The sequence below is a fragment of the Pezoporus wallicus genome, unplaced genomic scaffold (genome assembly GCF_028554395.1).
Source record: "Pezoporus wallicus isolate ANWC-B61680 ecotype Strahan unplaced genomic scaffold, APGP_CSIRO_Pwel_v1 contig_3952, whole genome shotgun sequence".
In the NCBI taxonomy this organism is placed as follows: Eukaryota; Metazoa; Chordata; class Aves; order Psittaciformes; family Psittacidae; genus Pezoporus; species Pezoporus wallicus.
Genome location: NW_026635034.1, coordinates 4,533,199 through 4,654,417, shown reverse-complemented (window position 1 = coordinate 4,654,417; position 121,219 = coordinate 4,533,199). Strand labels below are relative to the sequence as shown.

The window sequence follows — 121,219 nt, the reverse complement described above, 5'->3', positions numbered from 1 at the left end:
CGCTGTTTGTATGGGAGACGGCAGCTCCTGGATCCCCCCGCACTGTGAGCGCCGCTATTTCCCCCATCCCTGCACCCCAAATCCGGGCAGAGGGTGACTGGCACAAAGGTGTGCAGGGGAGGGGGATGCCCAGCACTTGGGGACACCGCACCCCTGGACACCCACCGCCCTGGGGTGCAAAGGCCACTGATGCACAGACTTGTGCTGACCATGTACCTGACCTCTTGTGAGGCCAGATACATCCTACCTCCCCAAAGAGGGGGTTGTGGTCCCTGCAGGGATGGGTCCTGGTGCTGCGGGAGGCCAGTCCCCACCTCGGGTGTGCAGCACCAAAGCAGGCAAGAGCTTACCTGGTGTCAGAGCATTGCTTCTTCCCTTGCTGATGGTCGGCTTGCCACGCCACACGGAGATATCGACGGGAGTTTTTAATAGAGGTGTTGCTGGGTGAATAAAGCAGTAAGATGTCAGAGGCTTGACTGTTCGTCTCATTAGTATTGTTTGGGAAGTGGACCATCAGCTTTTCTTTCCTAGACGAACTAATTCAAAGGGTTGTATGCACAAACACGTCACGGCCATCAGAACACTGTGGACAAACTGACATAAAACTATGTGTTTTACTCTGACAACCTTGGGAACAGACCTCTCTGCTTTCCTGGGAGAAACAAGGGGCCAGGAGGGGGTTTTGCCTGAAACCCACTGATGTGCAAGTCCTTCCACTGACTTTGAAGAATATTGTGTGTGATTCAGTGTATGTATAATATCTGTAAAGACACAATGCGCATAGCAGTTAATACAAACGAAGACGATAAACATCGTTGCAAACAGAAGAAAAACGTGTTCATGCTATCCTTATTCTTGCCACTACTTTACAGCACTGAAGAGGCAGTGTCCTTGGGCCACATTTTCCATGCTTTTGTCAGACTGTTTTACGGCTTAAGTAGCCATTTACTTGCAAATTGCATGGCTGGATGCTTTCAACCCTATGGTCCTTCCTATAGAGCCTTCAGGTCATCAAAGGGTGGAAAAGGTCTCTATACCTTTCAGAATTGCAAACACCAGAGAATAAGTAGGAAACACTTCTTACCCCTAGTCCAGGTCTGGGTGATCTTACTTGGTTTTGCTCAGGTTCTGATAGGTTTCCAGAGCTGGCTCCCATAGCAAAAGCTGATCCAGCTAGAAAAGAAGGAGCATAATAACAACGAGATCGATAATGCATTCCCGATTATGAAGGATGGTGTTTGATCAACAACCCCTGATTGACAGGAAGTCCCCAGCCACATAATCCTGAACTCCTCGTGGGAGGAAAAGGGATGAATGCAGCTGAAATGGTCATGTATCAGCCAGTGCTCCCTTGGCATGCAGTCCTGGTGTGTGTTCGCTGGTCCAAGTTGTAGCTGTGATATGTAACTGCCTCCTGTAAAAGCCTGGTGAGAATATGCAGCGACTAAAAAGCTCAAGGCTTCAGTGGAAGGGCTGTTCTTCAACACACATCTTTTGCTCCTGCACTGCATGCAGCATACTTCGTGCACAGCATTATTCCCTCAGCTCCAAGGAAAGCCATGCCCCAAAGCCAGGCTGCAGCCACAGCAAAACGTTGGTGACTGCCTTTTGCCTTCCTCGCTTCTCCCTCAGCACTCAGAAATTACACTTAATTGATGGCAAGGGTTTCATTAGCTCTTTGTGTGCTGTGACCAGGAGCGTGTAATTAGGAATCACCTGCAGAAATTGTTTTGAAACAGTTAAACATGGTGCAGATTCATAAACACAAGACGTTGATTCTACAAAAAGACACTGGGTGGTGTGTCCCTGGCTGAAGGTACAGAAGGGGTGTATGTATATATGTGTATATATATATATATATATATATATATGTATGTATGTTTGTGGAGCGTTGGGGCCAGGGCAACCAATCTGAGTAGCCTGGGCTGTGCAGGTCTGCAGTGATTTCCCCTCCTCTTGCTTTCCCATCTAGACTCCAGTTGTTCCCCCCCTCCCCAAGCCAGGTTTCATAGAAGCTGCAGTGGGAATTTTGTCTGAGGTGAGAGCACCAGATGAGCTCTCCCTGTCCCCGTTCCCCATCTAATTTTAGCACCATCCTCTCCCATCTCCCCTCCCCACATTTCCTTGATGTCTCTGCTTTGTTCTCCACTCTTCCCTTTCATCTGCTCTTTCCTTCAGTGGCTGGCACATTTACCTTGTCTGGCTCCCCCATAGCCTCCACCTTCCCCCCAGGCCTCCCATCTTCCCTGCCTTCCCCTCCAGCAGCTTCTTCCAAATTATCCAGGTGACCCACTGGGTGTAGGAGGTTCCTCCTTAAGGCAGGGGTGTCCAGGACTGCACACTTGCCTTTCCTGGTTTGAAGAAACTATGCTACATAGGGAAGAGAGTATATAGCCTATGTAGCGTAGCCCTAATATAAGGATATTTCAGCCCAATTTGCTTCCCAGGGCCAGAGCATGGTCCTCATTCATTTGTGATGCTACTACCAGCTGCACAAAAATAAACACATTCCCACTGTCTTGTTCTCTCTCATAGCATCAACAGTGCTTCTGTTGGTGCACAGGGTAACCCCACAGGGCTGGTTACACTGAAGCTGATGGATGCTGAAGGAGGAGCTCATGTTGAGGGTGAGTGAGGTCTAAGAAAGAAGATCTTTCATCACTGCAACATTCAGTAGCTATTTCTCTGACACTTTTGTCTTCCTCTCCATGTTATAACTCCCATGGGGTGGGCAGGTTTTTTCCACTCACACGTTGTCCACACTCTTGCTGAGTGTTTTCTTTCAGTTGCAAGCCCTCCAGAGCAGTGTGTACCCAGCAAACTGATATAAAGTGCAGCAAGCCCAAGCTCAGGGCACTTGCTTTGCCTTATCTCATGCAATCTGGCTGTAACACCACACAGCTGTTACAGGCTTTGACTTGCAAAGACTTAAACAAGTGATAAATTTAAACCAAACTCTTTATCCCATTGACATAAAGGGATCATTTTAAAGCACTAAGAGGTCTTTAGGCAGCCTTTTCTTTACCTCCCTTATTGCAACCTCTGGGCAAATTTGTGCTATTAGAAAAACAAGAGCTAAACATACCCAAAACCCTCAACCAACCTGGTGGTTTAGCTGCTCTCAGGAACCCCCAGATCATTTCCTAATGAGCTTCTTTTACTGAGAGGTACAGGGAAACCAAGTCCGTTTTAACTGGGACATGACCATACCTATCATCTTCTTCAGCACATGTCTCTTAAAGAGCAAGCAACAGTCAGATGGTATTAAAATGTAGAAAAAAACAGTCCTTCACCAGTGTAGCTTATACTACAGAGACTGATGCACATTTGCCAGTGTGCCAATAGCAAGTCCTTAGTCTGTTCAGGGTTTGCTTTTAACAGAAAGAGAAAAATCTAAAGCCCAAAACACAGCCCTATGCTAAAAGCACCAGTAGCTACATTCAGACAAGACTCTCTGAGCCTGTTGTGCTCCCTGAAGCGTTTAACTGGGATTTGGGAGTGCAGGGCAAACTCAGAGGGAATGGCTGGACAATTCAGGGCATTGCTTTCTTCCCCTTCCTGCCACAGTCTGGGTGAAACACTGGAGTCTCTCTTAAAGACATACCAAAAGTTTCTGAGTCATTAAATAGCACTTTGCAGCATGCAGATTGCTATTTTTATTAAGTACTCCACATTTGCACTTCCTCTGAAATCTCAGTAGGGCACCAATATTGCTGAAGTTGGCTCCTGTGGCCAGCACGCATGCAGGCTATGCCTGGAAAGATGCATCTCTGAGTTGGCAGTGGTTATCAGTGAGTGATTGATAATGGGCAAACTTCTTGTTCAGCTAAATGGATTTTGGCAGAGGATCGCTTGAAATACAACAACAACCAAAAAAATCAGCCTGTTGAATAACATCCACCCATACCAGATGTGCTGAGGGGAGAAATTCTTCAAAGCAGTACACTTGACAGCAGTCCTAGGCAAAGAGAATTTTTCCCCCCAATATATTTACAAAGAAAGACAGAACTGTGAGTGGGATGGATAAGATAAAATATTTTTGTGAATATTGATCTAAATTTTTTAATCAGTTTCCCTCTGCTATGTCAAATTTCTTTCCAGTGGGAGTGGGAACAACTGGTTTTTGCTGGCACAAATGTCTGTGAGTAATAAACCTTCATAGTGCAACGTTCAAGCATTTGTAAAATAAGCTTTAAAGATCATGTACAAAACCACAGATGATTGAAGTGATCACAGGCTAATCCATCTGTGATAAGAAACTTTACAGTTAAGCCTGTTTAACCAACTGAAGCAGCAACTTGTTTATTTATATTCACCACCACTATTTTTTATAAATGAGCCTTCACTTGGGCTTTTCGGTTCAGGTCTTTTTGAGTGCATCACAAACCGTGAGCAAAATGGGCAAGATTCAGACACTTCCCAGGCAGTAGCTCTTTTTCTGGAGCAAACATGCACAAAAGCACAGGTATAACTGATGTTATATCAAAAGTGGGGAAAAAAGAGTAACGAGGGGCTGCTTTTTTGATTACAGCCCCTAGGAGGGAGTGGGAGTCTTGCAGAGTGCTGGAAGGCTGCACAGATGGAATCAGTGCAGCTCAGTGTATCTGTGCTCAGCCAGTGCTCCGCCTGTTGAGGCACCGGTTGCTCTTGCTCTGATGGGTGAAGGCAGCAGCAAGTGTGACAGGTAACCACCTGTCTGCTTTGCAAGATTTCCTTGACCACCACTCAACAACAGGCTGTGTAGGACTTCTGGTCAGGGCTGGAGATGTGTTTGTTCCATGTGAGCTCTTTGGAAGGTGCTACCTACCATACTGAGTTCCAGAGAGGAGAAGGTATTTCCAAGCTGTGCTGGCTTCTTGCACATTCAGGTGAGTTCACAGTGCAATCTGTTTCTCTGTTTGCTACTGGCTCATCCTCAAGTCTTGTCCATCAAGGTTTACTAAAGGAAAATCAAAACAACCTTCACATGAGAGTTAAAACCTGAAGGAAGATACTTCACCTCCAACGATGCTGTCCTCAGCCCTCACACCAGTTCCACAACCATGACCTGACCATATGCCCACTGAAGACAGAGGAGACTTTCCAGTCATATCGATGGATGTCAGATTGCACTCACTGGCATGTTAAACAGTCTTCAAGTTCCTTGTGGTCACTAAGGAACTCACAAATGCCTTTGCTTTTACTTCCCTTAGTAATTATTTATTGGGATGGCCTTTTTATAGAATCCCCTTAAAATGTTCATCCAGATTTTAAGGCCAGCAGAGTCTATTAGCTCATCAGTCTATGGAATAACATAGCCCATAGCATTTCACTCAATAACTGCTGTGTTTAGCTCAGCAGTTAGCATTTGATTAAAAAGTATCTTCCAGAAAAGCCTGCAGACTCCACTTAGGACCTCAGGGAATAAAGACACTGTCATTGCCTTCAGTGGTTTGTCTGGTGCCTGATCCCCTCTTGGGTTTAGAAGTGAAACGTATTTACTGCAAAATATCCCCATGCCTTTGAGCACTTCTGGATACTGAGCAGGGGAGAACCAGCATCTGAAGCCCCTGTCCACAATCAGCATCCTCTCAGGTTTGCATCCCTCACAACACCAACATGGCATGCCTTGGAGAGAAATGCCAGGCACTGTCCTACAGGACAGAGCTTTTCACCCTAATTTCAGCATTGCTATCTGGAAAAATCAAGGAAGTCTTTTTGCAAATCATTGTTGGGTGAAAGAACAAGTTCTCATTTCTGTCAGGTGCATCGAAGGAAAGCAACCATCACTGCGATGGGGAGGTTTAATTTTGCCTCTTTTTCCAGCTAATCAAAAGTCACACCTTTTTGCCTCTTGCTCCCTCAGTATTGCTTTTTGGCTTGTTCTAAGCTACAGTTTCCCATCTCCTCTGACAGTTTAGCTCCAGAAAACAGCATCTCATTGCGGGAGGAGTCCCAGGTCCATCTCGTTCATGTCTGCAGGTGAGCAGAAATGCACTTCCACTTAACCTTGGGCTTCGTTGGCCCTGCTTTTATTTATATCCATTTGCTAGATCTTCGCTGTGGGAATAAGGATCCTGTATCAGCCAGGTGCCCCAACACTTCCATGGGTTAAACAATATGTTCTGGCTGAGTCCATACAAAGTGGAGCGCCAAAAGGGAAGGCAACTGCTGTGCCGGAACCAAGGTCAGCTTCCCTGGGAGGAGACCTTCTCCTGACCTCACACATACCAGGCCTGTGTGGGATGATTGTTGGAAGCACTAAAGGAGCTCTTTTACATGTTTTGTCCCCAATCTGTAAATTATTCACTGCTCATTTTATCCTTTCCTCTGAGCTGCATTTGTCTGCCCTAAAATTCTTTGAGGCAATGTATGTTTTTGTGCTCTAAGAGTGGAGAGTAGGTCAGAACATCTCTGTGGATAAGTCATTTCTTGCTGGCTTCTTCAGGCCACTTTGTACCTTGATCTGGCTCAAGATTCACTGGCTACAACCCAGGGATCCAGGCAGCAGCACACGTCAGGTTTTGTCTTCAGGCTTGGCTGGGGTTAAATCACTCCATTTGATATTGTCAGCAAAAAGCCTATCGATCTCAGCATCCTGGGATTTCTCCAGTAGCTGGAAAGGCTGGAGCAGTTGCTGTGACACCAGCCATCTACTGTTAGAGAATAAGGGAACAGTGGCTTCAGGTATTCCCATTCTTCAGTATTTCTTACTCCTGTGTCACAGCCCTGTTACAGGTCACTGGATTATTGGTATGATGTAGTGCATGATAATAAGATGCATCATAGCAAGATGTCTTTATTAGCCAGAAACTCATGTTTCCCCAGGCTGGAAAAAATAGCAGATGAAAGACAGATGACCCATATGGATCCCAACAACTTAAATTGCATTATGGAGACAGTGAACTGTTTGGGATCACCCGTTTGTTGATCCCAATGACTTAAATTGCATTATGGAGACACTGAACTGTTTGTGACACATCTTGTACGAGGCTCTTTACTACAACAAATAGACTGAAACCTTTCTAGCATTTAATCTTTTCTCCCATTGACTATGGACAGGTTATAGAGAAAAAGAATCTCTCTTCTTTTTATCTCTCTATTGAATTTAATTAGGTTTGCAAGGTTTGCTCCCTGGGCAAGTTATTCTTAGTCTCTACTCTTTCCCTTTGTTGTCCGAGGGATTATATGCACACTGCAGCCCAGCTCTTCCATAATTGCTTTATCAATGGGGAACCTGTAGAACCAAATTTTACACGGCAATTTTGACACAATTTGCTCAGCATATGGGAAAGGGATCGCTCTTCTGGTTCATAACAGAGGACATCCATGAGGTGTGTTGTATCTGACCTGCTTGTGCACATCAAATCCAGGAGGACTCAGGAAAGTCTCATCAAGAGATACAGAGGGAAGTCCAAGGAGCAGCATCCCAGGGAAGACATAGCACTGCAGCATATGCAGTTTGAGGTGGTTTCTCCCATTGCCACCACCGAACATTTGCATATAGCCCAGACAGAACTTGCCCCTTAACTGTCTTATAAACAACAACACTATCTACACTTGGATGATAGAATCATAGAATCACAGAATAGCTAGGGCTGGAAAGGACTTTAAGATCACCCAGTTCCAACCCCCCTGCCATGGGCAGGGACACCTCACACTAAACCATACCACCCAAGGCTTCGTCCAACCTGGCCTTGAACACTGCCAAGGATGGAGCATTCACAGCCTCCCTGGGCAACCCATTCCAGTGCCTCACCACCCTAACAGGAAAGAATTTCCTCCTTATATTCAATCTAAACTTCCCCTGTTTAAGTTTTAACCTGTTACCCCTTGTCCTGTCACTACAGTCCCTAATGAAGAGTCCCTCCCCAGCATCCCTATAGGCCCCCTTCAGATACTGGAAGGCTGCTATGAGGTCTCCACACAGCCTTCTCTTCTCCAGGCTGAACAGCCCCAACTTCCTCAGCCTGTCTTCATACAGGAGGTGCTCCAGTCCCCTGATCATCCTCGTGGCCCTTCTCTGCACTTGTTCCAACAGTTCCATGTCCTTTTTATGTTGAGGACACCAGAACTGCACACAATACTCCAGGTGAGGTCTCACAAGAGCAGAGTAGAGGGGCAGGATCACCTCCTTGGACCTGCTGGTCACACTCCTTTTGATGCAGCCCAGGATGCAGTTGGCTTTCTGGGCTGCAAGCGCACACTGAAGCTGGCTCATGTTCATTTTCGCATCCACCAACACCCCCAAGTCCTTCTCCGCAGGGCTGCTCTGAATCTCTTCTCTGCCCAACCTGTAGCTGTGCCTGGGATTGCTCCGACCCAGGTGTAGGACCTTGCACTTGGCATGGTTAAACTTCATGAGGTTGGCATCAGCCCACCTCACAAGTGTGTCAAGGTCCCTCTGGATGGCATTCCTTCCCTCCAGGGTATCAACCAAACCGATAATGATCAGAAGCACCCAAAGATAGAGAGCGGGGGCAGAAATGTCCAAAAGAGGCGATGAGAAGTTTAATTTCTGCTTGTAACTGGTTAGTTTGGGCTTGCTCTTTCTTGGCTTACTGACTTTGCTTTGGAGTCACTACGTTAGGGTTTTTCCTTAGATGAAAATTAAGCCATAACAATGCAGTTCTGCAGTGCTCCTAAAACATCTGCTGCTGGTCCTGCTTGTGACAAGGTCTTGCATTGGAGGAATCCTTTTGATCCAAACTGTTACAGCAGCGTCCCTTGCATCTGTGCTCTAGCACAGCGTGCCAGACTGCGTTGAAGGATACGGAGGTAATTGATCCCACAGAGGAAAAAAAAGAGCCCGAGGCGATACACACGCACACACACTGGAAAAATGCAACATTTATGCTTTTACCTAAATCAATAGTAACTATGAGAAGCTGCTGTAGCTGCAGGCTCTTAGACCGTGGGTGAGTCTCAGATCTGGAGAGGGATTTGGTGATTCTATGTGCAAGGAAGCGCCTGCAAACTGTGCATGAAAGGGGGAGCAAGGTGGAGAAAACCAAAGCCAAAAGGAATTAGCCATACTTGTAAACAGGCACAAAGTGTAGTGGGCTACCTTCCTGCTCTGAGTACATGCCATTTTGGAGGTGTCAATCCATAGGCTGCGACACATCAGCTCATTTCACAGATAGTAAACAGACCTGGACAAGCTTTCCTGACCTAGGCTGGGTTTGAAGAGGCAGATCAGATAGCCACCAGGTCCCTGAGCACCCTGTGCATCTGGAGACCATTTATTTGGCTGCAGTGGCAAGTAGCAATACGTTAATTAATCATGGTCAGATAAACACTTACAAGGTGTCCCAGGTTAGAGCAATAGTGATTTTTCTGTCAAACCCAAGCAATAAAAGATAAACTGCAAAATTTCATTGTCTGCTCTGGAGCCGGAAGGACCAAGGTATAAAAACACAAGAACAAACAACATGAATTCTTTGCAAATAGCTTCCTCTCTTCTAATTGCATTTCCCATCTAACTTCACTTTCAGTATGGCTTGTGGAGGTAACAGCTATTGATCTACAACTATTTTGACAAGGAGAGGTGCTGCAGAAACAGCAGAAATCTCATCAGGTCGTTGCCAGCTAATCTGGCCACACAGTAAGGGAGCAAACAATTAACACCAAGCACTAGCTGCTGGGCTTATCATTATCCAGCAAATATAAGGTCCTCTGAGGACTTGAATTCTCATTCGGGTTCCGCTCACAATATAAAAAGCACAACTGAGTAACGTGTGCCTGCAAAGCTGATTTCACAGAGCACAGAAATACAAGCACAGGAGCTGAAAACATGTTTTCCATTGACTGAAGCGTACAACGTCTTATTTATCACAAGTCAATTGATGGCTAAATTCACCCAGCAAACTCATAAAAGCATCAGTTTGTATTTGTTTTTCACATTCAGAGACATTATACATCAAAAAGGTCAGTGCTTCCCAACTAATTCAATTATAACGCAGTCATCTATCATACTTGTTCAGTTAATACAATGTTAGCTTGGAGTTTTTGGAGAATGATAAAAGTTGGAGCGTCCATACATGATATTCCACTTTACTGACAAACCTCTTATTGATTACAGAGCTCATTGCAAACTTTTCTGTGGCTGTTCTTTGCCAAATGCTTTGTATAATAGCTGAACTACTAGTTTTTGCAGTGGTAAGTGTGGTTAAATGCACTGAGAGACAGTGCTGCAGCCTGAAGCCATGCTACCTATACAAAGCTTGAAAAACGAGAGCCCTCAGGGATGTTTTACTTGTCTGCATTTGTTATTAAAGACATAGTGACTGGGATTCATTTGTTGGCCTTTTTTCCATAGATTTCATTAAAGAAAGAACCAGTGCCCTCTCCTCACAGGTTTGGAAACCTGGATGTGAGATAGCTACAAGGCAAGGATTTATTTAATAAATCTGTACAATCAGATAGGATAAGAAAATATGATATTCCAGTTTTTATTTGAAGTATAAACAAGCAACCTGGACAAGTACAGGCTCTTTAGTATGATTTCACAAGCAAGCCAGGCTTTTTAATACACATTGAAGGAAAGGGCTCTGGAAGCAAATAGCGTCAGGAGAACATGCACTGAGATAAATCATACCCAGCTATGCCATTATCTTTCTCTGATAAGAATCCTCATTTTTCAAAGCAGCGCATATAACCTATCTGGACTTCAGCAAACAACTGACACAGAAAATTAAGTTCATCGGAAATTATTTGGATTCATTCACAACTATTAGCTAGTTCCCCAAACACCCTGTAGGAGAGATGCTGACATACTGCTTCTAAAGGAGGGTGAGCAGGCTGAGACTGGAGATTACTGGAGGAATTCTTCCAGGACTGGGACCCATTCTGGTTACTATTTTCATTAATTACCCCTGGAAGAGCACTAAAGCCTTCAGCAGCATTAGAGAGAAAGCTGAGAAGCATTCTTAGAGGAAACCTGAATATTGCACAGAAAGAGGCAGAGGGATGGGTCTAACACAAAGACATTTGCGACTCTGGACTTAAGGACCACCAAGAACATCTGGGAGCACCTGGAAACTTACCAGTTGGGAGCAAGGGAGAAAGAGAAAGCTTAGTCTACCATAGAACACTTAGGAGTGTTTGACATTCTGTGGCCGTAAAAAAGCAAAGGTAATGTGATGAGTAGCTCTGCACACAGGTATTGTGGAGGGGTCTTGTCACATTTTACAGGACACAGACCAGGATGAGAATCACTGGGAAGGATGAGCACCACATTGTTGGGAATGCCCTGCCCCATGGGGTCCCGTGTGCTCAGTAATGTCTGATTCAGAGCAAGAAGTGACTGAGATGAGCCAGAGTTGTAAGAGGAAACTGTACAAGCTGCTTCATTTAGCCTTGCAAAATGAAGCCTGAGAGGGGCTGTGATTATTTCCTATAAATACATTAAGGGGGTAAACACAAGGGAGAGAGAAGAGCTATTTAAGCTGAGGAAGAATATTGGCACAAGAACAAATAAATGTAAATTGATGAAGAATATATTTAGACTAAGAAAAAAAAGAATCTTTGGAAAAGTGAATTTTTAGAATAGCCACACAGGGAGAATAAGCTTTCCACCCCCAACCTTGCTCAGTTACTGAGCAGGTTTGCATTACACGTTTGGGTGGGATGACAGCACTCTGCTCTCAAGCCATCCTCCCATGTCTAAGCTCTCAGGCCAAGCAGACACAAGATCACTTACTGGTATCTGTGCAGTTATGCAGATCCTTCAAGCCTCCATTCAATCCACACCATCTGCAAAGTTTCCAAGAGTTTTGTAGTTTAAGTGGTGAGGTTTTCACCAAGGCTCCGGTTTCCTTGTCATGGGCCAGTGACCAGGAGACCATGGAGCATCCTGCCCTGTAAGGTGGCATCCACATGGCCATGCAGAGAAGTGGCATGGTTACAATCAAACCCACATGGGCTGCAGGCAGGCAGATACAGCTGATTTCTATCCAGGTCAGTCACCAAGTGTCTGTTGTTCAGGCTGATGGAACAGCAAGGCCAATGGCAAAGAAAATGCAGCATCTCCCAGGCAGAGCCACAGCTGAGTTGCTTAAAAACAAACCTTCAGCCTTTTTTTCATTGTGGGCAATGCATTTCTCCCTTTTTTCAGCTCTGAGAGAGACTGGAAGTCCAGATGCTGCATGAAAGGGGTGCCAGGAGGTGGCCAAGAGGACAAGAACCACGGTAACAAAGCTGACACTACCAGGCATATCCTGCAGAGCTCAGTAGGGCTTAGCAGATCCCACACTAGGTCAGTGAATGGTCAAGGCCAACTCAGTTACATAGCCTTGCTATGGGACCGCAGAGGGGACACGTGGCCCAGTGCTGCCTCTTTCTGGGACCCCCAGAGAAACCCAATGGACCAGCAGGGCCATCTCCTCCTCTACACCCTGCTCAGGGTGCCCTTCATCAATGCAGGACCAACCTGATGTTTGCTGCCCTGTGCCGCTGCTGACAGAGGTGGGTACCCACTGGCAGCAAGGTTTAGCAAGATGAGTTCATAGAAAGGAGAGCTCAGAATTACAGGATGTTTACATTAATGGAGATCAGTGACCACACGATTGACTCAGTCCTCATCCCCCATGCTAGTGGGAGAGCAGGCTTTTAAATCACAGAAAAAAATCATTATCCATACTTATAGCATTATGAAACTCATAAAACACCATGCCTATTCATAGCCAATGTACCATGATACTAACAATATGTGGGAAACTGAGGCACAGAAAGTCAATGCCACAACTCTTCAGTAATTTGATGATTCCTTCTCAGCTGAGTCATCCTGCTCTAGCCTTCCTAGCAGGACACCTAAAAGTCATTACTGTCAAGGTCAAAGAGATCCCCAGTTCTGTAGTGCCGTTCTCAATCCACAGCTATGACCAACCTCCCTCCCTGCAGGGAGGCCCAGCAGCCCAGGAAGTCATTTTGTCATGCTGAAGCTGTCGGTGCGGCACATTCACGCTCACTGGTTGGTCTTTCTCCACCAAGCAATGCATTTTAGCATCTGCACCAGCCAGTTTTTTTTTTCCTCAGGGCAAATACATCATTTTCTCAAGTGTTACCACAACAGAACCGATCTGATGACACACAACTAATGTGGGACTTCGCTTCTACATTATGTTGCAGTCTGCAGTGAAATTAGATGGAGGGCTCCTGAGACACATGCGTTTTACACTTGCATATCACACTGATAAGAGCTAAGCCATCTAGCAATGAATGAGTCAAATTCAGAAGCAAGCAAACACATAGTGATATGTCAACAAGTAGGGCAATAGCACCATAATTCTCGTTACTGTTGCTTAGAGTCGCATATGAGACCTCTTCTGCAGACCCAAATGAGCTCATATATCCCTCAAATGTGAATAGGAAATGCAGTCGTCTCCTCTGGACATCAACTGCAGCTTTGCTGCTTACTGTTCAGATCAGATTGCGGGCTGATATCACTTTTGCCCCTAAGTTTATTGTTTTTATTTATACCAGATGGAGTCATTCCTTTTAGCAGAGACTATCACTGTTCTTTATAAATCTTATCACAAGGATAAATCAAGAGGAACATTTTTTGCTAGTCTATGAATCCATAATTGGCATTTACTCTGATCATTTATGCAGATGAGGATCTTTCTTAATACATTTCTACACATACAAAAAACACCCCAACATATGCCTCTTCAGAAAACCCAATGAATTTTAAACTGAAACCTTCCAGATTCTCTGTGCATGAGGGCTAATTTTATTTGCACATTGAACAAACTCCTGGAAGAGAAACACATTCATTTTAATACCTATTGCTGGATCTTAACACACTTCCATAGTCAGAAAACATTCACAAAAAGATAGTATTTGCTTAAAGGCTCTTCTGCTCTGGGAAGTTTCTCTCTGAAATATGACATAGCTCATGCATCTGAGCATCACTTACAGTCACTGGGGGGCTGCAAATGCAGCCACTGAAGGGTGCTGCATGACATGGAGTACAGGGGGTCCCAGGACTTCAGTGGCCTCATACCCACCCCGTACTCATACCCCATCCTTTCCAAGCATCAACCCAGAAACTCCAACTGGTGCAATGGTCACCAAGACTAAGGCAAAATGACGGCAAAGGCAGCCTCAAACACCCAAAACTTGCTTTTATTCCTGTGGACTGTAAATTTTCCTAATGTGCCAGTGCTTTAGGAGCAGAAAAACATAAAGGACCTTATTTTAATATGAATCCATAGCAGAGGAAACAAGGTTTCATGAGTGCAATACTGTTCGGGGTGATAGTCTAGCTTCTTCCTCTTCCAAGCATGATATAAAGGTTCTATTAAAAGCAAAAATATCAGTTTCTTAAAGAAAAAAAAAAGTAATGATGGCCTTTCAAAAAGGGCTCATGTCAGTCCAAAGTGATGGCTTAAATATTAAATATTTAAAAAATAATAAAGTCCCTGAACCAGAGCTTGATTTATATAGTACTGCTCCTTCAGAGGGGAACTGGGGAAGCAAAAAGTCACTCTGTGTTGCGCTTTGTAAAAGAAAAAGAATCAATTTTTATAAGGCAAGATTATTTTAGCAGCTAAGTTATCAGAAATGCCGGCTGTATCTGGGACATCTGTTTTTCTCTCCCCCATCCTCTCTCTCATAAGGCAATGACTCCAGAAAAGACTGAAAATGAGCCCAGAGCCTGCCCAAAAGTAGGTTATTACCGCTTTTCTTGATGTGATTAAACTTGTCTTTATTGCAATCTCACTGATTTTTAGCTAACATGAACAGCAGCAGCACAGCTCTTTCCCAGACCCACATCACTACAGTCAGGCGCAACCCTGGTCCTGTGGGATGGTTTTCCATGCTCTTCTCAATTGACTGCTCTCCTTGTGCCAGTAGGACACAATATCGGGCACAGGGGCACCCAGCATCCAAAACAATCACCATTTTCCCCAGGGGGACCCTGCAGTGTGTGGGAATGGTGCTGGCAGACTCATTAACAAAGCCAAAATGCTCAATTATCTCTCCAACAAACCCTGGACTCCTGAACAGGTAATTACAGGGTGATGTTTAGTAGCACTTACAAGCCTTCCACCTCATTTCAACACAGCCATGGACAATTCTTACTGGACTTTGGGCTCCTTAATCTCCCACTCACTTCTGGCAGGGATGTTCACAGCAGCTAGCCCTGATACACAGACTTTGGCAAAACATCCCCGTCCTTCAGAAGCACAAACCAGGAGGTCACAGATCAAGAGACAGCAAATTTTCAAAGCCCTTTTTGCACAGCCAGTGTTTTACATCTTGCCGGTGGCCTGGTTCCAAATCTTCAGCTGCCCAAAGCAGCCCAGGTCCATTGGATCTGATGGACAACTCCAGACATAAACCAGGTGAAGAGGTGACACAGGCAGCAAGCAGGTAGGAAAAGATGAGTGATGGAAGCTGGTGCTGCAGAAGGCAGAGGTTAAAGGACGTGCATCACTCCCTCATGGTGTACACAAGGTGCCCATGGTAGTGGAAGGGTTAATCAAATGACAGCTCCCATGTGGGACTGTCTCACACAGACTGTCTTTCATTGATAGGAACAGAGAAAACAGCTGCTAAAGAGAGAGAAAAGATGCCGTATGGAAGCAGCATTGGAGAACTCCCCTGGGCTTGCAATAAGTCACTGGAGCAAGTTTGTCCTTAAATGTGCCTGAAATGCCTCCGAAGAGAAATATGTTATTTTGGAGAAGGATGTGGTTATACGGAGCATGCAGAGATTAGTTGCCAGTAGAAGAGCGCAGCAAAAGAAAATACTGAAAAACTGGAAACAGTGTAAGTGGTTATCACGCAGGTCAGCAATCAAAGTTAGTCTTGTTAATGATGCCATACATTAATTTAAACATATTAAAATCTCAAATGGACTAAGGGAAGCCACATAAGCCGAATGAAATCGGTCCCTTTGCTTGCCCCCAGCCAGTTCTCTAAGGAATGAGTTTTCTTCCATCCTGCATCTGCAGCCCCTTGTACAAGCAACATGTGAGCTTGCACCAGGACTTCAAACATCTGGAAATCCCTGAAAACTGTTCAGATCAAGTTGGATTTGGCTCCATGACAGCAAACAGCAAATGCAAATCCTGTTCAGTGTTGGACACTCACAGCAGGATAGAGACAGCAAGGGAACTGCTGGGATTTTTGGTAAAGCAACTTGGCCTGGCTTTCCACCAAATGCCTGTGCTTTCTCTGAGCTCAGAAAGAGAAAGGCCAAAGGGACTGCAGTAATTTTACTGCTCTTCTGGAAGTAGGAAAAAAAACCAAACAGGATAAAGGAAGCTGAGGGTCTGGATAACTTGGTAAACTTCGATTTAAAGTTACCTGAAGTGCTGTTAGGCAAAACAAAGGGATTTCATTAAAGCAGAGATGTGCCTCTTGCCATATATTACCACATGCCTCACTGAATGCTTACAGACACAGATAAGGCTATGGGCATTTATCAGGGATGCAGCCTGATCCACACTACTTAGTGCTGGGCAAAATAGCCCAACAACAAAACCCCATCGAGAAGCCCACTTTGAAACCTTGAAGCTTCCTAGACAAACCAACCCGAAGCTTCACCCAGCTCCATCTACCTAATGTACCCCAAACCTCCAAATCTTACAGAAAACCCATCAGCCTCAAGTCACAGGCTTTGATAGCCAAAATCTACTGGTTTTTAAAGGTTAATTTCTAGGCACATTAGAAGATACTTTATATGTGTGGCTTTGTTGGCTCCATTATTAATTTAGCAGGTTACAAAACTGTTGGTACACCATGCTCTGCACTGGGACATGAAGATCTGGGAATTTTCCTCTCTACACTGGCATTTCATTATCTGCTTCTGTTGATTATTCAAATTGCATTAGATGTCAAGACTTGCTAGATTCAGAGACCTCACTAAGATAAAGGCAGTTATATCCATCACAGACAATGCCAAGGAAATGAGTACAAAAGCTACACCATCCCTCAGGATAGCAAGTGAATGGTATGATATAAAATATATCCACGCCATGCTTTATTTAAAAGTCTCTTGAAGTGTCATAATAGCTTAGATTTCATGGTGGGAGGTGTGGAGGAAGAGGAGATCCATCCAGTCTCGAGATCACGGTCTGCAACCAGAGCTCAGCAAATTGCACTGGTTTTTAGGCCTCACATGTATAATTCATACCCAGCTCATCTCTGCAGCAAAACATGTTCCAACCACATAGAGTGAGAGGCATTTACACAGCAGAGAAACAAACTAAGAAATTACACTTCCAGCCTCCTCTCTAAAGTCTCTTTGCTACAAGAGGAGGTCCAGCCCCCAATGGCCCTAGCAGTTCAACATACCCTCTATGGGCAAATAGCAGATGAACCTAGAAATAAAGCAAGCCCAAGTGAGCATCATCCTTCCTGCCCATGAGGTCTCCTGCACCAAGGACAGCCTTGCCCAGGGACCCACAAAAGCAGGACCTCAATGCCCCAGACCCCTGCTGAGGCTTCCTCCTGCTTGCCACATGCATGGAGACTCTATAAAGCAGAGAGATTTGATCCCATGCGCTCACTCAGACACAAACAATGGAAGAGAGACTGCACAGCCGGAAAATTGAATTTGTTTTTGTTTAATAAAAGGAAAAAAAGAAGTGGAGATTGCCTAATTATTCTCTCAGCTAACAGTTTTAACCTTGTTTTCTCCTAAGTGAATAGCTTATGTGATTTCTGCGCTAAAAGCAGCTGAATGTCAGAGACACTGATCTTGGTTGAACCTTTGTTTTTATAGGGTTTGGATCTACTCTGTTTTGACACAACGTTATTGTTTTCTATTAGTGTCAAAGTGCCACTTTCTGGTTTGTTTTTGCTTGCTTACAGAGCTCAGCCCTTTGGAGGGCAAGTGCCAACCAAAGTACTTGGGGCAGCTAAATTAAATAAAAAGGAGACACTCCTCTTGTCCCCAAGTCTTGTCACCCTTTTGGTGCTTCCAGGGAACACAGAGGTACCAAAGGGATGGGAAAATCTCCCCATGAATTCACTGCTTTGCTTCTGTACTGAAATGACTATGGACATCACTGCCATTGGGTCCCCATCCATCAGCACAGTGGGACCAGTCAACGTCAGAGGTGAGGCAACAGGACTTGCAACCCAACCATCCTGGCTTGTAACCACAATTCCAATCTGAAAGATGACAATGCTGTCAAATGAGAGGGAACAGCCTCTGCCCTGCACAAGCCCCAGGCTCATTAAATGATTTTTCTGTAATAACCTTTTGCATTAAGAGCATCCTCATCCTTTTCCCAAAAACACTGGGCACAGCCTCCAGCTCCCTGCATGCTTTCTAGAAAACAAGTATAAAGCGTTTTTCTCCCCTTCTACAACAATATATTGTATAAAGGTACATTAATCACAGAGCTCACGTTCATTTATTCTCGCCGTTATAGACAAGAAATATTCTTTGGTTTTGAAGGTTCCTTTAACAAATGAAGGTGGAGGTACTAAAAAAGAAAAAGAAACCATTCTATGATTCTATGAGCACAGAAATAAAAAAAGCTACATCAAAATATTAAACACGGGAGAATATCAAGCTAATGCACTCGCGGATTCCTTGCCAAAAACCACTTGAAAGACTTCCACAGCTGAAACCAGGACAGAATAAAAAGACTGAAAATATGAAATGAACATGCTGAACAATTAAAACCAAAACAAAAGGTGAACAGAAACACTGACTGAGAAACTCAGCTGTGATCCCAAGGCATTCCCACTATCCATGAGAACCAAAGAACTTTCCAAGGACTCGAGTTCCCCTTCCCTTGTTGGGCAGCATGAAGACAGGCGTCCTGTTTGGGTCACAGGAACTGACTGGCATGGCCAAGTCTTCTCTGTCCCCAGCACTGTGACAGGGTGAGCAGACAGGGAAGGAGGCAGGAGTGAAAGCAAAGCAGCTTTCTCCCTACTTCCAAGACCATAGGGTAGCAGTGGAAGTTAAAAAAGCCACCAAATCCCACAGCTTCTGACAGAGAAGGATCTCCATTGGCTTTACATCTGGGCAGTGGATCCCCAACAGCAAAACCATTGACCTCTCATCCATCCCTTGCTGCTGTGACACCAGATGGGAACACAAGCTTCTCCTGAGAAAGGACAGCCAATGAACATCATCCCAAAACACATAGTAACTAGGAGGAAAGAGAGTGTCCCAAGTGCGCAAACATCACCCGAAGTTCAGTAGAAGAGGATTTGCTGGTGCTTGACCAAGGGCATGCAGGGAGGTTAGCAGGTAGCAGACAAAAACTGAAGCTGAATCAGAAGGAATAGATTTTAATCAAAACCTGGGTCGGGTGGAGTGAAACTCATATCACCCACAAGCCACCAAGCAACAGTTAATTCACAGCCTTTCCAAATCCAGGGCCAGCTGCAAAGCGCTGTCCTTCAGAGGAAGGCTTTGGGGAATTCCTGCTCCCCAGCCATCAGCTCTTCTCACAGCCAAGGCGGATGTTTTTACAGTTATTTATCCTTCTCACTGTGGAAGGCTGCCTGCACAACTCTGTTAGCCCAGGAGCAGAGGTTCCTGTCAGCTGGGTGTCCTGGCACTGCTGAATGAGGAGCCTGATTTTCCATTGCGTGTTGGTATGATGTTTCACACCATTGTCACTATCAGTATTTCAGATCCAGCCACAAATCATAAACCCCAGGTACCAGGCACTATGGGAGCAGCATCTTCTGCAGATGTCTAAAAGCAGGTGAGGGGACAAGTGTGGTGCTAGTCAGGAGTTAAACAAGCACATGAAGAACAGCTCAGAGACAGGGCTCAGGTATCAGTCAGCAACTCGTTCCCAGGAGCAAATGGGGATGAGAAGCATGAAAGCATAGAGGTGCAAACAGCGCCAGCATTAAGTCCGTACATCTGCCAGAAAAGCCTACCCATTTGCAGCTCAGCTTGCTTTGGAGATGACTCAACACCAAGTTCCAACTCAAGAACACCGGAGACAAGTAACAGATGCGGAAGCAAACAGCAGGAACAGCCAAGAAAGCGCAGTGAAACACAAGAGCTTTTAGCTTGTAAGGGCCTAACGAGGCAGAACTGTGACCATCTCTTGCAGGAAGACATTATCCACAGGTCAGCAATCACTCTCAAAACCTAATTAGGCCTTGTCCACATCAAAACAGAGTGAAATAAAGGCGTCTGATCCAGATTTGTGAAGTGTCTTCCAGCATCTCCATAACAGTGTGATTTTTGACCGAACCACGATGAGTGAAGTCAAGACTCATCTGCAAGACTACAGATGATGAAGACATGATTAAGGGAATAAGAATCACTCTTGGAGACGGTAATCTTAAGTAGTTTCCATTTCTTGAATGCTTGTCAATGTAAAGTGCGATATGCAGGCCATTTGCAAGTGACCAAAGAAACCCAAGTTGCCAGTAATTTCCTCTAACAGCCAGAAAAGGCAGTAACTGATAAAGCAGAAGGTGAATGCTACTTATTAAGTCTTCCAAAATCCCTTGTTCAAACTCCAAGTTGGCTATTATTTTGTAGTTAATCTTCTGTCCATTTGTGGTGATGAGAGAAGCAGATGTTTAATTAGTTTTAACAAAAAACTTCCATTAAAAATTGCCTTGTTTCTACTGAACTAGATTTATAATCTGTTTAGTCAGACAATGGAAAAGCCAGAGAAAAATATTCTGTGGGGAATCCAAGAAAATCTGTATCTCGAAACTTTTTATCCTGCACTCAGGGATCTTCAAGGTCCATAGACTCAGATAGAAAAAACGTGCATTTTTCAGCTGTCACCATCACTTACTCACTTAACAAAGGCAAAAGAAAAGCCTAATTACTCATGGATCCTTTTTAATTTGCAGGGTTAGTGATGGTTAAGAAAATAGAAAGAAAGAAAAACACACTGATGAGTTACCCCTCCACTTAACAGCAGTAAAACGATAGTGGCGTTTCCAAGCAGGTCAACCCAGAGGGGAGTGCTCAGGAAGCATCACAGCCCATAGTTACTCCAGCCTGGTGCTAACATCAGAGTAGCATTCAGTTTGCAACCCTCGGCAGGTTTTGTTCATGTGTTTTTGAGGGATATTTTGCTTAGGGACTTGTTTCAATGTTATTCTGCCCAAAACCAATCTTATCAAGGCAATTTGTACAACCACCCACTTATGTGCAGCTCCCCCTGCATCCTCAAATCAGCAGATCCAGGAAGCAGTGCTTTTTTTCTGTACAAAAAAAAAAAAATCTGAGCTAGACTAGGGCTATTTTTTTAATGAAAAAATCTCCTTTTATCATAACACACACCCCCAGCTATAATAGGAAAACCCTCTATGCACAGACACTGTTATTAACAACTCTAAGCAGTTCCAAGCTAGTGTTCTGCAATCATAATTTACTATTACTCTGTTGAGCACAGAAAGACCTACAGTGCTAGTTATTTTGCCTCTTAACCCCCCCCCCCCCCCCCCCCCCCCCCGACTGCCCCAACACATACTGCTGTAACGGAGCACAGATCCATCTCCTGGAGACCACTAGCATGATTTTCTACTTACTGCAGTTTTCTTTCCTCTTCTGTTCAATACTGGTATGAAACTTAGTGCTATCCCTTAACCTAAATAATTTTAACATATGCAGTAACATCAAGGAACACCACAATTATTATTTGCAAGGAAACATCATGAAGCTATTCCCATTAGGGCCAGGATTCCCCTGGTCCTCAGAAAAGGGCAAGCACAAGAGATGCTCTCTAGCTCCAGGGCTCAGCTCCTGCCTCTGGATTCATCCTGCTCCTTGTGGCTGGCCTGAGCCAGCAAACCTCTGCTGTCACCTCAACGCCATTCACTGCTCAGAAACACCCAGATGGTTTAGATTACCCTTCGTCCTTTCTAAGATGTCTTGTACTTGTGCCCAAGGCAGGAGCAGTTTAGATGGCATAAATAGAAATACATAACTATAAAGCAAATAACAGCAGCGTGGAGGGAACGGTGTCTCCTGGAGCTTGTTAAGGCAGTGTTAAACACAGAGCAAGCTGCACTGAATATCAGATCAGGAAAGATGGCTTTTTTCTTCCTTTTCTTCTCTCTGGTGAAACCCCAAGGCATTTCTTACTCAGCTCTGAGGCACAGTGCCAGTACATCTTTTAACATAAACTTGTTCTCTGGCCAAGCGTGGGGACTGGCAAACCGTGGTTAATCACAGAATGTCCTGCTCTCAATACTCCAGTGGGTTCTGGGTTTTTCTGAACTTCTTCACCTGCCCTGACAGCAGCTTACATAAAGTCCTGGCAGGAACATTGTTTTCCCTTTCTTTTCCCCAATTACAGCCATCTTTCCCTCCTCCCCAAGCTCAGACACAGGTCCCCATCCCTGAGCATATCCCCTTTATCAGCCTTCCTCAGGGACACTTCCATCCTGTTACTGTCCTGAACTTATCGCTCCCATCCAGCATCTCCTGCTTCATCATGTAAGTAATGGTTCATATGAAGGAGTGTGAGAGCACACTGTGTGTGTGGTAAAGGCAACCTAAGGAAGCTCTTGAAAACTATTCATCAGAAGGAATGCATTATACTATACAGTCTCACTTTTCCATTTGGTCTAATCAGTAGAAGTGGGTGGAGAGTGCTGCTTGCAGAGGTTTGATGTGCCCTGCATGGGCTAATAAGGCAGGACATCAAAACACAAGGGAGAAAGCAAGTGCAAGATGTAAAGCGATACTAATGTCACAGCAGACCTGGGAAACTGATGCATCAAAAACATGATTTTCCAAGGGGCAGGTGGATTCCCATAGCGCAGCTTTTCCCCATTCAAAGCAGGGATAAGGCCCCCGAGCATAGAGAGGGGAAGTGAAGAAAAACCCCAGAGTTGTTACAAGCAGCATGCTCAGGGTGGTGATGGAGTTAACCAAAGTTCAGCTTGTCAAGGGAAAAACAACCAGGGAATGTGTGATAATACAAAGATGCTGATCAGGAGCCTTCAGGATCCAGAGGACTTTGGCAGAATCTAAAGCCATCCCTAGGGTAACAGAAACACCACTGCCCAAGCAAACTAGAGCAAGCAGTGAGATGCTGTTGTGGGTACAAAGCAGACAGCAAAAAAGGCACAGAGCTCATTGCAGCAGCAGGCAGGCTCAAAGCAAATCAGTAAAGACTGGAGTACTACACCAGGGAAGAGTCACTGCATGCCCTGCTTCACTTGTACTCTTTTCCACACAGCCTCTGTGGGCTTCCATCTCAGACCAAGCTGTCCTCAATGCAGCATCAACCATGCTCTTACATAGTAGGAATGGAATAAAAAAAGAGAAGTATAACTTGGTACGGTCCCAAAACCGAGCAAACAACTTCAATTTGCACTCAGCAAGCTGGATTTTGAGCTCTGGAAGACAACTAGGATGACTAATATGAATGGGTTAATAGAAATGGAAATTACCCCATCTGAAGTGGAAGTAAAACCCAGAGCTTAATGTGCTCAAGTTAGAGGGACTGGGTAATTCCTGAGGATAATGATAATTAAAAAAATAAATCTATCAAGGAGTAAATGGCAGCATGTGCTAGGGAACAGCAAACATAAAACTGTTTAAGAGAAGCCCATTAATCTGACTGCAATACTGTGCAAGGTTTCCCGAATAAGTTATGAAGGGAACAATAATTAAAAGAAACAGTGGTTAATGGGAAGTGGTATAAAACGTAGCACGGGTTTACAAAAGGAAGCTCATGCCAGGCTGAATCCAATGTCTTTCTTTAAAGAGGTAACTGGGTTTTCAATGGGGAAAATGTGGTAGGTCTAATCTGTTTGGACATCTGTAAGGAACTTGTTAATAAAAGAGCACAGGAAATCGCTAGCTGGAACTAGAAAAGAGGAGGTGCTACAAGAATTAGTAGCAGGTAACTCACCCACGAGGTGAGCAGGATACACACAGCAAGGTTATTAGTGCCAGAGGAGTCTTGGCTTTCCTAGGCTGAGCTTGAGAACAACCTTCTCTGGCACTTGCAGGGCCAGCATTGGCTCAGGCAGAACAACTGCAAACTGATGGCAAACTGGGTGGGACAGAGCAGCTCTAACAAGGCCACAGTGACCTCCAGGACTGCAGTAATAAAACAGAATTGAGACGCAAAACCTCTAAATTCAGTCACACACTTCAGCATTAATGAACATTTGTGGTCTGACTCAAAGCTCATCGGTCAGAAAGGAAAAACATGAGCCCATCTCGGAGTAAACACAAGACACCAAACAAGAGGCAGCCATGAAAAAGAGAAATTCAGTGCTAAAATATACCAAGTCAGGGATTTCTGCTAGAAGTTACCCAAACCTTTTGCATAGTGTTACAGAATAAAGCAGTGAGGTGCCCGTTAAGGATGCATGCACAGCTTATCACTCCCATTTTGGAAAGTTTGGATGCCAGCCATCCCTCAGACATGCACACTGCCATAAAAACACCACCTGAGGGTCAGTGATCCCGTTAAATACATGAATAAATGAAAAATCACCACCCCAAAGTACCCTCAGCTTTTGTTCAGCTGAAAAGAGCCAACAAATCCTCCCTGGTGACATACAACCCCCAGCCCAGCATTCACTAGCTGAGAAGGGCATCCCACCCGGCACAGACTGATGGCCAACAAAGCATTTCCTCCATGTTATCTTCTTGCCCTCCCATCTTTTATCTTAGACTAACCTTAAAAACTTAAAACCGCTGCCGGATTTCTGTGGTTGATGAAATCCAATTCTCACATCTCAGGTACTTGACAAACCTACATGCAGAACGAGGTTTTTTCAGGGAACATTACAATTTATTGTCCTTTGAAGTAGACAAGGACAGTTTTAGGGAATTTTTGTATAAGTTTTATGTCCTAAAATATCCAGTTTCTGATGCACCCCAACATGCAGTTCTCTCCACAGCTTCAGAACAGCTTTGGGTTTTCACACAGTTTCAGTCCATTCTCTGCCTCTTGTCTGCAAGCTCAATCACATCACTGCAAATGCCAAGATGTGAAGTTTGCTTCACGTTCACAAAGAGGAGATCCAGTTACTCTGTCCCTGCCTCTGAGCTATGGCTACTGCTGGGGCACCAATGGGGGATACCAAGCACGTGACACAACATCTGTCCCCACCACAGCTGGACTCCCTTTAGTGATGTTTTGCAGCATTTAAGGCTGTTCTCTGTAACAGGAGGAGCCCCTTGAAATCTGCTATGAGTGTAGTTTAGAAAAAGGCACCCACTGGCAAAGGAAAGAACTTGAAACATTCTGCTGACATCACACACAGAAAGTTACTGTTTGTTCATGGCTATTAATTAATGCCATGCTGGCATCAGTCAAACCCAACACCCTTCTACTGTGGAAAAGCCCAGCACAGCTTCCCTGGGCTATGCCAGTCAAGTCCAATATCAAACAGGAATGACATTGGTCTGGGCCATAGATTGTTGCATTTCCACCTGGGAGACCTTTCCATAAAGGCATCTTCTCCTTGCCTGGCAAGCTCCTATCCTGAGTTTTTCCCCAGGCACAGCAGCTCTTCAGCTCTACAATCACAAGCAAGTGTGCATAAGGCACAATTTTCGCTATATTAGCGAAGTGGACGATACTTTAATAGCCATACAGACACTTTCATCCTGTTGAAGAAATAAAAACCAGGAAAGGCTGCACACACCAAGTGGTACTAAACTGCTATAAAATTCAAATCAGGCTGCATTACGTTGCACAAACTTCCCCCCAAACACACCCCAGGTAAGGTTATTAGATGGAAGTGACTTAAGTGTTGCAGAGGAAAAATAACATCAAAGCTCCTAAGAAAGCCAATGTATAATTTTCCCATCTCAAGGCCATAATGTGGCAGTTCTAGGAAGGTTTCCTATTTTGGAAACATCAGGCAGGCACATCCTGTCTCCATCCCAGCATGCTCTAATCAAAAGCATCCAAATCTCAGGTTCAGCAGCTATTTGCAGGAACAGCCAGCAGCATGCAAGCAACAAGAGAGATTACAGAAGAGAGAAGTCCCGCATCGAGCAGCCTTAGCTGGGTCTCCTACCCTCCCGAGACATGTGCCTTTGTGCTTTAATATCCCCATACACTGCTGCATAGACCAGGCAGGACCAATACAGACAAGATGTGAGCACTATGGTCAAACCAGGCTTTCCAGAGCATCACTCACTTAAGGATGCTAAAGATAACTCTGTTTAATTGTGCTTTCTGCAGCGTGTCTTGCAGTTTCTAGGTATGCTGAAGAAAGCAAGGAAGAGGTTGGGAGCAGGGTGGGAAGGTGCTCAATAGCCTGGAAAGCACCTGCAAAGAGCAACGGCACTTAAAATTAGAAGCTGGCTTTCCAACAGGAGACAGAAGGTCCAGTCCTGATGTAATTTATGGTTTAACTGCTTCAAAGAGGCTCAGCTATGCACTGACTCATGGCTCTGCCCTCCCTGAAACCAGAGGTTCAGACACTGTGGAATGGAAATCTATGTCGATGAGCCAGAGCTCACTTTTCATTACAGAAATAATGAATAAACAGCTACTCCTCACAAAGGGCAATAGAAAACTTTACAAGACCATCCACAATTTGATTCTTAATAAGCATATAATATATGAATATCACGAGCATTTGATCTTTTATGAGAGGTGGAAGAATGTTAATTTACTGCTGAAGCATATTTTGGTTCTTCACCTCCTGTGATGAGTATCTCAGTCGGAGAAAAATCAAATCAGCTCACATTACTACCTGTATATCATCAGGCCATGCTGAGGTACCATTCACAAGGTAATTGAATAAAGTTTTTAATCTCAGAGGACATTCAAACATAAGTAAACAGTTTTATCACTATTAAAAATACATCATTCTTAACTTAGCAGGCAGCAGACACAACGATAGCTTGTAAGGAGATTGCAGTATTAAACTGAATGAAATGGCAGAGCTGACAGTACCTCCTCAGTGGTTGTGAGAAAACAAAGATTACTTGCAAATGTTTAACTCACTGTCTCAGCAGGTCTCTGGGAAAGGTTGGCTATACATGGAGATGGACAGAAATTTATAGAAGACAATTAAGTTCTATTTGCAGAAAGTTAAATAAAAGATTTCAAAAAGACACAAAAAAAAACTAATGCAATTTATAAACCTATCTCTTATTATTTCTTATACTACTATTCTCTCCAAAAGCTAATGTGAGCATCATATCTGAAGAGTTAACTTAAATAACTGTGGAAAAAGGCAATCCATCAGCTTGGCAAGCAGTTTCTTTATTTCTGATCATCCGTATAAAGAGATACCTTGAAATATTTCCATTGAAAAACCGCAACAGCTTCCATCAAAAGCCTTAAGGAGATTATGAGAGCACTTTGTTTTGACACAAGGGCAGCTTCCTCAGCTGCTCCCCAGTCCTCCAGATGCCTTCTCCAGAGTCCGGTGCAGCTGGAACCTCACAGTCCTGAGCACCCAGCCATAGGTCTCAATGAAACTCATGGGATCATTAATGAAACACCCGCAATTAAAACTCTACTTTTCTTCATACCCTGCCTGTCACCAAGTGATTTGCTGCCTGCAGGCTCCTGTGCCCACCACACAGGGAGAGGACAGGCTGCAGCACTGGCACAGGGAGAGGATACCTGTGCTGCTGAGCTGCAGGGTAACACAGCCCTGGCACCTTCCAGGGCTCAGCCACCCCAGACCCACTGCAACCATCACAACAGCAGCGCTGAAAATGCTGCACAAGGGTGTTACCCTCTCTAGTTCTTGGTTTAACCTCACTTTGACACAGCCATTGCTTCCCTTGTGCCTGTCCTCCTGCTAAGCTGATCAGCACCAGGGAAGCCAGGGCAGCTCAGGTGCTCATGATCAATGCTGCCTCTACTTACCACCTTTTTGGGCACATGTGCCCTTCCGAGGCTTTAAAGAAATCTATATCCTCTGGTCTATGAGCAAGACACAAGGCTTCTAGGAACCAGCATTATATTTTATTAGAATCGTGATATAGTCAGGAGAAAAAGCAAGATAAGAAAGAACATACTTGCCTTGAAGCCTTCCTCACTGCTGCTTTCACCTTAATACAGATATTGAAAACCTCCTTCTCTAGACATATGAACATTTAAAGTTTACAGGATTTGCTGAACACGACGAAAATAGCTCCACTTCAACACAACAGTTCTCACAGTATAACCATCCTGCAACAACATCCACCTGAAAGAGACATTGCTGTCAAAGAGCAGCATGCCTGCTAAACTGAATGGTATTGCAGAGACTGCAAAATTCCTTCAAGATTAAGACAAAATGCAGTAGTCCACAGTGCTGGGCTCACACAAGCCAAGATCCCCCCAGAGCTTCCTTTGGCCATCTTGGCTCCCTACGTCAGAGAACCAGCCTTCCCCTTGCTGCCTGATCTATACATCAGAGCATACCCTGTCCTGCTGCCCTGCACCAGGCTCAGCCCCGCTTAACCTGCGTGGTGCCCACCATGTCCCCATGTGTTTGAGAAACTCCTGCAGTCAGAATTGCTCTCTGTTGAGAATAGTTAACAATTCGATTAGCTAGTTTTAAGGTGCAAGGCAAGAAGGTACTTAAGTCAGGAGAAAACATCTTAAACTCTAGTGGAAAATAAGTTTGTCAGATCAGGTATGGATATGTTTGTTTTGGTTCGTTAGATTTCTTAATAAACACATTGGCTGTAACGTGCTATGCAGAGCTTAATTGCGCAGCGATAACAAAATTCCATAAAGAACATAGTTAACAATCGCTAAGCTGCAGTTGCTCCTGTTACTGCTCCTGGAGTTATTACAGACAGCAGTGGCCATCTGGTTCCCCTGGAGTCCGAGCAGAGCAGGATCTGCATCAACCCACGAGAGGCAGAAAAGTGGAGAGAAAATCATACACTTAAATAGTTGTGTAGCTGGGTTTTGTCAACTTCAATTTCTGTTAACACTGCTTCCCACAGAGAGCAGGCAGCTTCGCCTGGCATGGTCCATGCTTCTCCCACCCAGGAGCTGTTCTGTTCTCTCGCCAAGAGCTACACTCACTGTGACTGCCTTGCCCCAAGCATCAGAGCCATGCTGAGTCCTGAAAAAAGCCCATGGTACCACTCCTGAGTGCTGGGTCTCCATGGCACTATGAAATAGCTCAGCAGATAGCCCTACAGAGGTACCAGCAAATCATCCCTGGTGCTAAATCCGCAATCAAAGAGGCACAAACATGTTCTGAGTGTACAGCAGGACCAGAGTTCAAAGCTGTGAAAGGGTTTAAATACTGAGAGTATTCACTAGTCAGGTGAATGTAAGATCTACTTAAGACTATGAGCATTTAATAATGCTGATAAAATTAGCAAAGGCTGGTAATTGCTTTGCAGAAAATACAAGGAATGAGCGGGGGAGGATTTAAACCGCTGTAATATTTAGAAGATGTTTGTCCTTAAAATGCTTCACAGCTCTTTAAATTGGGAAGAGGGTTTTACGGATTTGAGACGTTCATTTGGAAATCACTCCTGAAGTCTTGGAGATTAAGTTGGAAGAAGTTGTCATTGGGTGCCCTCAGGTCCAACTGATCCCCCAGGCTCAGACCAAGAGCAGTTAAAATGCCTCCTCAGTTTAGCATTATTCTCAGGGTGGCACAAGGTCTTGTCAGTGTTGGCAGAGAGGTCCTGTACAAGACAGGAAAACAGAATTCTTCCTTGATCAGATGCGGATTTTGGTGCTCAAGCAAATGCTTCAGACAAATGGGGCAGATCATGGTAGTACTTTATGGATGTTTTCACAACCCACCCCTGCCCTCCTGACATCCAAGGCTTCGGATGAAGCTATCGCACCCCAGGAGTCTCTCCAAGATCTGTCTTATCAGATGAGAAGCTTCTTTGAAGTCTTAGGCAAGGATATTCCAAAGGCTTTGTATCTTCTACACGTTGATCCTATTTCAGTGGAAAGATATTTAACCTAATCTCTTTTAACTCTGGCTACAGAAAATAATTGGCCAGGACTGGCAGATAAGCAGTTAAAAGTCTCCAGTTCCTTTTTCAATTAAGGCTTTCTTGAAGATAACCTGTATTACATTTAGTGAACTTAAAATAGTTAATGCTTATTCAGTAAGTTTTGCTGAAATTAATTTGTTTTTCTAAACACTGCTGATAGGTTGAAATACAGGATCTCTTCAAATTAAAATCCACTGTTGGGAGATGCAATCTAGTATTTTCTTCAGATTAATGCCAACATTAGCAAAGATTTCTTGAGCAGCTTTATATTCCAAAGAGCTCTTAAATGATGGGAAATAAGTTATATATGCAGGGGTCCAGGGTTCATCTTCCCTTGTGGGGCACCTAAAGGGGTCCCCTTGCTGCTCTCCCATCCCCACACAAAATAGGCATAGCTGTGGAGCACGCACATGTTCACATTCACCTCCCTGCTTCACAGTGGGTCAGGGCTCACTGCATAGCCACAAACTGGCCAAATCAAGGTCCTTTTGCTAAATCTGCCTTTAATGTGTGCATCCCACATGATCACTGGTTGGGCTGCCCTTCACAGCTGGATGGATGGTGCTTGGCCAAAGCCTGTGCCCTGATTTATGCAGGCACTTGAAAGCATCCTGATGCTCAACTGCTGAGAAGCATCTTTGCACAGACCTCTTTGGGAGTCAGTAGCAGCACACAGCAAATGGCAATGGCAGTCTGTCAGCTACTGTGAAGCTTTGCCCTGGCATTATTTCCCTAAGTCAAAGCTGGACAAAGAGGAATGAGGGTGGGATGCCATCATCGGGATCAGATCTTAAAATGGAGCAATATTATCGTAGCCAGTGCCACTAAGTCTCAGCAAAAGGCAGAGAAGCACTAACAAGATGCAGATTAATGGCCACTTTGGCTCATCTGTTCTTACCTAAGGGAAGAAAGAGTCTCTAACAGCAGGAAAAGTAGTCCCAAGCAGGAGCAGCAGCTTTAGGAAGCCCTAAAAACCCCCACATCCCCAGGCCTCCCCAGCAATACTTCAACTGTGTCTTTGCCTGGGTGAAGAGGTGGGAATATACCCACTTCATCACCCCAAGGACAGAACCTTATTCAGTGCCAGTGACTTGCCATGCAGCGTTAAAGGCTTTGCAACGTGCCATGGAAATACAACACATGTAAAACATCACTGTTACAGGTTTCTGCTGTAAGACAGGGAGACAACAGAGCAGTGAGGCTGGATTAGGTCTTTGAGGCATTTAAGGGCTCCAGCAGTGATGCCCAATTAACACAAACAGCCAGTGCCAAAAGCACTCCCAAAGCAGTAGGCGTAGATTACTCTGCAGAATACAGGCATCAGCTTACCAGCTCCATGTGGTGTGTTTTCCAGAGGCTGTGAGCATCTTACCAAGTAAAGTTGTTTTCTTAACCTACTGCTGTAGGCTATGGGTTTAGAAACAATACAACAGGAGGAAAAATGAGCGTAACCCAAAGAAAATAAACCTGCATTTGCTCTCAAGGAAACTGCCAGCTCATTCATCAGCCAAGAATTAAATGGCAATACCTGTTCAGCTTGGGTTTTGCTGTATTGCCCTATGAAATGAGGCACTTTGAGCCTGACTTGACTCACTCTGCATGCTGGGAGGGTGGGGGTGTTATTGGATTAGTGATATATAGTTGACAAAGGGCAAGTATTTTGAGATCCACTGAGCACTCCTGCCACAGTTCAGGTCCCTGTACACATACAATGGCTTCTATCTGCACCAAGTTCATAGCGCACTGTGTGCTTCCTCAGATGCCAGCCTTGAGGCGGGACCTCTGTGCCCATCATTGCTGTCATACAATGGAGCTCAGAGCCCAGTGTTTGAAGTAGCAGCAATACCAGTGTGGTATTCTCAGCTTGAACTTGCTTATCCTTGAAGGCACAAGTGAGAGCTGCAAGATGAGGCACTTTCATGCTGTACAGAGCACACCAGCCCACTGAGGTGTGTGCAGTCAGAAAACAGACTTCATCAGGTATTTCATTTGACCCTAGCAGCCTACATTCAGCCAATCCTGCTATCTGCCAGTGAAAGTAAGGGGGACAGAAGACATCAGGGAAAGTAGGAAATCAAAGATGCTTCCTTCTGCACTTCAGAGTACAAGAGCTGAGGTAAGTCAGCAACCTTGAGAGCTCTCTAAGTGATAAGCAGAAAAATGAGTTACAAAGCATGCTTAAGCAAAGAAATTACTCATGGCTGTTGAACAAGCTCTTGTAGCTCAGAAGATGAGACACTTAAAGCCCAGTGGCACTGCTGAGCAGCTTTAAATCTCCTGCACTGCAATGTCTCTTCATGCTGAGGTTAATGGATCACAAGGATGGAATCTCGCATCTCTGGGTTAGCCAAGGTGCTTGACATCAACTTGGGCAGACGGGGCAGGTCTTTGGGGACAGCTATGCTGGCTGGCCTCTTAATTCTTTCCCATTTTGTACTGTACCAGTGCAGTGATCTGAGTGACAGTAGCTGGCAGCTGAGGAATAAGGGTACAGGAATGCCTTGTCCACATGGCCAGGATGAATACTTAGTGCAAGAGCATCAGATGAGCTATTAGGTGATAGGGAGCAGGAAGGGTTAAAGGCAGACAGATTTGTCATTACAATAGGGTAACACAAATTAGGACCACAGGCTAGGGACAAGAGAGGGACAACCAGTCTAAGACCCAGCACAACAGACAGCTCAAGCCAGACTGCTCTGGTTTACAGCGACTGCTGGTCTTACCCAGAGTCCCCAGAAACACAGAGCAAAAGGCTGGAAGTGAGCTGAGAAAATGAGTAAGGAAAGTAAATGTGCTGGAGATGCAGACCATGTAATCACCAGCAGACACCTAGCTGGCTTAGAGGTAGTTTAACTTAAATTCATTAAGGGTCTAACACAGATGGCCAATGACCTCAAGCGGCAGCACTAGAGAGGAAATCAGCTCTTCAGGTTTGATACCAGTTTGTTTTGCATATCAGGATCTCAACAGAGCAGCTTGGGAGCAGCTGGGAAGGGGAAGTGAACAAGAAGGTTTTCCTATAAACTCATCTGGAGAGACCAGGGAAAACCAGGAGCACAGCCAAAGCACTTACAGCAGGAATCCACAGTCACAAACCTCTGTCTCAGCTTTGCAGCAGCTGGGAGATGCCTCTCCATGCAGCAGCTCCAGCTTATTATGCCAGCTTTGTACAGTGCTGCACTCTTCCTGAAGCACAGTCTTCCTCGTAGCTCCTGCAAGCATGGTCCACATGCACTAGGACAATGATATTCACATTGTACCTACTTTTGGGCCACCAAAACCATTTAAGAGCAAAGGGGACCACATTAAGGGCATCCCTTGCCTTGAAAAGCTAGGAAATGCCCTGCCTCCTGCCATGTCACGCTGCCTTGTGCCATCAGCTCCACACTGGGAAAGAAAACTGCTTTTTCATGTCCACAGCTCAAAGCATCCATTGACTTTGTGCTGGCCACCCCCTACCTGATGTGTTAGTGGGGATAGCGCAAGGCAGAAATAGAGTTTAGAGAGGCACCGAGATCCAGAAACACACTGGGCTTCTACTGTCATCCTCACACTATGCAACATTGCAAAAAGGTGGAGAAAAAGGCGCTTTCTTGTATCAAAGCCATTGGCTAAGACAAAGGGAGAACCGGAGCCGCCTCCTTGCAGGAGATGCTGAGCAAACAGCAAACTGTGCCAGGCAGCGAGAGCACTGAGGGCACCAGCTGCTTTGCAGAGCTGGACAAAGCCATGTATTGCCATCCCAGCCTTGGTGGCACCTCATGTCCCAGACCCCAATGGCAACACAGGTGCTGCCTCACAGCAGCACAGGGACATACATAGCGCTTGAGAACAAGCTGCTTCAGACAAACAAGAGAACTTGAATTCCTGCCCAGGAAATCAGTTCTTTGAAAGGAAACTTTGGGATCAGCATTTATGAATTCCTGAGTGGGGAATTTGGGTTTTTTCCCAAGAAACTTTGTCGGCTGCGACAATAACAAAAACGCTGGTTTGGCAAAGTTTCTGTTTGAGGATTCCGGTGACAGCACAAGTGTTGTGCTGATAACAATAATACACATTTGTTTCGTAGCCACTGCTATTTGCTGCAGACTATTTATGGGATGTACAAACCCCCTGTACACTCAGCACAGCTCAAGCTTTTCCCCTGGATAGGTCTTTTCCCAATCAGATGTTTTGTCTGGACAAAGTACAGATGTTACCTCCCGGAGATCCAGACTGGCACTTCTGCTGCATACATGGGCCAGCTCCCCTGTTCTCACCAGGGCTGCCCAGGAGCATTAGACAGTGCAGGTAGGAGCTGCACAAGGGATGTACTGATCCACATCCATCCAATCCTGTTAGCTGGGGGTTCAACAGTCCCTGCAGGCTAAAGTCAAGGAGGCAGAGGACCTTTCAAAGGGACATCGGCTAACAGGGCTACTGCTGATTCTAAGGCCCTAGGTTCACTCTAGTTCCTCATAAAGCCTCAGTCCACGCACAGCAGCGCCAGCCAGAGCTCTCCAGCCCACCATTACTTTATCCAACACACAGCAAAGCCTTCAAATAGGTCTCACCTGGGAAACTGAGCTGAAGTTTAGCCAGAGCAACTACGGTTGTCCTGCTCTTGTGCACAAGGCACATAAAAGCCCACTTAACAGCTGTTTCCCTCCTATATTTTAAATCCAATCAACATTAGTGTAAATAGATGCTCTCATATAAGCTGTTTCCAGGCAGCCCAGCTTATGACTGTTTTATCTGACTTGAAAGTCTTTGTTTAAGCACTCCTTGCAGTTGAGGCTGGGAGCATAAGGCAATCTCCCACTCCGGCTCTTGTCTCACTCGGTTTGCCCAATAGATCATGAGGCAATGCTGCCGATTACTTTATTGCTGCTAGATCTCACATTGCCCCCTCTGAAAAAGTGTGTTGACAGACACAGATGACTGTAGGTCAGAGCAAACAGCTGGCAAATGGCTACTAGCACTCCTGCAGAGGAAGCAAGACTATCAAGCCTGGAGTATTTATCAGGCTGCAGGAGGGCTGACTCGCCTGCTAAACAGGGTGGGCTGTGTTTTTAACTCCATTCAGATGAGGAGGGAGTAGAAATCTCATACAGCTGCTCGCTGGAAAGGAACAGCTTTCCCGTCTAGCAATAGCGGCAGTGCCTGAATTACCACTGTCCTGACAGCCAGGATATATTGCCTTACTACTCTAACAACAAAAGTCACAGATTCGCAGCTCCAACCCCTACCATTAATCATCTAGGTCCAGAGACTTGACTTCTGTGCATCTCCAGCAGAGCTCTTTGATATGCAAAAGACTGCTTAACCCTATGTGATGGCTCCAACACAGAGGTGTCAAGAGCACCAACTAGGACCACGTTTCCATTTGGACACAGGACCACAATACAAGTGGGGGGCACTGTGATGGGCCTGGACAACATCTTTGATACTTGCCTTCCTTAAGGACACGCACATGCTGGAGATGTAGAGATCTCCAACTCGAGTGGGAATTGCAGCCTATATACACAACACCAGGATTCCCTGCTGAGCTGCTCAGGTCCAGGTTTGCCAGGTAACAGCATCCCAGGTACTTGCAGACAGGGCATTGCTCAAGAGTTGTGATGTATCTGCCATCATTACTGAACACAGCTGGTTTCCTTCATTTCTCAGTTAAGCTCATCAATCCATAGAGAGGCTATTACTGTTATTGATGTGCCTTAGACCCCAGGAGTCCTCAGACTTCCCACCCCAAGAGCTTAAAAGTCATGAATTAAGCCCTAAGAGTCATTATTAAAAGAGCTCCAACCACTGCATTATTTTCATCTACCGTCTGTTTAAATGCTTTAGGCTATACTTAGCTCAAGGTTTCCATCTACAAGAGATAGAAATATACTTGCTTTTCTTTAAAAAAAATCCAATTGTCCTGGAGTTAAGCAAAGATTTGAAGTTTTCTTTATTGTGATATTTGCAGCAGAGGCAAAACTCTCCAGTGCTTCCAACCTGCCCTTGAGAACATATTGCTCAAGGTGGGAAATCATTTGCTCACACACCCTTATGGAAGACAAAGTTAAGAGTATGCTACAGTTTACATCAAGACAGTGATTTTAGTGATTTTCATAGGTGTTTGCCTGCACTCCTAGTGATATAAACCAAAACATGAGATCAAGAGGAACTTTGTTTCCCTTAACTTTTCCACTTGGACTCATTTTCAAGCCATGAGAAACAAACTGGAAAGGAAACCACACCTTCAGTTTCCTAACATGTCCTGTGGGACTCACCCCACTCTTCACAGAGAACAGCCTTCATTCACCTGCTTTCACCAAGGGCAACAGGAATGGTAACAAATGTGGGGAAGAGAATATTTGTCCTCAACAATCCTCTTTACTGAACTCCCATTTCCCCCAGGTCCCAAAGAGGAACAAAGCTCAGCTCCAGCCAATTAAAAGATGCTTCTTTCAGCAGTTACAGTGTCTGAAGTCCACCGACCTCAGTCAGAAACAGCCCATTTAGATTTTAATTATTACTTCAAATTCACATAGTAGAAAGTTTGTGGTTACAAACTAGGATTCAGTGCTCCTTGAAGTCAGCAAAAAAAATGGCACTGACATCAGACGATCAGACTTGGCCTTGTAAGGGGAAAAATCCTTTAAGAATAGCCCAAATTTCTATATTCAGTAGGAATTCAAGAAAAAGCCAGTATGTTTTTCAAGCTGAACAGCACTTCAGTTTATTTTTTGCTTTATAAAATAATCCTATTGGAAACATCTCTGTGCATACATTCAGTAGCTATTTCAACAGAAAAGGAAACCCTACCCAATACTGCAGATAGGTTTAACAAATATTGAAAGGACTGTTCTACAAATACCACAGCCCTGGAATCACGAAGAGCAGCTAGAAGGTGAATGCATCATCCCCATACATAAAGCATCCCATTTTCCTTCCACAATACCCTTGCTCTGCAAGACTCCCCTCTATATGGGTATCAGCTTAGTCAACAGCAATCTAAAGCAGATTTATAGCAAGACATCCACAAAAGAAAACTGTGAGGAACTTGTACATTCACACTGCTGATAAGGTAATTGCTCCAGGAAGGAACAAGACCATTCACTGAAGTCAGTGGAAAAGGTCTTTATTTACAAATGGGAGCCCATAAAAATAGCTGTGCCTTGGTACTGTGCTCTGAGCAGCTTCATTTTGCATGGATTGACTCTTTGGGGGATGAGAACAGACTCTGACATCCATGGGTCCTCACATTATTAACAAGCACCATGCACTTTGCACAGGCCCCACTGCCTTTTTGAATGGCTAGGTACCAATACAGAAAAATGAAAGCAAGAAATTGCTCTTGAGACCCTGAATAAGCCCCAAGTAATTTGTGATGTAAAACATACCCATCCTGGCTGAATCAATTAGTATTTCCTGCTGCCGATACCAAGGTCTCCTTTCTGGAGAGCACCAAACGCTCTAAAGCAGCTGTATCACTCACAAGGGCACTAAATTCTTCTAATAAGTAATTTTTAAACCATGTACCACACTCAGCCATTCATGTCTTCAGTGCTTATCTGCTGCTTTACTGAGGCCCTTTGTTAAGGCATGTGATTGACTGGAAGCTCTCTAGGGTGAGCCAATTTTCATAGAATATAGCTTTAACAAATTCTATGTAGCCAACTGGAAAATTAAGAACTGTTGCTTTTTCTCTGGGATTTATTAAGGTTGAAGTGGTCTTTATAAGTGTCTTCTCAACATGCCTGTGCTATCTAATCAATTGAAGAGAAATTAAGGGTTTGATCAGATTTTCTTTCACAGGAACTGACCTGATGATTAGAGACGATGCCCTGTGTGTTACTTCATCTACTGCAAGAAGAAAAAAAACTGTAGCTTGCTACAAGTGGCCAATTTGGGGTGCTTGAGGCAACCTCACCTAGTAAGCATCACTTGGTACTACTAAGAATGACTGTACAATGTATTTGCTTTGCATTTGATTTTGCAGAACTGTCACAGTTATTAAACAGCTTCAAACTGTGACAGATGAAATGCAGCGGGCCAGACTGGACCATGCAAACCCAAGCTCCACACAGCTCACTACGGTCATGACTCATGACAATGCCTCCTCTAAGCCTTTCTGACAAGAGACAGAAGAACCTTCTGATTTTACATCTCAGAAAGAGACAACAGCACAATCTCCAAGCAGTGAAGGGCAGTTAACAGTGGTTAAACCCAGATCCACCTTCATGTATTCAAATTCCCATGTCAGGTAAACAGCCATTTCCTAAATCAGGCAAAGAAAAAGACCACGAAGCCAACACCAACCTTCCCACCGAACACCTTCAAGGTCTGTAGAAATACCAATACAGAGAGAGCATCACCGTGGAGGCATCTCCCCAGCATCTATACAGTAAACATTCAACATCTTGCCATTCAGAGCAGCCCGACGCTAACCTTAACACAGCTGCTTTGACTTGCTACCAAGGCATCAGATTTGCTGGACAATATCAACATGTTCAGACTGATATCCTTCACCCTCTCAGTTGCAAGAGATTCTTCTCAGACACACTGTACATGCAAGTCTGCCATGTGCCTGCAGAGATCCTGAAACCACCATGTATTCATTTCAAGGAAATTACTGGAACAGGGACAGGAATAAAATATAACCCACAGGAAAAAATAGTTTCTATTTGAGTGTAACAGATAGCCCCTGGGAAGATGACAACCTCTGTGTATTTGTTGATAGAATAAGCCGATGATACGGCTGGGCCACAAGAGAGGCTAATGAGTTTCTGTGATTATTACAGAAGGTGTGCTCAGGAGAAGCTGGAGATTAGTGTCATTGCTCAGGTAGCAGTAGGGGATCTGAAAACCAGGATGAGCCCAGGCATCCCAATTCAGTAAAACTCTAATTCAGACTGGAACAGGTACAAAAAGCTGTGTTGTTTAGTTAATCGCACAAAAAGAGACTAAAAATAGTTCATTTTGGTTGGAAAAATGAAAAACCAGGCATACAATTACAGTCTTAACAGATCAAGGGGATTACTAGCATCAGACCCTGCCTATTTTTACACTGAGAGCTGGAGTGACCCCTGCCTCCACTAACAATGTGCAAGACAAAAACCAGCATTAGCACAAGAGGAATTCTGTATTTAATTTCCAGCACAAACTCAGTTGTTAGTTGTGTAAGTGTTAGATGAGGGTAAGTCTGGAAAAGTTTTCCTACAGGAGAGCAGGGAGAAGTAGGCATCCCTCATTCAAGGCCATCTTGTCTTGTAGAGAGGATGACACAGTGGCACTGCCAGTAGCAGCCTGGCCTGGACTTCATTTGCTCTTGCTTCAACATCTTATTTTTTCACTGATGACCATCTTTCCCCTGGGATGCTGCCCAAGCACATCCCAGCAGCAGTACCTGCCTGCAAGTTCCCCGAGCAGGACTGGGATTCTTCTTTGAATCAAGATGGGCAAACTTCCAGCTACCTCCCTTTTTCCCCTGACCCTAACACAGCTATTTGTGTGGATACCAAAAGCCCCAGTGACATCTGCAAAGCCATTGATATTTTTCAGTCACCTTCTCACTATTTCCATGAAGCAATCGCAAGTTTTTAAGGAAAAAGGGAGAAGCAGCTTTAACATATTGAAAAATTAAAAATGTAGAGGGGCAGGACAAAACTGATAGAATCTTAACATTAAATTATACAACTGCAGGAATGCTAATGCAATTTTATCATTCATATTTAGTCTAATAAAATCCTCAGGCCTTTATCTCCACTCCAGCACCCTCCTGCATCACAAAAGGGTTTGGCCAAGGAGCAGAAATCAGGTGCATTGTAAGGTGTTTAAGCCAGGGAAGTTGCCATCTTCAGGATCTCCCCAGCCTGTTCAGTCCAGTCCCAGATTGCCTATGAAAGGGGAGGGCTGGTGTCCTGGGTTCAGCAGTAGCAGTCATTTTTTCTCCTTCTTAGTAGCTGATGCAGTGCTGTGTTTTGACTTTCAGCCTGGGAACAGTGCTGATAACACCGATGTTTTTAGTTACTGCTCAAATGTTTAGACTGGCCATAGGACTCTGTGAGCCTCATGCTCTGCCAGGGAGGAGGGGAGGCCGAGAGGAAGTAGAGACAGGACACCTGACCCAAGCTGAACCAAAGAGGTATTCCATACCACAGCACATCATGCCCAGGGGGGCAACTGGGACTTACCCAGAAGGGCACTCTCTTCTCAGTAGGGCACGTTTCAGCAGCTGGTATCATGTTCTCTTCCCTTGTTATTTCCTTTATCATTATTATTACTGGTGGCAGCAGCAGTGGTTTGTGTTATACCTTAGTTACTAAACTGTTCTCATCTCAACCCATGGGAGTTAGATTCTTTCTATTCTCCTCCCCATCCCTCCAGGAGTGGGGGTGGGGATTAGAAACTGCGTGGGTGACTGGGTTTAAACCACAACAGCTGGGTACCAAAAAATGCCAGCAGCACATCTGACCCCAGGAGATAGAACAGCTCATGCTGGAGCTCTCGTAACCTCCAAGACCTGCTGTATTTTAATCCCCAGATATGTAGGGATATGACAGATACTTTGTGCATCTTCCAGACCACAGGTTTCTTGTACAGTTACCTGAGCTCAGTGTGCTGTTCGCCTCATGTCCCTGTACTCCTTTGAAACCCTGTTCAGGGTTTTCACAAGATAGGAATTCAACATGCTCTCAAGGATCTGTGTGCCTGAGACCTGGGTAGATTTTAATTTCATACATTAAGTTGCTCACTAAAATCTTTTTACTTTATATCCATTTCGAGCAGGATTCACAGGACCTTGCACTTGAAGGACTACTGATCCCTTCCAGTCACTCACCCCACTCAAGCCCCAAGCTCAGCCTGTGCACCGTTCACCCCAAACTGAGCAGAGCATGATTTCCACAATGCACTTTAAGGAAATTTCAACTATAAAAAGCCAACAAGAAAACAAAGAGCTGACTGAACTGCGGCAGAACTGACACATTGCATGGTTTTGAGGAATTATTTAATTTCCCTTATTGATACAAGCTACACATTCACAATCAGCTCAGTGCCTCACCAGCCTTGTGCCAGACTGAATCATTTCATCTGGAAGATGACAAACCACAAAAGTTCAAGGTTGCCACAATAGCAATCAGGCTTCAGTATGGAAATACTGTAGACAAGCAAAACTTGCCAGCCACAGAACTCTGCATCATGGGCAGAGCAAGGTACATGCTGATGCTCGCTAGAGCTGTAGAGCTCCGCAGCGGCCTTAGCCCAGAATGACACAGGAACACGGGGATTTAGCACCCATGGGATGAAGGGGACCCACCAGGTTCCGAAGGGCACCTTAGAGAGACCAGTACTTTCTTTGCTGCGAAGATGCCCTACAGGCAGTTCTTGCCTTTAAAGTTTTAATCTATCCCAGGATAAAAAGGACCATCAGAGCATCTCTCCCAGACTGAGAAAGGCAACGTGACTGCACTGTCTTACTGCTCTACAGGGACATCTTGGACAGCAACCATAGAGCTGCACTAAGTATGCACATATGGTCAGGGACCACTTTCAAAACACAGCTTTTTGTTCCCATGCCAGACATGTGGCATTTTACCTTTGTTTTAAATGCCATTAACTTCTATTTCCAGATTGTTCCTATCTAAAAATTGTTCTTTTTTATTTCCCTTTAATATTTTAAACTCCAATGGAACTAGATTTTTCCAAAGGAAAAGTTTGTAGCCAACCAAATACTTCCATGTCATAAGATGAATGATTACAGCTAAAGCAGCTATGCTTTCAGGATTAGTCTCACCTAAATATTTCATTTCTTCTTGAATCATCAACCCCTTTTTACATAAATACTGATAGAGTTTATAGATCATTCCTGAAAGCAAAGTTTGATTAGAAAACCACTGGGAAAGAGGAACTTCAGTGTTATCTAAAGGACAGATTGTGCTATCATCAAAGAACTTATGGCAAGATGATAGGTTGCTTATTTTTGATAGTGTTTTTATTTTGAACAAGAGGACTATCATAAGTCTTTTACTACTTTTGCCATTGCTGGATTATTATAATGAAGCATTTACATCAGTATAAAACCATTAGGCATTGTCTGACTCTCTGGAACTCACTGTTCTGCAAGGATTCGGCACCACATGCACCTCCTGTACTGCGGAATTCATTGAGAACTATCAATACACTCTTCCTCCAGTAAATTAGAAAGTATAAGAAACCCTGTGGCAGGCAAGATGCAAGACTGATGAGCTGCAATCAGCATAAATTACCACCTGAAAAGGAGATATATCCAATACACAAGGAAAGGGAAAATATCTATTATGACTATCGGAAAAAATCCAGGTGCAACACAAACTTGAAGTCACAAGGTTGTTATTTACAGCAACTGGAGCTTTGCAATAACACAAGACTCTGCTCATGTCTAGACACCATCAAGATGGGTGTACACCATCACAGCTAGGTAAGCCCAGCTCCCTTGTGCACCAAGATAGCTTTAATCTGCATTTACAGACTCTTTCTGGCAGAATCACACACCCACAATAGACAGATGCATCAAAGTCCTGAGCAGCACCTATGCCGACTGCTAAGGGCCTGGCTCTAGCACCATGAGACAGCAGAGGACCTGTGTTCTTCGTGCGCTGGCCCCCTGCTCTGAAGACCACCTTGTCAGACCCTGCAATGACCTGGGATAGCATTAGAACTTTGTCTCACCTTAATAATCCAGCTAATATGGAAAAGCTTCTCCCACATGCTTCTGGGTTTGCCTGGTCCCCAGGTCCTGTCCATGCTTCTTGCACCAAAGCCAGATGCTCGGCACTCAACTCTGAGGTTGTTGGAGGGCAAATGGAGATAAAAAGGGTTAAATCTTCCAGAGGAGCAGTTCTTGCAGGAAGTTTTCTGCATCTTGTGCAGGTCCAGCAAGGTCTGTTTTTCTCCTATGAGCTGCTGTGCAGCAAAGACTGAGACCCAAACTGGACTGTAAATGCTCTAATAACCCGTGAAGTAGAGAAAAGGAGATCGGTGACAGGGATAAGAGCAGCCCAGTGTCACCAGGCATCCTAGTGGGTGATACAAGTCATCCAAGTTAGGGATTTCATTTCGATCTCCCTGTTCTTACTACATGTGCACAATTCAGGTAGCAATCTCCTCCAACAGCTCTTGTTAACTGGGTGATAAGTACCACTGATTACCAGCAGGCCTAACAACATCTCCTTTCCCTACTTCCCCAATGGAAGATGCATTGATAAAGCTCCCTCTTGCAGGAGGAGAGATCATATCTGCAAAGTGTTAATAGTCTAATGCCACTTTCAAAATAGCTAAGTTTATCCTACCTCTCAGCACTTTAAAAACAGCAGCTCCAAACATCTTTCCCCTACCAATGTATCAAGATTTATATCAGATTTGGGTTCTCTATTCCAGCTTGACTTGCCCAATTATTCAGCATTCTGTAATCAAACCCCAGGAGGCCCATGACTCCTGCACATGACATCATCTGCTTTCAAGATGCTCTTGTGCTCTGAAATGAAGACGTAACTGTGTCAGGCAATAAGCAGGACGAGAATATTTCATGAATACAAAAGAAACAGTTAAAAGTCAGCAATTTATTTGGCAACATGGATGTGCTTTTGTTTGGTGGGAAAATGTCATCCCTGGCTTTTTTAATCTCAGGATGCCCTGATGTATGGTGGCACTTTGTGCTTTTTCACTGCTGTGCATTTCCATCCATTTTGTTCCCTCAAGTGGGGCAGGCTTTCCAATGGATTACCACCATTTAGTAATTACAAATATAAATGTCACTGCTGTCAAATAACATAACGCACCTCACGCATCAGGACACAAGCTGTTTAAAATCAAGCTATTATAGTAAAGCCACCGCTGTGTGAATACTCCTTGATTAAATGCATAGACATTAATCATTTTTAATAAAACCTGAATTTTGTCAAGGCAGCAATGAACTTTCCAGAAGACAGAGGAGTGGAATGATGTTTCCAGAAGGCACTGTTCCTCCAGGCATCACTTCAGCACTGGAATACAGCTCAAGTACATAATGCACAGCAGCAAGAAGCATTACTTCAAAGTGACTCCATACAGCAATATCGCAGCAGCCTCAACATACGGGAGCCGCTCACCTGGGCGCAAGCAGAGCCACTGCAATCAGAAGTGTTGTCTGCATAAGCACAGCCCTGGCAAACCAAGGCCAGGGCCATGGTAATTGGTTTTACTGCCCTGTCAATCCCACCCCCAGGAAGATGTTTCCCTGCCAGCCTGCTCAATGCCAAGACAGTTCCTATTTTCCACGCTGTCAGTCTCAAATCCTACCAGTTTTCAGGCTGTAGAAGATAGATTATCTCAGCAGCATCATGGCAGAGGCACTGCTGAGGATGGCCAGTTACTCAAAGAGAAAAGGGTAAATTTTTCCCCCATGCTTTTCTATCTGTGTCAGACCCATCTGCCATCCACTGCTGTGCTCATCTTTGTCATGCCTGGGAACGGCAACTCCACCAAAGGGTCTGCAGCACGCATTAATTAAGCGGAAACATGGCTTGATGGAAGGATTCAGTTTATCTTTCCAGAGAAGGAATATTGTGGGAAAACAAGCTATGATTATTTCCCCTATATATTAAAAGGGTTATTTTGCATCAGGATCAAATTGCAGTCACAGAGTGGAGCAGCCGCTTGGCATGATGATAGATTGCTGTATCAGTCATACCTGTGAACCTTATTTACAGAAGCATCACAAAAATATTTGAGCTGACGGCAGTTCCATTTTGAGAGCAAATACAGGAAAAATGTTTTCTATTCCACAGAACTTACAACTTCTTAAAAAAGCCCCATGTGCAAACCATGTTTCCCTTCAGTCCTTCAGCTCCTGCTGACTTATTCAATAAAGAGTCCTAAAGGCATTCCCCACTTTAAGCCCATGAAGAGCTCAGAACCCCCACGTGAACTGGGCACAGCCATAGTGACACCCAGCCCCATGCTGCTCCCTCTATCACCCCAGTACAGCTGCACATGCAGCTGCACAACAAGAGCAAACGAGGAACTGTTCTGGGCTAAAAATAAAGGCAACTCTTTGCAAATAGTTTCTTAAATTTAGCTTCAGAAGATGCAGCAAAACTCCGTTTGAATGAAGCTGGTCTGTTAGGAGCAAGATGCACCCTGGCAGGCTCAGCTCCTCCCAGGAAACATGGGGTTTCTCTATAGTGCCCTTGTGCACATCAGCATCACGCACTGCAGAGCCAAGTGTCCCCAGGGACACCATAGTCCTCCCCTGGGCCACCCCATCACACCCATAGCTAGCCTCACCAGGCAGACACAAAGCATCACAAGGCACCTCATCTGACCTGCTCCAAGATTACCTGGTGGCTTTATCACAGTCTTAGCCAACAGCAGAAGCCCCTAGATGGTGGGGTTTGCTTTTTCGTATAAGCTTTCCTGATCAGCTGAAACACGCAATTATACATTCCTCAGAAGTTATCTCTCTGCAGCCGAAAAGCATCAGACAGGCAAAACACAAAGAAGGAAGAAGCTGTTATAAATATTAGAGCCAGAGTACACAGCCCTTCCCCTTCCAGCTGCCCTGCCCCAAATCAAGCACATGAACTAGAACTGCAGCTCAGCCCCCTCTTCCCAGCATAAACATATCAGAAAGAAAGCACACCAGGACACACACCACATTGCCACCTAGCAATAGAGCCAGTGCTGCACTTTATACTTGTAAATCCCTTCTGGGTGGTCATTACAAACTCAGGTCAATATCTGACCTCCCTGGCATCACATAGAGCAGCTCTACTGAAAGCTGCTTCAACTGCAGGAGTGCAAACACAGCCCCTTCTCCCCAGGTATATTCCCTGAGAGACCAGAAGACCTCTTCATATTTAAGCAGGCTTTGCCCAGGTGCAAGCCCTCTCCTCCTCCTCAGCACTCCACAACTAGAGACTGAACCTCAAAGGGAACCAAGCTATTTCAAGCAGAAGGAAAACCAAAGCAGTCAGCACCCTGACTTACCATCCCTGGTCCCAAGCCGCTCCTCTCCCCACAGCTACCTCCTCCTCTGGAAAGGCTCTTCACTCTGCCAGCCTCCAAAATGAGCTCCTCACGCACCACAATCCACCTGAGCTGGGGAGGAGCCTTTTATAAACTCATGGTGCTTAATGATTATCAGGTGGTCTAGATTCAAGGCACGAAAACAAAGCCTATCTGCTCCACCTGAGAGCTCTTCCCCCAGCCCCCTGGATTACCCAGGGAGGAAATGTGTGACTTCATGACAAATCAGTTGTGGTCCTTCATGGACAACATGTATGGAGAGGCCAGCCCAGAGAAAAGCACTGATAGAGCATCCAAGTTGAAATACTTTTGGTGTTTTCTGGGGTTTTTACTTTCTTTCTGAGCAAAGAATCAAACTTTTCTATATGGTAGAAATATAAAAATGTGAGGGGTAGATTCAGCAGCAAAGCACAAAAATTAACACATGTGATGAATACAAGCATCTGCATCTCGCTCTGCACTTCAGTACCAGTGTGGACATGTCTGTCCATACCACCAATGACACTCAGTACTGCTGCTCTATCTGTAGAGCCAGGTCAGTGATGGAAGAACAACATGGAGTCTACTCTGCCTCATAAATCACTGAAGAAATTACCTGGTGAGGAAATACCTCACTGGAAGAGGCACAAAGGGCAGATCCTGGCATTGCCACCCGGCTGTGGTGGCCAGCAGGGCTGGTTGACAGCCTTAACCTGTCAGAATGAGGTCTCAGACCATGATGTGCTGTCTTGCCCTTCACTGTTCAGCCCATTTTTAATGTGCAGATGTTACATTCATTTGTTTCAGAAGAGAGAACAGGTCCTCAGCAGTCTTCTGCACCACAGACCTGTCAGTGCTTGATGCTGGGGTGCTATGAGGCATCCCCTATTCTTACCCATGAATGATAAATGAAAGCCAGACTGACAGCCATGCTTTACAAGCAAAGGGAACCTTCTTGTGTGCCATTGCAGAAATCATGCTCTGCAAACACATGGGTTTATTCTGCATGTGCAAACGTGAGCTCACAGAGATCACACAGGCATTACTTGCAAGAGCCCTGAAGCCCCTGTGTGTGGCCAGCTTGGGGCAGGCACAGGGGCTGAGATGTGCCACAGCATCCCGAGGCTGCTCTAACTTACACCGGGGTGGATGTGCACCCAGGTTTTCCTCCCCATAGCAATCCAGAGAGCACAACATCCTCTTCATCTCCATAACCTTTGTACAAAGCAGGAGTGAGTACTGCAGGGGGGCTGGGAGAGGTACGAGGAGGTGAAAAGGTCCTTTTGCCAAAGTGATGGCCATATAGTAGTAATGCGGCCACAGAACTGAGCTCCGATCCCCCCAAGCATCATCCTCCTGATCTGAATCTGAAAATCTTTTGAAAAGCCTGTCATACACCTCAATTACCTTAACCACTAAGACATCACATTCCAGCATTGATTTGAACACACACCAATTATTTAAGTCAATTGCCTATTAAAATTCATTTTTGGTGAAAGGTCAAACCTGCAGATTGAAACCAGAGGCAGTGCTTTATGGCTATCAGGATTGTGATCTGCACACAGGTTCATTATCATGTTTCTACAGAAGTAATTTCTCTTGTCAAACCGCTCTGTGTGCAAGTGTCGCTGTTACAAGCTCCATTAATTAAGAGGGCTTTTTACTGTTATTAACAGAAAGTTTTAAATACTTCAGTCTCAAATAAAGATAGGTAAAAGGCATTGGTGCTTATAGCCAATGGCATGCTGCTCCTGATATTCAGAGAGAAAAGGAATTAAGTTTGCAGCTGGATGTTCATTTTATTCAGTTACAGAATCTCTGAGGAGCTTTAAGACTCCCTATGGACAATAACAGTGCTAAGTGGTACCCTCTTCCAAAGATGCTATCAACATCCTGGTTGCACAGGCAGGACTGCATCACTTGTAAAGTGTGGTGGCTTCTGTTAATCCACCTGAAGCCCACCAAGAGGAAAAGGCCACAGCTATGGCCTCTCCGTGTCACCTTGAAGCTTCTGTCAACTCCTGATGAAAGGCAGCAGAAGAACAGCAAAGCAGCCTCAAAGCATTTACGTTGCCCTCTCCCTTAGCAGCCAGAGCTGGGAAATCCCACCCTGGCTTCATTTACCTAAGTTGCCATCTGATTGTAAGGTCCTAGGAAAATAAAGGCCAGTTACTCATGGGTTGCTCCATCACTGCTTGCATGTGTCTTCCCCCAGCGCACCTGCTTCCCTTTGCATCCTTCTTTTATGTAAAGGGATACAAGAGGCTTATGCAGTGAGGGGGCATTGACACAGAGGGGCAAACACAGCATTTCCTTCCAGAGTCTCAGAAGTGTTTTATTGCTTTCAATATTGACCCTGTAACTCTCCCCAGAGAAAAATTAATTTTCTTCTGAGCTAAACATCATTTGAAAGGAAGCCAGCAGTTCCAGTGGGAAAATGCTAGCATTCCCTTGGGAAAACTGGAAACGAGCCAAAAGGGAAGTTTTCATCTTAAAACACCAGCTTGAAATACAACATTTGCATTTGTGCCCCCCAACAGGAGGCATAGCTTTCCTCTTAAGATGTTCTTTAAAAGGTTGTGTTTTGGTGGAAGGAGGAGGTGTTTGATACTTCTGATAGGAAAATCTGATCTCTGACCGTCTCTGAACATCTGAAAGTGTTTTGAGCTCTTTGCAACACAGCCTACATTATCATTTCTGGGTGCTGCAAGTTGCACAGATCAAGTCAACAAACTGTAAGCATCTTATGGGTAATTATGTTCATTATGTCTCTTCCCAGCCCAGGGAATCGCTTCACTTGCACGTGGCACCAACACAGACCAGTGCTTTAATTACAGCAAATTCCATAGTTCTTCCAAGATTTCCTAACAGCTCTTTAAGCCAGTCGCCAGGGAATAGTGAAACAGAAGCACATAGGTGTTGCAGGGAGGGTGGGTGGGTGAGTGGGTCCATTCCCATTCGAGTCCTTCATCTCCTTATCTTTCACCATGAATCTACTTCTTGTTTGCTGTTGAGCACAGTTTGGTTTCTTGTGGCATGGTTAAATTTACCGGTTCTCAGCAAAGGTAAAAAGGGGGGAGATTGTCGGCATCTCCAATGTGACCCCCAGGAAACATCTGCTGCTGGATACAGATGAGAAGCCCCATCCAGCTCTATGACTGGCTTTATATGCATAACCAGGAAAGAAAATTCACAGTAAAAATAGGGGGGGTTGTTGCCTTGCACCCACCTCTCTGCTTAAAACTTGGATAAATGTCACTGAAATGAGAGGAAAAGTTTTCACTTACAACTAATGTTTGGAGCAAGCAGAGTAGCCAACTTCCAGTTGACTTCTCTTCCCAGCTATTCATGTCCAGGAAGGTCTGGGATAGTGGGATTTGCTTAACTCAAAGGCCATGTTATTATTTATCCTCCCAACACCTCCCTTGAAATTAAGGCCAGGGAAGAACACACTTTACAGAGGAGTTGGTATCCGAAGTGGGAAGTGCTGGAAAGGTGCAGGTGAAGGGACTGCACCCCGAGTAGACATCTCTCTGTTGCACGCCTCATGGGAAATGAGAAGGTGCCTCCTGAAACTGGGAGCAAACAGCCACGCAAAGGAGATTGAGGATGGGGAAAGGCATCAAAAAGCAGAAGTCCTGTCTGAAGGGATGCAGTGTTGGTCCTGCTACTGGTTGGGTTGGGCTTGACTCCTCTCTTAAAAACTGTTTGAAAATAAGTCCATGGACACAGACTCTAGAAAGGACCAGTGGAGAGGATCAAGCTGCTCTTTCAATGCCCATCATGTTTCCAGTTCAGCTGCAGTGGCTGGTCTAAAGGCAGGTCGGGGACTCTCTTTCAGTGCGTTTTGTGATACAGGCACATACATGCTGGGAGGAGAGCAGCATGGCCAAGCCAGCAACATTAGCAGATGGTGAGCATCTTCCATCGCAGCACAAGCCGCAGGGCCATCTCAGGAGGAGGGGAGGCTCAACACCTGCTCCTTGAGTTTCACACAGATCCCAGCAAGTGAAGGGATGATCCAGGAGCAGGAGGTGCACTACCTACAGCATCATCTCCCCAGCTGTGGTCTCTGGAGGCCACGGCAAGATGTCTGCAAGACCACGGCTTCTGGGGACTGAAACTGCTCTGTTTGGCTGAAAGAAAACATAGGAAGGGACAGTGCCTTGGAGCTGTGTAACTCTGGCATTGAATCCCAAAATCAAATATCCTCTCTCCACCTCCCTTCCTTCCTTAAAACAGGATAAGTCCCTGTGCAGGACCTCACAGTAACGCCTGTCTGAATGTGAGTGGCAAAGGGGAGGCATCTCAGAGCAACTTCCAAATGACCAGCATCGAGGAGCTACAGCAGATTGGCTGAGCTCATCCCAATGCCAGTGTGAGATGGTCCCTGGGTAGGGTACACAGCTGATGTGAAACTGATGCTACACTTGATCTTAGCTGAAAGGCCATTAAAAGGAAATCAGAAGAGACAGGCTAAAAGCAATTTATAGGGTTACAAAATGATGTATTACATGCACCATGGCTCCAGGTTTGCAGTAATTTAGACTGGTATTGATTGAGGAGCAACTGGGGCATATTCCACCACCTTTTTAATTTCAGTCTGATTTGGCCACTGCTTGCAGGTCAGCAGGCAATTTGCTGAGACAAAAAACAAACCAAGCATTAGAGCAGCCTGAATCACCCTCTTCTACAAGTACCTTGTAAATAACTTTTAAGGCTGAACAAGGAGAAGAAAATGAAAGAACTGGTTAATCAAGACTGAAGTTTCAGGCTGAGAAAAAAATGGATTCACTGCATAGTTAAGAAGGACTATCACTCACACGTAGCATCATTGCCTGCCTTTGTTTTCTCAGAGAAATATGCTGTCTATTTCCTCATATTACAGTGCTAATTCTGATTCAATGTGAACTGATTAGATACCAAAATAAAGCCAAAGTACACACGGTGTCTCACAAAGGCCCCTAATCGTATCATTGCAGCAATGGGAAGGATGACTTGGTGGGATTCCAGATTATTCAAACCATGCAATGGTGTAGGATTGTCTTTACAGTCTGAGGAGATGAACAAGCTGTGAATCTGTAACTCCCCTATAAGGATAAACCTGGAATGACTTTTCTCCTGGAGGTAGTGATTATAGTACTAAGTGTACTGGCACATGGAAGGTGATAGTGCATAGTGGAAACCCATCAGTACCTGAGGTGGGGAAATTGCCCATTGACTGACATCAGGGAAGAAAACTTGCTACTCTTCAGGTGATATTCAGGAGACAAAGCACAGGCAGAGGAGATGGGAAGAAAAGGTCATTTAATTCTTCATTCTGTCCCTTTGATGCTGGGGTTGAAGTGGTCCCCTCCTCACAAAGCTGCACTAACGTGCATGAAATCTCAATCCTTTTCCCTGCTCCTTGCTAGAAATCAACCCCATGTAGGGGCAGAAGGTGGAGGAGGGACGTGGTAAAAAGGGGAATCACTTCAAACCAGTGAGTGTGTCTGACTGCAAATTGCATTCAGTGTCAGGAACAGCCCCAAGCTCACCTCTGCTGCATGTGCATATTGATCACATGTAGGTCATAGGCAAAGGTCTAAGTAAAGAAGATCAATTGCATAGCTTATACCAGCCATAAGGTGCTTGATATAAATGGATTTTCCAAGTTTACTGTGACTATCAAAATCTTGAACTCTGATATGCACAGGTAAAGAGACAGAGAAATCTCTGATTGGACTAATTAGCACTTTCCTGTGAGAAAAGCTCTTCTGATCTCTAATTGCATGTTCATTTCAGTCTTTTAATATCATGCTTGCAAGGCTTTTTCCTGCTTCCTGCAGGTAAAGGGAGCTGTGTCCTCATATTCCGTCACATGTGTTGGTGGAGCAGCAGATGTGATGTCCAGGTTTGTGGAAGCCTGGGAGGAAGCAGGAAAACTCTCTGCATTTACTTCAGACCAAGGAATTGCTAAGGACCCATTTCTGGCTGGAGGGGGTGTTTGATCTCATAGCATCCCAGGCAAGATGAAGCGCCACAGTTTTCACTCATAATAAAATCAATTTAGGTGAAGTGAGGCAAGATAACTCCCATGGCCTTATAGAAATGATAACCTACTCCCAGATACACACATGTGTTAGGAAGGCTCTGATGGGCCCTCACAACTAGCACGGAAACATGCTCAGCTTCCAGTGAACCTGATCCCACCCTTCTAATAATGAGTTGTACAATCAAATGAAACCACCTGAGCATCTTGTTCCTTTGCCTCAACTCCAGAAGTCAAAGACCTCAAAGGTTATTGGCAGCTTTAATTAAAATTAGCTTTGAGATACAGAGCAACCTATAATGGTTATGGCTCATTCTAGATAGCACTGTAATAACCCTCTCTCATATTAAATATAGCAGCAATATTGTTCACCAGAGATGAGGACGTTAGCACAAAAAATCAGCCTCACTGTCATGGGGAGGGCACTGAAGCCAAGAAGGGGTCTAAAATGATTGCATTAAAGGCATTTGCTCCTGAAAAAAGAGGTATCCCAAAGCTCCCTGCCCTCTTCAGCATCCTTCCCAGAGTCTCCAGCAGATTGAATTCAAACTCCCTTTACTCTCAGCAAGGTGCTGCCAGTGGGAAGGCAGTTTCCAGGTTCCTGTCCCTGCCTGGGCAAAGGCTGCATTGTCTTTTCTGGAGGATCTCATTCACATGAGCCACTTGTCGCTGGCACAGAGCCGGAAGCACAGCAATTGCAGATGTGTCCACAGTTTCAGCCCTGCTCAGCGTTTCCCATATAACTGCTGCTTTGCTGCATTTCAGATCTGAGATGGCCACACTGTTGCTGTAGAAGGGTTTTAGTTGGACGCCCATGAGGGTCTGTCTTGGCCTGGAGATGCAGAGAACCACTGCAGATTAGCAAATCCTTGCTCTGAAACAGTGAAGTCCAATGCCTCTGTAGATGTATCCCTGATGCAATGCCTAAGGGACATACAGAGAGTACATCAGTAATACCCACCCTCTGCTCACTTATAAATCCATGGTGCGGATGCAGTGTAACACCTCCTGTTCCCTCCTGTTGATTTAAACTGAAATGTTTTTTACCTGGTGTAAATCCTCTCAGCACATTTAAGGAAGCCACATGAGGAGTGGATTTGACCCAGGTAAGTTTGTTTCATGGGTGGACATGGAAATTGCCCAAGTCAAATGGCCCTTGCGGCATTAGCCCACTGCAATTTAATGGGTAATGGAAAATCTAGTTGCTTCTTCACATGATCTCCAGTGCATTTTCAAGGCATCTGAAAAACCTCGAGAGACTCTGATTTGGTTTAAAGGAGGCCTTTTGGGGATGATGAAAACAGACCATCTGAAGGAACTCCAGTTGAGTATCACAGGGCGAAGTCGTCCAAGATCACTCCTTTCTTTTGCAAACCACACTTCCATGCTTCCTGAAATACTGAGAACGTGCATGGAACTCATTGAAACAAGTCTTTGCTCAGAAGACTGTATCAGTGAAAAGGGATGTTGTTTTTTAAACTAATGAAACAAAATCTGACAATATTTCCCCTTTGAGAAAAAATAAATAATAAAACCTTCTTCCTTAGAGGCCTTATTGCTTCTTCACCCTGTGCCTCCCATTAGATAATAAAGACAAATGGAAAAATACTGGGTTTGTTCTCAAAAGCTGAAAACAACTTCACAGGCTTTTTCTAAACTTGGGGAAACGCTTTGCTTTCCAACGGATGATACATTCCTTACTTATAGAACTATAAGCTCCTGCTAACTTGAAATCCCTCGCATTTTAAATGCACTTCAGTGGCCATTCTGTTCAGGAACAGTTCATCCTTGGGAAAATATTATTGCTGGAATGCCAAAAGAGTCCATAGCTTAGAGCTGGGAGATGCATTTAAATTCTCTAAAGAGGCTTTAGGAATTCATAACCATTCTTGATCTACCTTTAGGGGAGGGAATACATCTTCACTGCAACAGCTAAAAGCACTAACTGGTTGATCTTTTCACTGATAACCCATTGTATTTCATTATGTGCCTTTTATGGGTCTGTTCTGTTGCCCCAGTGCCTTGCTAAATATTTCCTACCTGCAGGATGGCATCTTTGGAAGAGGAGCTCTGGCCATTGCTCTGTTCCCGAAAAATGAAAGCAAAATCAAAGTTAAATGGGAAAACAACTGTCACCATAATGATGATCACACTCCAGACTCTTTTAGCATTTTTCCTCCGGAAGCTCTGGAATGAGGCAACAAGATTCATGTCTTCCAACAGAATTATTATGTTATAATGAGACTGCCCTAACACATTCAGAAAGAGAAACAGTTGTTAAGACTGACTCAAATGGAAGTGCACAAGCAGAATACATCGCCTAAACGACAGTTAGACTCTGTATTGTTTTCCCCAATCTGGAAGATTAGGATCAGTGTGGTCATACAGAGAAGCAAGTGTAAAATCCAGATCTGGATTTCAGGTTTTCCCTCAAGAGGTGGAAAATATACAGAGGAAGGCTTTCGATTCAGATTCATTTTGTAAAGGAAATGTGTAAGTCTCTACTGTTCACTCTAGTTCCAACAAGTAAATAACCTCAGCCTCTCAGATCCCTGAGGAATGATGATTTACAACACTAGTGATGGGCACTGAAGAAAAATACAAGTTGCTACTGAAAACAGCTGATTAAAGTGATCATAGTAAAGCCAAACAACTCAGGGCTTCCTCCTTTTATCATTCATACCTGCTTTACCTCTTGTTACTCCACTCAGCAAGCGCTGGCTCCAATTTAATCTGCAGGAAGGGTGCTTGTCTGCAATGCTGATCAACCCAATCAGCCTTTGCAAACATTTACCAGTGCCAAGGGACCTTCTGGGAATGCTTTTAGCAGGAATAATTTTAAGGAAATTAATTGCTAAAATATGAACTTCCACAGAGACAGCACCAGGATTAACAACAGAGATGGCTAAACTGTAGTATCCACTGCCTACTCACTGCAAAGTAGCACTGCAAAGGGTAGGAGCTATTGAAGCAGTAGGGAAGCACAACCTGGCAGATCTGTTTAGTCCTGTCTCATCCACCATCCCTGCCACAATCTCTGCCAGGATTCTGTCATGGACAAGATCCATAAAGGGCAAAAGCTACCAGTAACAGAATCGAGCATTCAATTCCCATTTGGGCAACAGCAAATCCTTTTCCTGGTTTGTCTCCCCCCTCCTGTTGCACTGCCCCGGGAACTGGGTGAAATGCTTTTCACGTTTTCTTCCACCACAATAGGAATATAACACCCGTGGAGAGCAAGGATCCAAGTTCAGTCTCCCTACATCTGCTTATACACACACATGGCTTGTAGCTCCCTCCGCACAAAACTCACCTTTTGCTGGTGGGCTTTCCCATCTCCCAGAGATCCAGCAACATCCAGCGACTAGAAGCTGGAACATGACCTAGCTGGATCAGAAACAGGGTGCAAATTCCAAGTAGTTTGACAACTGGGACAATTTACCACAAGTTGTGCTGGCATCTATGATAGACAGCTTAAAATTAGGGTACCGGATGTTTTTGAATTATCACTGTGTTTCGAAAAGGAATTAATTCAGACATCCTCTACCTAGTGTTTACCCTGCATTACAGTGCTGTATTATCCTATAACCGGTTGTTAGGTCAGGACTGTAAGCCGGCAGGTTCCTCTTCCTTGTTTAATTAGTGTTTCCTCCTCATCACTCAGTGCAGGATTTGGTTTTTACCCCCTACAGATCTCCATGTCCTGTACACACCCCTCACAACACAAACTTATTCCCTCTTCCCCCTGCAACAAACCCTGGCACAGAAGAGCAGTGTTTGGGCTGATGCGAAGCCTCTAACAAAACAAGCTTGACACAGTTCAAGTGTTGCAAACTTGGCAGCAGAGGCCAATTTGCCATCCAGATACTGTACATCTCCCTCCTTCCTAATCAGCAACCCTGCAGTGACATGAGTCAATCACCTTCCTTTCCTCTTAAAGCACAGGCTTTTCAGGGGCCGAGCCAGCCCATGGCACTGCACAGAGATGTGCCATGTGAAGACACGGCTCTTGCGATGACACATCCTCCCCTGCTGCATGACCAGTCCGCTGTGCCCCAGCACTTGGCTTATGTAGGGTGTGAGTTATTGGTAGCACAAGCCCCTGTCTGTCTTCAGCTGTGTGAAGTGCCTGTAAATTCACAGGGCAATAGCCAAAACACAGCATCACCCTAGTCATCATGCAAATCTCTTATCTCTCTGGAACCCTCAGCTAGGCTTAGCCAATTTCCTCCTGTATTTTGGCCTCAAAAACACAGCTCATGTCTTATCCCAGCCAATGGTTCTGCTCTTGCAAAATCAGGTATAAAGGCCAGCAAAATGGGTCCCCATGCCTTGAATTGTACTAGGCCCTAGACAGAGCAGTACCAGAAACACTGGACAACAACGAACTGGAACAGAAATGAGAACAAACTGGAAGGCATTTGCAGAAACTCCAAATTAAAACAGACTGAGATGTCCAGCACAATGCATTAGGGAAGATTAGAAGACTTAATCTGCATAGCTTGGCTGAGCAGCACAACTCGACAGCTATAGCCTGGCCCCAAAGGAAGATGAGAAACTGCATCCTGGTCCAGGGAACTGGCATTAGAGGTAATGAAGCGACACTAGTTTGGACAATGAGCGCTATTTGAGCAATTAGGAATGGGATGCAGTACCTGGTTCACCTATATCTAGACACAAATCTGTAGAGCCAGAGAGGAAGCTTGACCTTGTGCAGCCCCTACTTCAACAGCAAACACTTGCTGGGACTGTCCTGCCCCAGGCACCACTGCATGTCCCACAGTGTCTTGCAGGGACATTATTTACCCTAGATAGAGAGATCCTTGCAGATTCCTCCTTAGGGTGGCTTCAGGTTGTATGTGGCGAGGTACTGAGAGATATGTGGGTTGTTGCATTAAAGCTGGCAACACGGGTGTAAGGAGTAAGGTCCTGGAGCACACAACACTTCAGCTCTTCCAAAGGACAGCACTCCTTCCAGCAGCACGGTGTGGCTTACCCTTTTGTTGGCCCTCAGGAGTGGGGGAACCTTATCAGATCAGCCTCTGATTCCTCTGTTTCCACAGCACAAGCAAGTATGCAAAGAAGTACGATGACATTTGGCTTCTTGCAGAGAACAGCAGATAATTTAGTGAGATTAAAGTACAGCCTCCTCTCCCACAGAAATCATCTCTGCTTGGCCTGACCTTGCTCTGCTGGAAGGATGCGGCTCGAGCGCCTCTCTGTGGATCTGAGCTTTTTTTCTCAAGCTCTCACAAGCCCCAATTCACAAACTGAGCTTTAAGATTTATTTTACTCTTAAAATACAGAGCCAAACTGCTCCTATTATATATACCCAGGTAGCACCTTGGAGTTCACTGAGCTTGGATCTGAGCTAGGAGTTGGCACAGCCAGCTCTTACAGTTTCATCTTTTGATGGTGATATATATGATACTCTCAAGGCCTTTCTGTAGTTTCCAGCAGCAGATATAGCTCAAACTGGTTCGGACTTAGAGCTGCCAAGGGCTCATGGAGTGACTGGGAATAGAAGAAGAGCTGGCAAGGGCATCTTCTTAGGAATAAGCAGTCAGGTGTCTCTGGTCCTCTCCAGAACGTGCTGTGGAGCTCAGCACATAGCTCCATCACCAACACACGTGTCAACACACTGATCATAGCAATTTTTCTGCATCCCTTCAAAGAAGCAGGAAACAAATGGTCCCCTGCTGAAGTCATGAGCAAAAACAAAGGCTCTTCATCAGCCTCCTGCAGCTGCTTGTTGTTTTCCTTTCTCTGTGGAGCCTGCCAGCTCCTGGTTATCTTGGCCAAGCACATGATTAGAGTTCTAGAGCAAATTCAAACTGCAAACAAACAAGCACATCTTGGGATGAATACACACAAACTGGTGGATGCACAGTATGTCAAACTGATTAGCAGATCTTGTTCCACCTCTTCTGATGCTAGGCAAGCCCTGCTCCTCTTCTGAATGGAAAGCAGACAGGGTAGGATTAAGGGCACAGATCCCCAAGCCCTTTACATTTGCACAAATAGCAAGAACTAGACCCAGTGCTGTTTAGGAGGCAGCAGATTAGTTGTGCTGTCTCTCTGCAGCATGGGCAGGATTGTAGGAATAGGAGTTCCTGCCTTGAATAATCCCCTGTGCCCAGTTGCGGCAGAAGGCCCATTGTTTCTTAAAGAACAACAGAAACACAAACATAGTCACTGCCACCACAGTGAGAACAGAGGAAAGGATCAAGGATTGTTCCTTGTTCACTTCAGTGCTGAACCAGGTGGCTCAGTTTAAACAGGCATTGAGGGTGGTTTGAGTTAACCCTCTTGACTTTGCACTGAAGCAGATGGCAAGTGCTCACACAACCCAGTATCAATATCCGTAACAATCAGATGAGCTGTGAAGCTGTAATCTGTGGCAGATGGAAAATGACAGCACAAAAGGCCCTCAAAGCCTTTCACAAAGGTAGCAAATAGGAAGATTTAATTCAGAAAGTTTTTCATTCTCCAGAGCAAAACCAGGCATCTGGGACTAAAACAAGTGGGATGCTTCTCCCCTTTCCTACCTCCACCACACTGGGTGACTTTATGTCCAGAGGATGAGCTGAGGCCTCTCATCAAAACCCAATCCAAAACAAGACAACTTGCTATGATAAAATTAAATGGGACCTTGACACTAGAGTGTCTACAGAGCTGAGCCTGCTGAATGCCTGGCTCCCTGCATTGATGCTTTACCAAACCTTTTGGAGCATCACTAGAATGAGACTTGGAGGACACACAGCTCATCCATGCACACGGATTGGAGGGGTTGCTGGCAGGTTTGTCAGATTCCTTGTGGATTAGGCAGACATCCTGGAAGCAAGATCAGCTGTGAAAAGATGGAGGCTTCCTCCTGGTTTTTATGCTTGAGAAATCATATGTCTGGTCTGCTTGAGAATGGGTATTTTGGAAGATACCCAGTACAAGATGCAGGCAGGCTGAGAGCCCCCCAGCTGAGCAGTCAGACTCTGCAGTTAATGTTTAGATGCTGTCAGTTTCCCACAGGACTACAGACCTGAAAATACTGAAAGACTGCCCAGTGAGCCCTCATACTTTTTTGCTCAATCTATCAGGTATACAGGGCAAGCTGCTAACTTTATACCTCTGGAGTAAGAAAAAACCACATGGATGCTTGGGCTTGCATTGTCCCTGCTAGTTCTTTGCTTTTTGTTGCCTGTAGGAGGGATGCTTCAGCTTTTTATGGCCTTTGACCTTGACCCGGCCATGCTCCTTGCCTGTCTTTGGCTTAACACAGCCCTAACTTCTGTGGACACCTCAGCTTTGGTCCTTGGCTCAGTCACCAGTCCTAGCTTGACCTCAACCCAGTGAGCTTGTTTTCACTTTTCCAGGCTGCAATTCCTTAGCAGTCTTATCCCAAAACTGCCTGCTTTGAAGTCAAACACCTAAACTGCAGACCAGCCTAGCTCACACAGCAGAGTGTGTCCCTGCTGCTTGGTGCTGCTGTGGTCTGGGGGGGTGACACTTTCAAGGCTGATTTGTTGCCTGGTTTGCAAAGAGCAGGTCTCTTGCTAAGCACAAGGATGTTGCTGCTCATCTGGGTCAGAGCAGAAGATGACACACACTGGTGAGCCCTGGCAACAGCAGGACAGAGCATCAGTGACAAAATACCAGCCCCATGAAGAGCAAGAGACTTTTACTGGAGAAAAAGCTTTATTAAAGAGGGACATTGTAACACACCATATATCTGTGATGCTCCATGCCTCTGGGAGGATATGCAGCCCAAATACTTAGCTGAGCCACACAGGGGTTGGGCCTGCCACTTCAATGAGAGGCCTTTCCTACTTCTAGACTTTTCCATCAGCAGTGTTTGTGCCTGATAAAGAGGGGCTTAGGCTGAGGGTTAGGTAAGGAAAGAGGCAGGGTGCAGATTTTTGTGGCTGAGCCATGGCCTGCAAGCAGCTATTTGGGCTGACAAACTGCCCTAGGCTGAAAAACAGCAGGATACATTTGAATAGAGTTGCTGTCAAACTATCAGTGCTGGATTGTGGGGTTGCAGGACTGAGATAGTGCAGAGCCTTGCCCTCAGGATGAAAGGCTCACTACGGCTTCTTCTGTCCCTTCTTTTTCTGTCTCTCCTCATCCATGGCAGCTGCTTGTGCCTGCAGCCGGCTCCAGAATTCAGGCAACTGCTCCCTGAGTCCCAGCAGGCTCTGCTGCCTAGTGAGGGGAAGAAGAGGGTGGTTAAAACAGTGCCTGTCATTGTCCTGGTGCTCAGACAATCTTAGCTGGTTCTCCCGAGGGTACCTGGGGCTCACTGCAAATTAAGCAGCTCAGACTTTCTGTATCCATATCTCTGTGATTCCCTCATGTCACTTAGCACTCAAGTTTGCTGCTCCTGGCAGCAACAACCTCCACATTCCTCTTTGTCTTTTAGCTTCTGTAAACACAGGTCTCACTGCAGACGTATTCGCTCTGCTCTGGCACCAGCTCTCAGTATCCAAGCAGCAACATATCCCTGGTTGCAATGTCTCCCCAATTTTTCTGGTATAAGGCAGGGAAGATTCTCCTCTCCAGCTTTATGAGAAGAAGGGACAGAACTGGTGGCTGGTAGCATAGAATAAAACTTTTCTGCACTCAACTAGTCAGACAGCACCAGAGGATTCAACCCGGAGACAAGGAATTAGGGAAGACTACCATGTAATATCTGCTGTAAGGTCATACCTGCACCCGCCTATTCCATTTCAAGTTGGAGAATTAAGGCATAGTGAAAAGAACAAACAGAAGAATATCATTGACAGGGACCTGGCTCCACGTTCGCAAAAGAATTCGAGGAAAAGTCACTCAATAACAGATGTCGCATTGCCATCTAGTGACGGCATGGGCCCAATGCAGCAGCCAAACTACAACCTCGGCCTGAGGGTGCTGGGGACCTTCCCAAATCACGAAACCTCCAACACAAAACTACTTAAACATCAAATGGAGCTGTGAATGGAGGGGAGGAGCAAGGTACGAATTGTTCCCAGCTCTGCTTGGCTATGGGGTCAAAAGGAAGATGCAAACACTTAAACGAGGATCATATTCCCTGACAATGTTCCCTGAACATCAACCTTACCCAGCCATAAATCTGTCACAGCACACAGAAGATCCAGGGGGAGATCTTGCATGGACCTGAGCAACACCACAGCTTACAATAATGCAAGTGCACTTACCTATCAGGCAGAAGGAGAACCTTACCTCTCACGTAAGAAAATGTTACATCTCTCAAACCATGTCAGGTTCTGTGAGGATCTGAGAGGCAAATCTGGTTCCTGTGGGAAAGCCTCCTTCAGTGGGTAGGAGTTGAAGTCAAAAAGGAAGATGGTGGTGTGACTGGCCAATGCATCTGTCTGCTGCTGCTTATCTCCTAGACAGAAATGAGAACAGTGAGCTATTGCATCAGGAGTCATCCTGTAAGAAGAATTATCAAGGATCAGTACACAGCTGAATGCATCCAGTGACCATGTATCTAAGACCAGAGGGCTACCCACCTCGAAGCAGCAAGCACCAATTCACACTATCCACTGTGAACACCGGCTGCCAGGGGGATGCTACAGAATGAGAAGGTGGAATAATGAAGCAGTAAACAATCTGTGATGTGTCAGTGTTCATCAGGGACACTTTGCCATCCCAGGAGAAGACCAGCACCTGAAACAGCGAGTTGACACTTGGATGTAAAACAAGTGAAAAGCATTTCCTGGAAAGAATCTGGAATGACATTCAGGACTTCATATCCTCAATTATGATGCTGGGGTTTTTTTGCTTGCCCTGTCAGTTGTCACCAGGACACAGCAGATCAAAAAAGAGGCTGTGCGGGGAACTTGAACTGGAATTGCTGCAGGCTGGGATTGGAAAAGGGCAGCAGAGCAGGTTAGAAATTAATTAGATCCAGCCTCTTGCATGGGTGGCTCTGGTGAGCAGCTTTAAGTCCTTTTCTCCCCATGCCTGAAAGCTTTTTGGGGCCATCTGAAAGGTCTGGGGGGACTTCTGCTTGTAACTTCCTCACCATGATGCCTTCCCATATCTGACCCTGACACCTGAAGCTTCAAAGCAGATCCCTCTCATCTTTGTAGTTGGACCTGTCTCATGTGCTTCTCACCTCAGTGGTCAATTAGACAACACTGGTGCAAGTGGATGCTAAGTAAGATCATGGCACAGAAATCCTTTGAGAGTGACCAGTTACATACAGACCTGTAACTGGTGCAGGAAGTCCCTGTGCTAAAAATAGTTGGGAAAGGATGTGAGGGCAGCACCATATCTGATTGCTCTGTTCTTTATCTTCTTGGCGCCCAGTTACAGACATTACTGAAAACAGGATCCCAGGGCAGATGGACTTGTGTTCCCACCCAGTTCTTAAGAGAGCTGGCAGTAATACTCACTGCACTGGGGAATGCCAGCACAGGCACCACCGCACTGACAGCAAGATTTGGATCTTGAGGCCTGTAAAACAGATTCAGACTTTTGCCGCTATCCACGTACTTGACACGCACTGAGAGGCTGGGATAATGACAAGGGCAGTTTGTGGCACACTGGCTGGCCTAAAGTTCCAGCCAAGCCCCTTCCCTATGGAGACAAAGCCTGTCTCCTTCCAGGCAGGAGCCCCTGAGGCCCATTCCTGTGCAAGCCTGCCTAGGAACTATGTTGGAGATACAAATCCCCTGCCTGCCATGGAGGCATGAAACCATAGCCTTTAGTGCAGCACCTCCCTCCAAGTCAACCTTTCTTCACAAACCAAGGGGACAAGTGAACATAAAATTGACAGAAAGATGGCAAGAAATGCTTATTCTGACTTCTGGCAAGTGCACAAAAGAGAAATAAAAATTCCCCTGAGTACCAGGCAGAGGCCCAGCTAGCTGAACATCAGCCCCGGAGCACTGCTAAAAGCACTTGTGTTGTGGTGCATAGAAGAATCCAGAAAACCCCTAATTCTGCCATAACCATCAGGTTTTAGCACTGGAACTGATTCCTAGCAAAACCACACTTGCTGCTGACAGCAGTATGGCAGAGCTATCTGGGTAAAAGCAGTAGAAAGTTCTCTATTCCATAGAAATGTGGGGCTCCTTGCTGGACCTGACCACTGCTCCACATGGTTTCTTTGGCTGGAGTAAGCTCTGTCAGAATCAACCTCACCTGTTTGCCAGGAGCGTGATGCTGGACTTCTCAGCCCTGGGTGCTTTCACCAAGTAGAGAGCGCTGTCTGCACATAGCACTAGAAGCTGCACGATGGGACACACAGGATCTGTACCAGGAAGTGTCTCATCACTAGCAACTGCAGAACTCCGTAGGAAGTGGATACTACGGATGAGGCGTCCCTCTGGAATAATAGTCACAGACAGGGGGTATCCTGGGGAAGCAAGGGAAAAAAAGAGACAGCAGTTTAGGAAGAAAAAGGAACTGACAATTTATTCAAGGAAAGCTTAAGCACAGGTATGGCCTGCTCAGGGGCAGCAGCCACCAGAAAATCCTGATGGAAGAAAATTCTTCTGCCAGAAGAATCCCTGCATCATGGCAGAATAACACTGGCAGGGACAGCAGCCTGGACTGCGATGCCAGTACAGCCTCAAAGATGACCTGTGGGTGCAAGTGGCAAAGCAGTGACTGTCACTGTCTCACAGCCTCAGGGGCAAGACAGCTCAGTCCTTGCTGCAGCAGTTCACAGCCCCTTACTGTGGATAGGAATGTCTTTGCAAAGGCCAGGGCAGTGATGCTGAATTGGCAGCTTCTGGACAAGCATCCAGTGAACAAATGAGTCCAAACTACTTTCAGATTTGCTTGTAAAGTGACTTCCAGTCCCTTGTTCCCACCAAGCCAGAGCCTTAAACTCCTAAGGAACAGAGCAGCTTATCCACAGTGAACCCAATACACAGTTCCAAAGGGTCAGCTCACCTAGCTGCTTATCCCAGATAGTTATTGCTGCATCTTCACATGCCAGTGCCAGGTACCTGGAGCAGGAACTGACAGCTGAGCACACAATTGGAGCTGCGCATGGCCACACAACATCAGGATTTGGATCAGAATCTAAACAGAAGGACATGAAGAGAGCCAACTGTAAGAAGGTGCAGAGCAATCTCTCTAAAGGTATTAGCATCTAATTTCCCAATAAAACATGCACCATTCTGTGGTCTCCTGCCAGCGTGGCTTCACTAAAAATACTACCAGCCTGCGCAACATGGAGCCCCATATCTAAACAGCAGCCTAACCCACACAATATGAGGCAGCTCTCCTGTTTCATGGTTTCCTTGAACCATGGCAATCTGGCTGAATGACAGTCACTGTCCACTGACTACTCCCACTCCTCACAGAGTGCTCTGTTAAAGAAAGCAAGATGTCCTTACCAACTTTCTCCTTAAGTGAATGGTTAAGTAAGTAGAAGCAGAGATTGTGGCTTCCATCCCAGTGCACACTGATGCCAGCTGGAACATCTGGTACAGAGAAGGGGATGACAAAAGAGAGAAAGAGCCTGGAGACAAAGAAAGCAACAATCCAGAACACCAAAACAGCATAGCTGTCACTGAGCTCTCACAGTTTCTCTGGTGGGACAGAAACTCTGCTCACATAGAAACTAAGCCAGAACAAAATTTTTATCTAGGCTTACATCCTTGGAGGTGGAATTGTTATAGTGAACCACAGCTAGAGCCACTGAGCTCTAACTGGAGCTCAAAGTCATGCAATGACATGCTTCAAATGGGCAAAAAGGTGTTAACCTATGGATTACCTGGCTGCACTTTCATTCCAGGCCGAACCTGTAGGATCTGGCTAGGCAGGAGAAAGTGAAAAGTAGCATGTCTGAAAAAAAGAAAGAAATATATCTATAATAAAGGCTTTGCTAAGTAGACAGCACTGCAACAAGACTTGAAATGGCTCTAGCCCCTGCCCTGAAACCTTGGGATGAAGAATCATAGAATGGTTAGGGCTGGAAAGGATCTTAAGATCATTTAGTTCCAAGGAGGCAAAGCTAATACAGAGGCTTCCATCTACACTTGAAAAGTGCCCTGCACTGGTGTCTCATGAACTCAGATCCTGGTTGGTGCTCCCACTGACCTGGGCATCTCCTCTCTGCTCTGGCTCTCATCCCCAACCTCCAGGTACTCCCGATACGTGCTGCGGAAGATTGCTTCCTGCTGCTCCCACTGGAAATCTTTGATTAGGTGATTGTACCCCAAGCCAAGCACGCTGTCATCATCCACTTTCTTCAAGGCATCCAAAGGGGTTTTAAAACTACTGCCTGCATTGGGAACACAAAGGGAAAATGCACAGCCCTGGAGAAGCAGACACCATAGAGTGCTCAGAGACACTTCGACCATTCCTCCTTTAGGCTGGCATTATCTTGAAGAGGGACACACTGCATCTCTGGTGGGACCTTCCATATCACTAGCCCATCTTAGAACCATAGAATGACAGAATAGTTAGGGTTGAAAAGGACTTCAAGATCATGGAGTTACACCCCCCTGCCATGGTCAGGGACACCTCACACTAAACCATGTCACCCAAGGCTCTGTCCAACCTGGCCTTGAACACTGCCAGGGAGGGAGTATTCACAACTTCCCTGGGCAACCCATTCTAGTGTCTCACCACCCAGGAAAGAACTTCTTTCTTATATCCAATCTAAACTTCCCCTGTTTAAGTTTTAACCCATTACCCCTTGTCCTATCACTATAGTCCCTAATGAAGAGTCCCTCCCCAGCATCCCTATAGGCCCCCTTCAGATACTGGAAGGCTGCTATGAGGTCTCCACGCAGCCTTCTCTTCTCCAGGCTGAACAGCCCCAACTTCCTCAGCCTGTCTTCATACGGGAGGTGCTCCAGTCCCCTGATCATCCTTGTGGCCTCTCTGCACTTGTTCCAACAGTTCCATGTCCTTTTTATGTTGAGGACACCAGAACTGCACACAATACTCCAGGTGAGGTCGCACGAGAGCAGAGTAGAGGGGCAGGATCACCTCCTTCGACCACGCTCCTTTTCATGCAGCCCAGGATACGTTTGGCTTTCTGGGCTGCAAGCACACACTGCTGGCTCATGTTCATTTTTTCATCGACCAACACCCCCAAGTCCTTCTCCGCAGGGCTGCTCTGAATCTCTTCTCTGCCCAACCTGTAGCTGTGCCTGGGATTGCTCCGACCCAGGTGTAGGACCTTGCACTTGTCATGGTTAAACCTCCCTGAGGTTGGCATCAGCCCACCTCACAAGTGTGTCAAGGTCCCTCTGGATGGCATTCCTTCCCTCCAGGGTATCAACCGAACCACACAGCTTGGTGTCATCGGCAAACTTGCTGAGGGCGCACTCAACCCCACTGTCCATGTCAGCAACAAAGATGTTGAACAAGACCGGTCCCAACACCGATCCCTGAGGGACGCCACTCGTTACTGGTCTCCAGACGGACATTGAGCCATTGACCACAACTCTTTGTGTGCGGCCATCCAGCCAGTTCTTCATCCACCGAGTGGTCCATCCATCAAATTGATGTCTCTCCAATTTAGAAACAAGGATGTCGTGTGGGACAGTGTCGAACGCTTTGCACAAGTCCAGGTAGATGACATCAACTGCTCTACCCCTGTCCACCAGTTCTGTAGCCCCATCATAGAAGGCCACCAAATTGGTCAGGCAGGATTTCCCTAGTGAAGCCATGCTGGCTGTCACCAAGCACCTTGTTGATTTTCATGTGCCTTAGCATGCCTTCCAGGAGAATCTGCTCCAAGATTTTGCCAGGAACAGAGGTGAGACTGACTGCTGTGTAGTTCCCTGGGTCATCCATTTTCCCCTTCTTGAAAATGGGGGTTATATTTCCCTTTTTCCAGTTGTCGGGAACTTCACCTGACTGCCATGATTTTTGAAATATGATGGACAGTGGCTTAGCAACTTCATTCGCCAGCTCCTTCAGGACCCATGGATGGATTTCATCAGGTCCCACTGCTTGTTCACATTCAGGTTCTTCCAGTATTTGAAGGCAGGGACTAGGGCAAGTCATATGAGGACACAGCTTGCCCTGCATTTCTGTGGCACTCTCCCTGACAGTGTCCCAGCATAAGGTCTGCTCCTTCCTCATCCTCAGCATTTACCTATAAATCCAGGACTCTGAGGGATGAGTTGGGGGTGCTAAGAACTAGGAAACAACTTCCTCCCAGTCCAGTGACAATGAAGCCAAGGGTATACAACACTCACTTCAAAACACACTGAATTATTTTGTGCTACAAAGGTGACACATGAAATGGTCAGATAAGAAACAACTCCTGCTACAGGATTACATGTAAGTACAGAAACAGGTCAGGAAAGGACCAGGGAGCACATTACTGGAACTTTCTGACCTGTTCTGCAGCCATAAGGGCCACAATTCCTTTGCCACCTGAAGGAGGCTACAAGTTGCAAGTACAGAATCAGTCCTGACCTGTAATGGGTTTCGGCGGCTTCACTGTCAGCAGCAGCACTGGGAGACTCAACTTTAGATCGACTTTACTTGCAGCCACAGCAGACTCCTGCAACAGAAAATGTCAGCCTGAGAACTGTGCTGTGCCCTAGACTGCCAAGTTTTCACCTGTTCATGGAATCAAATGCTTTCTAAAGAAAGCGTATGCAAAGGTTGGCTGACACTCCCTAGGAGATACTGGGTTTAGGCTCATTCTTCAGGCCAGAAGCTTGAGGGAGGTCACTACTTTCCCAACATTACAAAAGATATCCTGCCTGAACACCTCCTATCTTTGTGTCCTAAATAACCTCCCCTTCTGATCTTCCTAATCTCTCTAAATTACTCTTGCTGCAGCACAAGCCTCCTGTGGGCACAGCAAGGCTCAGAAAAATACAGAAGGGAAAAAAAAGAAGCAGGACTAAAGGTTGCAGAGTGCTGCTGAATACAAGAACCAAATTTTACTCCAGAGAGACTGAAGGAAGTCACATATGTGCTTGGCTGGGAACAGAAAGTCCTAACAGGGGACCAGCACCAGGGTGTCCCCACCATCACCCCATCCCACACATACTGACACTTAGCTAAACAGAAAAGGTCTGGCTAAATAATCAACCATGTCTGGGAAGGAAGAGGCAGGAACTTGGGTAGTTCACATGGAATCAGCAGAGGGAAAGCCTGCGTGTTTGCTTTTGGCTTGGCTAAGTTAAAGGGGTATTTGGCCTGAAGACAGGGCTGAGAAGTAGCTCCCTCTTAAACAGCCAGGAGAGTCTTTGCTGAAGGAAGAGGTAAGAGTTACAGGGCAGGTATCACAGAGGGTTATAGCTGGAGGTGCTGGGCAGAAAGTGACTGTGTTGAGAGGTGAAATCCAGCAGGGTGAAAGTGATGCAGGAGAGGGTTGAGCACTGACTCAGCATTTTAAATTCCCCGTAACAGCTCAGGACATTCACTGAGGTCAGTTACCATCTGTGCAGAACCATCTTTATGCAGCTCCAGACTTTTCTGCCAAAGAACCAGAGATGACAGTAGTTAATGCAACCAGGCAGAGCCCCTGCACTGCTCAGGCAAGTTCATCCATGATCCCACCAGGGTCCTCTTGTTTTTAATCTAAAACACAAACCCTGGTTTAGGACCAGACTCCCAAGTGGAGGTATCAGGCCCAATTTCCACTCTTCCTCACCTTTCCCCAGTAACATAAGGGAAGAGCCCTTTGGGAAAACCCTTACATATGGCCTCCTCAGATGGGGTAATGCTGTTGGGAAAGGAGCTGCCAGTTTCAGGGAGGGGCAGCAGGAGCACTAGCCCTTGGGACTAAGGGAACCTTGTTGGGAAGCCTGTTTTGGGAGAGTAAACATGTCCCAATAATACAAAGGCCTTATGAAATGTGGGATGGGAAGCTGTAGAGACACATAATCCATCTCCCTGGGCCAACAGACTTGTTCAGCCTGTATCTTGCTGTCACTGTCTGCAGGAGAAAGGCCTGGGGAGAGACCTACAGGCAAAAGGCTATAAGAAAAAACAGCACAGTAGGAGATGGAACTTGTTTGTACCGCAGATGCCTGGCTTGACCTCCTCTCCCCACTAGTCAGCCCTAATGCAGCTCCTGGGCTCTCCATTTCCTTCAGCCAGGAATCCTTAGGCAATCGGTAGATCTCCAGCCAAGCTTTTGTGCTGTCTGCATTGGGAAACCATATTGAGCAATTGGAAATGAGAGAAAAAGGTCTTTCAAACACGTAGCCCCTGGTTTTTTATATCCTCAAAAGGAGATTTGGATATTTTTGGAAATATAAAATCCCTGCGAGCTCCATGCAGCCCAGCTCCCCCCTCACTTCTGGATTGACATGCTTGACTAAGACTGACATCTCAGCCCCTAGCTCAAGTCCTCAAGATCCCACATCCACCAAAAAAATTCCATGGAGTGACTCAGTCAAATAATTTGAACTGTACCCTCTGAGGTAAAGTGGAAGTGGGATGTGGTCACACACTGGTTCTCTGTGGATGCTACTTATCTCATTCTCAGCATATATTCAGGCAGATTCCACCAAACCTGGGTCCAGAAAACCTGCTGGCAGCAAATGAGTTCACAAAGGCAGCTGCCAACAAGCAGAAGAATGTTGCAGCAATGAGTTTGTTGTAGTGTTTTCAAACACTGTCTCTGTCCTGACTGGATTATGCCTGCTGAGAAAATTTTACAGGTCTACACATTTCCAGTGTAAAAGTGAGCCACAGTAAACCAGAGGAGGAACTGAGTCTGGTACTTCTGGAGAGGAGAGGGAAACCTGTTTTCACTGAGCCTTCTGGGAGCTGGGAACTACACTGACCAGTTCCAGAGACCTCACTTTTGGGATCAGTCTTGATTCACACCAGGCCATTTGGAGAGGACAGGATGTGGCAGGAGCAGCTCTAAGCTGGAAGAGGGACTGGGAGCATTAGGAACAGAATCCCTGTGAACCTAGAACACTTGGAGCATTTTAAAAGCACTGCTGCTGGCCCCTCTGCTACAACACAACAGCCTTCATTCATCACACCATGTGCACTTGCCTTGCAGCAGGACTCCTGCATAATCACCTCGTGGGGACAGCACCACCTCCACACAAGTACTTCTCTTGCTGATATCCTCCTGCCAAGGAAAAACAGGCATTAAAGGAAGGTCACTGATTCAGAGAGCTCCATGGCCTTACACAGCCCTCAATGGGGTGAGGGCCAGGCAGATTGTTGAAGAACAGGAATAAATATTTGGCTGCTGCTGATGATGATGACAGAAATTACTGAGGGGAATTAGTCCTCTTCATGATTGATTACTTACCAGCCCGTGCCCAGTGTCTATGGAATAACTCAGTACTTACTACTTCATTTAGGATTTTAATGAGTAAGAAGCTTTCCTTGTGAAAGCAGAAGAGACAGACAAGCCCTGGAATAGAAATAGAGAAGTAGCATTAGGAGGAGGAGAAAAGTGAACAGATGGTCGCCATGCTCTTTGAGACGGCTGTGATAACACGTGCAGGACAGTGAACAGGACTACATTTTTTTCGTGGGCTGAAGGAAGAATATCTCACTGCTGCCAGCACTAAACTTTTGCTGGCTTTGTTAAGCCAGCACCAGCAAATATTTGATTGTACATAGAGATGGCTAAGCCAATTTGAAAAGTATCTCCACCAGAATTTATAGGCTTCAGATGAATCAACAAACTAACCGGAGGGCTGTGCAATTACAGCTGTAGGAGACCATACCAAGCAGTGGTTCTTTCTGTACAAAGTGTTCCTAAAATTTACTGTACACCAACTTCAGATCTGCAAGAGCCTCTGTTACTCCATACAGGACACCAAACCCACACCCTCTACTAATCACAAGGCCCTAGGGCCACTCTGCCACCCTACAACTGTTATCTAACACTCTTTTTGCAGGGCTTTCCAGGAAACCTGTCAGCCCTTCAATGCTCCTCCTGATTTAGCACTCTTCCATAATGCAGCTGCCAGTTTCAGAGCACAGCCATCCCAAGCTAGGCCAAGGAAATCTGCACCACACTCACCCATTTCATCCACAGCAAACAAGATGTGGAAATCATTTCCCAAATCCAAGGCATGGATAGCACAAATCTCTGTCTTGACTGCATCCCAAGCACAGACCTCTGTATAGTCAGACACCTTGAAGGCAGCCAGGCCCACAGACAAGCCAACAAAGATGTATTTCCCAGACACTGCAAGGCAAGTGGCTGTTCCAGTTACCTACCAAGAAAGGGAAAAAGAGGAGAGTACCCGACTGTTTCTCCAGTGGAGGATACATCAATACTCCTAATCTTTCACCAAGAGAAAATGCTGATTTATTCTACAAGGGGGAAATTTTTGCCTGAACTTCCATCAGAAGAGCAGGGAAGAAGCTCTCATCCCTGTCCCAGAGACTGTCCTGTGTTGGTAATGAAAAAGTGTGCTCCCACATTTCCCCTTCCAATAAATAGAAGGGGCCTTAAATGCCAAGAACTCAGTCCTGCCACTGCTAATAAAGAGCTGGAATGGGATGCTGAACTCCTCTGGACAACCACAGGACTCCAGCAGACAGCATCCTATCCTCCTGGAATACCTGAATACCTCCACATAACGATGGGGAAGGCAGCACTGCCCTTCTGCTCACAGTACTTCCATTAGGGTGTTCACCATAACACAGACCTGAGTTTGCCCATTTATATGCTACTGACTAATCACCTTCTCCCCAGCCAGCAAGGGTGGAGCCAGCCTGAGAAGCAGAAGGTGAATTTAGTTTAATGTCTGCTTCTCTGTTTTCAGAGAGGTGTGATAGAGGGAGGGAAGCAGAACCTGTCAGGCAAGCTCAGAAGCTGCAACCTTTTGAAGTGAATCGGTGATCTGGTGCTGGATACTGAGGAAGGCAATGAACAGAAGAATGTGAAATCAACTGAATGGGTATTCTCTAGAAAAACTGCTACAGTGATTAATGCTGTCTCTGATGTGAGGGGCTCTGTACCTGGAATTCAGCTGTAGCAAAGCATTCTCTGGGCTTGACCTTTAGTTTTTCTGCTTCTCGGAGCCTTTCCCTTCTTTCAATGATTTCCATCGCATCATCAAAAACCAGCATCACCAGTTTGGTGACCATCCTGACGGGCTGAGGCAGCGCATCGCGCTCTCGCTCGGGATCCTGCAAGAAGAAGTCTTCGCCGTCATCCTTTAGCCAGTCCTTCTCAGATGGCGGAGGAATCTCCAGGGGATGCTTCCGGATATACACAGCCATGGTGGTGCCCTTCCAGACGCAAACCACACCAGAGATGCAGGAAGCACAGCGGATGCAGAAGAACAAAGAATCGGGCAATATCTGCTTTCATGAGGTAATGGGGGGAAAAGATTATTAATGACTTCTAAGAGGGAAAGGAGATCACTTCAGTATAGATAACCCTGTTCTAGATATAGATATATAGATATAGATGAGATGATACAGATATAGATGGTATAGATATAGATAACCCTTCTTTCAACTGGCTGTATCACCCCTGTGACCCTGGGGCTTTGTCATGCTCTGGGAATACCAGCCACACCGACTGCAGGAAAAGGAAGTATAAAAGCTTTGGCACCGGATTGTATTAGAATTATGCTAAACCATTAAAAACTCTAAGCCTATTCTGCATTAAATAACTTATTCGGCCCGGATCAAACCCCAACCCTTAATTCGGAGCACAGGTGGTTACACTAGAAGTTACAAACTTCATTTCGGGTGCTTTCTGAGCCTTCCACTGTGCGGCGGGGCCGGGCCCCACAGCCGTGCCCTCACACAGCGGCCTAACCTCGGAGCGAGAGCCGGGACCCGACGGTCCGGGCCGAAGCGGAACCGCCGCAGCCGCTGGCAGCGATCACCGGGCAGCCGCGGGCTGGGAGGACCCCTTTAGCGGGGACACCTGCCCCGCCGTTGGCGGTTGCCGTGGCAACGGGGCGGCGCCGCGCGGCCCGGCCGGGAACGCGCTCCGCAGCGGAAGGTTCCCCCGAGCGGGGAGGGACCTGGGCGGAGCGGCCGCGGTCCTCGCACGCCTCCCGTCCGCCGCTGCCGCCATGGAGGGCTTCGTGGAGTTCACCAACCGTAGCCAGGGCCGCGACCAGCTCTTCCGGTGAGTGCGGCCTCGGGGCCGGCTTCTCGGGCACCCCCGTGGGCCCGGCGGCGCCGTGGGGAGCAGCATCTCCAGTGGCGCTGCGGGTGACGGGGCCCTCGGCCGCTTTAGGGCGCCCTGCCTCGGGCAGGAGAGCTGCCTGGGCCCGCTGGTCCTTCTTGTGCCCCTGCCCCGGGCTGGATCTCGCCCTGGCACTGCCGAGGTGCGAGAGGGGTGGCCTGAAGCTCGGGCATAAGCGCTGCCCTGCTGCTGCTGTGCCTGTGAATTGTCCGTGTTTCACCTCTGTACCGTTCTCCTCGTTTTTTCCATTCCAGAGCCACTCAGTACACATGCATGTTGCTTAGCTATTTAATAGAGCGTAAGGCTGATAAAGAGAAGCTGGTAATGAAACTCAAGCAGTTGGAGTCTAGCATGAGCTCTGGCCGCAAAAGTAAGTACCTGGTGACTAGGGGGATAAGTCCTTCTTCGCTTGCTCCTTCCAGCAAAACAGCTCCTGGCCTTGCTTTTCCTGTAGTTAACTTAACTTAGGGCACAAAACCTCTTTAGTATGTTCACAGAGTGGTCAATGGGCCTTATCCTGCCTCAGCTTGCCAGGCTAGATAGGGCCAAATGGGTACCTATTACTCCCTCAGCCTCTTCTCCCATCGGGCAATCTGAATTACTGCTGGGAGAACTAGCGACATAAGTTAAGTCAGCTGCAGAGATCAAGTTGTCAACTCTGTCCAAGGCCAGACCACAGAGTTACCATGCAGGGCTGGCTTGCTGTGGTGTCATTAGTCCTTCCAGCTAATGGGTTGAGACAGCCTGAGGTTAAGGACTATCATCCCAATAAAATCATCTCTGAAGGTCTATCCTTCAATATGCCTTTTATATCCTACTTCACATAGTAGTTGTCTTTAGCCATTTTTCTCTACTAAGTTATATACCCTTCCACACTTTTCTCATAGTCTCACTCTTTACATCACTTTATTCTGCGTCACAGTTGCATCCAGTATGGTTGGCCTGTTGCTGTGGTTGCATTGCTTGCTTTCCAGTTGACCTTACACCTACTTACCAATTGTTCGATCTTGGAACAACTTATGTATCTGAGGGAAATATTCCAGTTTAATGTGTTACCATGGATGTGTTTTGTTATTCCACTTAGCTCCAGTGTATGGCAATTTCTAGCAGAGAGGCCAGCTGGTTTATCAGCATAGCTGTAATTCTCTTGCTTCTGCTAAAGAAACAGCTAATAAATGGCAGTCCTGAATTCAGGACTCTTGTAGTTCCACTAAGGTTGGGTGCTGCCAACATCTGTCACTGTGACACTGCAGTAGGTTATGAAAAGCATTTTGCATAATATTGCACTAACATTCACAAGGCAAACCCCGCACTGTACATTGGATGAAATCGAGCTTGTCATATGTTACAGCTTAAAATGGGATACACTGTTCCTGTTTGTGCAGGACTCTGACAAGTTGATGGCTGAAGAGGGATTTGGGTCTTAGTGTGCTGAGCATGTGAATCAACAGCTTTCACAGAAGCTCAGGAATGTTGTAGCTCATGGTTGCAGCAGGGTTAGTGCAGTAACATCTGTCCACAAAGTTAGGTGAGATCCAGTGAAACACCTGAAATTGGAAGCTCTGTTTGTTGACACTGGCTGGTGCAGAGCTGTGGGTCAGACTGGTCCAGAGGGCACCCAGGCTCTGAGAATGGAGCAGTAGGAGAAGGCTGCAAGTCTATTACCCTGGCTAGTAATAGAACTTGTGTGTAAGTCCTGGGCTGGTGGAGGACAGAACTGGGATGTGTACACCCCGTTTTTTGCTGATAGTAGCTATTCACGCTGTGAGAAGAAAATGCTTAAGGATACAAATGCCCAAAGGCCACTAAGTTATTTAAAAGTACACACAGACAGTGACAGGTTGACCTGTGCAGGGCTGTGTCTCTGCAATAAAGACCATGCCATGCTAACCTTTGTGGGGTTTCTTGCAGTGTTCAGACTGGGCAACATGATGCACGCCTTGGTAGCAGCCAGAAGAACTACACAGCTGCCAGATGTGGTTCCTCGCTTCTGCCTTACAGCCTCCAACCTGACCCGAGCCCTCTACTTCGTCTGCGATGCGGTGCTGTGGTTGAACAGTGTCGGGCTCCAACCTGATATTGATAAGCCAAAGTGGCGGAATTGGGCTACCAAGTGCTACTACATTTCGCTCTTGATGAATCTAGGCAGGGACTGGTATGAGATCTCCTGGAGGCTGGAACAAGCTATACAGGAAGAAAAGATAAAGGAGAACTCGTGCTGGGACAAACACAGTCAGGAACTTAACAGTGTGAAAAGTGATGGTGTGCATGGTTTTCTCCTCCTGCTGTTTCAGATACTGAAGAAGCATCCTCCTTTGCTGCTGGACTTGGTGAAGAATCTCTGTGATCTCTCAGGTCCTTTGGATACGCTAGGGATCTACAAGACCAACCCAGGAGTGATTGGTTTTTGTGGTGTCCTCTCCTCCCTGGTGGGGATCCTCACATTAGCCAGCCCACATCTGAAGCTGAAACAGTGACATGAAAGGATATATGTATAGTATGCAGCAAGCCAACGCCTTTGGTCCTCTGATAGGTTTTTATCCTCCATATGGCACTTTCAAAATGGACCTGTCTCACAGTAACCTCAAGATTAATTTTGTCCTCTGAATAAGTGATTTCTACCCTTTATTCTTCCCTGTGTCTTTGCAGATGAGTTTGGTGCCATGACACACTCCCTGATGGAATAAGTGGAGATGGGAGAAGGCATAAACAGGACATGGCTGCTAGATAAGGAAGTATTGATGTTCCTATATTTTAATACAGGGTTGTGAAATAGCTGCTTAGACAGCTGCAATAGGTATATGACTCATAACTAATCGTGTTTACACTGGAAAGCTGGAATTCCCTGTTCAAAGGTCCCTACAGTCAGGTTTTCTATAGTGGGCTCAGGCAAGTTAGGTGCTGTTGTTAAAATGGCCCGAACTCAAGTACAGGTGTTCTGATGGGTTTGGGTTGCTGGATCCTGCTGTGGTAGGTAGTGGTTTGAATGCAGTGTGATGGTAACTCAAGAGTGATATGATCTCTGTCACATGCACTGATGACACTGGATCTGTAGTCTAGTGAGTGCCAGTGTCCCAAGAAATTAGCACTGTGCTCTTTTCCTTCAGTGATGTGAGCCAAGGACCATTGGCCACCGGCTCTGACTTCTCCAGCAGCCCATGGCTGTGGGTTTTGGTGAAGGACTCATGAGTGCTTGTCTGAGTGCTGATGATGCTGTGATTTGTCAGGAACTGGGTTTCCAAAGCTGTGAATCTGAAACCACTCACAAGCACTAAATATCCTAATACATGCACCTTAACTCCCAAACCCCTGTGACTGTGAGTGCAACAATTTTCCATTAATCATATTGTGATAAGGAGCTTGTTTTGCTGTTTTAATTTTATGTGAAAAGTCCCAGTATAATGAGGAGCTTTGGAACATGCAGTTGAGGAGTTGAGCCTGGCTTAGAGCTTGTTGAGTCAGGAAAACTGCAAGGGAGTGTTTCTAGTTGTGTAAGCTCCCAGAGGGAAGGGAGTGGAGTTGGTCATGATAATACCAAAATCCCCTGTGAGAGCTGAAGCTTATAACTGGATTTGGGCATTCATGGGTTAGATTTTCCTGTCTGGTCCTCCCTCCCCTCCTCTCTCATGACCACAAGGTTTCTTGTGTGTTACCCCCCTGGTTGAATGGGTTCTACCATTTGAAATGCCTTATGTTTGCCCTGCAACTGTATTATTATTCATTAATTCCCTCACTGGGAATGGTTGCCTGGCAGTGTCATCTGAGTTAAAAGAGAAATGCTGTGTCCAGCTGTCTAATGTGGCATGAAGTACTTGTTGCTCCTGACTTTGCAGATACCAGTTCTGACACCATATGAGGAAATCTGCACATTATCTAGGAGATAAAATGATCATTATTCTTCATCAGAGTTAGGTCTGTGTGTTCTGCTACTTTCTGGTATGAGGACTCCTTGTTTAACCCGTCAGGAGATGTGCACAGAGGCTACTCTAACCTGGACCAAGGTACTTTCTTATTATATCTGATGCTGTCTGAAAACAGAAATTAAAAGGTGCTGGTCCCCCTTTATTAAAAAGCAAAAGCTCTGGAATTGAGTAGGCACAGTAGGGCAGAGCCCAGTTAAATCACTGTGGTCAGACTTGGAATTACTTCCAGTTTGACTCTGAAGTGTTAGCCTGCCAGTGAAGCGTTTTAAAAACGCAGGTTGCTGGGCAGGATAAGTGTGCCTGAAGACCAGATGTGGCCTGCAGCAGCTCTTCTTTTTAGTATGGAAATTAATACCATTAAAAGTAGAGCATGCTGGCAGTTCAGACTATAGTGGAGCATTGTGTATGGGATATGTTGTCTTCAAGGACTTCCTCTCCTTTATAACAATGGAATATTTTTTGCTGCTTTGCTCCTTTTGCCTTACAGCTCCCAGCAGTGTGGAGCCCATCCCTCCCTTGGTCAGATTTGATCGTTATCCAGTGAGTAGCAACCCCTGTGAGGAAGGAAGAGCAGTTTTGATGATCTGGAAGCAGAGGTTTGGCCACCTTTTGTCTACAGAATTTCATCTTCTTGCAAAAAAAAATAATGTATTTTGAATTCTTCTCAGGGAGCTCTCAGATACAAACCACTTCTTTCACTGGTTTGTGAACTCATTTCTCTTTTTCTCTTGTACTTTACCTGTAGGTAAAGGGAAATTGGTACTGAATAGTGCTGTGGCCCCAAGGCAGCTACGCCTCCCTGTGCCCTGTGGAGGCAGAAGGGTGTTTTTCCCCTGTGCCAGGCAAACACTATGCAAAGCCCTGAGCCAGGCTTTGATATTTCTTCTGTAGGGGCTGGCTTGCACTGGCAAGTACAGACTTAATGTGGGAGATGGGGCAGGGAGTTTTCAGCCTCTCAGCCTTACCTGTCCCATTCTTCATGATGTGGGTTGGAACATGCAGGAGTAACTCTCTTTACTGGATGTTAAGCACTAATAGTTGCCTTCTGCTCCCTAGCTGGAGGGTAGCAATTTGATGTACTTTAACATAATGTGACTGAAGCCATAGAATCACAATCATGTGGAGAAAATCCTTTTAGTGCCTTATTTTTGTATCTAATACAGCAGTTGGAATAAGGACAGCTGCTTGAACACAAGCAATAAACTGAGATGAGCCTGACGCTGCGTCTGTGTGTGTAACTTATATGGTGGCATAAAGTGATGGAAGGAGGAATCCTCCCTCCATCTCTGAACTTTATGGGGGATGATACTGCCTATAGTTTCACCTGGGTTATAGAGATTTCTTTTTGCCATAGCAAGGTGGCAGCCAGATCCTTCAGACTAATTTACAATCCTCATTTCAGTTGCAGAAACACGAAGCAGTAACTACATGGGTACTAGGTAAAACTGCATATATGAAATGCCCTGAAACAAAGTGCCATCAGTTGCCCTTCAGTACCAGCAGTGAGAGCTGGAGCCTTGTGCCTAGCTACAGTGAAAGGAATGGCTGCACCTGCATTTTGGTATCTTATAAACAGCTTTCCATTGGGGTGGATCTGCAGTTGTTCAACACCAAATGCCTGTTCAGAGCAGGGAGTGAAGGGTGACATGTCCAGATGAGGTGGTGAGGGATGGAGCCAGCATAACATTAAAACGAAGCATTAAAACGAAGCATACTGTTAGCTCCTGTTCCCTGCAGTAAGAGTCGTGCAAACTTGGAAGCTCCAAAATGTCAGTTCCTGAACAATGTACAAAGCATGGCATTCAGCAGTGTTTGAGCAAGCGTTTCCTTCTGAATTACTGATCTCTATAACACTGTGTAATGGAAACAGTTGACAGGAGAATGGCCTTTGTGAGATTTGCAAAGTAATCTACTTACAGATTTCTAATGTTAATACCATGCTTGGTGTGGTATCTCAAGACATGAGTGAGCCATTTGGGATTCCCAGATGAGTGGCAAGAAGGATCCAAGGTCTAAAAACCAACATCTCCAGGGAGAGACCAAATGAACCAGTTCTGTAAAGGAAAGGTGACTGTGGGAGGGTGTGAGAAGGCTTCGAGTGTCTAAAAGGGTGTCAAGAAGAAGGCAATAAATTGGTCTTTTAAGTCCATCCAGGAGGCAATACATTCATATTGCAGCAAGGGAGAATTAAGCCACACTTCTTTTTGAACTGAAAAAGACTAAATGGATTGCCCAGGAAGGCAGTCCTGAAGAAGAAACTGGACTGACATCTACCAGCAGTGGTTTAGGGGGTGCCGATACTGCCAATAGGCATGGAAATGAATTAGTTACCCCTCCAGACCCAAGTGTAAAGTTGCAGACCCTTGCAGGTCTGTGGGGATCTGGCCATAGCGTATAGATGGGTATGGAGCAGGCTGCAGAGACAAGGGTATAAAACAGCTTCCCTGCACCCAGCTGATGTGGTGAGCTCTTGCTATTGCCTGCAGAAACACAACGTGTTTCGAGGTGGAGGTGATGGTACCTTTGCACTGCAGAGCCAGGGCTGGCACAGCCTTTGCCCTGGAGGAAGGGGAGGGGATGAGCAAAGGCATTAGTAGGGCAAAGGCTACATCGATCCCGGCTCCAGCCAAGGCAGAGGGAAGGTTGGCATGCCCCCTGCACTGTGAGCAAGGCCAGCAGGGATGGAAAAAGTCCCAGTGCCAAGAGAGCAAACGTTTGCTGCCCTTTGTCCCGCTGTCTGGAGAGCAGTGACTGCTGAGCTGGAGACAGCCCAGGACAGCCACTCACCTCTGTGCCCAGCTTGGCAGAGCCCTGGGCTGGAGGCAAACTTGAGGCTCTTTGGGAGGAAAAGGGGTATTTTCCTTCCATGCACTGGAAATGTCCCACCTTCATGTTCAAGGGAGCCATGGAGCTATGTTGGGTGCGTGCCTCTGTGTCCTGCACAGGGGGTGTTCAAGGACTTGGCTCTGCTGCCTGGGCCTCCCCGATGCTGAGCAGCATGCCAAGCATCTCCCTGCCTCATGGTGGCTGGTCCAGGACACAGAGCAGCCTTGTGTCAGCCTTGGATCATCTGCACTGATCCCCTTGGCAGGGAGCAGAAGCAGTGGGATCATTGCAGCAGGTCAGGGGGAGCAGTTGTTCCTCTCTTTGAAGCACATCTGGGGATCCCTCTCCCGTTTTGGCCCCATCAGCACAGGGGAGATCTTGACTCCAGCAGAGGATCACTGTGAGGGTAAGGCATTAGGCACACAGAGCACATGCTGAACCAGCAGAGACTGGAGCCCAAGCTCTGCTCAGGGGTGCACAGAGCCAGGGTAAGAGATGGCAGGCACAAACTGCAAGAGAGGAAATTCCGTCTGGATATAAGGAAAAATGAGTATGGTTAGCACAGCAACTGGGCCCCAGAGAGATGGGGATCTTATCCTTGGAGATTTCAGGACTGGACAAGACCTTGAGCAGCCTGGTCTAGCTTTGAACAAGAGCTGAATGAGGTGGCCTCCACTTCCAACCTGATTTTTTTCCTTCATGTCTGTCTACTCCAAACACCTGGAGTTTTCCTAATGCAGTGTCTGACCTAGGACCCACCTAAAAGCCTCCTCACCAAAACCCTCAATGAATTCCCTTCCTTGGACTTGCCCAAACCAGACTGGTCTATGCAGGATGTGTCCCCCATGTCCACCTTCTGCTCCTTGTGCTTAGTGAACTCACCTGGGGAGAAACTATGTTCTTGGTCTGTGTTGCATTTCCCAACAGGGCAGGATCCTGCTCCACCACAGGGCGTAACAGGGGCTACAGAAACACAGGAAGGGTTTAACCTCTGTGGAAACCCTGCCTGACTCTTCACCTTCTCCCTGGCTGCTCATCTGTTGCTTTTGAGGTGGTGAGGTCCAAGGGCAGCTTCTTCTCATCTTCTCTTGATGGAGCCGCATTAAACTCTGGCGCATCCCAGCTGGGCCCCAGCGTTGCAGGGAGGACAACAAAGGGGATTTTCTGCCATCATTTGTTCCAAATTACAGTGATTTCATGGAGCTCTTTGGCCACTTTCCACTGCAAGGCTCCAGCTCCCAAACCCCACGCAACCAGGAGGTGGGGCCTGGTGGTGGTAGTGGCTGGGGCACTCAGTGCATCACTCTCAGAGGACCAGGGTGAAGGGACGGTGCAGCCAGCACCCTCTGCTCCTGCTCTGCTGGAGACGGGCTGCCCCTCGGTAAGTAGTGTGTCCCACCGGGACAGCTTCACTGGGATGGGGAGATCAGCTGCTATCCCTAAACCTCCTGAATGTCATCTGCTGCTAAGGAAAGGGAACCCATGGCTGGGAGCTGGAGCTGTGCTTTGTGCTGGCGCCCACCGGGAGCATTGGAGATGGGTGTTTTGCAGTGATTTTGCCCACTGGATGGAGCTGGGGCTGCACAGGGATAAGCACTGGCATTGCGAGTTGCAGAGCTGCAGATGTTCAGGAGGGGGATGTACAATCACATCACCACATCCCTACCTGCAGCTCCTCTTTCTGCTCCCATCCTGCTGCCTTGTCCCTTCCCAGCCTGCATCTCCCAGCCTCCATGCACGTCTGTTAGCATTCTGGTTGCTCCAAGCTTGCTTTACAGTGGTGACATTTATCCTGCCTGTAGCTCCTCCACACTAGATGCCTCTCAACTAATACTTTGCATCTTTTGGGTGTTAAGACACACAAGCAGGGCAGGGCTGCGTGGAGACATTGGTTTTGCAGCTGAACTGGTAACAAGTCAAGCATTAGGCAATGCTGCATCTATTGCACCCACGGGAGATGCCTCAGCCCAGCTCCCGGCCCTGCCGTGCTCGGGGGGGTGCAGGAGCGACTGGGGGAAGCCCAAACCCAGTCCTGCCCTCAGAGCAGGGTCTGAGGCTCCCGGCTTTGCTTTGCAGGTGGGTGAGTCACGATGACAGCCAAGAAGAACCAGACTCTGCAGAATGGAAGTGCCAAGGTGGGTGCAGTAAGAGAGGGGAGGGCAGAGGGTGCTGGGCAGCACGTACCAGCTTGGCCAGATGAATGCAAGTCACATCTCACGCTGTCCCATGTGCTCACCTCTTTATACAGAACTTTACCTGCAATAACATAGAGCATCAGCAAAGGGAAAGGATAAAACATTTTGACTGCTTGAAATTAAATAGTTCAGAATCAAGGAAGTTAACCCTTGGTGGTGCCTGACAGCACTGCCTGTCCCTCATCTGTGTCCCCACTGTGGACCCCAAGCCTCCAGCAAAGCCAGCTGAGCTTCCTGCTCCAAGAGAGCTCTTGCCTCCTGATTGCTGCATGAGCCAGTGTTCACCCCAGTCCTCCCTTGGGGTTGCAGCCCCTCTCTCTGTTGTCTCAGCTCACCAAGCGGGCACTGGGTGAGAGCAGGAACAGAGGGTTGGAGCTGCAGGTTTATCCTGCTCACCCAGCTAAGAGGGACCTACCTCCAGCCATGCCCTGGCACTGGCAGCACACGTGGCATCCCCCATCACCCTTGCTAGCAGGATGCAGTGCCTGGCTTCCTCAGAAAGCTCTGGTGCCCTCTTCTCACATCAAGGGCTCCTATGAAGACACATGCCCTCAGGGATAGACCTGTTCCTCTCCCCTTCTCCTTTTTGAGGTCCATTTACCTTACTTGTCACAGTGGTGATGAGGCAGACAGGACAGAGGTACCACATAGGCACTGGTCTTTGCTGATCCAAGGACAGCAGCAAGGGGTGGGTCAGATGGAAGAAGCAGCAGAAAGCCGAAGGGAGCATGAGATGCGGGGACACTGCCTGTGGCATCCCAGCCACCCTGCTGGTCCATGGCTGTGCCGAGACGCTCGGTGTGGCTCAAGAAATGCCCTCCTCCTTCAGCATCCTCTGTGGTCACTGCACCACACCAATGTCCCTGGTGTGTGGATGACGGGGTGCTCCTCAGAGAAGGGCTGCTGGTAACCAGTGCCCATCTGCCACCCACAGGAGAACGTGCTGCAGAGGGTGCTGCAGCTGCCGGTGGTGAGCTCAACCTGCGAAAGCCTGCAGCGGACCTACACCACCACCAAGGAGGCCCATCCGCTCATGGCCTCCGTGTGCGAGGTCTATGAGCGGGGCGTGCAGGGTGCCAGCGCCTTGGCCATGTGGAGCGTGGAGCCGGTGGTGCGCAGGCTGGAGCCCCAGTGTGAGTGCAGGGGGGGGGACACAGCAGGGATGAACCCACCGTGATGGGACTGCGCTGGCACTGGCATGTGCTTGGCATGGCCCCGGTGCTTTCCTCACCAACACACCCCATGCTTTTGCCCAAGGCAGTTGCTGTGGCAAACAACCTGGCGTGCCGGGGCTTGGACCACCTGGAGGAGAAGATCCCTGCCCTCCACTACCCCGTTGACAAGGTAGGGCATAGCACAGTCTGGGACCCACCAGCCTTCTACTAAGCCCACAGCATGTCTGCTCTAGGCTTGCTTCTGGATGGCGATGGAGGGGGAAACAAGGCAGCACCTCCAAACAAGGGCTCCTGCAGCACAGGGGATGCTCCAACCAGTTGGGGTACTCCCAAATCTACATCAACAGCATCTTATGTCCCATTCCTGCCAGCTACCTCCAGCCCTAACTGGAGAGAGCTGTTAATGCCCCTCTCAGAGCTACCCACTGGCATGGCCATGGCTGAGGTCCCTGTGGTCCCTCTGGCTGTCCCATCTACCCCAAGCACACCCCAGTAGGGCTGTTGTCCATCTCTCCACCCGCAGCTCGCATCTGAACTGAAGGGCACCATCTCCACCCCTCTCCAAAGCGCCAAAAGCACCATTGGCAACTCCATGGATAAGATCATGGAGCTGGCAGCAGAGGGCTATGAGGCCACCAAGAGCACGGTGGAGACAACAGCCAAGTACACGAGGAGGAACTCTGTGAGCCAGATGGCAGCCGCCGGGGTCGACACGGCCCTGGGAGGGCTGGAGAAGCTGATGGAGTACCTGCTGCCGGAGGAGGATGAAGAACCAGGTAGTCCTGATGCCCTAATCCACCCTGAGGGTGTCTGGCAAGGGCTGGGTCCGTGTGGCAGGAGGAAGTCCCTGGGTTTTGTCATAGGGTTGCTTAGGAGCGTTGTTCCACCAGGATGTAACCCCATCCAGTTCTCTTCTGACTTTAGATCAGAAGCCCAAAGATCCACGTGGGTCAGCAGCAAAGGTGTCCCAGCAGCAGCCCAGCGCTCCCAGCACCCTGGGCAGAATTGGCACCTTGGTTAGCACTGCCTCCCACCGTGCTTACCAGCAAACCACCCATGGCCTCCAGCGTGCCAAAGCCAAAGGGCAGGAGCTGGCCACGTGGATCCCCATCGTGGTGAGTGCCGGGTTCCTGCTCCCCCGTACCCTCTTTTGGGCTGATTCTGGTTTCAGATGGGACATTTCAGGCTCCTTGAAGCACATCCTAGAGCAGGGGGTGGATACTGCTGTTTCAGCAGGAGGAGCCAGGGCCGGCGGTTCCCGCAGTGCATTCACACACACTGTGCTGTGTTAGCAGGACAAGTTATTTTTAGCCAGCTCGCAGTGTACACTGTTGATTTATGGCCTTGCCATAACATAGTTCCTAAAGCAGAAAGCCCCTGCAGGGACCCAGAGAGGATGGGGTAAAGGAGGTGCCTCTCCTCTCACACCAAGTGCTGCCATGGGATCCCCTTCCCTGGCCTGTGCCAATACCCCAGCACTCCCTGTTGCCCTCAGGATCTCTTCTCATGTGCACCAATGACCCTCCTAGTCCCTGAACACCCCAGACCCCCCCCCCCGAAACTCTCAGGATAAGCAGGATGGAACCTACCAGCTCCCTCTGAGCAGTGGAGTTTTGCTCCTCTTCCAGGGCAGCCTGGCCAAGCCAAGTGTACCTGAGGCACCACAGGCCCATGGTGATGGGCGCAGCACCACAACCAACCGGCTGAGCCAGCGGCAAAGCAAGGTGCCAGAGCAGAAGCAGGAGAAGGCAGGGAAGAAAGACAACCACCACAGCAAGGAGGTATGGAGAAAGGGGGAGCAGTGAGGTAGGGGTGCCCCAAAGCATCCTCCTGCCCGTGGACCATGCCAGCAAGGGGGATGTTCCCACCGTACCCTTGGGACAAGGCTCTCATCCCTGCTGAACTGCAGCTTGGAGGAGGTGAAGGGAAGTTGGAACAGCCCAAGCAGCTTCCCCTTCCCTGAATCCTCAAGGCTCCTTTGCTGCTTGTATATTCCTTGTATATTCAAGACTCTTTTGCTGCTGTAGGGTGTCAGCACCGAGCTCCCTCCTGCACTCGAGACTCCCCCTCCATCGTCCCTACAGCAAGGGATGGTGTGAGCCAGCAGGGCTGGGAACGGTCCCCAGCAGCAGCTCCACTGGGACATGGGGACGGGAAGCAGCAGGTTGGGGTCACTGCCCTTCACCTCTGCCTGCAGCGGAAGCACAGCCCAGGGCAGAGGGTCCCTGGGGGCCGGGGAGTGGGGGATACATGGAGCGACCCTGCTGCAGAGGGGATGGGAGCACAGGGACACCCCTGCGTGCCCGGAGGGGCCGGTGTCTGAGCTGGTTCCTCCCGCAGGCAGGGGATGAGCCCGGGCTGGTGGGCAGCATGGCTCACAACCTGCAATCCGCCTGCGCCTCTGGCATCTCCAGCGTGAAGAAGGTCCCGGCGGTGGCCTGGGATGCAGCAGAGGGGTTGATCCTCTTCACCCCCCGCAGGCTGTCCAAGGCCATGGAGACGGTGGATGCTCTTGGGGGGACCCTTGTCAGTGCCCCCAAGCATCTGCTGGGCACCCTGTACAGCTACGTCCCGGTGAGTCTGAACCATCCATCTCCAGCAAACCCCATCTTGTCCAACGTCCTCCCAGAGCTCCAGCAGGTACCGGAGCAGGGAGATGGGGTTGCTGTCAGGACACCTCAGTCCCACTCTTCTGAGCATCTCCCAGGCTGTGACCGTGAGTCCCCCATAGAGCCAGCAGGTTGGCCAATGATGGCACCTTCACACGGTTCATGCCCAAGCCAGGGTGGGACCACAGATTCCTGGGAAGTTCAGGCTGAGACTGTGTCCCCTTTCCTTTCCTGCTCCATCCATGGCAGTGCTCAAGGTCAGGTTGCACAGAGCCTTGGGGAACATGGTCTAGTGTGAGGTGTCCCTGCCCATGGCAGTGGGTTGGAACTGGATGGTCCTTTCCAACCCAAACCATTCTCTGATTCCTCCACCCCACTGCTCCCCCTGGGACCATCTCTCCACCACAGCTGCCTGCTCCCCTCCACTGCAGACCCCTCTGGGGGCAAACTGGCTTGTCCTGAGGCTCCCCGGTTCCAGGGCGGGCAGAGCAGGGCTGGCAGGCACAGCCTGGCTGTGTGCTCACCCCATCTCTCAGCTCCGCAGGCAGTCAGCAAAGGAAGAGGATGCAGCCGGGAGCAGCAAGCCCAGCGCAGAGAAGGAGCAGAAGGAGGAGGAGGAGGAGGCCAAGCCTGCCACCCCCCCTGCTGAGGAGAAAGCCCAGCTGAGAGGGGACTGGCGGCTGTACCGCGGCCATCACCCCCTCTCCTTCCTGGGGCTGGAGGACCCCCTGTTCCTGCGGCACAACCTCTACCGCAGCCCTGCCTTCGAGCCCGAGTGTCCCCTCCCGCGGAAATCCGCCTTCTCCCCCTACAGCAGGCGCGTGAGCGAGGGCTCCTACCGCTTCAGCCCCGAGCCCATGTACAGCCGGCCCTACTACACCGGCCTCTACAGTCCTGCCTTCAAGAAGGACTGAGCCATGGGGAGGATGAGCGCATTCCAGCCCTGCGCTAATCCACCCTCCTCCCCAGCACGCTTCGCGGGCCCCTGCCAGCCTCCTGCACACACCCCTGTAGTGGGATGGGAGCTCGAAGTGGTAGATGTGCCATGGAGTGTATTGGGGCCAGGGTGGGGGAATAACGGCAGCCAAAAGCCCTGTTGGTGGAAGGAGAAGGAAGGGGGAGGTGGGATCAGAAAGCTGAAGGAGATGCAAAAAGAGCAGTGAGACCATAAAAAACGGACCAGTCGGGTCTGGCACTGCTCTGACCTGGTCCTGGTTAAGCAGATGGTGTGGACTTAAGACAGTCTACATGTTGAAACTGAAACAGAGCAAGAACAGCAAAGCCACCAAACATCACCATACAAACCTGGTTCCCATCCCTCCTTCCTCCATCCCCCTTTGCAGGGCTCATCCCTTGGCCACAGATTGCTCCTCCATGAAGGTCCCCACTGACCAGGAAGACTCATGAGTCGGAAAGCCCTGTGCACCCACCCCCAGAGATGGTGGGCTCAGAAAGAAGATCAGTGAGAACAAATGGAACCCCTCTCTCCCACAGGACCCCTGGCTTCCCACAACACGTCATTGCATCCGCTGAAATAATAAACCTTCCCGACCTGCCGCTCGTCCGCTTTAATAGCGTGAGCCTGCAAAATAAGGGAGCAGAGTGGGGTGAGACACCCAACCCAGGGCCAAGGGAAACTTATCCTCACAGCAGCAGCGGTGGCGGGTGCTCATGCCCAGCACACTACGTGTCTCTTCCCATGCTCCAAGTACAAATTCACAGCCCCAAGGAGCCGGGGGCTTCCTGCCAAAACCAATTTATTGCATCTCACAGCAGACACCAGTGTCTGCACTGCACACACAGACCCTGTCCCGACACGCTGCCTTCCCAGGGGAAGGGGCTTGGGGAGAGGCAGGGAAAAGCCTCCCGGCAGCTGAAGGGTTCGGCGATGAGCCCAGCGACCCCTTTCCCCACCTCCCTTCCTCCTCAGGGACAGGCAGACCTACAGATGGAGCAGCTTGGGAAGGCACACGGTGCAATCCCAGTCCTGGGAACAAGCCACACGCCTGACTTTTCCCAGGCACAGCCCGTACGGTGCTTGCACAGGGGAAATGGCTGCAAGCACTGAAAGGCTGTGGGAGAGAGGACCATGAGCAGGATGGTTCTAAAGCACGGCGGGTGGGATGGGGTCCCACTGAGGTCCTCTGGGGTCAGACAGTTATGAGGACATCCCAACGTGGTGATGTACATGTGGGAACTGCCCGTGGCTTCCTGATAGAGAACTCCCCACCTGGCCAGCTCATGGGTGCTCCAGGGGTACCAGAGAGGTCCCTGACAAACATTAAACAGGAATAAGGATCCCAGAGTAGGAGTAGGGGAACCAGGAGCCGGGCACCCGGGCAGAGGCAGCTCCCTGCTCACTGACAGCTCCTGCTGAAGGAGCTGGGAATGATGCTGCCTGGAGTTGTGTCAGAATCACCTCGTGGTTTCCAGTGTTGGAGGACGGAAGGAGAAAGCAGGAGGTGCCTAAAAAGCTGGTACAGCAAAGGGTAGAGACTGTCCCATCACAGAGCCAACACTAAGGCACTACAGTTCTCAGCTGCACTGCTGTGTATGGCAGGTCACCCAGACCCTGGCATTAGGAGGACAGCAAGGAACCCATCATACTTATGCAAACACACAGACCATCTCCATGGGCACCAAGGGAGGAGGCTTGGTCCAGCACAGAGAGAAGCAACATCCATGCCGTAGCTCAGAGGGAGTCTGTTCGCTTACGGGCAAACACAGCCGACATGGTCTTGACGATGCCACGGATCCCCGTACCCTTCTTCAGTGCCAGTTTGGTGTCAGGGATGCGCTCGGCCAGTCCATGGAAGACCATGAGGGCCCCGTGATAAGCCTCAGCTGCAGAGACCTCATAGAAACCACAGTCTAAAGAGAGGGCCAGGAGCCGGCCCTCCTCGCTGGACACCACCCGCTGGTGGTGCAGGTCCCGCTTGTTGCCCACAATGACGATGGGCACCTTCTCCTGGCTCTGTCCCTCCTTGGCTGCTTTGATGAACTGGATTTTGAGAGGCAGAATGTTGAAGCTGGCACGGTCGCAGATGCTGTAGACCAGGACAAAGCTGTCTGCCCACTGGATTCGCTTCTCCTCTGAGGAGCCCTCCTCTGCCTGCTCCTGGGGAAAGAGGAAAGGAAGAGGGGTATTCCAGCTGCGAAGCACTGCAGGCTGTAGGTGGTAACACCATGGGGAATCTCAGAGCAGCACTTCCACTTTGTTTCTGTGCTCAGTCTGGGCTGGTAATATTAGTGCATCAGCTCTAAAGCCCTCACCCAGCCAGAGGACCATGGGCTATGGTGGTGATTGTTACCCTGCCAGCAACACTGCAGACCCGTGCTCTGCAGTTACCTACAAACCATCTGACACAGCAACTTTGCTCAGTGGTAGTTCCTAGCCTGTGGCTCCCCATAGGTAACTTTCAGTAGAGGGTTTTTGCCCCTGGGATGAAAACAGGTGACAGGAGCAGGGTTCTCTCACCTGGGAATTGGGGACATCCCAGATGTGGAAGAGAATCTCTCGGCCATCCATGGTCAGATTGTGGCTGTAGAGGAATTCTGCCAAAGAAAAATGAAAATGAAAATGACTGTTAGTCATTTTCATGGGCCCAGGAGATGCTCCCTCAACCCAGGTCTTCTCCTGGGGACAAGCCTGTCACGTCCACACTGGGAGACCGTGCTCCACAAGGACACGTCCCGGGGCTCTTTTTGTGCAGCAACAGCCCCAGGGAGCACGGTGGCCTTCATATCAGCCTGCCTCCAGCGCTCAGCCCAGGCACACTGGTGCCACCAGCTGCCAGCCAGGACCTTCTGCACCACAGAGAAGCAGTTGTGGAGCAAGGAGATGGGTCACTGAACAAAGACAACCATTTAGCCCCCCAGGGGAGCAGGCAAAGGCAATGGAGAAAGGCAGGAGGGGATGGAAAGCAGTGAAATCCTGCGGGCAGATCCTCATCCCCATCCCTAACGGGAAAGAGCCTGGCAATGCCCTGGCACTCACCCATGTCTCCGTACTCCCCGATAAAGCGCCGGGTCAGGAAACGCACAGTCAGAGCTGCAGAGGGAAGGTTAACAACCATCAGAATGACCCTAAACCTGAAGGATTTTCCTTTGCAAATCCAGAGCAGTCACTCACCGTTTCCCTGCAAACTCCCACTAGCAGAAACGACCCCTGGCTTTCCCCCAGCCACCAGCAGGTCTGTGAGCAGAGGCACAGCACAAACCAGAGCATCAGCAAACTGCAGCTCAGTGGAAAACACCTTCCCCATCACTCACCCTACAAGGCTGTGCTCAGTTTCCCCCCTCGAATCACAGCTGTACCCAAAACACAGCTGTACTCAGCCCCATCTCCCCAGCTTGCTCCACAGGGCTTCTCTCTGCAGCTTGCTCTCCAAAAGCTACTGCAGTTTTCAGCCTCTTTTGGGGGTCTCTGTGCCTGGACCTGCTGCTCCCAGCTCACGGACACTTCTTACCTGATTTCCCCACGTTATCTGCTCCCATAATGAGGACGTTTGCTTCCATCTTCAGCGCAGTGGAGCCGGGCACCTCCATGAGGGCAGGGTGGTCGGGGGTGAAGCTGGTGCTCCGGCGCAGCGGGAGCCGCAGCCCCATGGCCGTGCCGCGCCAGCAATCCCAGAACCGTGTGCGACTCCTCTGTGCGCAGCCGAGGAGCCAGCGCTTCCCACAGCACCCAGGGGACCCGCGAGGGCCATCCCCTCCCCGTCGCCGCAGGGGCGGTGCAGCGGGAGCTGCGGGCGGCCGGATGGAAAAGCTCGCTATTGCTCAGATGATCCCAAACGAGCGTCAGTGACCTGCCAGCCCCCGGCACAGCAGGCGCATGGGAAGCACCGTCTGTCTGCACCAGCTGCTCCGCAAACTGCATCCCAGGAGGCTGCCCACGCCTGAGCATCCAGCACACTGTCCCTCGGCAGGGACACGCAGCCCATTGTCCCTTCCCCACGGTGATCCCACATGGGAATGGCTGTGAGGAGTGGTGGAGCATCTTGTGAGTTGAATGTTGTCTCACAAGTGGTGGAGCATCTCATGAGTGGTGAAGTGTTTTCTGATGAGTGATGGGGTGCATCTCATGAGTGGTGGAGTGTAGTCTGACAAGTGATGGAGCGTATCACGAGTGATGGAGCATCTCACGAGTGACAGAATCTCTACAAGCGATGGAGCATGTCACGAGTGATGGAGCATCTCACGAGTGACAGAATCTCTACAAGCGATGGAGCATGTCACGAGTGATGGAGCATCTCTCAGGTGATGGAGTCTGTGAGTGATGGAGCATCTCTCAAGTGATGGAGTCTTTGTGAGCAACGGAGCATGTCACGAGGGATGGAGCATCTCATGAGTGACAGAATCTCTACAAGCGATGGAGCATGTCACGAGTGATGGAGCATCTCTCAAGTGATGGAGTCTGTGAGTGATGGAGCACCTCTCAAGTGATGGAGTCTTTGTGAGCAACGGAGCATGTCACGAGGGATGGAGCATCTCACGAGTGACAGAATCTCTAACGAGTGATGGAGCATGTCAAGAGTGATGGAGCATCTCTCAAGTGATGGGAGTCTTTGTGAGCAATGGAGCATGTCGTGAGCAATGGAGCATCTCTCACTTTGTGAGCAATGACAGATGGATCTTTGTGAGCAATGGAGCATGTCACGAGGGATGGATCTCTCAAGTGAGCATGTGGAGCATCTCTCAAGAGGAGTCTCTGATGGAGCATCTCTCAAGTGATGGGAGTCTTTGTGAGCAATGGAGCATGTCGTGAGCAATGGAGCATCTCTCAAGTGATGGAGTCTTTGTGAGCAATGGAGCATGTCGTGAGCAATGGAGCATCTCTCAAGTGATGGAGTCTTTGTGAGCAATGGAGCATGTCACGAGGGATGGAGCATCTCTCAAGTGATGGGAGTCTTTGTGAGCAATGGAGCATGTCGTGAGCAATGGAGCATCTCTCAAGTGATGGAGTCTCTGTGAGCGATGGAGCATGTCACGAGGGATGGAGCATCTCTCAAATGATGGAGTCTTTGTGAGCAATGGAGCATGTCGTGAGCAATGGAGCATCTCTCAAGTGATGGAGTCTCTGTGAGCGATGGAGCATGTCACGAGGGATGGAGCATCTCTCAAGTGATGGAGTCTGTGAGCGATGGAGCATGTCACGAGCGAGACGGAGCACAAGCGACTGAGCCCCCGACCTCCGCACCCCTCCCGTGCCCGCCCCGCACCGCGCTCCCTCGCTGGCCGCTCCCCCTTGCGCCGCCGCCTGACGCCATCGCTGCGCGCCGGGCCCCGCGCATCCCCCGCCCCGCGCTGCGCTGCGCGGGCCATGGCGGCGGAGCGGGCGGCGGTGCGGGTGGCGGTGCGCGTGCGGCCGCTGCTGCCCCGGGAGGCGCTGCGGGGACACCGGCCCTGCCTGCGCGGGGACGCGGGCACCGGGGAGGTGGCGCTGGGCCGCCGCCGCTTCCGCTTCGCCGCCGTGCTGCCCGAGGCCGCGGGGCAGGCGGCCGTGTACCGCGCCTGCGTCCAGCCGCTGCTGCGCGCCTTCTTCCGCGGCTTCAACGCCACCGTCTTCGCCTACGGGCAGACCGGCTCCGGCAAGACCTACACCATCGGGGAGGCCAGCGTCGGTGAGTAACGGCACGGCCGGCGGTACCCTGCCTGCCCGGCACCGCTGTCCCACCGGCAGCTCCTCCATCCCGAGCCGAGCCGAGCCACCGCCTCCCTCCGTCCCGGCCATCCCTCCCCACCCACCAGCCTCACATCCCCATCCAGCTCATCAACTTCGCGCTCCCCACCATCGCTTCCAACATCACCATCCCAAACAGTCCCTCCACCCTGCCCGCCCTCCAAGCCCATCCCCATCCTGCCCACCCCAACAGCCTTCCCACACTGTTGTAACCACTTGTCCCATGGACAGCACCACCTTTGGAAGCGCAGCGTGTAGGCTTTCTCCACCACTGTAGATGTGAGAGGACCATGTCATGGAGGTGGTCGTGATCTTCCCTGGGCACCGCGACCGTCAGCTGGGTTGAATCCGTCAGCTTTGTCCCAAAATTAGCTGTAAGGAGAAGGAGGTTTGCAGGGGTTAATGCTGTAGGTTGTTCAGGGGAAAGGGCTAGAGGAAGAGGAAACCCTTCCCTCCTAGAAGTTGAATGGCATTATGATACCTTACAGAGAAGGTGCTGTAAATCTTTCAGCCAGCTTTAGTTAACTGCATAGTTTGTAAACACTAAATTGTTTCCATACTTCCAGTCTACCTCCAGTTTCCCAGCTGGGCTATCACTGCACCAGATTTGGGGATTGCTGTTTTATTACATGGCTGTTAGAGACAAAAGCAAAACCATTTAACATTCAGAGAATGCTGCAAGCATGAGTAGGCTGCAAGCATGAAATACCCCAACTTCTCCGAGCTGGGAGAGGTTGTGGAGTTAGGCTAGCTTCAAAGGCCAGCATGCTGTAGCTGCAGGCATTGTGTTTGCTACCTGATGAAACACCAAGGGGACTTTTCCTTCTTGAGGAAGGACTGGACACAGGCAGCATTGCTGGAATCCAGCACCGCAGTGGGATAGGATTTGCCCCAAGGGCCTGTGTCTTGCAAACACGCAGAGGGATGTTTAATCCAGGCTGTGGGACAGTTGTGATGCTGCTCCTCTCCAAATAACAGATGCTGCAGGCAGGCTCCTGCCCGTGGCTCTGTCCCTGGCCCCCATGGGCTCCCCATGACCATGTGCATCTCTGTACCAGCTTCCATAAATGAAGATGAGCAGGGCATCATCCCGCGAGCCATGGCTGAGACCTTCAGACTCATCGATGAGAATGACCTCATTGACTACACAGTCCGAGTGTCCTATCTGGAAGTGTACAAGGAGGAGTTTCGGGACTTGCTGCAGGTGGATACAGCCAGCAAAGACATCCAGATCCGGGAGGATGACAAGGGGAACATCGGTATGTGTAGCTGTGCATGGGCTCACTTTTCATGGCCAAGGCCAGGGATTGGTTGTCTGCCTGTAAAGGCAGAGCCAAGTCTTCTCCCTCCATCCCTCTCCTGCAGCAGACTGCTGTGCTTAGTCCTGTTTGGTGTGGAAAGCTGGTCTGGGGTGACGTGAGGCTGTGGAGAGGAGCTGTATCCTCAGGCAGCCCATCCCTCCCAGCCACAACTCTGTTTGCTGTTGCAGTGCTCTGCGGAGTGAAGGAGTCAGAAGTGGAAGGGCTGGATGAGGTGCTGAGCCTGCTGGAGATGGGGAACACAGCCAAGCACACGGGAGCTACCCACATCAACAAGCAGTCGAGCCGCTCGCACACCATCTTCACAGTGACCATGGAGCAGCGGCGCGGGGCCGGCCGCATCCCCCTGCACCGCCACCCGCCCTCCATCCCTCCCTCGGGACAGGTCCTGGTTTCCAAGTTTCACTTCGTGGACCTAGCGGGCTCAGAGCGCATTGTGAAGACGGGAAACACAGGGGAGAGGCTGAAGGAGAGCATCCAGATCAACAGCGGCCTCCTAGCCCTGGGCAATGTCATCAGTGCCTTGGGAGACCCACGGAGGAAGAGCAGCCACATCCCGTACAGGGACTCCAAAATCACCAGGTACAGCTGGGAGTGGGACCCCCATGTGTCACGGGTTGTTGGGCCAGCAGGAAGGAGGTGATATTTCTCCCTACCTTTCTTATGCCCAGCTTGCCAGGTTTGGTGCAGAGGCCCCAGGCTAGCTGGGAGGAGCTTGAAGTTTTCCCTTCTGCTCTCACACCAGGGCTCTCAGACTGATTGCCGAGAGCAGGAATTATTCAGATGAAAACCTGCCACACTGCAAGTTGTTATTAGGAACCGATTCTGCTCACTTCACTGGTGACAAGCCAGACACAGAGCAAGAACATCATTTTCCTTGGACTCAACTTCTGAAAAGGGTTGGAAACCCGATTCCTGCATTATTGTGTACTTCAGCTATATTAATCATTGTGCTCTTCTTTAGGATCCTGAAGGACTCCCTGGGGGGGAATGCCCAGACTGTGATGATAGCCTGTGTCAGCCCATCCTCTTCCGACTTTGATGAGAGCCTCAACACCCTGAATTACGCCAACCGGGCTCAAAACATCCAGAACAAGGCCGTGGTGAACTGCCGCAAGGAGACGGAGCACGTGGAGGAGCTGCACCAGCAGATAAAGAACTTGCAGAAGGCGCTGGAGCAGCGGCACCGCTCCGAGACCCGGATCATCAACCACTCATCCACCGCCAAGCGATGCGCACCAGACCCCACGGCTCGGCTGCTGGCCGAGTGCGCCCATTACCGCACCTGCACCGATGCCGCATACCGGCTGCTGATGGAGCTGCAGGAGGACAGTAACCTCACCGTGGAGCAGATCCTGCGGGTCAAGGAGTGGCTGTGCACGGTGGAGAGCGAGAGGAGCGAGCTGACCTCGGCCGGACTGGATAGCGGCATCGAGAGCACCTCTGCAGAAGACCAGAGCCCCGAGGCACAAGGTTCAAAGGTGGCCAAAGCCCAGGTAATGGTTGGGACGTTGTAGCTCTGAGGTTGGGTTGTACCTGGTCTAGAGGAAGTGCCTCTGCCTGTGGAACTAGATGAGCTTTGAGGCCCCTTCCAACCCAGACTGTTCTGTGATTTTACAATCTGATGGCCACTGAAGGCAACAGCCTCAGCACAGCATGGTAGAAAGGTCACGAGAAGGAGAGAAGCAACCTGGCCAAGAGGCCATAAAGAGGCAGAAAGATGTCCTCACAGCAGGCAGGGAGAATGTGGATTCAGCTGTGGTAGAGAGATCTAATTCACAGGAAGAATCTGGGTCTGCAGAGCTGCTGTGCCCTTGCAGAGTCCAGCATGGGAAGGGAAGGACAAAGGTGGATGCTGATGCTGCCTCTCTTACATTTCATGGGGAGCAGGTGAACACAGAGAAGAGGTGCGAGTCCATCAAAGATGAGCAGGTGGCCAAACTGCAGAGGCAAGTGGAGCGCCTGGAGGAGGAGAATCGTGATTTCCTGGCTGCTCTGGAGGATGCCATGGAGCAGTACAAGCTGCAGGTATTCCTGGGCTCCGCTCATTGTGGGAACCTGCCCCACTCTTCCCCTTCCTCCTCAAGAGACCACAGCCCAGCTTTTGGGTTTACTTTGCAGTGGGATCCATGTGTATGTAACTGAGTTTCTTTCATTGCTTCTTAGAGTGACAAGCTGCAGGAGCAGCAGGATAAGATCTCGGAGCTGCACATACGCTTGGAGATGGCAATGCCAAACCTGTGTCTGCCAGGGCTGCTGGAAAACCTTCACCTGGTGACTGCCGGCCAGAGACCTCACACAGCCCCACTGGATGCTGCCCCATCCCACGGCCTCAATGGGCTTCCCTCGGTGCTCCTTCCTGCTAAGCAGAGTGGAAAAGCCCATGGCAGGAAGGTGAGGGCACAGGTCTGTGCTGTTAAGGAACTGCTGCCTTTTCACTTGCGTGTCCTGCACTGTAGGAACTGCTTTCCCCCCACAGTGTTGGACATGAATCTTAGAGACATAGCCCAGAGGTTCACAACTGGCCAAAACAGCCCAGCTCCAAAACAGAGGCTTTTACCTTGATTTTATATGTGGGCCCCAGATTTCCTCAGTGTCTGAGCAACAGAAGGCAGGGTCTAGCAGCACACCAGCTATCCCGACAATACACTTACTCCATTGCATTGCTTCTCTTTGTGCGTAGCAGCAATGCCCAGCTGAGAGCTGCATTTTCTAACACTGGCTCTCACACAGTATGTTTCCTCTCTCTGCCCCAGCAGTTCGACAGCAAACCCTCTTTGCAGGAGGAGGACCTGGTGGCCTTGCACCCCAACCACACACAGTGCCTGGCTGGCAATCCAGAGCTCAAAGATGTGGTGCTGAGGAGAGAGCTCGTCCAGGACCCAGAGAAGCCATCAGAGCTGTCCTCAGGAGAGGAGGAGGAGTGGGAACAGAAGCGGTCCCTGTTGCAGCGCCGGTGAGTTGGGGTTGCCCCAGCACTGTGCAGTGCCCTGGCAGTCCTGAGACCTGCCTGTCCCACCTCTGCAGCACAGTTCTCATGCAGGATGTAGGAGCAAATGCTAAATGCTGCATCTGGGGTCAGTGATTTTGCTGCTGACAGCTGCCTGTTCACTGGGGAGCCAATTACCATCTTTCCCAACACCCACTACTGTTCCTGTCTCCTTCTGAAGCCTGTGGCTCATGGAGAGTCCTTACTGGGAACAGCTCCAGCAGTGCCCGGACCCAGCTGATAAATCCTCTGCTCCTTTTAGAAATGGGATCCAAAGCTGGAGCAAGAAAGAGATTTGCAAGCTGAGCGAGGAGCTGAGTGGAGGCAGTGCCCATGCCATTCAAGAGGAGCAGCTGGAGCTGTCAAAAGGCAAGTGAAAGGTTGGACAGTCTTCCTCGGGCTGGGGGTGCTTTGTTGGGTGCTGTTGATGTGAGGCCAGAGGACATGAATGGAGCAGATGACAGTCTAGCTGCTTTTGTTAAGGAGAAGCTTGAACTGCTGGGGCCTGGCAGGAGTTGCATGCTTTGGTGGAAGCTGCGGGTGACTTTGGCGATGCTGTGCCAGGTCTTGGCTGCAGATCAGAGATGGGATTTGTCCTTCTATCACCTGGCTGCTAAGGCAGGACATCCTTACCCGGGACTCTGTGTTGCAGAGGTCTGTAGGAGGCGGCTGCCAGGGAAGGACTCCGAGTGGAGGCTGGTGCAAGCACAGCAGAAGATCCGAGAGCTGGCCATCAACATCCGCATGAAGGAGGAACTGATCACAGAGCTCATTAAGACAGGTGAGAGCTGCTGGTGGGAATGCACACCCATGAAATCTCCTAGTCATGATGCTTGGCTCCTGTGCCCATCCTGCATTGCTTGTGCTCAGTTCCTTCACCTGTAGGCAGCAGAGCCCTGTTTCTCCATCCCTGTGTGGAGTAGTTAAGGGAAAGGGAACATTCATCTCAGTAGGCCAGTGGAGAAAGAGAGGAAAGGTCCATCCCTCAGCAGGATGCTGGCTGCAAGGGAAGGAGCCGTGAGGTCACAGCAGAGGGGATGTGTTGCAGGCAAGGATGCCCAGGCTCTGAACAGGCAGTACTGCCAGAAAATTGGGGAGCTGGAGCAGGAAGCAGAGCAAGTGAGGGCAGAGCTGAGTGACAGCCAGAAGCAGCTCCAGGAGCTGGAGGACAAAGAGCCCTGGGACCCCGGGGAGAAGCACAAGCTGCAGGAGTACCGCACACGAGTGGCAGCTGCGCAGAGCAAGGCACGGGTGAGTGGGAAGGGATCTGTCCACCTGGGGAGGTGGGAAGGGATCTGTCCACCTGGGGAGGTGGGCAGGGACAGTGCTGGGGCATCCCTGCAAAGGGCATGGGGGAGACAATGCACCCCAAGGGCAGCTTCTGCTTCCACCAGGTTCTTGGCAAGAAGAAGCAGGCAACAGAGAGGCTGGTGTCGCTGTCTGCCCAGAGTGAGAAGCGAGTGCAGGAGCTGGAGAGGAACATTGAGCTGATGCGGCGGCAGCAGGGGCAGCTGCAGCGCCGGCTGCGGGAGGAGAGCGAGCAGAAGCGGCGCCTGGAGACGGAGGTGAATAAGCGGCAGCACCAAGTCAAGGTAGGAACGGGCAGGAGTAGCTCTGCTGCTGTGGTATTTGTGAGGATGGTGATGGGTGGGCTCTGCAGGCTGCTGGGGAGGCCGGGGTAGCTCTGATGGGGTCTGTGGCTGTCTTGAAGAGCATAGAACCTTACGAGTTTCAAAAGATCTAGCAGAGAATACAACCTGTCCCTCAGCCTGTAGGGCAAACAGGTTCTGCCCCTTCAATGCTCACGGCTGCTCTTCCCCACATAGGAGCTGGAACTGAAGCACGAGCAGCACCAGAAGATCCTGCGCATCAAGACAGAGGAAATTGCAGCTTTCCAGAGGAAGCGGCGGAGCGGCAGCAATGGCTCCGTGATCAGCCTGGAGCAGCAGCAGGTACAGACACAGTGACCTGGCCTCCTCCCCCTGTGCAAAAGAGCCTGTGGCATACTGCAGGCTGACAGGGGAGATCTGGAAGCAGGAAGCTCAGCTTGAGATGAGCCATAGCCCATCCTGCCCTTGAGGAGGACAGTGTAATGTCACTTGTATCTAGTAGCAGAGGACTTGTCTTACCACCAGGACCTCTTCTAAATCTCAGCATTAGGTAAAGAAAGTGTGAAGTCTCGTCTGTTTGCAGAAGGGTGGTAGGAGATGCAGCCCCAATGACTCCTGGGGGATTTAGCTTAGCTCTGCCTCTTGGAGGAGCTGGAAAGATAAAACCAATGAAGTCTAGACTACAGGGATAGCAGAGATGGAATAGAGACTCTTGCTCTGATCTAGACCCCACTGCCCTATAGTCTAGCAATCCTGGGCGCTGCTGCTGTGTCTGCATTCACATGCATGCCCTTTGCTCTCCCTCCATCAGAAAATTGAGGAACAGAAGAAGTGGCTGGACATGGAGATGGATAAAGTTCTCGAGCAGCGCCGGGCCCTGGATGAGCTGGAAGATGAGCTGAGGAAGCGGGAAGCTATTGTGGCCAAAAAGGAAGCCCTGCTGCAGGAGAAGAATGGCCTGGAGAGCAAACGACTGCGCTCCAGCCAGGTAGGACAAGAGTGTGACACCTCAACCCCTTGATTTCCAGCAGAGCTGGGAAGCTGGAAGGCCTGGGGGGTCACTCTGGGTCTGGCAAGGGGCTGCAGGTCAGGATGAGGTGGTGGTGAGAAGTGGGAAGGAAGTCTGCCTCTACAGAAGAGGCCTCTGAGCTAGTTGGTTTGATAGCCTTTAGCTTATGTGTGCGTGTGGAGTCACCTATGGAGGGAGTAGAAAGGGGCTGAGGGCCTGACTTGCCTCCAGAGCAGATTCCTTGAGCATCTTCTGCTGCAGGCCCTGACAGATGACATAGTGCGTGTGTCCAGCCGCCTGGAACACCTGGAAAAGGAGCTGACAGAGAAGAACGGGCAGCTGCGCCATGGCAGTGCCCACAACCAGCAGCAGATCAGACAGGAGATTAACAACCTGCGCCAGGAGAAGGACCAGCTGCTCAAACAGAGGTTGGAGCTTGACAACAAGCTGCGCCACGGCACCCTGCTGTCCCCAGAGGTAACTCTGCTTGGCCTGTCATGCAGGAGCATGAAGTAGTGAGAGAAGGAAAGACCTGAGCATGGGGTCATTAGCAGATGCTCCCCCATATCCCCAAACTGTGCATATCCCAGCTTCTTGCCAGCACTGTTGAGATGACAAGTGAGGTTAGGGCTTTGAAGCAGATGATCTTAAGGTCCTTTCCAACCTTAATTATTCTATGATTCTGTGAGACAGAGCAAACCCTTTACTCCCTAGTAACTGCAGCTCTGCCCTGGCAGGAAGAACGGATTTTGTTCCAGTTGGACGAGGCAATTGAGGCTCTGGATGCAGCCATTGAATACAAAAATGAGTCCATCACATGCAGGCAGCGAGTCCTGCGGGCCTCAGCCAGCCTGCTGTCCCAGTGTGAGATGAACCTCATGGCCAAGCTCAGCTATCTCTCCTCCTCTGAGACCCGAGCTCTGCTCTGCAAGTACTTTGACAAGGTAGGATGCAGCTGCCCTCTTTTGCCTGTAAAGTCAGGCCACAAAGCCATAGTACTGTGATCCCCACATGACCCACCTCCTGGGAGAGGGCCTTAACTAGTCTTAGGAGTCATGGATCCCTGCAGTGGCTTTGCCACATCATTGTGGCCATGTATTTTTGTTCTGTCCTGGGGCAGTTGTGACATCCCAGAACTACTAACCTTCATTCCTGTAGCAGGCAACTAACTAGATGAGGCTCAATGGGACAGGAAGCCTTCCCAAGCTCTGAAGGAGCTGAGGTGTCCCTTGCTGTTGGCCCTGGCCAGGTAGTGACACTGCGAGAGGACCAGCACAGGCAGCACATCGCCTTCTCGGAGCTGGAGATGCAGCTGGAGGAGCAGCAGCAGCTCGTGTACTGGCTGGAGGCAGCGGTGGAGCGACAGCGCCTGGAGATGGACCGGCAGCTCACCCTGCAGCAGAAGGAGCACGAGCAGAACATGCAATTACTGCTCCAGCAGAGCCGTGGTAACCACCCAGCTCCAGACACAGCAGTGGTGTTGCTTCTGTCTTTCACAGGGCTCGAAATGACCTTGTTTTCCCTTATAGAGCACATGGATGAGGGGCTGGCCAGCAGCAAGCTGCAGTATGAGGCAAGGATCCAGGTGCTGGAGAAAGAGCTGAGCCGTTACATGTGGGCAAACCAGGAGCTGAACCAGAGGCTGAACAGCATGAGTGTCCATCCTGGACAGACCAAAGGTGAGAAGAAGGCCAGGCTGGGGCTTTGCTGTTCCTACCAAGTTAAAAGGAAGGGAGTTTTAATGGAGTTTAAATTCCTTCCCCTGGCAGCAAGAGCTCATAGCAGAGTCAGGAGCAGTGCAGATCATTGCTGGCCTTGAGCAAGCACTCTGGAGGTACTTTGATGAGAAGAGCAGAGATGTGGATACTCATCTCAGTGTACCCTTACTATCTCCCAGCAGGGATGGAGAGAAGCATTCATGGGGCTGGGGACAGAGCTCCCCCTGCACTCGGGACCTGTGAGGAAGCCAGCCTCGGGGAACAGCCCATGCCTCTGGCTGTCACTGAAGAAAGCCATCGGGTCAGGGATGAGAGCAGGGACCTGGTACATGCGCCTTTGCCATCTACGTGGAGACGTTCCTCCCTGCCCAGCGATGGCCCTGGGGACCTTCGGCAAAGGGATATGGAGCACTTGCCAAGAGCAGGGCAGCCCCATGAGATGCACCCACCCTGCAGCCTCCCTCCTGCCTCCAAGCCCCGGCGTGAGCTGCGCAGAGCCAGCCTGACAGCAGCACCTCACCACCCAGCCATGATCGACGTGAGGAAAAACCCCCTCTAGGTACAGCCTTAACGCTTACCTGGCATGGGGCAGGGAGGAGGGGATGTGGCTGACGTGAGCTTCCTGCCCCTCGAGCCACCCTGGCTACAGACCTGTTACATTTCAGAGGCCTGAGGAAGAGAAGAGGTGACTTGTTATCAGGAGGGAAGCATAGAAGGTGTGGGCCCATCAGCCTACATTGCTGCCCATCCAAGACAGCACTGCCTGGACACCTCTCCTCCTGCACCCTCAGCAGCTTAAACACTGGGAAGTGGGAGATGGACACCTTCCACTCTGGCCTCTAACACTAAAACATGTTTACAGCTTGGAAACCTCTGCAGCCTCAGAGATACTCTGCACTCTGCAGAACTTGTAATTTTTGTAGCAAATTTGGTTTTTTTTTTTACATTTCTACTATAACTTTTCTAATAAAGCAGAGTGTTATGAAGCAGCCACTTGTCAGAGGGTCCTTAATGGTCCTAACTGGTCACTTACTCCAGGTATGTAGGAAAGGATTTTAATTTAAGGGAACTAGCTTACTGTCAGAGTGTTTTCTTAAATACCAGCTTTGTAAATGCTCACAGCCAGAGCTGGTCAGCTCTCTACATCATGTTGCTGCAGCAAAAGCATCTCCAGGCAGCAGCAGCAGCATTGTGTGAAGCATCCAGGATAAAAGTGTCTTTGGTTGTGTCTTAATGCTGCAGCCTATAAGCTACTTCAAGCCATGTTGACTATTTTGAGGAAAACTTCCTGGCTGAATGTAAGGGAGATTAAATACAATCTTGCAACTTAATACTGACACCATCTACCTCAGGAAGGGGGACTTCAGTTTAACCCTTGCAGAGCAAGAAATGAAAGCTGAGGTACCCACTTTAAAGGGGGGGAAACAGCAGCTCGGCTACCTGATCCCAGAACAGCCAGCTTCTTCCTTCAGCCCAAACCACAACCACTATTTGAGGAGTAGCACACACCGAGTTCAAAGCCAACATCACAAGTAGGACCTACCTTCTGATCTTCCTCTGACATACTTGATCTTGCTTTGAGGGTGGACATTACTGAGGGCTCTGTGTGTGATTGAGAGACTTTATTTCCTGCTGTTGAAAACAAAGATCTCCAGTAGGTAAAAGATGCATCCATCCTACTTGTAAGTAGTAATCTTGGAGCTCTATGCTTGTGTAGCCATCCTCGCCCTTGAAGCAAGTGCATCTCTCTCACAAGCAAAACAATCACTGGTAATGACACCATTCCTCCCCATCAGCAAAGTTAGTTTTCCTGCAGAAATAGTATTTCCAGGAAACAAATTCCAACCAATACCATCTAAGCCCCTCAAGGTCAGGTAACAAACTTCTGCATTGCCATGGTGACCTTAGGTTTTAGGGTAACCTCACACTATCTTCATAGCACTCTGCTTCCTGTGCATCCACTAGACAGAGTGGAGTGACTTCCCCTATATCCTGCTGGGCACAAACAGGTCACTATCCCCAGGGATAAAAAAAAAAAAAAAATCAGCCCTTGCAAAGTAATGCAAAATTTCAGCCCCTTTTCGGCTGCATCTTGAGCACAGTCACAGTTCCTGCTATCTTCATGGGGTTAGAACACAAGCACATGTCACAGTTTAGAACAATTGAGTCACTATTTTATCAGTGACAGAGTTTGGTAAAGAACAGTCTTTGACGTGTCATCTGTTATTCCATCCAACTCTGGCCCACTGCAATATGCAGAAAAGGACAATACAGTTAACTCCATCAGCACCAGCTTACCCAGCTGTGACCAGGAGCTCCTACACCAAACCATGCATGATCTACAAAGAGGGAAAATTCAAACTCCTCCTCCTCTTCCCTATTCCCAGCTGTTATCTTTCCCCTCCTCTGCACTCTTTTGGCATTTGTCAAGTATTTCTGAGTAATTTACTCATTAATGCAGTTCATCTGCTTGTTATTTTTCCCCACTAAGCTCTCAGCAACAGAGAGATCCAGTGTCAGGACAAGATACAGAGCAGAAGCATGCAGCTTGTTTTGTACCCACTCACCACCAACATCTTTCCTGCAGCCCCAATCCTTCACCCATCACTTGGGCTAAAGAGAGACTTCTGATTAAGTGACACAATGCAAATTCACATCAGTTTATTTCACAAGGAAGTTGTAGAAAAGTAACGATTCTCCCTCTTTGGCAGAATTGAACCTTCACTGCAAAACTCAGCTACCACATGCAGAAATGCCAAAAAGACCTAGCTAGGCTTTGACTGGATGGAGAGATGCTGTAAATTGAGGTAAAAACTAATTCAAGCACACTACACTTCTGGAGTGGTCCTTATTTCCACTGTCATGTGCCATATGCTTGCATCTAGTCTCCTATCAACACAAGACAGCTCCAAGCCCAGCACCAAATACAAGGTCCTTGTTACAAAGCACATTGTACAGCAGGGATAATGCCAAGTTTCCCGTACTGTTCTGGCTCCAGACTTCAGCTGAGCAGCTTTTTCCGTGAGTAAGTCCTGCTAAGGGGACGTTTCCTGAAAGCTGGGATGGGGAAGGGAGACAGCTCCTGGTTGGCAGCAATTGGGAAGGCATCAGATTCTTCTACAAAATAGAAAGAAGAAATTAAAGTTACACTTCGCCCAAGTTTACTGGTGGCTCTAAGAAATACCAACTGGATACAAAGAACGGTAAGCTGCACTTCTAACTAAGCTACTCTTTCTTCACTGCTACCTCTTTCCCACACTTTCCAGGTCATGCCAAGCTTCTTGGAAGCATGCAAGATGGAGACACTGAAATGACACTGTCATTTAGCTGCAGTCAGAGAGCACTGCCTTTCCTCATAGCACAGGGGTTACCTTGAACATCCTTCCTCCGAGGCGGTGGTGTCTGTCCCTGGCAAAGCAGTGGAGACTGGGTCAGTGCTACAAGGCTGCTGGCAGAGAGCACGCTCTTTACTGGTGGCGTTGAGCCTGGAGAAGCACAGTGAGATGCTGCAGCAAAGTGACAACTTAAAGGTACTGTCAGATCAGTCTCATGCACAGACATAGTTCTACCTCAAAACTTCCATCACTACAAGTGATACTCCGTTTATCTGAAAGAAAATCTAGGCTGGCAGAGTGAGTTTCTGCATGAAGAAAGGTAAAGAGCAGCCTGGAATTATCTCCTACAGGACTAGCTTGAGGCTAAGTACCACTCATTTCCTGTCCTGAATATGGACTAACGTTGATTTAACGTTTGCCCATTTTTTCTCAGTGATATCTGCTGAATGACTAAGACTGCCTCTATACAAACCTTTCCTTGAAAAAGGAAACAAAGACTGAAGCTTCAGGGCATGCAGTGACTATAGAACAATATCTGCTGTAGTCCCTTATAACATTTAGTTTTAGAACAATACTGGGTTAAAGTATTTGAAATTCACAGGGCATTGCTTAGAGAGCCAAGTCAGCCTGTTTCACCATGGTCAGCTGCATCATCTGTACCCACAGCAAAAGCAGAGGTACCTTAAGCTTAAATACCAACCGATGCAACACAGCTGCTAGCAAGGCAATCCTTTCTGATACCCATTTCCAATGGGCCTGCCACTATGCGCACACAGAAAGCGCCAATAAATAACAGCATCCACAGGACTCGCCCACCAAGGCTCCAGTCTATACTGAAGCAGCCAAACTTTAGGCTTAAGACAGTCAGTTTCAGTGCTGGATGCTGGGCAGAAACAGCTAGCAGCATCAACACAAACCCACATAAATTGGGTTCAATTGCCAGTTGAATGCAATTGGGATCCTCCCTCCCCAAGTTCTCAAAGTTTCCTTTTCCAGCCTCCTGCTCCTTCATATTTCTCTGATCTGTCTCCCATCATTAATACTCCATCACATCCAGTCTGCCTCTCCACATCCTTAACTTCCATGTCATTTACAAGCCACTCTGCCTCTCCACCACCTTCTCCCTCAGGTAGTCAGACAGAAAATAACTGTGCTGTTGTTTTTGTCTACCCCCCATTTTTAACCATTTCAATTTCAATAGAGGGTCACTCATGCCACTGAATTACCTGACAAAAGGAAGACATCGTCATCCCCTATGCAACTGTGCTGCTCAAGAGTCATGAGCGCACATGCTCCTGGTTTCTCAGGAAGCACAGAATCCATCTTCAATTTGCTTCTGTTGCCATCATCTGAGGGAAAGCCAGTGAGATCCACACTGCACCTATCAGTGCAAGGTCTCTTGGCATCGTGATTCCCCTCCTTCTCTGGAGACAGATACATTAAGACCCGCTTCCGTGTTTTCAGGCCAAAAGTTCCCTTGGCAGAGTCCTCATCATCCCTGGGTTCAGAGTCACCAGGAGATGCCAGGTCCTGGAGCCTGCAAACCCCTTCCACCTCAAATTCCTCAAGAGTATTTGCTCCTTTGCTGCTGCAGTGCTCCAAGATCTTCACCTCTCTGCCTGCTGACATCATTTTCCACTCATCAGCATTCCTCTCACTTTGAGCACAGCTAACATTAGCAGTGCTGCCTGCTGCTCTCTTTCTCCGAGGCCAGTCATTGATAGCATCAGGGGTAGTCTTCCCTTTCTGCTTTGGAGAAGGTGTCCAGGGAACCCCTGCTTCCAAGGGGGATGGGGAGGTGTTAGAGGCACAGCTTGTTGGGGTGTATGACTGGCATATGTAGGTCTGTCCTGCACCTTTCCCAGGTGTACTGTGGAAAGAGCTGAAGCAGGATGGTGAAACACAAGCAGCTGCTAGTTTTCCTGGGTGTTTGCTACACCAGGTCCCAGCCAGTTCACCAAAGGGGCTTTCACCCCCCTTGGGTTTGCTGGCACTTGATTCAGGTTGAACCTCCAATGATGAGCAAGAGCCGATTTTCTTGATGCGAAGTTTGGGCAGGCCTGAAGCTTGCATTTCAAGTTCAACTTCGTAGGTTGGTGGGCTAGTAGAAGACAGCTTGCAATGACTTTTAGGAGTTGAGAACTTGGCTAGAAGTTGAGGATTTCCCATCCGTGCTGCAGCTTCCCGCTGCCTCCGGTCTGCAGTGCAGCGCAAAGAATAGGCAGGAGGAGACTTTGGCATAGGAGGTGAAGTATTCAGGGCAAACCTAGAGTGTCTCTTAAGTCTTGGAGCCTTCAGCCCCGTGTATTCTTCTTTCAAGGTTTTTGGTTCCAAGTCTTCACTAACTGTTTGAGAACCACTTAGGAAGGACTCACGGGTGTTTGCACTGGAGTTCCCCTCCTTAAACCACTGCTCACACTCTCTCTCAGCATTCGGTGCATGGACCTGCTCTCCAGCAGAAGGCTTTGGAGACAGATTCTTCTCCAAGTTTTCAGAGTCCTCTCTTGGAGGAAACTTTTGAGAAACTACCTCCATTTGTTTATTTGTCTCTAATACAGGGGTATTTTGAGTAGCTTGGAACTGAGAGAGCTGAAGGCTTTCTACAGAAGAGTTACCACCGCTGTCATGACAACTGTCCTTATTTTCAGGTGTTGCACACGCAACTGTGAGATTCTCTCCTCCAGGGTTTAGTTCACATCTGGCCTGCTTGGATGTGTGAAGCAGAGACCTCAGTGGAGTGCCAGCAATACCTGGAGATCTTTGAGAATATGGTTTGGATGCACACAGTTCCCAGTCAGACTCTTTAGCCTCCACATGGGAAGGAGAGCATGTTATTACACTGTCCATGGAGCGTTCACTGAGAGAACTGAAGGGAGGCTCTAACCTCACAGCAAGCTGTGCTATCTCTGTACTTGGTGTGCTGGTACATAATTCTGAACCTGGATCTTCAGGTTTTCTGGGTGTACTTTTAGTTGCTCGAGATAATGGATCTGACTGTGACTGAATTTCCTTTGGGAGGATTTGCCTCTGAGTACCAACTGGAGATGCTAATTTTGAGAGGTACCTCAAGGAACGTCTTGGAGTTTGTAGTTCTGAAGAACATCTTTCCTGCATGGCAGAGGAGGGAGAAGCAGCTGGGTTTGAATCTGTCAGAGGTAACAGTGAGGCACTGAGCCCTGTGAATCCTTCGTGTTCCGGCATGTGTAAGCCAGCCTCTTTGCAAGGAGGGGAAAGTCTTTCTGCTGAAGAAAAGTCCTCAGAAGTTCCTTGCAGTGAGTGAACGCTCTTGCTTTCAGCTAATGCAGACGGTGACTTGACCTTTTGTGCAGGATGAGAAAAGTACTTTCCCAAACACTTAACTGCAGTCTTCTTTGCAGCTGGGCTTTTGCCAGGAGTCTTCTCCATCCTCTGTGGTGTCCTCAGAAGGATGCGAGGTGATCTCCTTGGCAGCTTACTGGCAGAATTCACTGGCTTCTGGGCAGGTTTATGAGGTGTTTTTCTAGGAGTCTGCCGGGGACAATAAATAAATAAATGAAGAATCAGGCTTGTTCTATTCCAGCAGTATTATCTACCCCTCCTGATACTTACTTCAAGATTTAAAACAAAAAACATTTAGACTTAACAAACACTAAACTGAAGCTATGTATGTCTCACCAAACATGAACAGAGAAAAGGGATAGAAAGAGAGGTAAGTATTTCTACCTGACAAGCAGTCAGCTCCTCTGAGTGTAAGGAATCTTTTCTTGTTCTTCTCCTTCCAGGTGAAGGATTTGCTGCAGGGCTACACGTGTCAATCACAGCACCAAAGAAAAGCCTCTTGGGGGTCTGGACAGGGGCACTCTGTGAATGCTGCTTCATGCCTAGAAAGTAGAATGGTACAATTCAACTAACACCAAGTAATCTGCCACAAACAATTGTCACAATCACCTCAGATGTACAAAGCCTATAGCTCTGGCATGTTCTTTTCTAGCCAGATGTTAAAGCTCCTCCAGAATTATTGTTATTTCCCAGTATGAAACTAATGTCCACCTGTAGAAAAAGTGCTCTAAGAGGAAAAAAAGTCCAAAGTAGCTCAGCTCCTTAATAGTATTTACAGCTTGTACCTTAAAGTTCTGGTTCGTGACTAAGGATTCTAGTAAGCACAATACAAAGAACTAAACGTTACCATTTACAGTTGATAATCCTACTGAGAAAGCCATCAAAGAAGATCCCATCAGTCACTGCTTTATGCTACCACAGAGTAGACTGAAAGAAAGCTTTAGAAATTCTGTCCCACATTTTAGAGGGATTTCATTACATTTGAGGAATGTAGACTGACAATCAGCAGTGTTTTGGTAGATGGGCCTGACTGGTTTCTTAAGTTGGCAGCGTATTCCCCATAGGAATAGCTGCCTAAGCATCCTTCAAACTCAGATTTCCAATTAAAACAAAAATTACTAGGGATTAATTTCTGTCTACAGAAGATATTACATGATAAATCTTAGCTTCTTGCAATCTCTTGTAGAGCCAAATCAAATCAAAATCAGAGCTATCCATGCCAGCTTTTCAGATCAGCAACACCAGTCTGCTCAAATCCCATTCAGTACCTTCTACATCCCGCAGTGTAGAGCTCTCCTCTTCTTGTCCTTGATGGACAAGCTGTGAATTTTGTGAGCTGGGCTGTGCAGTGGAATAGAAAACTCCAGAGCAGGTCCTATTCAAAGAGAGCTGTTTGATGCGTGGGCTTCTTCTCAACCCTGCTTCTGCAAAGGTAAGGAGACTGGAGATGGAGACTTCTGTTTCCCTCAACAATGAGGACATCTTCAGGAACAGTTTGTAACTGAGCACACCACAAAGAAACTTCCATACAGCTAGAATATCACATGCAGGGCAAGCATTTCAAAGAAATGCATTTCAAATACCACATTTTCAGGCAAGCATAGCAAAGAAAGATTTGGCTTTCCTGGAGATTTGGAATATTAATGCATATAAATCTTTCACATCATACTGCTTCCTCCTTTAAGTCATGGTAACTCTCATTCCTCTCTAGCAATTATACGGAAACCAATGCTAGAAAAGCCATGTTCAATGCAAGTTACATCCAGGTTAAATGACTAGTTAATTCTCGTGTTTCTTTTTACTAGTGATTTCATCTTCCTGCTTGCTCAGCCATGCTGTTTTCTTCCTTTCTGGGGACAAGAAACAGCAGCAGCCAACACAACAGTCACTCCAGAGAGCCAAGTGGCTATTACAGTAGAAATCAGAGCAGTGTTAGAGTAACAGTACACCACGTTGAAAACACATCAAGAAAAACTCTGCATGTGCTGGTTTGACAGTAACTACAGCAGCTCAGAATCTTGTTCACCCTCAAAGTCCATCATGTGTTTTCCTTTGAAACAGTTACTATCCCTTTAACTTACACACTACAACACAGCAAAGCCACCTGTATTAAAAAAATAGTGTTTACCATTTATGGCCTTCTCTGGAGATTCTTCTACAACACCAGTGTCACAACCTGGATCAGAAGACCTTGAGAAACAGCAAACATTTTGGACTTGGCACATTGTTCACACTTACAAAACCAGAACTTCACACAGGCTGAAAAGCAGTACATTCTATTCTACGTTTATGTATTGCTTTGTGGGCTACTCTAGGTGAGCAATTAGTAAGCACTTTGCCTCCTGTTTACACAGGATTGAGTACAGGTAACTCAATAGCTGTATAGGGAACAGCACCACATGGAAGCAAAGGCTGAATTTCAGCCGAGAGTCCACAAAACACAGCACAGGCCTTTTCTTCAGAAGCCCTTGAAACAGCAACTGAGCCCACACAGAAATTAGCTGCAGGAATTAAAGCAGCCTGACTTACATGAGGAGTCAAGCAGTATTTCTCCCCACTCAGACAACAGAACTTAGCCTCCACTTGTTCTCTTACTACCTTAGGTGAAGGTGACACTTTGATCACAAAGAAGATACCCGGTCCCTGTGCTCACAGCCATTACTTACACATCCAATACTTGAAGAAATGCAGGAGGAGCTTACTCACCGGCCTTTGATCTGTTTCTGTAGTAGCCTCCTGGAGACCTGCTTATGTAGTGGTGTTTCTGCAACTCTTTTGGTCAAGAGCTTGCGATGATCTAAAAAAAAAAAAAAAAGTCAAGAAAGAGCTGTAACATCACCCAGTTATAAAGCAGTTCGGATAAGTAAGTAAATAGCTTTGTCTAGGTTTCAGTTTAAGAATGACAGCCAATATAGGATCCTTGTGCATCACTCTCAGCACTCATAAGCTATTATTTCAGAGTCCAATGTCTACACTTCCTTCCCACTCCCTCAGTATTATCATCAGTACTTTGTGTCAGAAATAATTAACCTACTGAGATAATTTTCATTCTTCACCTTTCATTCACAGATTCTTTTATAACCAAGCATTCTGACATCAGTTCTGAGACACAGGAAATTCAGTAAAAAAAATAGGTTTCGGTTTCAAAACCATCCCATTCGCCTCCAACCATCACAGCAATGATCTAGAATATTTCCTCCTTCATTAAAAACACATCATAATTGTTTCATAGAACTGAGGATGCAAGAATAGGGATTTTAGGAAAAGCTCTTCCACAACAATCCTACACGTGCCAGTCATGTCCTACCTTTAGTGCCTTCATCACTGCATTTGTATCTTAAGCCTTCCACAGCAGATACTGACTGGCTTCTAGGCATCTTTTTCATAGACCTTTTTGATGGTGAAAGTATCTCTTCATTGAAGAGGTTCCTTCTTACCTTCGTAACCTCTGTGACACAAGACAAAGCAAGAAATGATTAGATTAAAAGGGTAAAAAGAGGGAAAAAGAGGAAAAAGAAAATCAGGACAATTTTGTCAGGCCACTAGAGATAGGAACAGAAAAACAAGTTCTCAGAGGCCAAAACGCATTGAAAATGGTTTTTCTGCTACTGGAACACGTACTCCTCCGAATCCATCCTGGACTTGTCTTACAAAGTTGCATTATTCCAGCAATAAGCAGATGCCATAGCAGGAAAAGCAGCCAGTCAGTGTCCCATATGGAGGAACATTAAGTGAGCTACAAAATCTCAACTGAAGCACATGTTGGTTCAGAGAACATGTGGGATTTAATTTTAAGTACTTTCCAGAGATATCCTGTTTCCCAGATACAGGAATTCACTCCTTTCAGGATACACAATTGAGAACACACACAGAATACAGCCAAAGTTTTTGCAGAATTGAGCAAAAATTAGTATTTCCAGCATGCTTCAGCGTAATTCCATCATGGCTCAACTAAAGCTTACAGGGAGAACATGTGCTGAAGACGCAACTTTCCATGGCAAAGCTAGAAGTCAATATACCTTGCACAGCTTCTTTCTGCAATGAAGGCATCTGCTGGGGCTTCTCAGAGGCAAGGTAAGAACGCAAGCTCTCCTGAAACAAGAAGTATACATTAGCCTCCCTCACCAGAAGTGTAATGTTATGTTTACTTACTATGAATATTAGATGTAAGCTCTGAACCACACTAATTCCTCCTTCAAAACAATTTTGATCTCTGTACAGCTGATATAGAACAACTGGCTAAATGGATGCAGAGCAACTGTTTTTGCACTCAAGTGTCACTTCACAATGTTGCTGCATCCTGACAGAAGCAACCCACACACAATCCTTCAGAAGGGTCTTACCTTTCGGATGGGAACCTTGGCTGTCTTGGGAATCTCAATTTGACGCAAGTTCTGTGGTGCTTCTGTCATGCTCCTGTGTCTGGCTAACACATTTTTCCTTTAGAGAGTATATAAAGCTTAAGTTAAAATAAGATCAGAAGCCCAGTTATCAACCTAATAACTTTGGTTTGACTCTAGAGATATGAAGTCTTTACCTAAATTCAGACTGCAGATTATACCCTATGTTACAACACTGAAAGATGATTTGCAATTTGAAGAGCTATACCTAAAGTTAAGGTTGGTATTAAAACTCATTTCACTATTTGCAAAAATGTACTTAGGGTCCCCAACATCGAGATATAAAGTAAACTGCAGTTTTAACAATATAGTATGCTGCACATACAGAATCAATATTACACTTTCATATAGTCAGCCATGGCAAGTTAACATGAAAAATAGGAGCCCTTAATGCAGAGCTATCAACAGCTTGCCCCAACTATTTATCCAGCAACAGAGAGATATCTGAGCTGTAGTTTAGATAACTCTTCAGCCACAGCCCAGGCTACAACAAGCTGCTTCCTATTTGCAATTACCTTCTCTTTTTGGCAGATCTGGTGCGCAGCTCCTCCAGCTGATCGCTCTCAGTGGACAGACAAACAGCAGTGGGAGTTAAGGCAGATGATAAAGACAGTGGAAGGCCTGGAGATTTGCTATCCAGAGTCATGGAGTCATCACTGAAGAAGTCTGAAGGCAGAACAGATGCCAGCTTCGCAGGTATTTGTGTACCAAGACCATAGTAAATATCTCCAAGGGTCTTTGGCATTGAATTCATATACCTAGAGTGTCAAAGAACACACATCAAATACAATCCCCCACAAAACTTTCAGTGTTTCAATCCCAAGGTTTGAACTAAATCTTTGTTCTCAAATGTCAATTAAAACAAACCAAAAAATCAAATAGGTTTTTTTTTCATTAGCTTACTTATCAGCTACTTTTTCTTTAATCAAGTACAACAAACAGAAATGTTTGAACTTTTGACAATTACAAGATGCAGTGAATCAAAGCTGCAGATTGCTGTTTACTCAAAGAACATATACAACCAAAACCGGTCCCCAGTAACACTTAAGCCACGCTTAAGTACTTACAATTCTAATATTTCCTCTAGAAACTTTGTAAGATACCCTGAGTCTTCGGTGAGGCACAAAATGCGCAGCATATCTGTCATCTGGAAGAGAAAGTTAAGTGGGAAAATGGATTAAGTTGTGACAGTTGCAATAGCAAAATTTTGAGCAAGCAATATTAAGTGTTACAGTAAAATCACGGAAAAAACTACAGGTTCCAGGTCTCCATATCTAGTGCCATCCAGAAACACAACCTGGTCTATAATTTACTTGCCTCTTCTAACAGCTGCTCCATTTCATCTGTGTTGCTTTGCAGTGAAGAGCACTGAAGACATAACTCGAGGCGTAAAAATACCTGAAGTCGGCACCTAAGAAAAAAGAGATATCATACACTGCCTTTTTTCTGGTGGAAACAGCATATTTACTGCAAAAGTTGTGCTCAAGAAAGCACTGGGAAGGGAAGTGGTTCCTTTTGACAGCGTAATTTGGTTAGCATTTCATTTTGGTGGCAGGGAAGATGCCTTATTTCAGATATAGGCTGCAATACTTAGCACACAGCATATGTGTATCTGAATTTAATGAGGTGTTTTTACTGTGACCAGGGATTCTCCCTGGAATATTTACCCCATCTAAATACTTTTCCACTTGCACAAAAAAAAAAAGCCACCATTAAAAATTGCTAACCAACTCCACAGTATCCCAGTAGTTGAAGTAAATAGAGCATCTCATACTCTCTGACTTTGGCCTCCTTCTGTGAGCCATGCTGTTGTCTGAGCACTTTGCTGGTCTTCAAGAGATGGTTTCTGACTCTTTCCACACAGGCCACCTGCAGATATACATAATTACAGCAAAAACTTTAAGTCAGTTCTCTGTCTTTTGGGAGTAGCTTCATTTTTTCCTTCTCCTTCAAGGAAAGGAATTCTTTTTCCTTCAGCAGCAAAGTCACAATGACATTAGACATGGAACAACGTCTAACTTGAAATCAGAGGTCACCTGCTTGCAGCTTCAGGCCTATGGATTTGGTTTTCATAGTATTTTTTACAATTATTCACAAGTTTACTGATTTTTCAGTGAGTTACTTTAAGTCCATAATTAGTGTTAAAGACTGTTAAGAATCAGAATTCCGAATGAGGTCACAGAAATATATCTGTTGAAATCTCTACCAAAGGGGTAAGCCAGTAACCAAACTGGGTTTTCCTGTGTTCTTTACAGCTACCACAGTATTTTCACTATTGAGTTGGCACAGGTAGAAGTAGTCAAAACCACTGCTAACTATGTGCAACTGTGCATAAAATCTTCAGGTAACATGAAGGAAAAGTAGCCTGAAATAGTAAAAACTTTAATTTCTAGATCATCAACAACCCATATGCATTTACCTACCTCTTTCTCTTTGGCATCCTGTATTTTCAAGAACCTTTTAATGGCCATGATCATATTCTGAGCACACACAGATGAAAGAACTCCCTCAGCAACAGCCTTCTGGTAGCTTGCAATTAAATGGGACTGCAGCTCCTCCTCAGTTTTGAAGTCTGCAAGGGAAATGGTCAAAGTTAATACAAATCTTGTTCACCACCATTTATCTTACTGATGAAATACTCATTCCGGCTGAAGAGAACAGAGGAGGTCACCAAAGGTTTTCACCAGCAAAGATGCATCCAGATCACAGAACAACAACAGAAACAGTCCCAGGTTCAGACCCATGACAAATGGCAAGCTTAGCTCCCAAGTAGATCAGCAAGCTTTTGGGCTACTGCAGCAGTCAAGAAATGTCCTTTATTTCTGCATGATGATTAAACAGGACATTTAGAGTTACCTCTTGATGGGTGCTTCCCTCTACTACTTTTGGTTAACAATAAAAAGCAAAAAGATTGTTCCTTACTGCTTTTTTCAGATGGAGAAAAGGCAGGAAACTAACCCCAGGATTAGCTGGAACGCTAGAATGTAAACATCCATAGAAACTAACTTGGAGAAGGGTGGAAAAGAATAACCACTCTGTGCCAAGCTGAAGATACAGAAACCCAAACACTGATCTGTCCCCTAGCACCTAACACTCCAATTATTATCCTTTTCTCTCTCTTCCATAAAAATCCCATGTAAGCTCCTACAAATATGAGGACTGAAATTCAATACACACCTATTGATATTTTAAGTGCCTTTTCCTTTTCTTCCACCTTCTCATTCAATCTTTTTGCTGAAAGCTTCCATGGAACCTTCTCATTCACTGTTGGTGGCTCACCATCAGGTTGAAGCTTCTGAGCTTTTACATTTAGTCTTGCTACATTGAGCATCTGTAGGGATCTGGACATGGTCTTCATCTTCTGCCTGACTGGAGTTCGGGGAACCCCACCTGCAACACCACAGAAAGGGAGTGCTACTGTCACACACACTGGACCAGGAACTCCACCCAAGGTAGAGCACAATACAGAATTCAGTCAAGTGAGATTAGTAATCTTCTAGTGGAAAACAGAGGGTTTGTGCTTCTCCATTACGTAAATGTACACACAGTTACTTCTCTAAGTAAAACAGAGGTGAAAACTTGTTCTGCATAAGAACTTATACCTATATAAGATACACCTATAGGAAAGCAGTCTTACATCACAGAAATAGCCAACAGAGCAAGACTTGGGAATAAATGAACTGTGGTTAGTGTACCGAAATGCAACGATTAAACTCTCTTCTAGAAGAAAGCGTTTTATTTCTCCAAATTAGAGCAAAGTTGAGAGCTTGCAATATTTACTAGTAGTTGGAGCAGTCCCTATTTCAACAACTAGTGAAACTGCAGAGCTCTGCATGCTGCTCTGGAACAGCTTTGTCAGTCGCTGAGCAGCCCTCAATCGGAACATTTGGGTTGTTCTTAAAGGACAATCCTAATATTAATATGTAAATTATGCCCTCTCCAAATTAAAAAAGAAAATCTAAAGCATGCCACTGCTCAGGAAAATACAGCTCTCCAGGGTTCATGTATTACTAAGGCCTGCTGAGAAGTCTTTATCATCCTTAACTGACAATTGGCACACATAATCCCAAAGCATACATACGCCTCTTTCTGTTATTTCCTGGTCCAGCTGCAGCAGATGTTTCACTGGATTTTCTCTGGTACAGCTCAGACAGACTTTCTGAGAGTTCCACTTCAGGTTGGTCCACATCATCCTTCCTGCTGGCACAAGGAACCTGCAGGAGCCTATATAAAAGACCCATTCAACAGAGTTATCAAAAAAGAAGGGGGTGGGAAGCTTATTCCTTGTTCCCAGTGGACGGGAATCACATTCTTCTAAGTACCAGTAACATATACTAGTACACTACCAATGCCTGCTCCCCAAAACTCTTCAGATACTAAAAACCCACACCACCTCCCCTGAGAAGGGTCACACAAAGTTGGAAACAAGCGTGACAAGAGTTGCCTGAAGTACAGTGGGTATGCCACTGACCCATGTCACAAAACTACATGAGCAGCTTTGTGCTAAGCTATCTTGCATTAGGCTTTTGTTAATGTTCCATTCAGGCAGCTGTCTGAAGAAAGCAAGATTATTCATTCCTACTAGATACCAACTGTGATAATACAACCACTATCTTCAGTACCTTGCAGTGAATCCTATAGCATAAGAAAAGCTGAAGCCTGACATTTCCCCAAGTAGCTTAGATCACCTTAAGTTGCCTGTATCCCTTCTGAAACTGTCAAAATCTTAATCCATTCTAAGTACTACCCAAATATCCTGTTCCCAGATCCTTTTGTCCATACACCAAGATATAATGAAGCAAAAGCACACAGGAAACTGAGTACAGAAATAAAAGTACTAAGAGGAGTGTTTAATTCCAGAATTCTGAGCAACACTACAACCATACTACTTATCAGGAAGCAGAAACCCTCAACGTCTCCTACTCAAGAGACACGTTTCAGAAACATACCTGAATGACTCCATCAGATCTGAGCTCGCTCCACAAGCATTCGATGTAGGATACCATGCTTCAAGTACTGAAGGATGCCAGCCCCCTGTATGGGACAGTTCCCTTTGGACCCACTCTGGCACAGGAGCTTCTTCTGTGAACAGACACACAGAAAATTATTAGAAAGAGCTAAATGAAGTGGCAGAAGGTCCTTGCCTTCACAGAGACTCTAAAGCAGAGGTTTCCAAACCTTTAGTCCTGGAAGCCCAATTTAATGGCCAATACATCAGGTGTGGAGACTCATAAGAAGATTCACTCTAACACAAAACAGTTAAGCTAGAAGCAACCTCCCTGAAGCCACTCCCAAAGGCTCTACTGGCCAAGGATGGCTTGCAACTCATTTTAGGAAGCCTCAAACAACTCATCCCCAGGCACAGCGTAGCTGCACTTTATCTACAAGCTAATGGAAATAAAACAGAAAGATACATCACTGCAGATTTCTGCATCCTATCAGAAGGTGTGAGCCACAGAGGACAAGGCAAAATAAGCAAGTCCCAAAAAAGTGAGACTCCTCACAAAGCAAATCATTAACTTTCAATCCTTCCACTCCAAAACAGATCTAGAGATGATCAAAAGATGGCAAGTTTTGCATTTCCTGACACTTACCCATACTGGCCAGAGAATCTTCCACCACTGTGTCGATTTTACTTAACACACTATTTACAACATCTGGGAGGTGAAAATCACTGTCTTGGGGACAGTCCTCCACTACAGCTCCTTCAAGATTGCACCACTGAGCTTCAGCAGTCTTCTCAGTACCAAGTACAGTCAGAACTGCAGTGCTCTCAGAGAGGGGTGACAAAACAGCAGTGCAGGAGCACCAACTTGTAGACAGCGATACCTCAGCAACCTACATTAAAAGAAAGAGGAAAAGTTTATGTTACCTAGAAATACAGAGACTTGGGGGTACAGACACTTAACAAGCAGATTATAGACTTACACGATTTCCTAAAGAACGTTTTGAATTTATCTCTGAATGAGCAATGTGCAGTGTCACAACATCACAAACTGTCACCCCTTTTGTTACAGCCCGCTTCAGAACAGGTGTTAGTTTAAAGCAAAGGAAAAGAGTTACCATGTGCAGTTCTTCAGTCACTAAAGTCCTTAACAGCTGCTGGAACAGTGACCTGTTGCGCTCTGCCTGCTTAATCTGTGAGCTCTGCAGTATCCAGCTCTCTGTGAGGAAGTGCCCAGCCTGTGCCAAGTTCCAACCTGACAAGCTGCCTTTCAGGAAGATATTGACTGGACAATGCAGTTGCCGTTGGCTCATGGCAAGGGGTTCCAGGATCACAGGACAGCTTTCTTGCTTCTTTCCTCCTAGATAAGATAAGCAAAGGATAAGATCAAGCAAAAACCCTAAAACAAGTGAAGGAAAAAAAAAAACAAAACGTTTTCATTGAGGTGAAGGGAACTACGATGCAAAAAAATCCCAAAAATCCCAAGTTTCATGGCTAAACAGGGAACAGCTCTCCAGTAAGTGGTTGCAGAACTGACCTCCTCCCCAGGCTCTCAAGAAGCTGAGTGTACCAAGGGACCACTAAAAGAGCCAAAGAACCCTGCATGCTGCTTTGAAGCGAAACTTTCTTTTGATGGGGCTTTTTATTTGTATTCTTAGTTAAATTGAAGCTGAGGCAAAGCATGCATAAAAGCATATATACACCTATATGAGGTGGGATCAGCAAGCAGTTCTTCATACATCCAGGCTTATGGAAGCATGGAAAACTGAAGAGACTAAATCAGAAATATGGGCTAATAGCTCTCATATCAAAGGAACTAGAACCCATGCAGGACTTTTGCTTTAAACTCAGGCCCTTAAATATCTGAAGTTACTTCTACACCTCCTGTCCCCAAGGAAAGCTGGTACAGGCCCTGGCACATCACAGTTACTACTATGCCACTTATCTGGGTGTTATTACCAGGCAGACTGAGAAACAATGTTCCTTCTTGCTGGGGGAAAACTGCTTGGAATACAGAGGGCTTCAAGAACAAGCAGTTCAAAGTCGCATCCAAGGGCAGCAGCGTGGTCCAAGGGACAGTCTGTGGCACTGGGGAACTGGAGTCAAAGTTGTGGGGACTCAAAAAATGCACCAAGGCATCAGCTGGCAAAATGGTTCCTCCGGTCTGACATATCAGTTCCAACATTGTCCAGTATCCAACGTGATCTGGGGATTCCATCACCTGAAATCAAGGAACAGAGACGTTTCCACTTCGTGTTGGCAGAGAGAGAACATTCACAGGAACAAATCAAGACGGATGCATTGCCAGCAACTCACATATGAAATGACTACACAGCATCTAAACCCAGTGCTTCCCAACTGGGTTCATGAGCTTTATCAGCCTCCATCGGAATACAATAGAGAAAATACCATTCCCACTAGATTAAGAGCTGCCAGCACTTTAAACGGGTTCAGCTTCAAGTCCCGTCTCTCAGACTGCTTATCTGCAATTCCGAATAGCTGCAGCTCCCACCTAACACAAAGCCCAAAACACCCCCCAATGAACACAGTCAGCTGCAGCTGTATCCCGTCTCCAAGAGGGTAAGCACCATCAGTTTGCAGTCTCCTGCACAGGATCCTGTGCATCAAACTGCGCTCCCTTCTTATCCGGGAGGCAGCGCAGAAGAGACCCCACCGGTGCTCCTGCCCGGCGCGGTGCGGTGCCAGCGTGTTACCTGCGCGAACTCAGCGGTGTCCACCCAGAAGAGCGCGATCCTCTGCTCCGCGATCAGCTCCTGCACGCTCTTGGGCAGCAGCTTCTCCGCCAGCTCCTGTGCCGCGGGGGGGTCCGCAGGGGAGGCCGCGGCGTCGCTCCCGGACACGAACCGCCGCAGCTCCCTCCGCGAGCGCGGGCAGGGGGAGAACAGGAAGACGGCGTTCACAAAGCCCTCGGGGGGAGCGCTGCTCTCGGCGGGCTCCGCGGCGGCCGGCCCCGTCCTGCGGCTCCTGCGCAGGGGCTTGGTGGGGGACGCGATCTCGGGGCGGTCCCACTGGAAGTCGAGGAGCGTCTCCTTGAGGCCGTGGTGGGTGAGCGCGGCGCGGGACGCGGGGCCGGGCAGGACGGCGCCGAGTCCCCGCGCCCCGAACCGCTCCGCCAGCTCCTCCTCGAAGCGGGCCCATGCGCGGGGATCGGGCGGGCGGAAGCCGCCACCCCGCGAGGCCCCGCCGCGCCCGCCGAGCGAGTCGAAGAACCTGAACGCCCAGCGGAGGGGCGGGAGGCCGAACCGGCAGCACAGCTGCGTGAGGAGGCGCAGCGCACCGCGCTGCAGCCGCGCCCGCCGGCCCGGGCTGGCCGTGTCCAGCAGGAACACCACGCTGTGCGAGCACGACATGGCCCAGAGCGGCGCGGCTCGGCTCGGCTCGGCTCCCGGCTCTGGGCTGGGCTCTACTCCAGCTCAGTTTAGCCCAGTCCCGTCCAGCCGAGGGCACGGTAGCGCAGCACAGACCAGTCCAGTCCAGCCCAGCCCAGCTCAGCTCAGCTCAGCACGGTCGAGCCCAGTTTAGCCCAGTCAAGTCCTGCCCAGCATAGCCCAGGCCAGGCCTGAGCTGGGATGGACTGAGCTAAACTGGAATGAGCTGGGCTGAGATGAGCTGCTCCAGCCCCGCTCTGTCCAGCCTGTATCTTCCCAGCCCAGTCCAGCCTACTACAGCTCAGCTCAACCCAGTCCAGTTTAGCCCAGTCCAGCCCAATCTGCCCCCTATGGGTGCAAAGGCAGGGGGCTGTGGATGGACAGGAGCTCATGGTTGGCGGGAGAGGATGAAGTCCCTGGGTTGTCATTGACCCCCTTGCCCCTGAGCCCCTTATCCTGGCACACCACTTAACCTCATGGGTGGCAGCAGTCACAGGGTGATCCATGTGTGTATGCATCACACTGGGAACCAGGAGGAGGAGGAGGACACCCTGCAGACCAGAGCCACCCAGATGTCCACACCACCCTTCTTTGCAGAGCCTGAATGCCCCAGCACAAACCAGTGTCACCAGCAGCACTTGTATTTATAAAGCAACAAAGACCAGTGGGCAGCAAAGCACCATTCACTGTGCTGCCGAACTGGGCAGGTGTAATGAGCTGGAGCCAGGAGCTGACCTGCTTGGCTGCACACTGAGAGCAAGGGAAGGGCACCAGGGCTGCCTGGATGGAAGGGTGGTGGGCAGCCTATGGGATGGGGGCTCCTGCTCCT

At 47.6% G+C, this 121,219-nt stretch overlaps 5 protein-coding genes and 1 pseudogene across 10 annotated transcripts; 3 read left to right on the top strand and 3 right to left on the bottom strand.

Moving 5' to 3' along the window:
- Positions 1–59,545: 59,545 nt before the first annotated feature.
- On the bottom strand, positions 59,546–73,493 carry WDR93 (WD repeat domain 93). 3 transcript variants are annotated; one of them, XM_057425755.1, is made up of 17 exons: positions 73,327–73,493; positions 71,760–72,104; positions 70,813–71,008; positions 70,130–70,194; positions 69,821–69,903; positions 68,834–68,954; positions 68,247–68,285; positions 67,272–67,359; positions 64,932–65,115; positions 64,606–64,676; positions 64,226–64,312; positions 63,777–63,908; positions 63,021–63,234; positions 62,270–62,330; positions 61,382–61,538; positions 61,089–61,257; positions 59,546–60,071 (listed from the first exon to the last, which is right to left on the bottom strand). In XM_057425755.1, exons 2-17 carry the CDS (start codon positions 72,021–72,023, stop codon positions 59,954–59,956), a joined length of 2,049 nt encoding a protein of 682 aa, XP_057281738.1. In that variant the 5' UTR covers positions 72,024–72,104; positions 73,327–73,493; the 3' UTR covers positions 59,546–59,953. The 3 variants fall into 3 exon arrangements, with proteins under 3 accessions (XP_057281738.1, XP_057281826.1, XP_057281910.1); XM_057425843.1 differs by lacking the exon at positions 73,327–73,493 and adding an exon at positions 72,641–72,708; XM_057425927.1 differs by lacking the exon at positions 73,327–73,493 and adding an exon at positions 72,571–72,587.
- PEX11A (peroxisomal biogenesis factor 11 alpha) lies at positions 72,785–78,089 on the top strand. The gene is made up of 3 exons (XM_057426468.1): positions 72,785–72,888; positions 73,203–73,318; positions 74,860–78,089. Exons 1-3 carry the CDS (start codon positions 72,833–72,835, stop codon positions 75,423–75,425), a joined length of 738 nt encoding a protein of 245 aa, XP_057282451.1. The 5' UTR covers positions 72,785–72,832; the 3' UTR covers positions 75,426–78,089.
- Positions 78,090–80,092: 2,003 nt separating this feature from the next.
- Positions 80,093–86,791, top strand: PLIN1 (perilipin 1). 2 transcript variants are annotated; one of them, XM_057425366.1, is made up of 9 exons: positions 80,093–81,078; positions 81,774–81,832; positions 82,827–83,025; positions 83,154–83,236; positions 83,591–83,843; positions 83,992–84,182; positions 84,696–84,848; positions 85,408–85,641; positions 86,213–86,791. In XM_057425366.1, the coding sequence occupies exons 2-9, from the start codon at positions 81,788–81,790 to the stop codon at positions 86,588–86,590; spliced, it is 1,536 nt and encodes a 511-aa protein (XP_057281349.1). In that variant the 5' UTR covers positions 80,093–81,078; positions 81,774–81,787; the 3' UTR covers positions 86,591–86,791. The 2 variants fall into 2 exon arrangements, with proteins under 2 accessions (XP_057281349.1, XP_057281265.1); XM_057425282.1 differs by having other exon boundaries at positions 80,094–81,078; positions 83,591–83,846.
- A 1,238-nt stretch (positions 86,792–88,029) lies between these two features.
- Positions 88,030–90,674, bottom strand: LOC130600831 (ras-related and estrogen-regulated growth inhibitor-like protein; annotated as a pseudogene).
- A 1,324-nt stretch (positions 90,675–91,998) lies between these two features.
- On the top strand, positions 91,999–101,884 carry KIF7 (kinesin family member 7). 3 transcript variants are annotated; one of them, XM_057425004.1, is made up of 19 exons: positions 91,999–92,299; positions 93,417–93,617; positions 93,848–94,259; positions 94,642–95,173; positions 95,568–95,705; positions 95,844–96,071; positions 96,434–96,633; positions 96,929–97,035; positions 97,319–97,447; positions 97,715–97,917; positions 98,061–98,258; positions 98,493–98,618; positions 99,088–99,264; positions 99,547–99,762; positions 100,023–100,229; positions 100,535–100,733; positions 100,815–100,964; positions 101,183–101,562; positions 101,669–101,884. In XM_057425004.1, exons 1-18 carry the CDS (start codon positions 91,999–92,001, stop codon positions 101,560–101,562), a joined length of 4,104 nt encoding a protein of 1,367 aa, XP_057280987.1. In that variant the 3' UTR covers positions 101,669–101,884. The 3 variants fall into 3 exon arrangements, with proteins under 3 accessions (XP_057280987.1, XP_057281141.1, XP_057281068.1); XM_057425158.1 differs by lacking the exon at positions 91,999–92,299 and having other exon boundaries at positions 93,335–93,617; positions 96,437–96,633; positions 101,183–101,884; XM_057425085.1 differs by lacking the exon at positions 91,999–92,299 and having other exon boundaries at positions 93,335–93,617; positions 101,186–101,884.
- A 1,765-nt stretch (positions 101,885–103,649) lies between these two features.
- Positions 103,650–120,399, bottom strand: TICRR (TOPBP1 interacting checkpoint and replication regulator). Its single transcript, XM_057424872.1, is given in 22 exon segments — positions 103,650–104,120; positions 104,375–104,488; positions 105,565–107,845; positions 108,041–108,198; positions 108,925–109,080; positions 109,785–109,846; positions 110,363–110,453; positions 110,964–111,104; positions 111,676–111,748; positions 112,000–112,096; positions 112,572–112,814; positions 113,124–113,203; positions 113,374–113,467; positions 113,831–113,925; positions 114,480–114,628; positions 115,234–115,446; positions 116,138–116,280; positions 117,006–117,135; positions 117,645–117,894; positions 118,120–118,361; positions 118,961–119,222; positions 119,716–120,399. Coding segments are annotated over 22 exon segments (5,847 nt in total). The 5' UTR covers positions 120,373–120,399; the 3' UTR covers positions 103,650–104,004.
- Between the last annotated feature and the right edge of the window lie 820 nt (positions 120,400–121,219).

Bases quoted from the DNA above. Each gene is read 5' to 3' on its own strand.
- KIF7 (XM_057425004.1), top strand. From the start codon at position 91,999: ATGGCGGCGGAGCGGGCGGCGGTGCGGGTGGCGGTGCGCGTGCGGCCG. The intron at 96,634-96,928 runs GTGAGTTGGGGT...TGCTCCTTTTAG, and splicing joins CGGTCCCTGTTGCAGCGCCG to AAATGGGATCCAAAGCTGGA. The intron at 97,918-98,060 runs GTGAGTGGGAAG...TGCTTCCACCAG, and splicing joins CTGCGCAGAGCAAGGCACGG to GTTCTTGGCAAGAAGAAGCA.
- WDR93 (XM_057425755.1), bottom strand. From the start codon at position 72,023: ATGGCTGTGTATATCCGGAAGCATCCCCTGGAGATTCCTCCGCCATCT. The intron at 63,909-64,225 runs GTAAGGACATCT...CCTTCTGTTTAG, and splicing joins TTCACTTAAGGAGAAAGTTG to ATTCTGATCCAAATCCTGAT. The intron at 63,235-63,776 runs GTGAGCTGACCC...TTGCTTCCCCAG, and splicing joins TATCTGGGATAAGCAGCTAG to GATACCCCCTGTCTGTGACT.
- PEX11A (XM_057426468.1), top strand. From the start codon at position 72,833: ATGGAGGGCTTCGTGGAGTTCACCAACCGTAGCCAGGGCCGCGACCAG. The intron at 72,889-73,202 runs GTGAGTGCGGCC...TTTCCATTCCAG, and splicing joins GGCCGCGACCAGCTCTTCCG to AGCCACTCAGTACACATGCA. The intron at 73,319-74,859 runs GTAAGTACCTGG...GGTTTCTTGCAG, and splicing joins CATGAGCTCTGGCCGCAAAA to TGTTCAGACTGGGCAACATG.
- PLIN1 (XM_057425282.1), top strand. From the start codon at position 81,788: ATGACAGCCAAGAAGAACCAGACTCTGCAGAATGGAAGTGCCAAG. The intron at 83,026-83,153 runs GTGAGTGCAGGG...TGCCCAAGGCAG, and splicing joins GCGCAGGCTGGAGCCCCAGT to TTGCTGTGGCAAACAACCTG. The intron at 84,183-84,695 runs GTGAGTGCCGGG...CTCCTCTTCCAG, and splicing joins CCACGTGGATCCCCATCGTG to GGCAGCCTGGCCAAGCCAAG.